At 40.9% G+C, this 142,567-nt stretch overlaps 13 protein-coding genes and 1 non-coding gene across 16 annotated transcripts; 3 read left to right on the top strand and 11 right to left on the bottom strand.

Annotated features, from left to right (window-relative positions):
- Positions 1-2,664: 2,664 nt before the first annotated feature.
- LOC117410183 (lectin-like) lies at positions 2,665-10,192 on the bottom strand. Its single transcript, XM_034909839.2, has 6 exons — positions 10,146-10,192; positions 8,098-8,201; positions 6,580-6,827; positions 5,899-6,036; positions 4,752-4,857; positions 2,665-3,912 (listed from the first exon to the last, which is right to left on the bottom strand). Exons 2-6 carry the CDS (start codon positions 8,153-8,155, stop codon positions 3,845-3,847), a joined length of 618 nt encoding a protein of 205 aa, XP_034765730.1. The 5' UTR covers positions 8,156-8,201; positions 10,146-10,192; the 3' UTR covers positions 2,665-3,844.
- Positions 10,193-18,373: 8,181 nt separating this feature from the next.
- Positions 18,374-24,272, bottom strand: LOC131736361 (proteoglycan 3-like). The gene is made up of 6 exons (XM_059021894.1): positions 24,231-24,272; positions 23,194-23,297; positions 21,779-22,149; positions 20,876-21,010; positions 20,009-20,108; positions 18,374-18,906 (listed from the first exon to the last, which is right to left on the bottom strand). The coding sequence occupies exons 2-6, from the start codon at positions 23,249-23,251 to the stop codon at positions 18,839-18,841; spliced, it is 732 nt and encodes a 243-aa protein (XP_058877877.1). The 5' UTR covers positions 23,252-23,297; positions 24,231-24,272; the 3' UTR covers positions 18,374-18,838.
- A 4,705-nt stretch (positions 24,273-28,977) lies between these two features.
- LOC117409993 (zinc finger protein 721-like) lies at positions 28,978-44,729 on the bottom strand. The gene is made up of 5 exons (XM_059021858.1): positions 44,598-44,729; positions 41,645-42,804; positions 39,306-39,312; positions 37,247-38,053; positions 28,978-32,810 (listed from the first exon to the last, which is right to left on the bottom strand). The coding sequence occupies exons 2-5, from the start codon at positions 42,794-42,796 to the stop codon at positions 31,042-31,044; spliced, it is 3,735 nt and encodes a 1,244-aa protein (XP_058877841.1). The 5' UTR covers positions 42,797-42,804; positions 44,598-44,729; the 3' UTR covers positions 28,978-31,041.
- Positions 36,794-39,768, bottom strand: LOC117409978 (zinc finger protein 572-like). The gene is made up of 2 exons (XM_059021890.1): positions 39,631-39,768; positions 36,794-38,053 (listed from the first exon to the last, which is right to left on the bottom strand). The coding sequence occupies exon 2, from the start codon at positions 38,043-38,045 to the stop codon at positions 37,209-37,211; it is 837 nt and encodes a 278-aa protein (XP_058877873.1). The 5' UTR covers positions 38,046-38,053; positions 39,631-39,768; the 3' UTR covers positions 36,794-37,208.
- A 7,113-nt stretch (positions 44,730-51,842) lies between the features above and the next one.
- On the bottom strand, positions 51,843-61,661 carry LOC117410131 (G-protein coupled receptor 15-like). The gene is made up of 3 exons (XM_034016559.3): positions 61,579-61,661; positions 53,363-53,783; positions 51,843-52,793 (listed from the first exon to the last, which is right to left on the bottom strand). The coding sequence occupies exons 2-3, from the start codon at positions 53,767-53,769 to the stop codon at positions 52,085-52,087; spliced, it is 1,116 nt and encodes a 371-aa protein (XP_033872450.3). The 5' UTR covers positions 53,770-53,783; positions 61,579-61,661; the 3' UTR covers positions 51,843-52,084.
- trnaa-cgc (transfer RNA alanine (anticodon CGC)) lies at positions 55,468-55,539 on the bottom strand. Its single transcript has one exon. It is a non-coding gene; the product is annotated as a tRNA-Ala (tRNA).
- Positions 61,662-66,761: 5,100 nt separating the features above from the next.
- LOC117968749 (E3 ubiquitin-protein ligase TRIM39-like) lies at positions 66,762-74,812 on the bottom strand. Of its 2 annotated transcripts, none has more exons than XM_059021862.1 (6): positions 74,441-74,812; positions 73,640-73,979; positions 69,063-69,158; positions 68,750-68,983; positions 68,354-68,504; positions 66,762-67,485 (listed from the first exon to the last, which is right to left on the bottom strand). In XM_059021862.1, exons 1-6 carry the CDS (start codon positions 74,701-74,703, stop codon positions 66,938-66,940), a joined length of 1,632 nt encoding a protein of 543 aa, XP_058877845.1. In that variant the 5' UTR covers positions 74,704-74,812; the 3' UTR covers positions 66,762-66,937. The 2 variants fall into 2 exon arrangements, with proteins under 2 accessions (XP_058877845.1, XP_058877846.1); XM_059021863.1 differs by lacking the exon at positions 74,441-74,812 and adding an exon at positions 74,237-74,257.
- A 1,363-nt stretch (positions 74,813-76,175) lies between these two features.
- Positions 76,176-81,013, bottom strand: LOC117963014 (E3 ubiquitin-protein ligase TRIM39-like). Its single transcript, XM_059021857.1, has 5 exons — positions 80,416-81,013; positions 79,868-80,012; positions 79,555-79,788; positions 79,133-79,283; positions 76,176-78,687 (listed from the first exon to the last, which is right to left on the bottom strand). Exons 1-5 carry the CDS (start codon positions 80,676-80,678, stop codon positions 78,017-78,019), a joined length of 1,464 nt encoding a protein of 487 aa, XP_058877840.1. The 5' UTR covers positions 80,679-81,013; the 3' UTR covers positions 76,176-78,016.
- Positions 81,014-82,992: 1,979 nt separating this feature from the next.
- On the top strand, positions 82,993-87,299 carry LOC117410094 (E3 ubiquitin-protein ligase TRIM39-like). Its single transcript, XM_059021864.1, has 6 exons — positions 82,993-83,662; positions 84,321-84,660; positions 85,055-85,150; positions 85,230-85,463; positions 85,734-85,884; positions 86,413-87,299. Exons 1-6 carry the CDS (start codon positions 83,400-83,402, stop codon positions 86,958-86,960), a joined length of 1,632 nt encoding a protein of 543 aa, XP_058877847.1. The 5' UTR covers positions 82,993-83,399; the 3' UTR covers positions 86,961-87,299.
- Positions 87,300-95,939: 8,640 nt separating this feature from the next.
- Positions 95,940-102,898, bottom strand: LOC117969688 (immunoglobulin alpha-2 heavy chain-like). Its single transcript, XM_059021896.1, has 6 exons — positions 102,658-102,898; positions 101,631-101,951; positions 97,709-98,032; positions 97,440-97,553; positions 96,973-97,016; positions 95,940-96,346 (listed from the first exon to the last, which is right to left on the bottom strand). The coding sequence occupies exons 1-6, from the start codon at positions 102,695-102,697 to the stop codon at positions 96,281-96,283; spliced, it is 909 nt and encodes a 302-aa protein (XP_058877879.1). The 5' UTR covers positions 102,698-102,898; the 3' UTR covers positions 95,940-96,280.
- Positions 102,899-107,859: 4,961 nt separating this feature from the next.
- Positions 107,860-111,785, top strand: LOC117409994 (ciliary neurotrophic factor-like). Its single transcript, XM_059021880.1, has 2 exons — positions 107,860-108,284; positions 109,871-111,785. The coding sequence occupies exons 1-2, from the start codon at positions 108,156-108,158 to the stop codon at positions 110,348-110,350; spliced, it is 609 nt and encodes a 202-aa protein (XP_058877863.1). The 5' UTR covers positions 107,860-108,155; the 3' UTR covers positions 110,351-111,785.
- A 1,155-nt stretch (positions 111,786-112,940) lies between these two features.
- Positions 112,941-121,872, bottom strand: LOC117410116 (uncharacterized). Of its 2 annotated transcripts, none has more exons than XM_059021875.1 (12): positions 121,746-121,872; positions 120,796-120,907; positions 119,913-120,006; positions 119,599-119,653; positions 118,078-118,218; positions 116,970-117,130; positions 116,410-116,508; positions 115,778-115,923; positions 115,009-115,180; positions 114,417-114,529; positions 113,738-113,822; positions 112,941-113,269 (listed from the first exon to the last, which is right to left on the bottom strand). In XM_059021875.1, the coding sequence occupies exons 1-12, from the start codon at positions 121,858-121,860 to the stop codon at positions 113,213-113,215; spliced, it is 1,350 nt and encodes a 449-aa protein (XP_058877858.1). In that variant the 5' UTR covers positions 121,861-121,872; the 3' UTR covers positions 112,941-113,212. The 2 variants fall into 2 exon arrangements, with proteins under 2 accessions (XP_058877858.1, XP_058877859.1); XM_059021876.1 differs by lacking the exon at positions 121,746-121,872 and adding an exon at positions 121,052-121,301 and having other exon boundaries at positions 112,942-113,269.
- A 2,132-nt stretch (positions 121,873-124,004) lies between these two features.
- Positions 124,005-126,837, top strand: LOC131736357 (uncharacterized). The gene is made up of 3 exons (XM_059021877.1): positions 124,005-124,113; positions 125,262-125,400; positions 125,693-126,837. The coding sequence occupies exons 1-3, from the start codon at positions 124,087-124,089 to the stop codon at positions 125,824-125,826; spliced, it is 300 nt and encodes a 99-aa protein (XP_058877860.1). The 5' UTR covers positions 124,005-124,086; the 3' UTR covers positions 125,827-126,837.
- A 303-nt stretch (positions 126,838-127,140) lies between these two features.
- LOC131736352 (uncharacterized) lies at positions 127,141-135,244 on the bottom strand. The gene is made up of 7 exons (XM_059021865.1): positions 135,155-135,244; positions 133,515-133,586; positions 132,277-132,424; positions 131,428-131,501; positions 129,080-129,272; positions 128,271-128,300; positions 127,141-127,401 (listed from the first exon to the last, which is right to left on the bottom strand). The coding sequence occupies exons 1-7, from the start codon at positions 135,170-135,172 to the stop codon at positions 127,313-127,315; spliced, it is 624 nt and encodes a 207-aa protein (XP_058877848.1). The 5' UTR covers positions 135,173-135,244; the 3' UTR covers positions 127,141-127,312.
- Positions 135,245-142,567: the final 7,323 nt, after the last annotated feature.

The following is a 142,567-nucleotide window of genomic DNA, read 5'->3' as shown; positions in this document are numbered from 1 at the left end:
TTACCTTATATCCAATGTCTTTAATTAAACAGTGCTAGGGTAGTTTTGTATTATTTAAACACACAGTGATATGACGTCAGGCACCATGAACACCCACAGAGTCCTGTAGTTATAGAGATAAAGAACAATGTTTAACCCTTTAATGGGTTTGTTGTTCGCAGCCAACTTTGAATGATGTCATCAGTTTTGAAAACTAGGCAAACATAATTAGCAAGATCGTTATTGATTCCAGGCATGTACCTATGACTCCCTTTGCATACTGTAGCAGTGTGATCCATTCCTGGTTTTCACTGGGAGTTTAATAATAAGACACACCTGAGCTTGTTACCTAGACACACTGGGGGCTGATCAAGCTGGTAGCAAAACCTGGACTGGGTCACACTGCTCTCTATAGACAGAGAGACACAGAGAAACACACACACACACATAGAGAGACATGCATACATACATACACAGACACACAGACACAGAGACACAGAAACACACACACACACAGAGACACAGACACACACAGAGAGACACAGACACACACACACAGACAGACACAGACAGACACACACACAGACAGATAGACACAGACACACACACAGATTATATTGCTGGGATGGGGATGGATGATGTCACTGACAGGCTGGTTTATATTGCTGGGATGGGTGTGGATGATGTCACTGACAGGCTGGTTTATATTGCTGGGATGGGGGTGGATGATGTCACTGACAGGCTGGTTTATATTGCTGGGATGGGGGTGGATGATGTCACTGACAGGCTGGTTTATATTGCTGGGATGGGGGGTGGATGATGTCACTGACAGGCTAGTTTATATTGCTGGGATGGAGGTGGATGATGTCACTGACAGGCTTGTCATAGAAATAATAGTCAAAAAACCAAATAATAAATACATTTTTAAAAGAATATATATATATATATATATATATATATATATATATATATATATACATATACACACAAGTATTATAAATTGTAAAGTGGTAGAGATCAACAAAAGTAAAAGCTTTTCCTATTAAACAATTCACTGCTTTAAGTCGTTCTTCTGAACCATGACAAAGTCCATCATAGTCTTTTGCTTCAGTGAGCAAAAATATGTTTCCTGGGATTCACTAAGTGCGTGCCTCAGAAGAACTCATTTCACAGAATCCTTCTGCAGTTCACACCGAGATGTGAATCCTCGCATCTGTAGCGCTTGCTGCACGTCGTCGGCTCCTCGCCTTTAATGCAATACACGTACTAGACGTAACGCATGCGTCTTTACGTGTGTGTGTGTGTACGTCGGTACTGTATTTCATTGATGAAACTCGTCACGGGGGGGACGCTGACAATTGAAGTCTGGGATTGAATAGTTGTTCTATTCAATCTCAATCTCTCTCTCTCTCTCTCTCTCTCTCTCTCTCTCTCTCTCTCTCTCTCTCTCTCTCTCTCTCTCTCTCTCTCTCTCTCTCTCGTTAGGGCTCTGGACTCTTGACCGGTGGGTCGTGGGTTCAATCCCAGGTGGGGGACGCAGCTGCTGTACCCTTGAGCAAGGTACTTTACCTAGATTGCTCCAGTAAAAACCCAACTGTATAAATGGGTAATTGTATGTAAATATAATGTGATATCCGTATAATGTGAAATAATGTATAATGTGCTATCTTGTAACAATTGTAAGTCGCCCTGGAAAAGGGCATCTGCTAAGAAATAAATAATAATAATGATAATACTACTACTAATAATAATCATAATAATAATAATAATAATAATAATAATTCCTCACCTCCCCAGTTCAGTTCCACACATTCCATGCTAATGTACCTTGGCCAGCCCGAAATCCATTTAGAATAATTCCAGTTGGATCCGTCAGTCAACAGAAACTTTCACAGCATTAAAACAAGTGTTTCAAGATATGTCACGATTAAACATCATCATCATCATCATCATCATCATCATCATCATAATTTTCCCCTGGGACACTATCACCCTTCCTTAAATGCGCTTTATTTGCTCTTATCTGCCCCCTATTTAACTGCATTTAATCCTGTACTTCAGAGTACTGTAATCTGCCAAGTGTTTAATCTGTAGTATTTTGTATTTAATCATATCATGATGTAACTATCACTGTTATCTGCTGTAGTATTGAATTGTATTTTGTCACACTTGTACTTGCTTGAACCAAAGTCATTGTATTTATCTTGCTCTTATTGTATTATTACTTGTACTGTAACACTTGAAATGTATTTGCTTACGATTGTAAGTCGCCCTGGATAAGGGGGTCTGCTAAGAAATAAATAAATAAATTAATAATAATAATAATAATAATAATAATAATAATAATAATAATAATAATAATAATAATAATAATAATAATAATAATAATAATAATAATAATAATAATAATAATAACAATAATAATGGGCAGCAGTGTGGAGTAGTGGTTAGGGCTCTGGACTCTTGACCGGAGGGTTGTGGGTTCAATCCCAGGTAGGGGACACTGCTGCTGTACCCTTGAGCAAGGTACTTTACCTAGATTGCTCCAGTAAAAACCCAACTGTATAAATGGGGAATTGTATGTAAAAATAATGTGATATCTCGTAACAATTGTAAGTCGCCCTGGATAAGGGCGTCTGCTAAGAAATAAATAATAATGAAAATAAATGCAGACACACACATCCATTTCTTTTTCAATGCTGATCAAACGCTGTTTTATTATTGCATTCAAAAGCAAAGCGCATGCAGGATTTTTCCACAATGCAAAGAATGTTCAACATTTTGTTTCACACATTTTTTCACATCAGGCTTCTTATAACAGTATAAAAAATACAACAACACTGATATTATATATAATATTGTATTCAAAATAGCTTTCCAAATCGCCTAGGCTGGAACCTCTTAAAATAGGGACCACTGATGGTGTTAATAAAGCTAATAAGAGGTGAGAGAATGGATTTTAAAGATGGTCAGCGCTCCTTTAAAGGGAGGGACCGGTGATCATGTTAATAAAGCTAATAAGAGGTGAGAGAATGCGTTTTATAGATGGTCAGCACTCCTTCAAAAATGTGAATTAAAATATCGATTCATTTCTACAATGTGATTTGAAGCCTTGTCTTTATGCCTGGGAGCCCCTCTTCTCAATTGTATTTGATTACAAGAGCAGTACTGACTGAATGCCTTAGAGCAACGATAAAGAGAAAGGATCTGAAAATATATATTTTCTTTAAAATCAGGCTTTTTTTTAGCTTCTCTGGAGAATCCTGGCTGCCGGGCCCTCATTCGAATCACACGAGAGCGTGACCTTTGAACTCCGCCAGCCCCCAGCCCCGCCCCCTAACCCCTCACCAGCTCATGCCTGCTCTACGCAAGTGGAACGAAGGAAGCTGTTCAGGGGTTGGCGATTAGGATTCACCAGAAAAGCTTCTCAAAACAGCTCCTAAAACCAGGTAAAAATAAAATAAAAAGGTTTTTTTTAAAAAACCTCTAATTGTAATTTGAACCATGACAGCGAAATTCGAATCTTCTTTGGCCTTCTCTAGAAGAAAAGCTAAACCCTTTGATTTACCGCCCCCTGGTGGTGGCTGTGCGGTACTGTCCTTACTTTGTATAGATCTGAACCATGCTGGTTTTACAATTCACTTTTAGTAGTATGGTATCAAAAAACACATCCACCCCCCCCACTCCCCCCCCCCAAAGAAAATGTAAAAAAGAAAACGCTTAAAGTGATATTTCAAGCCGCTTTCTCTCTTTATCGAGATTTCTTTACAATCACGGACGGTGGTTCAACATTCTGACTTATGAGGGAGCTCCTTTTTAAAACTGCCAAGCGTAGCGCGGATGAGCCTCGAAGCTTCTTCTTGCCTCAGTGCCTGTGTTCACACACAAAGGGCTTCCTTATATTACAGGAATGGTCGCTCCATTGTCCCCTCACTGAAAAGAGAACACACATGCGTGTGACGTAGATATACAAATCACAGGAGCAGTCGCTCAATTACTGTATCAATAACAACAGCTATGATAATTATTATTATTCATAATAATAGGTTTAATGGAAACTGGAATACGTGGTTATTTAAGGCCTTCGTTAGGTAAAAGCAAACGAGGTTTGAGTGTGTTTTTTGAGCGAATGCGGGTCTTTGTGGGAGCGGCTGGGAGGTGCAACGGGGAGACGCGCGTTGCCAGGCAACACATTGAGCAGGAACGCTAGCCCGGGACTCAGCTAATAACGGACGGTCCTAATTGGATAGGGTGTTTGGCTGTGACGTAGATATAGCTAACAGAAGAAAAAAAACAGCTGATTTCACAGCATTAAAAATAAGTGTTTCAAGATACTTCACGATTATTATTATTATTATTATTATTATTATTATTATTATTATTATTATTATTATTATTAATAATAATAATAATAATAATAATAATAATAATAATAATAATAATAATAGCAGCAGTGTGGAGTAGTGGTTAGGGCTCCGGACTCTTGACCTGAGGGTCGTGGGTTCAATCCCAGGTGGGGGACACTGCTGCTGTACCCTTGAGCAAGGTACTTTACCTAGATTGCTCCAGTAAAAACCAAACTGTATAAATGGGAAATTGTATGTAAAAAATAATGTGATATCAGCATAATGTGCTATCTTGTAACAATTATAAGTCGCCCTGGATAAATAATAATATTGATGATACTACTACTACTAATAAGAATAATAAGAATAATAATAATAATAATAATAATAATAATAATATTAATAATAATAATAATAATTCCTCACCTCCCCAGTTCAGTTCCACACATGCCATGCTATAGTACCTTGGCCAGCTGGAAACCCAGTTAGCATAATTCCATCTGGATCCATCAGTCCACACAAACCTGCGGCTCTGCGAAAAAAAAGATCGAAACACACAGCCTTACTCAAACTCTGCAGCCAGTGCGGTCCTACAGGCGAACTTCAGGTCTGCTCCGTCTCTCTCTCTCTCCCCCGATTTAGACTGTGCTTGTAGATCTCTTGATCTGCCCCTCCTGCTCTGCACTGGACTCGCCTGACCTCAGCACCTCGTCACTGGATCCTCAGCTGATGCGCTATCCTTGCACTATTGCACTGCTAATCTGTCACTGTAGATCTAACTCGCTGTGATCCTAACTTGTTGCCTCCTGGTTCGTATTGTATTCTAGCAGTGTTATTATTATCTGCACTGTCTGTAAACCGCACTGTGTTTAAATATGAATCTTGCATTGTAACCCTGTCTGTGCTGCTCTGTGACTCCTGTGTGAGTTGCCTGGGATAAAATAAATACAAATAAAAACACTGTACCAGTGGCTAGCACTATCTAGTGCAGTGCTTTTGCAGATCACTAGATGGTGCTGTTTCTTCTATAGAGACCCTGACTGGGTTACATACTGTACTGCATGTCAACGGCAGTGCAGCTAGACCTGAAGAGCAGCTCCTGAACTCATTAGTCATCTTTCACACAGATATAGCAAATTTAACACAGTGCTGGAGTGAGGAATTGCAAGAAGAAAATCTGATATAGAAGATCTGATATAGAAATAATATTGTTCTTGCTGTTCTTGTTTGGAATCGCTTTGCAGATCATTTGTACGAGTGCAGGGGGTCTTCAAACTTTCAGGACCCGCTCCCTACCCCACAACCCCACCCCTTTCTCCTGTCTGGGCAGCAGTGTGGAGTAGTGGTCAGGGCTCTGGACTCTTGACCGGAAGGTCGTGCATTCAAGCCCAGGTGGGTGCACTGCTGCTCTACCCTTGAGCAAGGTACTTTACCTAGGTTGCTCCTAGATTGTATAAATGGGTAATTGTATGTAAAAAAATGTAATATCTTGGATAAGGGCGTCTGCTAAGAAATAAATAATAATAATAATACTTGACAGACAGGCAGACACAGGCAGACAGTTTACTCTCACCCTGAACAGCTCGTAGGCTCCTAGCCACACTCGAATCACGCTGTTGCAGTGCGTGGTCAGGCAGGTGAGGGCTCGGTTGATATAGCTACTGTGAACAGAAGCCAGGTGTCCACCGCGAGCCCGTCGACGACAGAAGAACTGAGGAGAGAATGAACAAGCTGTGACCAGGAGAGAGTGTGTGTGTGTGTTAGCAGGAGTTTCAATATCGATGTTATACATTCGAGAACTCAACAAAACTCCATCAGAAGCCATAACAGTAGTACAGTAGTTATTTTATGTTAGATTTCAAAATGTCACATTTTTCAATGTGTCAGTTTTTTGTTAAGTATCTGGAAAAAATACAAAGCGCTGGGTGTGTAATTGAATATGTTAACAAGGGAGCATAATTCAGCAGCTTTCATTGGACTCTATGAAGCTGAGGGAGTTCATTCTATATAGGGGGTATGGAATTCAATATGTTAACAAGGGAACATTATTCAGCAGCTTTCATTGGACTCTATGAAGCTGAGGGAATTCATTCTATGATGCAAAAGTCTTGGCCACAGCTGTAGATCAGAAATAGGAACGACATCTTACACAATTGTGCAATGGGTCAGTGTCATGGAAATCGCACATTGGTAACTGTGAATAAAACAATGAGCCTCAGGTATAGCCCGAGCTGTGGTGAAACTGCATTGGTACCTCAGCATCAGTGAAGTTGCGTGGATAACTGTAGAAGGTGTAGACAGTGCACCCATGCTTGAAAGACTGGCTCTCACACAGCCCTGGGAAGGTAGTGGTGCAATAGGCACCCCAGTCCTTGACTTCCACTTCTGCATCAGCTACAACATCTGTATCAGCTTTAACATCTGGATGAGCGTCAACATCTGTATCAGCTTCAACATATGTATCAGCTTTATCATCTGTATCAGCTTTAAAATCTGTATCAGCTTGAGGAGAGACAGACACACACAAACAAAGACAACCGTGTCAGTGACATCATCCATCCCCCATCCCAGCAATATAAACCAGCCTCTCAGTGACATCATCCACCCCCCATCCCAGCAATATAAACCAGCCTGTCAGTGACATCATCCACCCCCATCCCAGCAATATAAACCAGCCTCTCAGTGACATCCATCCACCCCCATCCCAGCAATATAAACCAGCCTGTCAGTGACATCATCCACCCCCCATCCCAGCAATATAAACCAGCCTGTCAGTGACATCATCCATCCCCATCCCAGCAATGTAAACCAGCCTGTCAGTGACATCATCCACCCCATCCCAGCAATATCAACCAGCATGTCAGTGACATCATCCATCCTCCATCCCAGCAATATAAACCAGCCTGTCAGTGACATCATCCACCCCCCATCCCAGCAATGTAAACCAGCCTGTCCGTGACATCATCCATCCCCATCCCAGCAATATAAACCAGCCTGTCAGTGACATCATCCACCCCCCATCCCAGCAATATAATCTGTGTGTGTGTCTGTGTGTGTTTATGTGTGTGTGTCTGTGTGTGTGTATCTGTGTCTATCTGTCTGTGTGTGTGTCTGTGTGTGTGTGTGTGTCTATCTGTCTGTGTTTGTCTGTGTGTGTGTGCGTGTGTGTCTGTGTGTCTATCTGTCTGTGTGTGTCTGTGTGTGTGTCTGTGTCTATCTGTCTGTGTGTGTCTGTGTCTGTGTCTGTGTGTGTGTGTGTTTCTGTGTGTCGGTGTCTATGTGTCTGTGTATGTCTGTGTGTGCGTGTGTGTCTGTGTGTGTGTCTCTGTGTCTTTGTGTGTGCCTGTGTGTGTGTCTCTGTGTATCTCTGTGTCTGTTTGTCTGTGTGTGTCTCTGTTTCTCAGTGTGTGTGTCTCTGTGTCTGTGTTTCTCAGTCTGTGTGTCTCTTTGTCTCAGTCTCTGTAACAATAAAGTTAGACCTTGCTCTGTCTGTGTCTGTGTGTGTGTGTGTCCGTGTCTGTGTCTGTGTCTGTGTGTGTCTGTGTGTATGTCTGTGTCTGTGTGTGTGTCCGTATCTGTGTCTGTGTGTGTCTGTGTGTGTCTGTGTCTTTGTGTCTCTGTGTCTCTGTCTCTGTCTCTGTGTGTGTGTGTCTCTGTATCTCTCTGTCTATGTGTCTGTGTGTGTCTGTGTGTGTGTGTGTGTGTGTGTGTGTGTGTGTGTGTGTGTCAGTGTATATGAATACAATCAGACCCTGCCCCGTGATAATCTTACCAAAAGAGGAGATCAGCTCAGCACTGCAGAGCAGCACCAGGAGAAAAAGACTCTTCATTTTGGTCAAACAGATCCGGAATCAATAGACACAGAATATTGATGGGCTGCAATAAAACACGGATACGAACAGGTCAGACTGTACCAGAAACACAGCAGCGTGCACGTGCATCAGAACAGCCCATTGCTGCTGTAGTTTTAAATTGCTGTGCGTATGAAACCAAACCACTGGAACTGAAAATCTTATCACAATAGACAGCTTAGCGATGGTCTAATTGAACTGGAGACTTTAATAAGGATCAAATGCAATTCATTTAAAATAGTTAGGGCGTCTGATTTTCAGGTGACATTTTTTTCCAAATTCGGGTGAATTATTTTTTTAAAAAATCGGGTAGAATTATTTTAATGAAAAAAAATCATGTGAAATTGGGTGGATTTTATTTTTAATACATATTATAAAGAAAGCATAAATATTTGGGTAGAAATCAGGTTTTAATTAGAAATAAATAAACAAATGTTTAAGCAGAAAGAGTTGACAACAAAGTTGTCATTGACAGTTTAAATCCCTAATGTATGTATTTTTCCACACACTGGGGTATGAAAACTTTTGATGTCCCCCCCCTCTCTCTCTCTCACACACACACACACACACACACACATACTGTATATGGAGGCATTTCTCCATACCAATCCAGTTTTATTTTGCAGTGGAGTTGCAATTAGAATTGCACACAGAACATACAGGAAAACTAAACAACTTTACTCCACTTTCTCTTCACAAAGAGAAACGATAGACTGTTACATCTAAATGCTCTTGGCTTAAACACACAAGAGCATGAACACACAAAAGTAAAAACCTTAAAGCTATATTGCTATAATTTTAAATATTACACTAAGAAGCCACATTTTTTCACATGTGTTTATTCATATACAGTATGTGCCAATTCAGGTAGCTTTCGGGTTTAACCTGAATGCAGAAAAAAGCATTTGGGGGGAGACGTCGGGTTAAATCGGATAATACCTGAAAATCAATTTTCACACCCAGAGGTGTTTTCATGCAGGTGGGTAGATAAAGGATATCAATGCCAAATCTTAATGCGCATCCTACTGCATATACATGAAATATATTTAATTATAAAATAATCACTATTTCAGTTAATTTACATGATTTTCCCAATTGGCGACCAGTCTTTCTGCTAAACGCTGACTATAACATCGATAAAGGGCCATTGTTCATTGTAGAACAACGAGAAGCAGATACCTAGTTTTTTATAAGTGAGTTAATTCAGTACACAATGCTACCAAAACAATTGCAACAAATCTTAACTTAGATCTACCGGGGTCATTTCTAAGCCCTCATGTTTTGCTGCATGAAAGTTGCACACATTATGGTAAAGGAGAATTCGATTTTTTATTAATGGCCATTTTTTAGAAGCTGTTATTGAAAGAAAAGTATGCGATAAACTTCAGTGCTACACTTCTGATTAGCTTTGAGAGATTTCTTTAAAGAAACTACAGCTCTGGCCAAAAGTTTTGCATCACCTAGAATTTTAGGATTGAGACATCTTTGGATATTTTTCTTTTAAACTATATGAACACAATGTATTTATTTAACATCATGTGATCAAATAAACTACAAAATGATATCACAAAGAAAAAAAGTCTACGGGAAGTCATAATAGTACTACAGTAGTATTTCATGTTAGATTTCCAAAGGCCAGATTGTTCTATTTTCAGTTGTTCTGTTAAGCATATGCAAAACTACAAAGCGGTGTGTAATTCAATGTGTTAAGAAGGCAACATTATTCAGCAGGTTGCATTCGACTTTATGAAGCAAAATTAGTTAATTCTATAGGCTGATGATGCAAAACTTTTAAGCAGAGCTGTACTCTGATATTGATAGGAAAAGCAACGATTGCTACTCAAAAGTTATTGAATTCTGTAAAAAAAATGCATTTCAGAGCCGTGTAGTGAATGAAAACGTGTGTACGATTTCCCGAGCGGTTTTGTTCACTACGACGGCTTAGAGAGGTGAAGTAAAGGACTCTTACCTGACAGGAGAAGTCCAGTGTCCAGCTGTCTGGTTCTCCCTCCCAGCTCCTCGACCCTTTATATCCTAAATAATGAGGAACTCTGAAACCACCCCCTAACCTCAGCCTAGAGCCATGACCAAAGAAGGCAATGTTCTCTCTGACACGACACGCCCTGTTAAACAAGCTACATTACCGTACAGAAATCCTCGACAAGTTTAATCAGAATTAATAGTTTGAACAGCAATTAACTCGCCATGGATAAGGGCGTCTGCTAAGAAATAAATAATAATACAAAATAATTACTATAAAACACTTTACAAGGTTTGTAGTAATAACATTTTTTTCCTTATTTGAGTACAGAAAAACCTGCCAAATTCAGTCTCTCTACATAGCGGTGTCAGAGAATTTATGTTCCCCTTGTGCATATTTCTACCCCTATATTTCTTTTTTCCATATAAGTCTACAGCTATGGCAAAAAGTATATATATATATATATATATATATATATATATATATATATATATATATATATATATATATATATATATAATTTTGATGTTTTATTTAACAGCATGAAATCAAAGATTGCATCAGCTTGTACTTGCACTGAACTGCTCCATACCTCGCTGTATTCTACTACTGCTCTTAATTATATCTACTTCATGAATCTGGTTCTTGATTTTACTCTTATAGGTAACTGTGCTCATGTTTTTTGTAATTGTTCTTATTTGAAATCGTTCTCATCCATTCATCGTACTCACTGCGTGCTCTTACTGGACTTTACTCATATAAGCAAACCTTTTCATTATAATTTTAACTGCTCTCAGACGAACCTGCTCTTACATGTAATTATTTACTGTGTGCTTTAGTTTGCTCTTATTTGAATTTGATCTTATCTGCTACTGATTTTACTGGACTTTATAACTGCTCTGATCTGTAAGGTGATATTCTGTAATGTGATATTTTATAATGGGATCATTTGTAAAGTGATACTTTGTACTGTGATATTTTGTAACAATTGTAAGTCGCCCTGGATAAGGGCATATGCTAATAATAATAATAATAATAATAATAATAATAATAATAATAATAATAATAATAGTTTTTCACATTTACCAGGGGAGACACTCAGGTTCCTCTTTTTACATTGAGTTTTTGACTGTATGAATGTATCTGTTTCTGTTGAGAATTTTTGCTGATCATCTTCACGTGAGTGAAATAACTGTTCAGCAGCATTGCACAGACATATCAGAAGCCAGTGATCTTCAGCAATAGACCACTTCTGTGTTTCACTGCCATGGGGAGATTTGTATCTGGGGCTTGGGGGCACGTTTCAAAACTGAACCCATGTTGAGATATCACTCCGAGGAACGCGGTGAGTTATCAGGACAAACACGTTTTTGACTGTATGAATGTACCTGTTTCTGTTGAGAAAGTTTGCTGATCGTCTTCACTTGAGATCCTTTAAGACCCGACTTGTCAAAGTTCTGAGATCAATCAGCTGCTCGGAACCGGATGAGTGCTGACGGGCTGAACCGCCTCATCTCACTCGTAAAACACGTTCTTAACTTCTATGTACTTGCCCTGTCACTCTGTATGACACATTCATATAGACAGAGGGATGGAAATAAGACTCCTATTGCACAGCAGTGTCACCCACTCCAGGTTTTACTACCAGCTTGATCAGCCCCCAGTGTGTCTAGGTAACAAGCTCAGGTGTGTCTTATTATTAAACTTCTAGTGAAACCAGGACTGGATCACACTGCTGTGCAGCGGGAGTCTTATTTCCATATATATATATATATATATATATATATATATATATATATATATATATATATATATATATATATATATATATATATATGATTTCCATTACATGAGAGTAGATGTTAAAACTTCATGCTGATTTGAACTCGGCTATCGCCAAGATAAGCACCAACTAAGACGTAGCTTTACAGTAAACTCATGTGATCCATCTGTGTCTCCATCCATTTGCGCTTCCTTCCATATGATGATGTAGATATCCTTCTGTCTGGTGTTGATGGCTGAAGTGTAATGCTGGCTCCAGGGATCAGCTTATTTTGCCTCCCTAGCGCATCAGCACACACAACGGCTGCGATGCTGGCTCCGGGGATCAACCACAGTGCGGTCTCCCCAGCGCATCAGCATGACAACCGTCTGGATTGAGCTAAGTAGGGTACATCTCTGGGGTCTTCAAGTGGGCACCTTCCATCCTTGGTGTTTCGTCGACTAGCCCATGACACCTCAAGAGGGCTCGACGGTGATGCTGGCGTTCCAGTATCACCCCTCTCCGTCCCCCACTCAGCTCAGCCCAGCTTACTTACCCATACATCAGCGTTATATATATATACTGTATATAGATAGACTAATTACTCTTGTGCTTTGATCCATCAAACACATGTAGTTCTGTACAATAAGACTGACCATGGCAGCACAGTACATATCAGTACGTGTCGTAACCATTTAACTCAACGCACAGATGCAATCTCATGAAGCTTATCTTACACACACACGGGGCTCACATCGTTTCTACATTTAAACGGGTGCCGTGAAATATGGTGGTTTGGAGAAAAACAGTCAAGTTTAACAAGTAACAGTTTGGAGTGTGAGGTAACCGATCTGTATCTCATTTTTGTGTAAAATGATAAATGTGTACGCTATAGAGACGGGACTGGGTGCAGCAGCAGCAGCAGCAGCAGCAGGGCTAGTGTGAGTCTCTAACCCTGCTCAAACTCCTGGCTCCTGATCATTTCAATATTAATAATAATAATACTAGACTTCATTGAGGGGAGCTCTGAACCCCAGGACTGGGTGCAGCAGCAGCAGCAGGGTTAGTGTGAGTTTCTAACCCTGCTCAAACTCCTGGCTCTTGATCATTTCAATATTAATAATGATAATACTAGACTTCATTGAGGGGAGCTCTGAACCCCAGGACTGGGTGCAGCAGCAGCAGCAGGGCTAGTGTGAGTTTCTAACCCTGCTTAAACTCCTGGCTCCTGATCATTTCAGTATTAATAATAATAATAATAATAATAATAATAATAATAATAATAATAATAATAATAGACTTCATTAAGGGGAGCTCTGAACCTCAGGACTGGGTGCAGCAGCAGCAGCAGCAGCAGCAGGGCTAGTGTGAGTTTCTAACCCAGCTCAAACTCCTGGCTCCTGATCATTTCAATATTAATAATAATAATACTAGACTTCATTGAGGGGAGCTGTGAACCCCAGGACTGGGTGCAGCAGCAGCAGCAGCAGCAGCAGCAGGGCTAGTGTGAGTTTCTAACCCTGCTCAAACTCCTGGCTCCTGATCATTTCAGTATTAATAATAATAATACTAGACTTCATTGAGGGGAGCTCTGAACCCCAGGACTGGGTGCAGCAGCAGCAGCAGCAGCAGGGCTAGTGTGAGTTTGTAACCCTGCTCAAACTCCTGGCTCCTGATCATTGCAATAATAATAATAATAATAATAATAATAATAATAATAATAATAATAATAATAATAATAATAGACTTTATTGAGAGGAGCTCTGAACCCCAGGACTGGGTGCAGCAGCAGCAGCAGCAGGGCTAGTGTGAGTTTGTAACCCTGCTCAAACTCCTGGCTCCTGATAATTTCAATATTAATAATAATAATAATAATACTAGACTTCATTGAGGGGAGCTCTGAACCCCAGGACTGGGTGCAGCAGCAGCAGCAGCAGCAGCAGGGCTAGTGTGAGTTTCTAACCCTGCTCAAACTCCTGGCTCCTGATCATTTCAATATTAATAATAATAATACTAGACTTCATTGAGGGGAGCTCTGAACCCCAGGACTGGGTGCAGCAGCAGGGCTAGTGTGAGTTTCTAACCCTGCTCAAACTCCTGGCTCTTCATCATTTCAGTATTAATAATAATAATACTAGACTTCATTGAGGGGAGCTCTGAATCCCAGGACTGGGTGCAGCAGCAGCAGCTGGGTTAGTGTGAGTTTCTAACCCTGCTCAAACTCCTGGCTCTTGATCATTTCAATATTAATAATGATAATACTAGACTTCATTGAGGGGAGCTCTGAACCCCAGGACTGGGTGCAGCAGCAGCAGCAGGGCTAGTGTGAGTTTCTAACCCTGCTTAAACTCCTGGCTCCTGATCATTTCAGTATTAATAATAATAATAATAATAATAATAATAATAATAATAATAATAATAATAATAATAATAATAATAGACTTCATTAAGGGGAGCTCTGAACCTCAGGACTGGGTGCAGCAGCAGCAGCAGCAGCAGCAGGGCTAGTGTGAGTTTCTAACCCAGCTCAAACTCCTGGCTCCTGATCATTTCAATATTAATAATAATAATACTAGACTTCATTGAGGGGAGCTGTGAACCCCAGGACTGGGTGCAGCAGCAGCAGCAGCAGCAGCAGCAGGGCTAGTGTGAGTTTCTAACCCTGCTCAAACTCCTGGCTCCTGATCATTTCAGTATTAATAATAATAATACTAGACTTCATTGAGGGGAGCTCTGAACCCCAGGACTGGGTGCAGCAGCAGCAGCAGCAGCAGGGCTAGTGTGAGTTTGTAACCCTGCTCAAACTCCTGGCTCCTGATCATTGCAATAATAATAATAATAATAATAATAATAATAATAATAATAATAATAATAATAATAATAATAATAGACTTTATTGAGAGGAGCTCTGAACCCCAGGACTGGGTGCAGCAGCAGCAGCAGCAGGGCTAGTGTGAGTTTGTAACCCTGCTCAAACTCCTGGCTCCTGATAATTTCAATATTAATAATAATAATAATAATACTAGACTTCATTGAGGGGAGCTCTGAACCCCAGGACTGGGTGCAGCAGCAGCAGCAGCAGCAGCAGGGCTAGTGTGAGTTTCTAACCCTGCTCAAACTCCTGGCTCCTGATCATTTCAGTATTAATAATAATAATAATACTAGACTTCATTGAGGGGAGCTCTGAACCCCAGGACTGGGTGCAGCAGCAGGGCTAGTGTGAGTTTCTAACCCTGCTCAAACTCCTGGCTCCTGATTATTTCAGTATTAATAATAATAATAATACTAGACTTCATTGAGGGGAGCTCTGAACCTCAGGACTGGGTGCAGCAGCAGGGCTAGTGTGAGTTTCTAGCCCTTCTCAAACTCCTGGCTCCTGATCATTTCAGTATTAATAATAATAATAATACTAGACTTCATTAAGGGGAGCTCTGAACCCCAGGACTGGGTGCAGCAGCAGCAGCAGCAGCAGGGCTAATGTGAGTTTCTAACCCTGCTCAGACTCCTGGCTCCTGATCATTTCAATATTAATAATAATAATAATAATAATCGACTTCATTGAGGGGAGCTCTGAACGCCAGGACTGGGTGCAGCAGTAGCAGCAGCAGGGCTAATGTGAGTTTCTAACCCTGCTCAGACTCCTGGCTCCTGATCATTTCAATATTAATAATAATAATAATAGACTTCATTGAGGGGAGCTCTGAACCCCAGGACTGGGTGCAGCAGCAGCAGCAGCAGCAGGGCTAGTGTGAGTTTCTAACCCTGCTCAAACTCCTGGCTCCTGATCAATATTAACTGGACTGGACTCGAATGACATTGTAACTGCAGTTTAATATCACTGGACTAGACTGGACTGGAATTACATTGTAACTGCAGTTTAATATCACTAGACTGGACTGGAATTACATTGTAACTGCAGTTTAATATCACTAGACTGGACTGGAATTACATTGTAACTGCAGTTTAATATCACTAGACTGGACTGGACTGGAATTACATTGTAACTGCAGTTTAATATCACTAGACTGGACTGGAATTACATTGTAACTGCAGTTTAATATCACTAGACTGGACTGGAATTACATTGTAACTGCAGTTTAATATCACTAGACTGGACTGGACTGGAATTACATTGTAACTGCAGTTTAATATCACTAGACTGGACTGGAATTACATTGTAACTGCAGTTTAATATCACTAGACTGGACTGGAATTACATTGTAACTGCAGTTTAATATCACTAGACTAGACTGGAATTACATTGTAACTGCAGTTTAATATCACTAGACTGGACTGGACTGGAATTACATTGTAACTGCAGTTTAATATCACTAGACTAGACTGGACTGGAATTACATTGTAACTGCAGTTTAATATCACTAGACTGGACTGGAATTACATTGTAACTGCAGTTTAATATCACTAGACTAGACTGGACTGGAATTACATTGTAACTGCAGTTTAATATCACTAGACTGGACTGGACTGGAATTACATTGTAACTGCAGTTTAATATCACTAGACTGGACTGGAATTACATTGTAACTGCAGTTTAATATCACTAGACTGGACTGGACTGGAATTACATTGTAACTGCAGTTTAATATCACTAGACTGGACTGGACTGGAATTACATTGTAACTGCAGTTTAATATCACTAGACTGGACTGGAATTACATTGTAACTGCAGTTTAATATCACTAGACTGGACTGGAATTACATTGTAACTGCAGTTTAATATCACTAGACTGGACTGGAATTACATTGTAACTGCAGTTTAATATCACTAGACTGGACTGGAATTACATTGTAACTGCAGTTTAATATCACTAGACTAGACTGGACTGGAATTACATTGTAACTGCAGTTTAATATCACTAGACTGGACTGGAATTACATTGTAACTGCAGTTTAATATCACTAGACTGGACTGGAATTACATTGTAACTGCAGTTTAATATCACTAGACTGGACTGGACTGGAATTACATTGCAACTGCAGTTTAATATCACTGGACTGGAATTACATTGCAGGGCTGGTAATAAGACTCCTATTGCACAGCAGTGTCACCCAGTCCAGGTTTTACGACCAGCTTGATCAGCCACAGTGTGTCTGATTATTAAACTCCAAGTGAAACCAGGAATGGATCACACTGCTGTGCTATCAGTGACATCCATCCAACCCCCATCCCAGAAATATAAACCAGCCTGTCAGTGACATCATCCACCCCCATTCCAGCAATATAAACCAGCCTGTCAGTGACATCATCCACCCCCATCCCAGCAATATAAACCAGCCTGTCAGTGACATCATCCATCCCCCATCCCAGCAATATAAATTGCCATACTATGTCAATGAAACAACTCATGTCTATGAATGTGTGTGTACCTCTATACTGTAAGAGAAAGTGTACCTTCCTTCTAAACAAGTGTGTTTACTGATGTGTGTGTGTGTGTGCATCTGTGTCTGTGTCTCTGTGTTTCTGTGTGTGTCTCTGTCTGTCTGTTTGTCTCTGTGTCTCTCTGTCTTTGTATATTATATAGAGAGAGTGGTGGTAATCAGACTCCTATTGCACAGCAGTGTCACCCAGTCCAGGTTTTACTACCAGCTTGATCAGCCCCCAGTGTGTCTAGGTAACAAGCTCAGGTGTGTCTTATTATTAAACTCCCAGTGAAACCAGGAATGGATCACGCTGCTACAGTATGCAAAGGGAGTCATAGGTACATGCCTGGAATCAATAATGATCTTGCTAATTATGTTTGCCTAGTTTTTAAACCTGATGACATCATTCAAAGCGGGCTGCGAACAACAAACCCATTAAAAGGTTAAACATTGTTCTTTATCTCTATAACTACAGGACTCTGTGGGTGTTCATGGTGCCTGACGTCATATCACTGTGTGTTTAAATAATACAAAACTACCCTAGCACTGTTTAATTAAAGACATTGGATATAAGGTAATGTTAAAAAAATGAAAATAAATGCAGACACACACATCTTTTTCAATGCTGATCAAACGCTGTTTTATTATTGCATTCAAAAGCAAAGCGCATGCAGGATTTTACACAATGTAAAGAATGTTCAACATTTTTTTCACACAGTAACTGATGGTTTAAAAAAAAATACAACATTGATATTATGTATAATATTGTATTCGACAGATCTTTGCAAATCGCCTCCAGTGGCTTGAAATAGACCAGTGATGATGTTAATAATAAAGCTAATAAGAGGTGAGAGAATGGATTTTGAAGATGGTCAGCGCTCCTTTAAAGGGAGGGGCCGGTGATCATGTTAATAAAGCTAATAAGAGGTGAGAGAATGGATCTTAAAGATGGTCAGCGCTCCTTTAAAGGGAGGGGCCAGTGATGGAGCTAATAAGAGGCGAGAGAATGCGTTTTATAGATGGTCAGCACTCCTTCAAAAATGTGAATTAAAATATCGATTCATTTCTACAATGTGATTTGAAGCCTTGTCTTTATGCTTGGGAGCCCCTCTTCTCAATTGTATTTGATCACAAGAATGCCTTAGAGCAACGATAAAGAGAAAGGATCTGAAAATATCGTGTGTGTGTGTTTTAAAACCTTGAATAACCTCGAATCTTCATCTTCAAAGCTAAGCGCTTTGTTTCACTGCCCCCTGTCGGTGGCTGTGCGGTACTGTCGTTACTTTGTATAGAACTAAAATCTTAAGTAGTATGGGATGGAATACCAAAAACACATCACACACAAAAATGTAAAACAGAAAGCGTTCACACAATGATATTTCAAGCTACTTCCTCTTTTTTTATCAAGATTTGTTGTTTTTAGACCATACTTTAGAGTGACGGACCGGTGGTTCCAATAAAGTCTGACGTAGGAGGGAGCTCCGTTTTATACAACTGCCAAGCGTAGCGTGGAGGAACCTGGAAGAGTCTTCATGCCTTAGCGCCTCCCCTTACAAATAAAGGGGCGCGGTTCACAGCACGGACGATTGCACCACTTTCCGGTCGCTGAAAAGAAAAGAGAACATTGCATGCGCGCGTGAGGTGGAGATACACACGGCGAGCGCACCCCCGCAGTTTATTTATCACGAACACGGCTTTGTTCATCAATAACACAGCGACAATCCCACTAAGTGTCATGGAATTCGTAATAAAGGTGAAGTAAACGAGGTTGTGGGTGTGTTCGTGCGCCTTTGTGGAAACAGCTGGGTCGCGCAACGCCAGGCAACCAATTGACCAGGAAGGTCATCTTCACGTCACCTTGCAGTATCGTGCACTGTTGGTGCGAAATAAGTTCTCCCTTGCCAAATTGTGTCGCCAGCAGAATTGTGTCTCATTGTGTTGATTTGATATTTTAATTGCGTTGAGTTCTTTTTTTTTTTGGATCTCAAAGAACATTGTACCGCTAATTTTAGCTTAATAGAATACTGTCTGCATTTACTTTTCCGTGTGTGTGTGTGTGTGTAATCACGTGCTGACACTTAAAAAATACAGCTTTATTATATATATATATATATATATATATATATATATATATATATATATATATATATATATATATATATATATATATATAACAACATTTATAACTCCTTCCAATTAGGGCTCTGGACTCTTGACTGGAGGGTTGTGGGTTCAATCCCAGGTGGGGGGACATTGCTGCTGTACCCTTGAGCAAGATACTTTACCTATTATTATTATTATTATTATTATTAGTTTATTTAGCAGACGCCTTTATCCAATGCGACTTACAGAGACTAGGGTGTGTGAACTATGCATCAGCTGCAGAGTCACTTACAACTACGTCTCACCCGAAAGACGGAGCAAAAGGAGGTGAAGTGACTCGCTCAGGGTCACACAATGAGTCAGTGGCTGAGGTGGGATTTGAACCGGGGACTTTCTGGTTATAAGCCCTTTTTTTAACCACTGGACCACACAGCCTCCTAAATTGCTCCAGTAAAACCCAACTGTATAAATGGGGAATTGTATGTCAAAATAATGCAATATCTTGTAACAATTGTAAGCCACCCTGGATAAGGGCGTCTGATAAATAATAATAATAATAATAATAATAATAATAATTATTATTATTATAATAATAATTCCTCACCTCCCCAGTTAAGTACCACACATGAACCGCCACAGCTTCTTGGACAACCGTAATACCAGTTCTGGTATCTCCAGCAGGAGCCGTCAGTCCACTGAAACCCCTGAGAAACAAGACAGAGAAACAGTCTTACTCAAAGAGTGCAGCCAGTGCTGTCCTCCATCTCTCCCAGCCTCCTCAACATCCCCCTGTTTAGGCTTGTAGATTTCTGGATCCGCCCCTCCTGCTCTGCACTGGACTCTCCTCACCTCAGCACCTCGTCACTGGATCCTCAGCTGATGCGCTATCCTTGCACTATTGCACTGCTAATCTGTCACTGTAGATCTAACTCGCTGTGATCCTAACTTGTTGCCTCCTGGTTCATATTGTATTCTAGCAGTGTTATTATTATCTGCACTGTCTGTAAACCGCACTCTGTTTAAATATGAATCTTGCATTGTAACCCTGTCTGTGCTGCTCTGTGACGTCTGTGTGAGTCGCCTGGGATAAAATAAATATAAATAAAAACACTGTACCAGTGGCTAGCACTATCGAGTGCAGTGCTTTTGCAGATCACTAGATGGTGCTGTTTCTTCTATAGAGACCCTGCCTGGGTTACATACTGTACTGCATGTCAACGGCAGCGCAGCAAGACCTGAAGAGCAGCTCCTGAACTCATTAGTCGTCTTTCACACAGATATAGCAATTTAACACAGTGTCACACAGACTGACAGAGAGAGACACACAGACAGAGAGAGAGAGATACACAGACAGAAAGAGACACACAGACAGAGAGAAACACACAGACAGACACACAGGCAAACTGAGTCAAAGAGAGACAGACAGACAGACAGACGCAGACAGACAGATAGAGAGGTAGTTTATTCTCACCCTGCATGTCATTTGGCCTCCTATCCACGTTGTAAGCGCATGGTTGCACTGAACACTCAAGCAGGTGAGGGCATGGTTAATGCAATGATTGTTAACAGAAGCCAGGTGGCCACAGTGACTATGCTGACAGTGGATCTGAGGAGAGAAGAGAAGCAACAGGAGCTTCAATATCGGTTTCTGTGTCTGTGTGTGTGTGTGTGTCTGTGTGTGTCTGTGTCTGTGTGTGTGTGTATCTATGCGGATCTATGTGTCTCTGTGTGTGTCTCTATGTCTCTGTGTATCTGTGTGTGTGGGTGTGTGTGTGTGTGTGGGTATGTGTACAAGCCTTGAGCAGGAGTTTCAATATCGATGTTATACATTCGAAAACTGAACAAAACTCTACCAGAAGCCATAAAAGTAGTGCAGTAGTATCTTATGTTAGATTTTGAAAGGTAACATTATTCAACAGGTTTCATTGAACTTTACTAAGCAGAATGAGTTAATTCTATAGAGTGATGATGATTCTAATCTTTTGGCCATTGCTGTATATAAACTACTATTTGTTCAGAATTTTCACACAAGGGCATATTACACAAAGGGCAATGGGTACGTTTCACGGAAATCGTGCATCTGAAACACTGCAGCCTAAAGTATAGCACACGCGGATGAGACGTCAAACAAACGAGCTCCTATTGGAAGTGACTCTGCAGCAGCCACTGACTCCCTGTGTGTGTGTGACCCTGAGCAAGTCACTGAACCTCCTTGTGCTCCGTCCTTCAGGATGAGACGTCAAACAAACGAGCTCCTATTGGAAGTGACTAATTAATATTACTACTACTACTACTTCTACTAATAATAATAATAATAATAATAATAATAATAATAATAATAATAATAATAATAATAATAATAATGCATTGGTACCTCAGCACAAGAGAAGCTAACGGCATGTCTGTGGAATGTGTATCTATGGCATCCATCAGAGTAAGACTGAGTCTCACACAGCCCTGGGAAGGTAGCGTTGCAGTAGGCACCCCAGTCCTTGACTTCCACATCTGCTGCACAATCTGCATTTGGTGTACAATCTGCATGCTCTGCAGAATCTGCATCTGCTGCACAATCTGCATGCTCTGCAGAATCTGCATGCGCAGCACAATCTGCATCCACTGCACAATCTGCATGCGCTGCACAATCTGCATGCACTGCACAATTTGCATGCGCTGCAGAATCTGCATCCGCTGCACAATTTGCATGCGCTGCAGAATCTGCATGCACTTCCACATTTGCAGGAACAGCTGGAGGAGAGACAGAGAGACACACACAAAGACAAGCCTGTCAGTGACATCATCCACCCCCCATCCCAGCAATATAAACCAGCCTGTCAGTGACATCATCCATCCCCCATCCCAGCAATATAAACCAGCCTGTCAGTGACATCATCCACCCCCCATCCCAGCAATATAAACCAGCCTGTCAGTGACATCATCCACCCCCCATCCCAGCAATATAAACCAGCCTGTCAGTGACATCATCCATCCCCCATCCCAGCAATATAAACCAGCCTGTCAGTGACATCATCCACCCCCCATCCCAGCAATATAAACCAGCCTGTCAGTGACATCATCCACCCCCCATCCCAGCAATATAAACCAGCCTGTCAGTGACATCATCCACCCCCCATCCCAGCAATATAAACCAGCCTGTCAGTGACATCATCCACCCCCATCCCAGCAATATAAACCAGCCTGTCAGTGACATCATCCACCCCCCATCCCAGCAATATAAACCAGCCTGTCAGTGACATCATCCATCCCCCATCCCAGCAATATAAACTGCCATACTATGTCAATGAAACAACTGATGTATATGAATGTGTGTGTACCTCTATACTGTAAGAGAAAGTGTACCTTACTACTAAACGAGTGTGTTTACTGATGTGTGTGTGTGTGTGTTTATGTGTATCGGTGTCTATGTGTGTGTGTATGTGTCTGTGTCTGTGTCTGTGTGTGTGTGTGTGTCGCTGTCTATATGTGTGTGTGTCTGTATGTGAGTGTCTATGCCTGTGTCTCTTTGTGTGTGTGTGTCTGTGTGTGTGTGTGAGACTCTGTGTCTTTATGTCTCCGTGTCTGTGTGTGTCTGTGTCTCTCTGTCTCTCTGTCTCTGCTTCTGTGTGTGTGTGTGTGTCTCTCTATATCTCTGTCTCTCTGTCTCTGCTTCTGTGTGTGTGTGTGTCTCTATATCTCTCTGTCTATGTGTCTGTGTGTGTGTGTGTGTGTGTGTGTGTGTGTGTGTGTCAGTGTATATGAATACAATCAGACCCTGCCCCGTGATAATCTTACCAAAAGAGGAGATCAGCTCAGCACTGCAGAGCAGCACCAGGAGAAAAAGACTCTTCATCTTGGTCAAACAGATCCGGAATCAATAGACACAGAATATTGATGGGCTGCAATAAAACACGGATACGAACAGGTCAGACTGCACCAGAAACACAGCAGTGTGCCCATGCATCAGAACAGCCCATTGCTGCTGTAGTTTTAAATTGCTGTGCATATGAAACCAAACCACTGGAACTGGAAATCTTATCACAATAGACAGCTTAGCGATGATCTAAATGAATTGGAGACTTTAACTGGGGACAAATGCAATTCATTTCAAATAGTGAGAGAAAAGGAACACGGAGCCACACGCGGTCAAACGCAGGAGATTTTTTAGAAGTTTTTTAAGACTCCTGATTAAAGCACAAAGGAGAATTTTTATTAATGGTCATTTTTTTTTAGCAGCTGTTAGTGAATGAAATGTATGCTGATAAACGTCAGTGCTACAATTCTGATTAGCTTTGAGAGATTGCTTGAGGAAACTACAGCTCTGGCCAAAAGTTTTGCATCACCTAGAATTTTAGGATTGAGACATCTTTGGTTATTTTTCTTTTAAACTATATGAACACAATGTATTTATTTAACATCATGTGATCAAATAAACTACAAAATGATATCACAAAGAAAAAAAGTCATAATAGTAGTACAGTAGTATTTCATGTTAGATTTCCAAATGCCAGATTGTTCTATTTTCAGTCGTTCTGTTAAGTATATGCAAAACTACAAAGCTGTGTGTAATTCAAAGGCAACATTATTCAGCAGGTTGCATTCGACTTTATAAAGCAAAATGAGTTCATTCTATAGGGTGACGATGCAAAACTTTTAAGCAGAGCTGTAGGCTGATATTGATAGGAAAAGCAACGATCGCTACTCAAAAGTTATTGAATTCTGTAAAAGAAAACGCATTTCAGAGCCGTGTAGCGAATGGAAAGGTGTGTAAGATTTCCCGAGCGGTTTTGTTCAATACGACGGCTTAGAGAGGTGAAGTAAAGGATTCTTACCTGACAGGAGAAGTCGTGTCCAGCTGTCTGGTTCTCCCTCCCAGATCCTCGACCCCTTTATATCCTAAATAATGAGGAACTCTCAAACTGCCCCTACCCGTCCCTACCCGCCCCTACCCGCCCTTATCCGCCCTATCTGCCCTTCTGCCAAGAGCCACGACCAAAGAAGTCAATGTTCTCTGTGACACGACACGCCCTGTTAATCACGCCACATTATCGTACAGAAATCCTCGACAAGTTTAATCATAATTAATAGTTTGAACATTACTATAAAACACTTTACAGGGTTTGTAGTAAGAACATTTTTTTTTCTTATTTGACTACAGTAAAACCTGCCTAATTCAGTTTCTCTACATAGCGGTGTCAGAGAATTTATATTCTCCTTGTGAATATTTGTACCCCTGTATTTTTTATTTTTTATTTTTTTTTGCATATAAGTCTTCAGCTATGGCAAAAAAGTTTTGCATCACCTAGAATTTTAGGATTGAATATATATATATGTGTGTGTGTGTGTGTGTGTGTGTGAGAGAGAGAGTGTGTGTGTGTGTGTGTGTGTGTGTGTGTGTGTGTGTGTGTGTGTGTGTGTGTGTGTGTGTGTGTGTGTGTGAACATAATTTAGATGTGTTATTCAACATCATGGAATCAAAAAAACTACAAAATGATATCCCTCTGCTCCCCTGCTTCCAGAGCCCGCTCCTTCTCCACCCTCGTCCCCTCAGTGTTGGAACGACCAACCCACAGATATATATATATATATAATTTTGATGTTTTATTTAACAGCATGGAATCAAAGAAAGTTTGCATCAGCTTGTACTTGCACTGAACTGCTCCATACCTCGCTGTATTCTACTACTGCTCTTAATTATATCTACTTCATGAATCTGGTTCTTGATTTTACTCTTATAGGTAACTGTGCTCATGTTTTTTGTAATTGTTCTTATTTGAAATCGTTCTCATCCATTCATCGTACTCACTGCGTGCTCTTACTGGACTTTACTCATGTAAGCACATCTGAATTTGATCTTATCTGCTAATGATTTTACTAGACTTTATAACCGCGCTGATCTGTAAGGTGGCAGCAGTGTGGAGTAGTGGTTAGGGCTCTGGACTCTTGACCGGAGGGTCATGGGTTCAATCCCAGATGGGGACACTGCTGCTGTACCCTTGAGCAAGGTACTTTACCTAGATTGCTTCAGTAAAAAACCAACTGTATAAATGGGTAATTGTATGTAAAAATAATGTGATATCTGTATAATGTGAAATATCTTGTAACAATTGTAAGTAGCCCTGGATAAGGGCGTCTGCTAAGAAATAAATAATAATAATATTGTGATATTCTGTAATGTGATATTTTATAATGGGATCATTTGTAAAGTGCTACTTTGAACTGTGATATTTTTTAACTGTAAGTCAAATTATTATTATTAATAATAATAATAATAATAATAATAATAATAATAATAATAATAATAATATATTTACACATTTACCAGGGGAGACACTCAGGTTCCTCTTTTTACATTGAGTTTTTCACTGTATGAATGTACCTGTTTCTGTTGAGAATTTTTGCTGATCATCTTCACGTGAGTGAAATAACTGTTCAGCAGCATTGCACAGACATATCAGAAGCCAGCGATCTTCAGCAATAGACCACTTCTGTGTTTCAGAGCCAGGGGGAGATTTGTATCTGGGGCTGGGGGGCACGTTTCAAAACTGACCCCACGTCGAGATATCACTCCGAGGAACGCGGTGAGTTATCAGGACTAACCAGCCTGTGATGACATTGATCTAGAAACGTATTACATCTAACAATATCAATCAATCAATAAATCAATAAATAAATAAATAAATAAAAACTGTGATAAAGTGGTTTGCAGTGCGCAGGTGTAGAGGTGACCTACAGGAAAACCCAACTCGACAAAGTTCTGTGATCAATCAGCTGCTCAGAACCGGACGAGTGCTGACGGGCTGAACGGACTCCTGTGTCACATTTATATAGATAGAGGGGTGGAAATAAGATTCCTATTGCACAGCAGTTTCACCCATTCCTGGTTCTATTTTGAGTTTAATAATAAGACACACCTGAGCTTGTTACCTAGACACACTGGGGGCTGATCAAGCTGGTATTATTATTTGTTTCTTAGCAGACGTCCTTATCCAGGGCGACTTACAATTGTTACAAGATATCACATTATTTTTACATACAATTACCCATTTATACAGTTGGGTTTTTACTGGAGCAATCTAGGTAAAGTACCTTGCTCAAGGGTATAGCAGCAGTGTCCCCCACCTGGGATTGAACCCACAACCCTCCGGTCAAGAGTCCAGAGCCTTAACCACTACTCCACACTGCTGCCTGGCCTGGTAGCTGCTGCCTGCACAGCTACTCCACACTAGTAATACCTGGACTGGGTAAAACTGCTATGCAACAGGAGTCTTATTTTCATCCCTCTATCTATCTATCTATCTATCTATCTATCTATCTATCTATCTATCTTCATAAAGTGTGGCCTCTATATCAATGCTTCCCAACCCCGATCCTGTGTCTGCTGGTTTCCATTCCAACTGAGCTCTCAATCACTTAACTGAACCCTTCATTGAACTGATCATTTGCTTAATTTACACTTTTTTACTTGTTTTCAGCTCTTAAACAGTTGCAGATATCAAGTAAGTGATAACATTTTATATGAAACTGGAAATCTGTAACAGTTTACGAGCTGAAAACAATTTTAAAAAATGTCTAATTAAACAAATGTATCAGTTCAATGAAGGGTCTAGTTCAGTAATTAAGAGCTCAGTTGGAATGAAAACCAGCAGACCATATATATAGATATAGATAGATAGATAGATAGACTAATTACTCTTGTGCTTTGATCCATCAAACACATGTAATTCTGTATAATAAGACTGACCATGGCAGCACAGTACATATCAGTACGTGTCGTAACCACTTAACTCAACGGACAGATGCAATCTCGTGAAGCTTATCTTACACACACACGGGGCTCACATCGTTTCTACATTTAAACGGGTGCTGTGAAATATGGTGGTTTGGAGAAAAACAGTTAATTTTAACAAGTAACAGTTTGGAGTGTGAGGTAACCGATCTGTATCTCATTTGTGTGTAAAATGATAAATGTGTACGCTATAGAGACGGGACTGGGTGCAGCAGCAGCAGCAGGGCTAGTGTGAGTTTCTAACCCTGCTCAAACTCCTGGCTCCTGATCATTTCAATATTAATAATGATAATACTAGACTTCATTGAGGTGAGCTCTGAACCCCAGGACTGGGTGCAGCAGCAGCAGCAGCAGCAGCAGCAGGGCTAGTGTGAGTTTCTAACCCTGCTCAAACTCCTGGCTCCTGATCATTTCAATATTAATAATGATAATACTAGACTTCATTGAGGTGAGCTCTGAACCCCAGGACTGGGTGCAGCAGCAGCAGGGCTAGTGTGAGTTTCTAACCCTGCTCAAACTCCTGGCTCCTGATCATTTCAATATTAATAATAATAATACTAGACTTCATTGAGGGGAGCTCTGAACCCCAGGACTGGGTGCAGCAGCAGCAGCAGGGCTAGTGTGAGTTTCTAACCCTGCTCAAACGCCTGGTTCCTGATCATTGCAATATTAATAATAATAATAATAATAATAATAATAATAATAATAATAATAATAGACTTCATTGAGGGGAGCTCTGAACCCCAGGACTGGGTGCAGCAGCAGCAGCAGGGCTAGTGTGTGTTTCTAACCCTGCTCAAACTCCTGGCTCCTGATCATTTCAATATTAATAATAATAATAATAATAATACTAGACTTCATTGAGGGGAGCTCTGAACCCCAGGACTGGGTGCAGCAGCAGCAGCAGCAGCTGGGCTAGTGTGAGTTTCTAACCCTGCTCAAACTCCTGGCTCCTGATCATTTCAATATTAATAATAATAATACTAGACTTCATTGAGGGGAGCTCTGAACCCCAGGACTGGGTGCAGCAGCAGCATCAGGGCTAGTGTGAGTTTGTAACCCTGCTCAAACTCCTGGCTCCTGATCATTTCAATATTAATAATAATAATAATAGACTTCATTGAGGGGAGCTCTGAACCCCAGGACTGGGTGCAGCAGCAGCAGGGCTAGTGTGAGTTTCTAACCCTGCTCAAACTCCTGGCTCCTGATCATTTCAATATTAATAATAATAATACTAGACTTCATTGAGGGGAGCTCTGAACCCCAGGACTGGGTGCAGCAGCAGCAGCAGGGCTAGTGTGAGTTTCTAGCCCTTTGTTCGGCCTTGCCTGTTAGAACAATGATAAACAAGGAAACTCTAACATATAAATATCGATCAAATACAGTTTTATTTTCAATCGAAGGTACAACTGTGGCCAAAAGTTTTGCATCCCCCTATAGAATGAACTCATCGTGCTTCATAAAGTCGAACGAAGCCTGCTGAATAATGTTACGTTAGCATATTTAATTACACACCGCTTTGTATAGTTTTCCACTAACGAAAAATGTGACATTTTCGAAATCTAATATGAAATACTTACTGTGATAGTATTATGGCTTCCGGTACAGACCCTTTTTTTTTTTGGCGATATCATTTTGCAGTTTCTTACATGATGTGAAATAAAAGATCTAACTTGTGTGTATATGTTTTTAGATTTTATTTAACCCTAAATCCTAAAATTCTAGGCGATGCTAAACTTTTGGCCACAGCTGTACACTAACAGATAGAAGAAAAGGGAGTCCATTCTGAATAATGCGCATGGATTTTTATTTAACTCCAGCAGACAAGGACACTGACAGCAAACGCTACGTAACTAAAGTCATGCAATACACACAGTTCTTTTCCGATCACAGGTCAAAATATTAATGAATAAAGACCTGTTTCACATACCGTGGTGCCCAGAAATACTACACAAAACTCACTTAAAAATAATAAATAAATAAATAAATAAATAACTCACTATATATAGCTGCTTCTAGTATTTCTAGTATTATTTACTGTTTCATAGTTATGAAATTTGTAACTCAGCAGGGATGGGAATAAGACTCCTATTGCACAGCAGTGTCGCCCAGTCCAGGTTTTACTACCAGCTTGATTAGCCCCCAGTGTGTCTGGGTAACAAGCTCAGGTGGGTCTTATTATTAAACTCCCAGTGAAACCAAGACCGGATCACACTGCTGTGCATTGTAACTGCAGTTTAATATCACTAGACTAGACTGGACTGGAATTACATTGTAACTGCAGTTTAATATCACTAGACTAGACTGGACTGGAATTACATTGTAACTGCAGTTTAATATCACTAGACTAGACTGGACTGGAATTACATTGTAACTGCAGTTTAATATCACTAGACTAGACTGGAATTACATTGTAACTGCAGTTTAATATCACTAGACTGGACTGGAATTACATTGTAACTGCAGATTAACATCACTAGACTGGACTGGACTGGAATCACATTGCAGGGCTGGGAATCAGACTCCTATTGCACAGCAGTGTCACCCAGTCCAGGTTTTACTACCAGCTTGATCAGCCCCAGTGTGTCTAGGTAACAAGCTCAGGTGGGTGTTATTATTAAACTCCTAGTGAAACCAGGAATGGATCACACTGCTGTGCAACGGGAGTCTTATTTCCATCCCTGTCTTGTAACTGCAATTTACTTCCAGAGTAATGGAAGGACTCAAGTCCACGCCCCACACCAGAGAGAAGCCAAACCCAACAGCGGGTATACAGACAGACAGGAAATAAAGAGGCTTGGTGGCTCAGTGGTTAAAGAAAGCGGCTTCATACCAGGAGGTTCAAATCCCGGCTCAGCCACTGACTCCCTGTGTGTGTGTGTGACCCTGAGCAAGTCACTGAACCTCCTTGTGCTCCGTCCTTTAGGATGAGACGTCAAACAAACAAGCTCCTATTGGAAGTGACTCTGCAGCAGCCACTGACTCCCTGTGTGTGTGTGACCCTGAGCAAGTCACTGAACCTCCTTGTGCTCCGTCCTTCAGGATGAGACGTCAAACAAACAAGCTCCTATAGGAAGTGACTCTGCAGCAGCCACTGACTCCCTGTGTGTGTGTGACCCTGAGCAAGTCACTGAACCTCCTTGTGCTCTGTCCTTCGGATGAGACGTCAAACAAACGAGCTCCTATTGGAAGTGACTCTGCAGCAGCCACTGACTCCCTGTGTGTGTGTGACCCTGAGCAAGTCACTGAACCTCCTTGTGCTCCGTCCTTTAGGATGAGACGTCAAACAAACAAGCTCCTATTGGAAGTGACTCTGCAGCAGCCACTGACTCCCTGTGTGTGTGTGACCCTGAGCAAGTCACTGAACCTCCTTGTGCTCCGTCCTTCAGGATGAGACGTCAAACAAACAAGCTCCTATAGGAAGTGACTCTGCAGCAGCCACTGACTCCCTGTGTGTGTGTGACCCTGAGCAAGTCACTGAACCTCCTTGTGCTCTGTCCTTCGGATGAGACGTCAAACAAACGAGCTCCTATTGGAAGTGACTCTGCAGCAGCCACTGACTCCCTGTGTGTGTGTGACCCTGAGCAAGTCACTGAACCTCCTTGTGCTCCGTCCTTCAGGATGAGACGTCAAACAAACGAGCTCCTATAGGAAGTGACTCTGCAGTAGCAGTTGTTGATGATGTAGAGTTTACCCCACTAATCTCTGCAAGTCGCTTTGGATAAAAGTGTCTGTTAAATGACTAATTCATCATCAAATAATAATAATAATAATAATAATAATGACCCTATTCAGACGTGGCACTTATGAGTTTTCAGGTGGTTGAAGGAAGCAAAGCTCTTCTGGCATTCGTTTCAAAGGAAAGGCTTCTCTCCTGTGTGGAGGCGCTGGTGTAATTTCAGAGGCCCAGCCTGGGAGAAGCTCTTCCCACACTCCTCACAGCTGAACGGCTTCTCACCCGTGTGGAGGCGCTGGTGCGTTTTGAGCGGCCCCAGCTGGCTGAAGCTCTTCCCACACTCCTCACAGCTGAACGGCTTCTCTCCTGTGTGGAGGCGCTGGTGCGTTTTGAGCGGCCCCAGCTGGCTGAAGCTCTTCCCACACTCCTCACAGCTGAACGGCTTCTCTCCCGTGTGCACGCGCCGGTGCGCCTTCAGCGCGTTCAGCTTCCGGAAGCTTTTCCCGCATTCCGCGCACGTGTGCGGCTTTTCCCCGGAGTGCAGCCTCTGGTGCTCCCTGCACGAACCCAGCTGTGCGAATCGCTTCCCGCACTCGGGGCACAGGTAGGGCTTCTCCCCAGTGTGGCTCCTCTGGTGCTGCTTCAAGTTCCCCAGCTGCCCGAAAACCTTCCCGCAGTCCGCGCAAGGGTAGGGCTTGCGGAGCCCCGTGTGAAGCTGGTGGTGCTTCCTGAGGCTGTCCGGGTGGCGGAACGTTTTCCCGCAGTCCTGGCAGGAGACCGGGGGTCCCGTGTGGAGACGCTCGTGCTTCCGGAAGTTTCCCAAGTGGCGGAAGTTGGCCCCGCAGCAGGAGCAGGTGTAAGGTTTCTCTCCCGTGTGAATTCGGAGGTGTTCCTTGAGCTGCTCTGCCTGGCTGAACCGTCTCTCGCAGTCCGGGCAGGGGTAGGGTTTTTCGCCCGTGTGAATTCGCCGGTGCTTCTTCAGCCCGTTCAAGTGCCGGAAAGTCTTGGAGCAATCCGGGCAGCCGTAGGGCCGCTCCCCGGTGTGAATCCGCCGGTGTCTCTGGAGGTTTCGGACGTTCGCGAAGACTTTGGGACAGTCGCCGCAAGGGAAGGGCTTCTGATCTGCGAGGGTTAGCTGTTGACCTGCCCCGCCTGAGACTGCTGGGCCTTCGGGGTTGGGGTTTTCGGAGGAGTGAGTCAGCTGGTGCTCTCGGAGGCTGGCCAACTGGGAGAAGGTTTTCCGACATCCGGAGCAGGGATAGGGTTTGGCGGCCGCGGCGTCGTGAGTCCTCCTGTGCGTCCTGAGGTTCCCCATCTGCCGGAAACTCTTCCCGCAGTCGCCGCACTGGTACGGCTTCTCTCCCGTGTGAAGACGCTCGTGTTCCTTTCGCGTGGCCAGCTGGGCGAAGCTCTTCCCACAAGTCCGGCAGCCGTAGGGACGCTCTCCTGTGTGAATCCGCACGTGTTCCTTCAGGTGTATCGACTGGCGGAAACTCTTCCCGCAGTCGGAGCAGCGGTACGGCGTCTCTCCGGTGTGAATTCGCTGGTGCCTCTTAAAATTCCCCGTGTGGTTGAAAGTCCGGCCGCAGTCGGAGCACCGGTGCGAGGCCCGAGAGGCGGGTTTGGCGTCCTTCACCGGGTCCGAAATCACCGGCAGCGTTGGCGTTTGAAGAGCGTGCGAAGCGGGCCGTTCCCAGTGATCGAGTTCGTCCTCTTCCAGGACTTCCTCTTTTATTATCACGGTTTCAATCTCTTCCGGTTTGATGCAGACGACAGTCTTGGGGAGCTCCTCTCGTATCCGGACAGGTTCGGAGGGTTCTGTAACGGGGAGAGGTTCTGTTTCGTCTTCTTCTTTGATGAGTACGGGCTCCATCTTAAGCCCGTTTCTTCTCTCTTTGCAAAGGCAGAGCGCAAGCCTTTCTGAGAGTTCAACCCCAGACTGCAAATCTACATTCGATAATGAAAAAAATATATATATATTACATAATTCATAAAACATATACAACTCCAGGGACCCTGTTGCACAGCAGCATCACCCAGTCCAGGTTTTACTACCAGCTTGATCACCCCCCAGTGTGTCTAGCTAACAAGCTCAGGTGTGTCTTATTATTAAACTCCTAGTGAAACCAGGACTGGATCACACTGCTGTGCAGCGGGAGTCTGATTCCCAGCCCTGCATTGTAACTGCAGTTTAATATCACTAGACTGGACTGGAATTACATTGTAACTGCAGTTTAATATCACTAGACTAGACTGGACTGGAATTACATTGTAACTGCAGTTTAATATCACTAGACTAGACTGGACTGGAATTACATTGTAACTGCAGTTTAATATCACTAGACTGGACTGGAATTACATTGTAACTGCAGTTTAATATCACTAGACTGGACTGGAATTACATTGTAACTGCAGTTTAATATCACTAGACTAGACTGGAATTACATTGTAACTGCAGTTTAATATCACTAGACTAGACTGGAATTACATTGTAACTGCAGTTTAATATCACTAGACTAGACTGGAATTACATTGCAGGGATGGTAATCAGGCTCCTATTGCACAGCAGTGTCACCCAGTCTAGGTTTTACTACCAGCCCCCAGTGTGTCTAGGTAACAAGCTCAGGTGTGTCTTATTATTAAACTCCTAGTGAAACCAGGACCGGATCACACTGCTGTGCAGCGGGAGTCTGATTCCCAGCCCTGTAGACATTTCCTGTTTAAAACAGTGCATCTGCATTTTAAATGCAAAACGTTCATTTTTGTTTATTTTTTTATTTTGCTCTTGTATTTAAAATAAAAACGTATACAGATTTCTCTACTGGAATTTTCAATTACAACAGTTTACTGCACACTAAGATCCTCTGAAATGATGAAAAAAAGTCAGACTTTACCATTAGAAAAAAAAAATGGAATCAACGAGAAATTCTAACAAGCTTGAAATTGGGTTATTATTGATTTTCAAAAATATAACTTTCTTTGTACTTGGCAAAGCAGGTGGAGATATCAGCTGTGTGTGATATTAATAAGAAAAATAATAACTGCCTCCAATTTTATTATTTTAAAAATGTATCTGTTAAGAGAATATTGACAAGAATATATATATATATATATATATATATATATATGTATTAAACAATAAATCATAATTGAAGCATAAAACTGATAATTTGATTCAACTTCTTGTATTATTATTATTATTATTATGATGATGATGATGATGATGATGATGATGATGAAGCAGTGTGGAGTAGTGGTTAGGGCTCTGGACTCTTGACCAGAGGGTCGTGGGTTCAATCCCAGGTGGGGGACACTGCTGCTGTACCCTTGAGCAAGGTACTTTACCTAGATTGCTCCAGTAAAAACCCAACTGTATAAATGGGGAATTGTATGTAAAAAATGTTGTGATATCTTGTAACAATTGTAAGAAGCCCTGGATAGGAAATAAATAATTATTATTGGTATTATAGTGTTAAATACCTTGTAGAAAATGGTATCTTGTATTTAAATATTATTATTTATTTCTTAGCAAACACCCTTACCCAGGGCGACTTACAATTGTTACAAGATATCACGTTATTTTTACATACAATTGCATTATTTTTTTTACATTATTTTTACATACAATTCCCCATTTATACAGCTGGGTTTTTACTGGAGCAATCTAGGTAAAGTACCTTGCTCACGGGTACAGCAGCAGTGTCCCCACCTGGGATTGAACCCACGACCCTCCGGTCAAGAGTCCAGAGCACTAACCACTACTCCACACTGCTGCCCTTAATAATAATTGCCTATCTGATTCCTACATACTATGGTAGTAATTAATGCACTGTACAGATCGTTTAATTGAATTAATTGGTCCTGTATTTACAGTATTATAGTCAGCTCTGTATACAGGTGCGGTTCCTCTGGTATTTATCTATAATAATATGTACGTCTATAGCTGACGTTTTAGTTGCGTCGTAATATGAACAGAAATGAGGTGCCAGTTAAATTTATATTGTGTTTCTTGGTCAATTCAATATTTCGTTACTTGCAAATTTCTATTGTATTAAATTCTAGCCTTCTTGAATTAATAATAATAATAATAATAATAATAATAATAATAATAATAATAATAATAATAATAATATCAGGTCTACTTAAGAATACAGAAAGATAACACAAAATGCCTTAATTAAATAAAAACGTATTTTCTTTCATTCAATTTCTGTATTATCATTATCATCATAGATCTAAAGTCTTCAAATCGGTTTCTCGGGGAGGGGGGGGGGTTAAAATAATGAAATGACTTATTTCGACAATGATACACTGTTTAAAAAAAATATTAATCTCTTATTTTTTATTCATTTTATTATTATTATTATTTTGCAAACAGAATCTTACAAAACACAGCAATTTTATTTTATTTTTTTAACGCATTTTTAGCAGCCTAAACAATACCAAACAAAACAAAAATATCGAATTACACCGTTTTTTTCCCCGGCTTTTTGTTTACTTATAAACCTGCGTGTTGCAGTTCCCTTAAGAAGTTAAAAGCCACTGTCATTCTTCGCTGTTTTTGTCTGTCTTGCTCAATATTTACCTTTTCATACAGTATCTCTCTTTCTCCGTATTTCAATCCTCAAGGACTCTCTCTATCTCTCTCCCTCTTCCGGCTGTCTGCGCATTGGAAGCAGGAAGCCGGTCGCGGGTGGTTCTGGGAGTTGTAGTTTCCGAACTGCCCGCTGCTGTGCAGTCAGGTTGTACGCTGCAGTACCAGCGCCGTTAAAACTCGCCACGTTAACACGTTTACTTTGATTCATAATAAGCCCAGCGATAACAACCGCGGGTACAAATACAGAGACACTTATTTTTTCAAACAAATTGGGGGTCACCGAAAGTGATTGAAAGTACTAGAATAATGATTGAACAGCAAACAGATGTGAAACTGCTGAATAATGTTCCCTTGTTAACATATTGAATTCCACCCCCTCTATATAGAATGAACTCCCTCAGCTTCATAGAGTCCAATGAAAGCTGCTGAATAATGTTCCCTTGTTAACATATTGAATTCCACCCCCTCTATATAGAATGAACTCCCTCAGCTTCATAGAGTCCAATGAAAGCTGCTGAATAATGTTCCCTTGTTAACATATTGAATTCCACCCCCTCTATATAGAATGAACTCCCTCAGCTTCATAGAGTCCAATGAAAGCTGCTGAATAATGTTCCCTTGTTAACATACTGAATTCCACCCCCTCTATATAGAATGAACTCCCTCAGCTTCATAGAGTCCAATGAAAGCTGCTGAATAATGTTCCCTTGTTAACATACTGAATTCCACACCCTCTATATAGAATGAACTCCCTCAGCTTCATAGAGTCCAATGAAAGCTGCTGAATAATGTTCCCTTGTTAACATATTGAATTCCACCCCCTCTATATAGAATGAACTCCCTCAGCTTCATAGAGTCCAATGAAAGCTGCTGAATAATGTTCCCTTGTTAACATATTGAATTCCACACCCTCTATATAGAATGAACTCCCTCAGCTTCATAGAGTCCAGTGAAAGCTGCTGAATAATGTTCCCTTGTTAACATATTGAATCACACACCCTCTATATAGTTTTCCAGATACCTAACAGAAAAAAAAAACTGACAATGAAAAATATGACATTTCAGAAATCTAAAATGAAATACTTACTGTATACTATTATGACTTCTGGTAGACTTTTTTTTGCGATATAATTTTCTTTGATCACATGATGTGAAATAAAAACTCTAAAGGATGTTCCTATATAAATTATATACTTTTTATTCTCAATCCTAAAATTCTAACTGATGCAAAACCTTTTGGCCACAGCTGTACAATCAATGTGAGATTCATGAACGTAAGCGAGTAAAAACACACACACACAAAATTTGACACTTTTTTTACATTTCTCCAAACATCAGGCATAATGATATCTCTTTATTTCTTTAGCGTTTGACGTCATAGTGTCGACATGCGTACAGAATTCAACAGCCGTGTCCAGACGACGAGACAGACGAAGAGAAGGACAGCCCTTTTGCTGCACAAACTAAACAAAATTAAATCGCAAGCTTTCCGGACCTCCAGAGGTCTCTTCTTCAGGAGAAAGTAGGAAAAATAAAACGTTACTACTTTCATGTGAAGGACAGACCTTTGAGGCTTGCGATTCTTTTTAGTTTAGTGCAATAAAAGGGATCTCTTTGTCTAGCCTGTATCTCGTAACACTCTGCAACACAGGGAGTTTGAACAAATTAGAGTACATTTTTGTGTGCGTTGTTTGCAGCATTAGGAGATCAAATATATAGATAGATAGATATATTGATTAAGTCATTGGCTAGATTTCCCCCTCAGTCCCGACTGGGTTCTCTCCACAGAGCTTTTTGCGCGTCTGGCATTTATGATTCTTCAATTGGTTATCGAAAGTAAAGCTCTTGTCGCAGTGGGCACAGCGGTACGGCTTCTCTCCTGTGTGAATGCGGCCGTGCCTCTTCAGGGTGCCTCTCTGGCTGAAGCTTTTCCCACACTGGGCACAGCGGTAGGGCTTCTCTCCCGTGTGAATGAGCCGGTGCTTCTTGCAATTCCACAAATCCCCGAAGCTCTTCCCACAGTCGGAGCAGCGGTACGGCTTCTCTCCCGTGTGAACCCGCCTGTGGTTTTTAAGCAGCTCCGAGCGGCTGAAGCTTTTCCGGCACTCCGGGCAGCTGTAAGGTTTCTCCCCGGTGTGGGAGACGCGGTGTTGCTTGAGCCCGTCCGAGTGCTTGAAGGTTTTGTCGCAGTCGGGGCAGCTGTACGGTGTCTCTCCGCTGTGGACCCGCCTGTGTTTTTTCAAGTGCCCCGCTTGGGTGAAACTCTTCCCGCAGTCTGGGCAGACGTACGGCTTCTCTCCCGTGTGGATTCTCCAGTGTCGGCGGAGGTGGCCTGCGTGATTGAAACTTTTCCCACATTCGGTGCAGCGGTAACCCCGGGACAAATTTTCCGGGAGGAGGTTGGCGGTTGAGGATTGAGTTTCTGTGTCTTCCTCTTCCTCTTCCTCCTCGTCATCATCTTCTTCTCCCTCGCTTTTAATGATGACAGTTATGATCTCTTCTGGTTTAACTGGTGAAGAGATCTCTTCTGAAGCAGTTACAGGTTGTGGATCAAGAGCCTCTTCTTTGATGTGAATTGGCTCCATGCTTGATCCTGCAGGGGGGGGGTGGGGGGGGGGGGGTGGAGGGGGACCCGAAACAATACCAGCTGTTAGAAAGTCTTGTGTTTTCATTTTCTGTAACACTGTGGCACATTCGGAGCTTCAAAATGGTAATCTCTGTATCTCTAAGTCAACATCACAGCACAGGGGCCCTACAACTGAACCCCCTATCTCTCACAGAGCTAGGGAGACAGTTCCACAGCACAGGGACCCTACAACTGAACCCTCTATCTCTCACAGAGCTAGGGAGACAGTTCCACAGCACAGGGACCCTACAACTGAACCCTCTATCTCTCACAGAGCTAGGGAGACAGTTCCACAGCACAGGGACCCTACAACTGAACCCTCTATCTCTCACAGAGCTAAGGAGACAGTTCCACAGCACAGGGACCCTACAACTGAACCCTCTATCTCTTACAGAACCAGGGAGAGCGTTCCACAGCACAGGGACCCTACAACTGAACCCTCTATCTCTCACAGAGCTAGGGAGACAGTTCCACAGCAAAGGGTGAAGCACGACGGTCAGATATTTCAGAACCACGGCCAGCGACTGGCAAGCTTGTCTCTCGTTTAGATCATTACAGGTCTGTCATCTTTCATGTAAAATAAAACGTGATTTATTATTATTATTATTATTATTATTATTATTATTATTATTATCATCATTATTATTATTATTATTATTATTATTATGACAAATCCCATAATTAAGTTACCAATTATTTGTTGTATTCAAATTGTCAGGTAAAATATTCTGTTTATATAGAGTAACAGATTAGCAAATAAGTACACTGATGAATTATTAATAAATGTTATATATATATATACTTTCCTTTAGTCTTCGATTGTGTACGTTATCTAATTTTATTTAGACAGACAGACAGGCAGATAGACAGACAGATAGATAAATAGATATAGCTAGATAGAGACAGACACATAGACACACAGACAGAGATACAGATAGATAGAGAGACAGAGAGATAGAGATCGAAATGCAAACAGTTTATAGATAGATAGATAGATAGATAGATAGATAGATAAAGACAGACAGATAAATAAATAGACAGACAGACAGACACATAGACAGATAGACAGATACAGATAATCAAATAGATAGATAGATCAAAATGCAAACACAGTATAGATACATAGATACATAGAGAGATAGATCGATAGACAGATAGATAGATAGACGGACAGATGCCCGTTCATTTTATATAGCAGTACTGCGTTACATACAGTTACCCGTTCCCTGATTTTCATGAACCCTGCCACACAACATAACCGTCCCAACCATACAATTATTTAAATGCTTCATAATCATCAACGGTTTCCACGTTTTAATAATAATAAAAAAAAACGATTTAGCTTCTCTCGTACTCCTGAAAGAATGGTTTGGATTTTATATAGTAAATGATTTTATATAGAGCAGCAGTAATAACATGACCACATCTCTCCGTAAAATAAACTAATGTCTTAAGATGTATTTTAATATTACGATATTATAACAGAACAACTATTTCTCTTTGGATTTTAAATAGTATTAGTGCCATTGCAGTTATCGTCTTACCTTTTTTTAAATTAATATATATGCATATACTTATATATATATATATATGTATATTCTCTTCTCTCCCGGCAGACTGACAGCCGAATTCCTCTTCCGGTTGACTGCGTGTTGTCAAGGAGAAAAGTGGGGGAACGTGTTTACAGCGCATGACGGACCGCAAGTGCTTCTGGGAGTTGGAGTTTTTAACTGCCTCGTTGTAGTCGCGTTTAGGTAGTAGGATTTTTTGTTCTTTCCAGAAAATTATTTATTTTTTTTATTTATGACGACTGAGGACTGTAATCGCTATATGAACAATTAACCAAATAAATATTTTGCCACTGAAAAAAAACTGAACAAAACAAAAAGATGCATGTGTTGCCGTAATCAGAGAGAGAGAGAGAGAGAGAGAGAGAGAGAGAGAGAGGGATTCTGTTTAATAGAGGGAGGGGGCACTGTTTAATATAGAGGGGGAAGGGGGTACTGTTTGATATAGAGGGGAAGGGAGGGATTCTGTTTACTATATTAATATAGAGGGAGGAGGGATACTGTTTAGTATTTAAAAAAAATATTTGTCTGTATATTTGAGTCGGTTATGCCATGTATGTCCTTTGGCAACACAGTTCTTTTTATTGTCATGCCAATAAAGCCAATTTGAATTTGAATTTGAGAGAGAGAGAGAGAGAGAGAGAGAGAGAGAGAGAGAGAGAGAGAGAGGGTGCAGTAGCGAGATCCTAGCACTTGGTGGCACCAAAGTCAAGTAAAACACTAATAAAGTTATTCAAACGTCAATAGAAGAATACAATACAATACAATACAATACAATATAATACAATACAATACAAATGTACCTTTTGTATAAAGCCTCCCTCCGAAGGTTTAATGACAGGTAAGCCAAACACACAAGAATTACATTGTAACTGTAGTTTAATATCACTAGACTGGACTGGACTGGAATTACATTGTAACTGCAGTTTAATATCACTAGACTGGACTGGAATTACATTGTAACTGCAGTTTAATATCACTAGACTAGACTGGAATTACATTGTAACTGTAGTTTAATATCACTAGACTAGACTGGACTGGAATTACATTGTAACTGTAGTTTAATATCACTAGACTAGACTGGACTGGAATTACATTGTAACTGCAGTTTAATATCACTAGACTAGACTGGACTGGAATTACAATGTAACTGCAGTTTAATATCACTAGACTAGACTGGACTGGAATTACATTGTAACTGCAGTTTAATATCACTAGACTGGACTGGACTGGAATTACACTGTAACTGCAGTTTAATATCACTATTTTTCATATTTTTCATATTTAATATTTCATGTCTGAACTGGAAAGAGGCGTGACAGAGGGTGTGTGTTGGTCCGGCTGCTCCGAGAGACATCAAAGTGGATCGGCAATGGCGAAGGGGAAAAAGGTGGGTTGAACAAGTGTGGGATGAACTTAAAGGATCGTCATGGCGACCCTCTGCACTGAATTAATGAGGGTTGTGGAGTCGAGGCTGTGATCAGATTCCTAATAAAATGTACAGGGGATCTGGTTGAGAAGAAGGTATATATATATATATTACAATTGTTACAAGATATCACATTATTTTTACATACAATTACATTATTTTTTACACATTATTTTTTTACATACAATTCCCCATTTATACAGTTGGGTTTTTACTGGAGCAATCTAGGTAAAGTACCTTGCTCAAGGGTACAGCAGCAGTGTCCCCCACCTGGGATTGAACCCACGACCCTCCGGTCAAGAGTCCAGAGCCCTAACCACTACTCCACACTGCTGCCCAATTACACCTGCTTCAAATGAAGGAACAAATCACAGCGATTATTATTATTATTATTATTATTATTATTATTATTATTATTATTATTAAGTCTGGAGAATCATAGCTGCCCTGCACAGAGCAGCCTTCTTCATCTGGAAATGCGGTGAGACTTTAAAAAAATAAAACAAACCCCAACCAACGAACCAAGGAAACGGCCGCAGAGTAAAACCGTCCGACCTAAACATCCCCGCAGCAGCACTTGTGGCCCTTGAGCTGGCTGTGGTAGGAGAACCCTTTCAGGCAGACGCCGCAGCGGAACGGCTTCTCTCCGGTGTGCAGCCGCCTGTGCTCCTTGAGATTCCCGAACTGGCTGAAACTCTTCCCGCAGTCGATGCACTGGTACGGCTTATCCCCCGTGTGGACCCTCTGGTGCTCCTTCAGGTTCCCCAGCTGGCTGAAGCGCTTGTCGCAGCGGGCGCACTGGTACGGCTGCTCCCCGGTGTGAACCCTCTCGTGCTCCCTCAGGCTCCCGGACTGGCTGAATCTCTTCCCGCACTCCGGGCAAAAAAAAGGCTTCTCCCCGGAGTGTGTGCGCTGGTGCCTCCGGAGGTGCCCCGACTGACCGAAGTTTTTCCCGCATTCCACGCAGTGGTAGGGCTTCTCCCCGGAGTGGATCTGCAGGTGCTGTTTTAGGGTCACCAGTCTGGCAAAGCCGTTGCCGCACTGGCTGCACCGAAAAGGCTTCCCGGCGGCGCTGTGGACCCGCCCGTGGGCCTCCAGGCTGCCGTAGCTGCGGAAGGTTCTCCGGCACTCCCCGCAGTGGTAGATTTTGTCCTCCTCCGAGTGGATCTGGCGGTGTTGCTTGTAGTTGCCCAGCTGGCTGAAATCTTTCCCGCAGTCGCCGCAGCGGTAAGGTTTTTCTCCGGTGTGAGTCCGCCGGTGGTTCTTCAGAGTCTGGGCTTGGCTGAAGCCGACGTCGCATTCCGGGCAGCGGTAGGGTTTTTCACCGGTGTGGGTGCGGAGGTGTTCTCTCAGGCTGCCTCGCTGGCAGAAGGTCTTCCCACACTCGGGGCACGGGAAGGGTTTTTCTCCCGAGTGGCCTCGCAGGTGTCGACGAAACGTCCCCAAGTGAGGGAAGGATTTTCCGCAGTCGGGACAGACATGATCGGTGGGGACGGGGCCCGGCCCGCTCGTTTCGGAAGACGAGGGGAGACCCGATTCCCGCCCGGCTGTCTCTCCCGAGGCTTCGGACGCGTTCGATTCGGAGGCTTCGTCGGGATCCTCCACAACGTGGACGAACCCGAGTTCCGCCACGTCGCCGGCCGTGTTTTCCGACCCCGATCCAGATCCCGATCCCGGTTTCTCATCCTCTTCCTTAATGCGGACGGCTTCCATTTGCGATCCTGTCCAAAAAAAAAAAAAACACATTTTATAACACATAGTTAAGGCTGTATTTTCTTCAGGGTTAGCACAGATTTCAGGATTTCCATGAAAAAGTAGCCCTTGCCAATTGTGTAATATGTAGTTCCCCTGTGAAAATTCACATTTCTGAAAGAATTGTCTATATATATATTATTATTATTATTTATTTCTTAGCAGACACCCTTATCCAGGGCGACTTACAATTGTTACAAGATATCACATTATTTTTTACATACAATTACCCATTTATACAGTTGGGTTTTTACTGGAGCAATCTAGGTAAAGTACCTTGCTCAAGGGTACAGCAGCAGTGTCCCCTACCAGGGATTGAACCCACGACCCTCCGGTCAAGAGTCCAGAGCCCTAACCACTACTCCACACTCCTGCCCATATATATATAGCACTTAAAAATAAATGCAGCCAACGTTTGCCTGATTGAGGCGCTGCCTGTCACGCTGCGTTCAGGAACCTGGCAGCCGGTTTAGTTTGCTTCCTTCCTGGTAAATGATTGAACACACGACTGCGCAGAGCTGCGCGGTTTCTTTAAAATGCCTTCAATGAAAAAGACACCGACTGCATCAAAGATGGATATTTCTGCTGAAGATCGCTCTGTCCTGAGAAGGAGACATTTCACCTGTCTGTAGTTATTTTTGATTTAGACCTGTTTTCTTTTTGTTTTTTTTGATAATTCACTGATGGTAAAAAATAGTCATTAAAAGGTGTCCAAAAAAATAAAAAAATAATACAAATCTTTTTCAGTTAAGTATTTAAATATTTAGGAACATTTGTTATATAATTTTGAATGTGATTTTTTTTCTGCTTTAATAAATATTATGTTTAATCATGAAATATTGTGACCCTGATATTGATGCGATCCAGCCCTCTGAAATGTCTTTATAATATATAGCACTAGACCCTTGATTTGGTTTTGAATCAATTATTCACATTTTTGTGAACCTTCATTACCTTATGTATAGTACTTAGCTAAAGCATAGTCTCTTATATAACATATAAGTATAGTCTCTAAGCCTGATATCTGTTATAAGCTGCTGTCTAAATTGCTATTGCAGAATTTTCACATCATCTTATTCGTGTGATTCTGTGTGACACGCGCATCCACAATGTCTAGAATTCACATCCTAGCCTTGTATTTAATGTATTATCCCTGTATTTAATGTATTTGCATTGTTTTTTACTGTTTGCATTTAATGTCCTGTGCCCTGTATTTCACTGTATTCCTGCATTGTTCCTCACTATCTTGTAAAGCGCTTTGTGATGGAGGTCCACTGTGAAAGGCGCTATATAAAATAAAGATTGATATAAAATGTTAAAATTGTATATATATATATATATATATATATATATATATATATATATATATATATATATATATATATATTATTATTTATTTCTTAGCAGACGCCCTTATCCAGGGCGACTTACAATCGTAAGCAAATACATTTCAAGTGTTACAATACAGTAATACAATAAGAGCAAGAAATACAATAACTTTTGTTCAAGCAAAGTACAAGTGTATACAATAATACAGCAGATAATAGTGATAGTTACATCAGGATATGATTAAATAGTGATAGTTACATATATATATATATATATATATATATATATATATATATATATATATATATATATATATATATATATATATAAAATCTGAAACGGCACTTTTAAACGAAATAAATATACACATCATAACAGTAATACAGTAATACTAAAAAACTGTTTTTTTTTTCTAAAAGCCGTACAACAAAACCTCCATTTTCTTTCACGCTCTAAATTTCCTTTATTCTCTCGCCATGACAAAACTACGGTGCACCCGCGTTGGCTCCAGTAACGTGCTAACTGAACCGACCCCTCCACACGACCATCTCGTATTAAAATCCTTACCTTCTGAATTTCTCTGTCTGTGTCGCGATTGTTAGGCTGGGATCCTCCACATGCCCTTTTCCGGTTGGCATCCCTGGAGCGCAGGAAGCAGGGCGCAAGCGTCTCTGGGAATTGTAGTTTGTAAGGAACGCCTCTGTGTAGCTTTGAAATAATAATAATAATAATAATAATAATAATAATAATAATAATAATAATAATAATAATAATAAAAACCCTACATCGCCAATAATATTATAGGGTTAACACGAATCTCACCAGTTAATAAATATATATATATATATATATATATATATATATATATATATATATATATATATATATATATATATATATATATATATATATATATATATATATATATATATATATAATGTTGTTGAAGCCGACACCCTGGGATCCTTCAAGAAGCTGCTTGATGAGATTCTGGGATCAATAAGCTACTAACAACCAAACGAGCAAGATGGGCTGAATGGGGCCTCCTCTCGTTTGGAAACTTTCTTATGTTCTTAATACTTGTATTGTGATTCTTGAAATGTATTTATATGTATATATGTATGTATATATTCAGTAATTATATATATATATATATATATATATATATATATATATATATATATATATATATATATATATATATATATATATATAAGTTAACTTCTCGATAATAATAATAATAATAATAATAATAATAATAATAATAATAATAATAATAATAATAATAATAATAATACAATGATTTAAATGTTGCTTTCTCTAAACTATTTTATTTGATTAAAAAAAAATATATATCTTTACTAATAATAACTGAGATTAATTTTTTTTTTAAAAAATCAGCCACCGTAGTGTTTGCAACCCAACCTCAAACATCCATCCACTATCATTAACCGCTTACTCCTTTACAGGGTCGCGGTGAGCCGGAGCCTAACCCGACATACACAGGACGCAAGGCGAGACTCCACCCTGGACGGGACGCCAGTCCATCGCAGGGCACCACACACACACTCACTCACACAGAGGGCAATTTAGAGTGACCAATCAACCTAGTCAGCATGTCTTTGGACACGGGGAGAACATGCAAACTCCACACAGACAGTACCCTAGGCCGGATTCGAACCCAGGACCGTGCCGCCCCAACCTCAGACAGAACAGGAACAATAGCCTTTCTGAATACCAAGATAATTTAACCAGCTGGGGTTTATATAAATATTGTAAGACAGCGGGTTGTGAGAGACAGCAGGGAGGGGGTTAAAACCTCCCTGCGAGAGAAATGCACCTTTTGTTAATTGGTTGGATTGGTTGCTTTATTATTTCATTTAATTTGCTAATTGTTTTGTTAATTGTTTTATTGGTTAGTTTAATTGTGTTTAATTGTTTTATTATTAATTATTATCCGCACCTGGGCGTTATTGGAAAATTAGATCCAGGTGCGGGGTTTAAAAGGAGAGCAGTCAGTCTGCTCGAAGCTGCGGAGTAGAAGGAGGCAGAAGGAGGCAGAAGGAGGCAGAAGGAGGCAGAAGGAGGCAGAAGGAGGCAGAAGGAGGCAGAAGGAGGCAGAAGGAGGCAGAAGGAGGCAGAAGGAGGCAGAAGGAGGCAGAAGGAGGCAGAAGGAGGCAGAGCGAGTCCTGAGAGTAAGTGCTTTGTTAAGTGTGGTAGTGTTGGTTCTGTGCGTCAGGTAAACGGCTTATCCGTCCTGAAAGTTAGTCAGGGAAATACCTGTGCAGTAAGCGCTCCAAACGGAGTTAGGTGTTCGTTTGAATTTTGTTTATTAAAATAATAGCGCGACAGCGCTGGAAAAATCCATTTCTGTGTTTCTGGGTCGTAATTTTAAAGGGGCACGAACCCGAGTGAGTGCCGCTCGTTTACAATATATAAATATATCGCGTATATTAAATATAATTGCCAGTGTCTTTTCCGAATACAGGCTGTATCTGATTAAAAGCTGGAGCGCTGCAGTTTATCTGACGTCATTCCTAAGTGTAGTATTTTCTTTAACACTTCTGTGTTTCTGTCATTAGACACACTAATCTTTTTTATGACTAATTGCGTTAAAACTAGCTTTGCACGCGAAGGTCATCGGGAGGTTTTGCGGTATAGGTGACATTTTCTCTCGCATGCAATCTGGGAGAAGGGGAACCCCCACCCCCAAAAAAATTATAGTACTGTATTATCTTATTATTTATTAGTATTCATTCGGCAGACCCCTGCTTTATCCCAGGCGACTCGTACAGGAGTCACAGGGCAGCACAGACTCGGTTACAACGCAAGATTCGTATTTAAAGACAGTGCAGTTTACAGACAGTGCAGATAATAATAACAAATATTATTATTATTATTATTATTATTATTATTATTATTATTATTATTATTTATTTATTTATTTCTTAGCAGACGCCCTTATCCAGGGCGACTTACAATCGTAAGCAAATACATTTCAAGTGTTACAATACAAGTAATACAACAATATATTATTATTATTATTATTATTATTATTATTTATTTCTTAGCAGGGCGACTTACAATTGTTACAAGATATCACAAGATATCACATTATTTTTACATACAATTACATTTTTTTCACATTATTTTTACATTCAATTCCCCATTTATACAGTTGTTTTTTTACTGGAGCAATCTAGGTAAAGTACCTTGCTCGAGGGTACAGCAGCAGTGTCCCCCTCCTGGGATTGAACCCATGACCCTCCGGTCAAGAGTCCAGAGCCCTAAAAGGTATAGACAATGTCGACCCAGGGGACTTCTTTGACCTGAAAAAAGGAAGAAGGACCAGGGGTCACAAATGGAGATTAGATAAAGGGGCATTCAGAACAGAAAATAGGAGGCACTTTTTTTTACACAGAGAATTGTGAGGGTCTGGAACCAACTCCCCAGTAATGTTGTTGAAGCTGAAAACGTTCTTATGTTCTTATGTTCTTATAGCGCGACTCGACCGGCATAAAACTAATTTTGAATAAATAGCAGAAATGCCTTCAAGCGAAAGCTGGAAGTCAAAGGTATGAGGGAAAATTGAAAAGTTGAGAGCGGGGTTTAAAACAAAATACAAGATATGAAAGTGGCAGTTTTGAAATGCAGGAAATAATCGAGACAGAGTGTGTGGTTTATGCATTGGTGGCTCGGCTGCCTTTTTTTTTTTTTTTGCTAATGGTTCATCTCGCCTACTGAAGCGGTCATGAAGAGGGCACCTTTCTCTATCTCAGTCAAAACACTTATCTTGCTCATAGTAGGAGACTGGCATTTACATTTTTAGCTGAGATTTAAATTCCAGTTAACTAAAAAAAAATAATGAAATGAAACGTTAACCACAGTTCAAACGGCACAGATTTACTGAGCAGCGTTTGCCCCAACCGTGGGATAAATTTACCATCAACACGACCGGAAATTCGTCGAATTTACCTCGCTGCTCGGTGGAGCGTGCCCTCTTACCCTTTGAATTTCTGGGTTTTGGGGGGGGGGGGGGGGTTAAAGAATAAATTTAAGTATAAATTAAAAAAAAGACTTTTTAATTTTATTATTATTATTATTATTATTATGATTATTATTATTATTATTATTTATTTTATTTATTTATTTATTTATTAGCAGACGCCCTTATCCAGGGCTATTTACAGTCGTAAACAAAAATACATTTCAAAGATCACAATACAAGTATTAATACAATTAAGAGCAAGATAAATACAAGGACTTCAGTTCTAGCAAGTACAAGTGTGACAAAATACGATTCAATAACGGAGCAGATAACAGTGTCAGTGATAGTTACATCAGGATATAATTAAATACAAAATACTACAGATTAAATACCACTTGTGACAGATTACAGTACTCTAAAGTACAGGATTAAATTATTATTATTTATTTCTTAGCAGACGCCCTTATCCAGGGCGACTAACAATTGTTACAAGATATCACATTATTTTTTACATACAATTCCCCATTTATACAGTTGGGTTTTTACTGGAGCAATCTAGGTAAAGTACCTTGCTCAAGGGTACAGCAGCAGTGTCCCCCACCTGGGATTGAACCCACGACCCTCCGGTCAAGAGTCCAGAGCCCTAACCACTACTCCACACTGCTGCCCACGAAAGCACTCTAAAAAAAGGATTAGTCTATTCTTGCAATTTTCCGGGTTTTTTTTTAATTTATTTTTTAAGTTGATGTAAACAAACTGGGGCGCCAACAGCGCCTGGTTTGTGGCGCTGAAAGCTAAATCACCCGAAAGCCGCTTTGTGTGGCTTGGAACTTGGTTTCAGGAGACCAGGTTTTGGGGCCACTGCGCGTCGCACCAGGCAGGGAGACTCGGGGTTTGATTCAGCAAACCTCAAACTAGGTCTCTCATCGGATGGGGGTCTTCAAACCCGCTGCTGATCCTGAAAACGTGGCTTCGTGTTCCCTCAGCTTAAAACTCTAGCTGTCCATAGACTAGACTCAAGGCCAACCAATCAAATCACAGTGTTACCTGCGTCAAAATTGGAAAAAAAACTTCTTTAAATGGACAGCCTTTATACGGTCTGTTCATATATATATATATATATATATATATATATATATTATTATTTATTTCTTAGCAGACGCCCTTATCCAGGGCGATTTACAGTCGTAAACAAAAATACATTTCAAGAATCACAGTACAAGTATTAATGCAATTAAGAGCAAGATAAATACAGTGACTTCAGTTCTAGTAAGAACAAGCATATGACAAAATACTATTCAATATATATTCGACTGCAATAAACCTACAAAAAATCAAGATAAAATAAAAACATAACACGTTTGTTTTTCATTTCATAATACATATTTAATTAAATTTAATTAAAAGAAGTAACGAAATTGCAAATTGATCAGACACTCTCCTCGCGGTCCGTTTAAGATCAGGTCAAAAGTTTATTTCAATAACATTTTACTCATAGCTGTCTGAATTGTGTGGCGTCCCTGACGACTCGCTTTCTGTGTATTCGTGGGTGTGACTTTGAAAAACCCAAATTCCAGAACTGTTCAACTGTATTCAGGTCTCTCTGAGAAACACGCCGAGCTGTCTGAAGCGTGTAAGCAGTGCTGAATACATGCGGAGCTGTACAAAGGTAAGACGTATTTTTTCCCCCATTTATAAACACGTTTGTTGCTTATATGTATATACATTATTTAATTGTATTATATAATATTTGAAAAATCTATATATATATTCATTTTTCAAATGTTATATAATACAATTAAATAATGTACGATACGGCAGAATAAAGGGAAATATATGACTTAATAGAACAAATAACTCTCTGTCAACCACTCACTGTTCAAACGTCAATGCTTGTCTGCCTGCCTGCCTGTCTCTCGTATCTGTCTGTATGTATGTTACGTGCTTTTACGGTGGAAAACTTTTAAAAGTGACAATTTACAATGTTTTTTAATATGCTTTAACAGACCGCTCTGTGTTTTACAATGCTTCCCTATGCTTTACCAGACCTCTCTGTGCTTTACAATGCTTCCCTATGCTTTACCAGACCTCTCTGTGCTTTACAATGCTTCCCTATGCTTTACCAGACCTCTCTGTGCTTTACAATGCTTCCCTATGCTTTACCAGACCTCTCTGTGCTTTACAATGCTCCCCTATGCTTTACCAGACCTCTCTGTGCTTTACAATGCTTCCCTATGCTTTACCAGACCTCTCTGTGCTTTACAATGCTTCCCTATGCTTTACCAGACCTCTCTGTGCTTTACAATGCTTCCCTATGCTTTACCAGACCTCTCTGTGCTTTACAATGCTCCCCTATGCTTTACCAGACCTCTCTGTGCTTTACAATGCTTCCCTATGCTTTACCAGACCTCTATGTGCTTTACAATGCTTCCCTATGCTTTACCAGACCTCTCTGTGCTTTACAATGCTTCCCTATGCTTTACCACACCTCTCTGTGCTTTACAATGCTTCCCTATGCTTTACCAGACCTCTCTGTGCTTTACAATGCTTCCCTATGCTTTACCAGACCTCTCTGTGCTTTACAATGCTCCCCTATGCTTTACCAGACCTCTCTGTGCTTTACAATGCTCCCCTATGCTTTACCAGACCTATCTGTGCTTTACAATGCTTCCCTATGCTTTACCAGACCTCTCTGTGCTTTACAATGCTTCCCTGTGCTTTACCAGACCTCTCTGTGCTTTACAATGCTTTCCTGTGTTTTCACTGTCCTGTATTTTGCTGTGCTTTTACTGTGGGTCACTTTTATAAGGCTAGACTCTCCAGGCAGATTTGTCGAGTCACAATCGACAATCATAGAAAAGATCACAGATGTTTATTATATTATAATAATTTATTTATTTAAAATGTAGTAAAACACAAAAAAAAAAAAATTAAAACGTATTGAAAAACATACATGGTGATCAATCAAAAATGCGTCACTGAGTTTACATGCTAGAGACAGAAACGTGGATCTGTTTCAGGGCTGTTTTGTCATTCAGTTTATCAATCAATCAACCAGCCTTATTTTATATATTTAATTTATGGAACGAGGAAAGCGTTTATTATTATTATTATTATTATTATTATTATTATTAGTGAAATGGCCAACTTTGATCACCTTTGATCTACTGCAGTTTCATCATCACATTATCATTACCAGCGCCCTTATCTTTATACATTTAGCAGACGTGTGTGTCAGTATGTGTGTGTCAGTGTGTGTCAGTGTGTGTGTGTGTGTCAGTGTCTGTGTGTGTGTCAGTGTCTGTGTGTGTGTCAGTGTCTGTGTGTGTGTCAGTGTGTGTGTCTGTGTGTCAGTGTGTGTGTGAGTGTCAGTGTGTGTGTGAGTGTCAGTGTGTGTGTGAGTGTCAGTGTGTGTGTGTGAGTGTGTGTCAGTGTGTGTGTGTGTCAGTGTGTGTGAGTGTGTGTCAGTGTGTGTGTCAGCGTGTGTGTGTGTGTGTGTGTGTGTGTGTGTGTGTCAGTGTGTGTGTGTGTGTGTGTCTGTGTGTGTGTCAGTGTGTGTGTCTGTGTGAGTGTCAGTGTGTGTGTGTGTCAGTGTGTGTGTGTGAGTGTGTGTGTGTGTCAGTGTGTGTTTGTGTGTGTGTCTGTGTCTGTGTGTGTGTTTGTGTGTGTGTGTGTTTGTGTGTATGAGTGTGTGTGTGTGTGTGTGTGTGTGTGAGTGTGTGTGTGTGGCTTCACTTGAGTTTGGTTCCACAGTCAAGTCATGCGTTGTCGTCTTCGTCTTAAAAGAAATAGTTCTTAATAAATAAAAAAAAAACATTTCCTCGCGCTCTTTTCATTGCATCAGGAGGACTGACTGACTGAATCAGCCAATCGTGCGGGAGACACGAGTCACGTGACTCAGCTTCCCTTTTATTATTACTACACCATTCATCCTAACCCCTCAGCTGCACGAGGCTTATAGAATTGCCCTGCCTATCTCTGTCTCTCCACGACAGCTGACTCTGGGGCAGACTGGTGTCCGACGTACGCGAGACGCTCCCCGTTTCAAACACGGCGTGGAGCCGGGGGCAAAAACCCTTGAGCGCCGCCTGGCGCAACGAGGCGTCGGTACAGGCGTAGATGACCGGGTTAGCGCAGCTGTTGGCGAAAGCGAGGGGCACGGTGACTTGCAGTCCGAGTTGAGCGACTTTTTCCGCCAGGCAGGAACGGCGGAGGGACATTTCCTCGACCACAGCCAGCAGCTTGAAAGCATTGAAGGGGACCCAGGAGAAAGCGAACACGGCGACCACCAGGAAGACGATGCGGAAAGAACGCCGCAGCTTCTTGTCCTGCGTGAGCGTCCGGTGATAGTGGTGGCACAGCGTCTTGGTGATACAGCAATAGCAGAAGAGAATGATGAGCAATGGCAGAAAGAAAGCCGCGGAGCCGAGGAGGGGGGAGGCGAGGCGGCGCTGGGAAGGATCCGCGTTGCGGCAGTGCCAGGTGCCGTGGGTCTTCACGTGCTCTCGCTCGAACAGCACGGGGAGGGCCAGGAGCACGGAGACAATCCACACGGAGACGCAGCACGCCGCGGAGATCAGGTTCTTGTTGTAAACGTGCGTGATTCGTCGGTAGATGTCAGAGCGCACCACCGCTAGGTACCTGTGAATACATAAACAATTATAATCCTATTAATACATATACAGAGCAGAACGTTTATCAGTAGTATTATAAGTCATGTGTTAAATTTGCCCGTTATGGGTGTTTTAAAGAAGGGATGGTAATCAGACTCCTATTGCACAGCAGCGTCACCCAGTCCAGGTTTTACTACCAGCTTGATCAGCCCCAGTGTGTCTAGGTAACAAGATCAGGTGTGTCTTATTATTAAACTCCTAGTGAAACCAGGAATGGATCACACTGCTGTGCAGCGGGGAGTCTTATTTCCAGCCCTGCAATGTAACTGCAGTTTAATATCACTAGACTAGACTGGACTGGAATTACATTGTAACTGCAGTTTAATATCACTAGACTTGACTGGACTGGAATTACATTGTAACTGCAGTTTAATATCACTAGACTGGACTGGACTGGAATTGCATTGCAGGGCTGGGAATCAGACTCCTGTTCCACAGCAGTGTTACCCAGTCCAGGTTTTACTACCAGCTTGATCAGCCCCCAGTGTGTCTAGCTAACAAGCTCAGGTGTGTCTTATTATTAAACTCCCGTATTACCTGTCAACGCTCATGGCGGTGAGAAAGAAAATGCCAGCGTGCATGTTCAGGGAGGCCGTGTAGGAACTCGCCAGGCAGGAGAACCAACCGGTGCGCCACCGGCCTCCGGAGATCTCGCTGTCCAGCCAGAGGGGCAGGACCAGGAGGAAGAGCAGGTCGGAGAAAGCCAGATTGATCATGAAGAGCTCCACGGGCCTCCAGTGAAAGCGGTGCCGGACCCACAGCGCCCCCATGAGGAGCACGTTGCCCGGCACGCCGAGCGAGAGGACCACGCAGTACAGGATGCAGCGCACGATCCAGCCCCACGGCAAATGAGGAACGTCGCAGTAGATTTCCTCAAAGGGAGAGTAGGAGGAGGAGGCGTTGGGGTAATCTCCCGAGTAGGAATAATCGTCGTATTCGTCCATGATTTTCACACCGGCTAGAGAGAGAGAGAGAGAGAGAGAGAGGATTTGCTATAAATATACTGTAGATACAAATTATTTTCATCAGGGGTAAGCTTTCAGGTTCAGATTTTTTTTTAAAGGTGCAGTAGCATAATCCTAACACTTGGTGGCACCAAAGTCAGGGAAGATACTACTAAAGTTCTTCAAACGTCAATAGAACAATACAATACAATACAATAAATACAAATGCACCTTTTGTATAGATAGAGAGGTTAGTGTTGTTTTGATGTTGTTGATGGCAGTAGAATTTCTTATTAAATTTCAAATTCGAGTGTGTTTTATTTAAGATGGATCCCTTGAGTTATACATTTCGTTTGCCAGGGAGTTGTGAGTGAGAGAAGGCTGCAAGCAATGATAAAAAAATAAAAAGGTGAAGTCTTCAGTGTCTTATTTTATATATCGAGGCGTCATTTAAAAAAAGCATCTGAAGGTCTGTATTGTATTTGCGTAATGCATAACAGTTACGTTTAAACTTCTGAGGATAACAAAATCATAGTGAGTTATCATAACGATATAGTTAAAGAGAAAATTAAAGGGTACAGAAGGACTTTTTTATTTTATTAAAGTGTGCGTGCTGTTTTTTTTTATTTTTTTACATTTTGACCACTTTTTTAACTTTTAAATTGCAATCCCTGCCTCAAGATGCCTTCCCACGTACCCGCATGGACTTCTCAGAACTACATTTCCCATCATCCTCCTGCTCACCAGTAAAATCCATCTCGGTTACATATGTGAGTAGGAGGATGATGGGAAATGTAGTTCTGAGAGGTCCCTGAGGGGACGTGGGAAGCCATCTTGAGGCAGGGAATGCAATTTAAAAGTTTTAAAAAATGGTAAAAAAAAAATAAATAAATAAAAAGGTCATTTTTTACACTTCAAATGAACAGGAAGACGATGCCAGTTAAAAAAAAAAAAAGTTCCAGCCCTCCCTCAAATTAGGACAATGGCACTGAATGGGTTAATCAAGATATCACTTGACTGGCAAGATTTTAAAAATCCCTCTCCCTCTCCCTCTCCCTCTCCCTCTCCCTCTCCCTCTCTCTCTCTCTCTCCCTCTCCCTCTCCCTCGAACTCAGAGCGAAAGTTCCAGTCGAAAGAATGGGATTTGAATTGGCAGATAACAGCAACAGCTCCCGTATATGCTTTGAGTTCTTCTGTGCTTGTGGATGATGGGGGGGAGGGCGGCCGTTTCCCCCCCCCCCCCCCCCCCCCCCCCCCAAAAAAAAAACTGCCTGAGGATTATATCTGCCCACTTGATTTGTCAGTTTGCTAAATAAAATCTCCTATGCTCCACAAACGACGGGCCCAGTCGATTAGGGAGGCCGTGTTGGTGAATAGCCTGCTCTGAATTTGTTGTCTAAAACGATTCTCGTTTGCCTTGACTGTAGTTTCCCGTTGTGTTTGTTTTCTTCTCTTTAATGTATTTTCTGTGGTTATCTTTCCTTTCATGTGATGCTGTACAGCGCTTTGAGACGACTTTGTTATATTATAATAATAATAATAATAATAATAGTCACAACTCAACATAGACTGCAAGTTATGTGCGTGTGGACTCTATTTCAACTAACTCTTAAACTTGTATAGGATCCAACATAAATACAGGTGACAGCAAAATGTTTTAATTCATGTTGAATGAATGAAAAACAAAAGAAGTATAGATGGAGATGCCGGGGATTGAACCCGGGGCCTCACACATGCGAAGCGTGCGCTCTACCACTGAGCTACATCCCCTCTCCTATCCTCACGACTCGACGAGGAATTGAGAGTCATGTAATTTATTGAGAAAGCGTTGAGCATTTTATTTCATAGAGGATATGTAGGCAGCTGTGTTGAGTAGTGGTCAGGGGCTCTGGACTCTTGACCAGAGGGTCGTGGGTTTAATCCCCAGTGGGGGACACTGCTGCTGTACCCTTGAGCAAGGTACTTTACCTAGATTGCTCCAGTAAAAACCCAACTGTATAAATGGGTAATTGTATATAAAAAATAATGTGATATCTTGTAACAATTATATGTCGACCTGGATAAGGGCGTCTGCTAAGAAATAAATAATAATAATATTTTACGGCCCAATTAAAAATAAACAATTTAATAAATACATTCTCTCATGAAAAGCTATTTGACTTATTAAAAACATAGAAATCGTAACGGCAATTAGACCCGACAGCAAACATCGTAAAAAAAGATAAGGGGGCTGGTAATGAAGCTAATTAATGAAGCTGTTAATGAAGAATATCATTTGATGATGAAACTGCAGTAGATCAAAGGTGGTCAAAGTTGGCCATTTCACTAATAATAATAATAATAATAATAATAATAATATCAAGCTTTACGTCATTTACAAGTATTTTAATTTTATTTTTTTGTAAATATATTTATTTAATATATATATTATTTTGCCTGCATCTTCAAACATGTTGTCGATATATTATTATTATTATTATTATTATTATTATATATTTTTTGTTTTAAAAAAACATGTCCCGTTTCTAACATATATATTAGAATTATTTGTCATGTATTTTTTATATAAGAAACTAGTCAAGTATTTATTATCATATTTATAATATATTTGTGTGTTTATATATATATATATAAGTGTATCTGAAAGCAAACAGTGGAGGCACTTATAGGATTTTGATAGCTAATGATGTATGAATCTGCTCTTCCTTTCTATTTAAACCTTAAATTTGCGTCTCTTGTAAAAGCGCTTTTTCTTAGATAATGTTCTTCGTTTTGAAAACCATTGAGTAAAAACCGAGCCCCGTCATATAACATAAACGCCTTGAGGTTACCCCACAGACTATTAAAAAACCCGTACAATCTGTCAAGGACATTATAAACAGAGACAGACTCATAACGGTAACGCTTTCCATTGCGCGTCTCTAATGGCTGTGTGTTTGCATATAGCAGTTACGTATTAAATACAGGCATGCTTACACATCAATACAATGTTATTATGCAGAGTTACGATGGACTGAATATGGAGATCTGTTTGCACGATATATGCAAGTACAGAATTGCGTCAGAAAAGGGGTTAGGGTTCGGGTTAGAGTTATAACATGCAAGAAGATGCACGCTATATCACTGATGAGTGAGCGGGAATTGAAATTCTCACATCCTGAGGTGTTTTCACGCAGGTGGGTAGATAAAGACAAATTATTATTATTATTATTATTATTATTATTATTATTATTATTATTATTATTATTATTATTATTATTATTTATTTCTTAACAGACACCCTTATCCAGGGCGACTTACAATTGTTGCAAGATATTACATTATTTTTACATACAATTCTCCATTTATACAGTTGGGTTTTTACTGGAGCAATCTAGGTAAAGTACCTTGCTCAAGGGTACAGCAGCAGTGTCTCCCACCTGGGATTGAACCCACGACCCTCCGGTCAAGAGTCCAGAGCCCTAACCGCTACTCCACGCTGCTGAAAATCTGGAGGTGCTTCTAATACATGCACACTGCAGAAAGAAAACTATCATGCGTTCGTGTTTGCGCTGTCCCTGGTTTAGTGTACAATTGCATTATTGGTAATTCAGTATAGCTCTCGGCGTTTGCAGATCTAATGTAGATTTCAACGTTATCGGGTTTACACAGAGCGCTGCGTTTCTCTGAAGGATCGCCCATGCAGATACAGAACGTGTTATCTGTGACAGCCTTTTCTTATCGAAGGAAGTTTCATTTCAGCACAGACAAGAGAACGAAAAGAAGGCTTGAAATGGTGTCTAGTATGCAAAATCGCGTTGCAATGTACGATTACACCTTAAAAGAAAAATCTACACGGCCGTTACATATTACATTACATTATTATACTATCGTAGTTGGCTATAGAGGCAGCAGTGTGGAGTAGTGGTTAGGGCTCTGGACTCTTGACCGGAGGATCGTGGGTTCAATCCCAGGTGGGGGACACTGCTGCTGTACCCTTGAGCAAGGTACTTTACCTAGATTGCTCCAGTAAAAACCCAACTGTATAAATGGGGAATTGTATGTAAAAATAATGTGGTATCTTGTAACAATTGTAAATCGCCCTGGATAATGGCGTCTGCTAAGAAATAAATAATAAAATTAGAACGCTTTGCTGTTTTGAATGGATTCTCTCTATATATATATTTCTATAAGCATCAGTCTGCTTGGGTGTTTCTACAAATGCTCTCTGAAGAAGGCGGAAGCCAAAACGTTGTAAAAGCGCATTATTAAACGAGCGAGTTTATCAATTATTTTGTTTCTTCTGTGTTAAATATCTCTAGTGATCCTCTTGGATCATTCAAAACAGCAAAGCGTTCTATACCCGACCAAGATAGTATAATAATGTAATGTAATATGTAACGGCCGTGTAGATTTTTCTTTTAAGGTGTAATCGTACATTGCTGCGCGATTTTGCATACAAGACACAATTTTCTTTTCTTTCTCTTTTCTGTGCTGAAATTAAACTTCCTTCGATAAGAAAAGGCTGTCACAGATAACAGGGTCTGTATCTGCGTGGGTGATCATTCAGAGAAACGCAGCGCTCTGTGTAAACCCCACAGCGTTGAAATCTACATTAGATCTGCAAACGCCGAGAGCCATACTGAGTTACCAATAATGCAACTGTACTCTAAAACAGGGACAGCTAAAAAACAAACGCATGATAGTTTTCTTTCTATTGTATAGAAGTGTGCACATGTATTAGAGCACCTCCAGATTCGTCTTTATCTACCCACCTGCGTGAAAACACCTCATGATGTGAGAATTTCAATTCCCGCTCACTCTTTAGTGATATAGCGTGCATCTTCTTGCATGTTATAACTCTAACCCGAACCCTAACCCCTTTTCTGACGCAATTCTGTACTTGCATATATCGTGCAAACAGATCTCCACATTCAGTCCATCGTAACTCTGCATAATAACATTGTATTGATGTGTAAGCATGCCTGTATTTAATAAGTAACTGCTATATGCAAACACACAGCCATTAGAGACGCGCAATGGAAAGCGTTACCGTTATGAGTCTGTCTCTGTTTATAATGCCCTTGACCGATTGTACGGGGTTTTTAATAGTCTGTGGGGTAACCTCAAGGCGTTTTTGTTATATGACGGGGCTCGGTTTTTACTCAATGGTTTTCAAAACGAAGAACATTATCTAGGAAGAAAAAGCGCTTTTACCAGAGACGCATATGTAGCTGATATTATTATTATTATTATTATTATTATTATTATTATTATTATTATTTATTTCTTAGCAGACGCCCTTATCCAGGGCGACTTACAATCGTAAACAAAAATACATTTCAAGAATCACAGTACAAGTATTAATACAATTAAGAGCAAGATAAAATACAATGACTGGTTCTAGCAAATACAAGTATATGACAAAATACGATTGAATAACGGAGAAGATAACAGTGTCAGTGATAGTTACATCAGGATATAATTAAATACAAAATACTACAGATTAAATAACACTTGTGACAGATTACAGTACTCTAAAGTACAGGATTAAATGCAGTAAAATAGGGAGCAGATAAGTGGTTTACAGTAGTCCACAGTAAACAGAAACGGATCACAGACACATTGAAGGACATTAAAACGCATATATATATATATATATATATATATATATATCTGAAACGGGACATGCTTTTTTAACAAAAAATATAATAATAATAATAATAATAATAATAATAATAATAATATTATAGTGTGAGTGTGTGAGTGTGTGTGTGTCTGTGTGTGTGTGTGTGTGTGTCTGTGTGTGTGTGTGTCTGTGTGTGTGTCTGTGTGTGTGTGTGTGCGTGTGTCTGTGTGTGTGTGTGTGTGTGCGTGCGTGTGTCTGTGTCTGTGTGTGTGTGTGTGTGTGTGTGTGTGTGTGTGTGTGTGTGTGTGTGTGCGTGTGTGTGTGTCTGTGTGAGTGTGTGTGTGTGTGTGTGTGTGTGTGTGTGTGTGTGTGTGTGTGCGTGTGTGTGTGTTTGTTTGTAAAGATATATAAGTGACATCGCAAATAAAGAAAATAAATATTCAGTCGTAAGGAACCCCGTCATGCAAAACTAGCCACCTCGTTTATGGTTTATAAAATCTGTAGGAGAGACAGGGACAACATTATATAAAAGAATACAGAATCACCTCTCAAACACAAGAAATACAAAAGTCAACGAACCAGCAGTTACTATTATTATTATTTATTTCTTAGCAGACGTCCTTATCCAGGGCGACTTACAATTGTTACGAGATATCACATTATTTTTACATACAATTACCCATTTATACAGTTGGGTTTTTACTGGAGCAATCTAGGTAAAGCACCTTGCTCAAGGGTACAGCAGCAGTGTCTCCCACCTGGGATTGAACCCACGACCCTCCAGTCAAGAGTCCAGAGCCCTAACCACTACTCCACACTGCTGCCCTCACTGTCCACAAAACAAATGCACGCAACATGAATTTGTAGTTCTAGAAGAGAATCTACAACAAAAGAGTAACGGACAGTTAATGGACACATAGACTCCACACCACGATGCCTGCAGGTTTAAATTGGCAGGAATAGCATATCGTTACATCATTAACTACGTAGCCAATGACATCACAACAAGCGCGTTAATAGATTTCAGTAGAAATAAGCGAGTGTGGTTACCATGGCATCACAGAAGCACCTCCACGGTTAGTTTTCAAACACGCTTTCCCTTGACAAAAGCGTATTAAACACAGACACGTTGGGAAGTCGGCTCTTTTCAGCAAAAAATGTTTTGGTTTTTTTTTAATATCATAGGTCTATCATAATTTTGACCACAAGTGGCTGTACGGCCACGATTATGACCGACATCCGGTTTGACAACTATGTATGTGACCTATAGTCTGTTTACACCCGAGCTGTGTTTAAAACGACAAGAATTGTGCATGAATTAAAACGGACTATTAAATGCAACAGATCCGGCGGTGTTAGGTAATATCCATTATTTACTCATTGGACGATGACAGAATTATTGCTTTTATTTTATTTCCCAAATCGCAAAACATCCCATTTGACTGCTGGGGGCTAGTGTGGGGTAGCGGTCAGGGCTCTGGACTCTTAACCGCAGGGTTGTGGGTTCAATCCCCAGTGGGGGACACTGCTGCTGTACCCTTGAGCAAGGTACTTTACCTAGATTGCTCCAGTAAAAACCCAACTGTATAAATGGGTAACTGTATGTAAAAATAATGTGTAAAAAATAATGTAATTGTATGTAAAAAAAGAATGTGATATCTTGTAACAATTGTAAGTCGCACTGGATAAGGGCGTCAGCTAAGAAATTTTATATTATATAAATACATTTTAAATATATATATATTATGAAAATGCAATATCTGAAAACGGAGTGGCGTTTTTTCTTTGATAAAAGCGGGTTCGGTTTGTGAAACTTTGCCTTGTTTATTAGAATATTGATTTAATAAAAAAAATTAAAGAAAATAAAACGTTTCCCTCCTGCTAAAAAACAAACCAAAAATTAAGCCGACATGTAATCTGGCGCGTTTGTCAAACAGACTAAAAGGTCATTAAAAGCTAATTAAAACGACGGTGAATTAAAACGGATGGCATATTTCTTAAACACCTTTTGAAAGAAAATGTCAATTTGTGACACAGCGGGTAATATCTTTGCAAGGATAAATCAGGGTTTTTCAAATTTCAAAACACCCAAAAATTAGGGAAAATATTGTGAGAAAAAAATGGACAACTTTTTTGTACCCTCCCCGCACTCCGCACCCCGCACCCCCGCACCCCGCACCCCGCAATCATTTCTATTTTACCTGAATATCTTGTCTTCTCTCTGGTTCTTGAAGCGGTGCTAAAAACCACCTCCTCTCTCCTGCCTCTGTTGATGGCAAAAAAATAAAAAGCACAGCTAATAATTTAAGCGATCAGCAATAGCCACGCATACGTTTCCGCTGGATAACACACCCTGTCTATCTGCAGAGAGACTCACCGTCACCGCAATGTTAATCGAGGTCGTTATACAGAAGTTGCTTTTGAAAGCGGTTTTGAGGCTGAGCTCTCTGACCCGGTTTCAGACAAAACAACTTAACACAATAATGTGTTTATGTCTTAAAACTCAACCGAAGTGGTGTACACGATGGTTATTGACAGTGTGTCGGTGTGTTTTTTTAGGGATGTGTTTTAAGCGGTGAGCAGGGGGTAGAATTAGGAACTGATCGTTGATGAGGGTATTTAGGAAGTTTTGGTCATAACTGTCCTTCATAAGCAGAAATGCCAGTGACACGACTCTGAGGAAGGATTCTGTCTGGAGCGTCCTAAATACTACTGTATTTGTGTTGTACACTTTGTGCATCTTTACTATTAGTTAAAAAAAGGTCGAATGAACGCTGGTAGTTGTAGTTTCTAGTTTCTAGTTGTAGTTTTAACATGAACTTAACAGAAAAACTGACCAATGGAAAAATGCGTCATTTCTGAAATCTAGCATGAAATGTTACTTTATGGCTTCCGGTATAGACTTTTTTTTTTGCGATATCATTTTTGTAGTTTCTTTGATTTACATGATGTTAAATAAAATATGTACATTATGTTAATCTATTATTATTATTATTATTATTATTATTATTATTATTATTATTATTATTATTATTTATTTCTTAGCAGACGCCCTTATCCAGGGCGACTTACAATCGTAAGCAAATACATTTCAAGTGTTACAATACAAGTAATACAATAAGAGCAAGAAATACAATAACTTTTGTTCAAGTGTGACAAACCACAATTCAATAATACAGCAGATAATAGTGATGGTTACATCAGGATATGATAAATACAAAATACTACAGATTAAACTGTAGTAAATGTATTATTATTATTATTATTATTATTATTATTATTAATAATATCAGCGGAAATAAATAACGTAAAAGTCAACGGCAAAATTTGACAAATCATTCCAACGTGCAGGACCGCAGTTAAATAATAAATAATAATAATAATAATAATAATAATAATAATAATAATAATAATAATAATAACAGTGGTACCAAAATAAAAATAAAAATAATATTCTAAGTTACTGTGTGTGATCTTGCTCACAGTCAGCAGATCTGTAAACCTGATCAGATTTAAAATACATATTTATTTCTGAAATAATTTAAAATAAATACATACAAAAAAAATGTATTTTGAAGAGGCTCTTTTTTATGCTCGAAGAGAAGGCGTTCCAGAGATGAGACGCTTGATAAATCATTCGATCTCAAATCAGGGATATTTAAGTGCGCCATTATGATGTCATAACACACGCAACTTTTCGCTTCGAGGAACCAGACTCCCACAGAACGCCAGACCCGTGTTTTCATTAGTTTAACAAATTATCACGTTTTCCATCACAAATGCTCCCCAGTCAGAATATAGCTTTACAAATCCGGCGATAGATTTGCTCTGAATTTGTCCCAGCTATCAATGACGAAATATCGAAATGACATTATTGTAAGGAGGTTCGTGGGTTCAATCCCATCTGTTGGACACTGCTGCTGTACCCTTGAGCAAGGTACTTTACCTAGATTGCTCCAGTAAAAAACCAACTGTATAAATGGGGAATTGTATGTAAAAATAATGTGTAAAAAAATTGTGTAATTGTATGTAAAAATAATGTGATATCTTCTAACAATTGTAGGTCGCCCTGGATAAGGGCGTCTGCTAAGAAATAAATAAATAAATAAATAAATAAATAAATAAATAAATAAATAATAATAATAATAATAATAATAATAAAAATAATAATAATAATAATAATAATATTTCTGCTGATTGGCCAGTCTCTTATAGGTTAGCAAACACGATGTCGATTATGTATAGAAAAATGAATGAATCTTGCCATGTCAATTTTTTAATAACGTTTGCACTGTAAATACGAGGACCGCAGTTAATGACGTGTGCTTAATAAAAAACACATGGTTTGGTTTTAAGGGGCAATACAGTTCTGGGTGTCTGTAGTGCGCATTTAATCCCTGATGTGTTTTCATCATGCAAAATACATGCACGGTTTTCAATTGCTTATGCTACAGTGAGAACGAGTTACAAACGACTAGGGCGCAGATTCGGCAAGGGTTTGGTGTTTAGAAAACGCTGTTTTCTGAATCTGCGATAAACTTGCATTATCTGCATGTCGTTTACTTGATCTTGTCAATGGCTTTTAAGTATTCTGCATTAGTTACTTGCAACAGCAAAACAGCAAACATAATTTTGTGTGTATAATAAACTTAGACTTAACTCTGGATCAATACTTCCTATCTTATTATGGGATAATCGATTGAAAAAAATGCAAATACAGCTGTGGCCAAATATTTTGCATCACCTAGAATTTTAGGATTGAGACTCATTTTATATATTTATATATATATATATATATATAATGAACATAATTTATATATTTTATTTAACCTCATATTCATGTTTATATATTCATGGAATTCAATATGTTAACAAGGGAACATTATTCAGCAGCTTTCATTGGACTCTATGAAGCAGAATCAGGTAATTTTATATAGAGGGTGTGGAATTCAATATGTTAACAAGGGAAAATTATTCAGCAGCTTTCATTGGACTCTATAAAGCAGAATCAGGTCATTCTATATAGAGGGTGATGCAAAACGATTGCCCAGAGCTGGCTATACAGGCAATTAAATGTTACAGTCCAACCAAAATGAATACCAAACAGGATATGGGGTTGGTGAAGCCTTGAAATAGCAGAATTACTCAGCGTGGGTGTAAAAAACAACTTCGGTCTGTTTTGTCTCGCTATTGCAGATGCGGCCCTGAGAAATGAGAGCTAAATCGTTTAGCTATTGCAGTCATAGCTGTTTTACTGTATCCAAACTCCAGAGGCTTAAATCATCGGGTACATGCGTGTTCGGACGTATACAGATTAATGTTACTTTATATCGCTGATGAATAGGTCTAACATTATTATTATTATTATTATTATTATTATTATTATTATTATTATTATTATTATTATCTCTAAACACGTGATCATCCTAGTATCACATTATCACGTTTGATTGAAGAAAAAGTCGCATGTGAATATTTAAATCCGATATCTTTTTCTGGTTATTATTATGTGTTTATTTAGCAGACGCCTTTATCCAAGGCGACTTACAGAGACTAGGGTGTGTGAGCTGTGCATCAGCTGCAGAGTCACTTACAACTACGTCTCACCCAAAAGACGGAGCACAAGGAGGTTCAGTGACTTGCTCAGGGTCACACAGTGAGTCAGTGGCTGAGGTGGGATTTGAACCGGGGACCGCTTGGTTACAAGCCCTTTTCTTTAAACACTGGACCACACAGTCTCCTTAATATTAAAAACACATTTGACAGGGTTTTTACAGTGTATAAAACAATTAGCTGTATGTGTAGACAGGCAACTCATTATTACATGAACAAAACAATACACTTTGAATTAATATTCTAGACAAAGACACGGACGAACGAAACGATAATACATCACACGCTTTCCAGACCTCAGAGGTCTCTTCTGCAGGTGGAAAATGCCATCTTTGAATATCAACATCAATCTCTCTCTCTCTCCTACTTTCCCACTGCAGAAGAGACCTCTGAGGTCTGAAAAGCGTCTGGTGTATTATTGCTTCGTTCGTCCAGTAAAAGGGATCACATCTCCGTGTCTTTGTCTAATGTATTATGCATTGTTTTTATATCGTGTATGATGCATTTCTCTGTATTTAAAGTTATGGATTTTCTTGGTGTTACTGCATCTTGTAAAGCGCTTTGTGATGGAGGTCCGCTATGAAAGGCGCTATAGAAAATAAAGATTGATTGATTGATTGATTGATTGGATATGCTCTCTGGATTAATATGGCTCCAATGTTATCGATTCATATTCTAACACATTTACTGAATGTGGTGTAAAACGAAGAACTGCTATGGTATTATTATTATTATTATTATTAATAACAATAAATAAACATTTTGCATTTTGTTGTGCAGTTTTATTATATATATATATATATATATATATATATATATATATATATATATATATAAACATAATTTAGATATTTTATTTAACATCATGTAATTAAAGAAACTACCAAATAATATTGCAAAAGTCTATACCTGAAGCCATAATAATAGTATTTTAGTTAGATTTCGGAAAGGTGAAATTTTTCTATTGCTGTCAGTTTTTCGTTAAATATATGGAAATAAGTCAACATTATTAACGCAGGTTCCATTCGACTTGATGAAGCAGAAGGAGTTCATTCCACAGGGTGATGACGCAACACTATTGAGCTGTAGATCCATTCTGAAGTTTCCAATAAGGAAAAACTCATGCACCAGGTCTGCCCTCTGCTGGGGATTCCCTGCTATTGCAACTAGGTTACAGCTAGTGAAGTAACTACACATGCAGGGATGTCAAGAGTTTTTGGGAGCATACAATTGCACAGAGAAGCTCTCCATATGAGATTAATGTATATAAGGGGTGTTCGTTTCCATTTCCTAAACGTGTAAAGTGTATTATGAATAAAGCTGATGAAGTTAATAAGAGCTTGTGTTTAGTCAGCGCTCGTAAGAGCTAGGTGTTTGTTTTTGTCTGTGTGTGTGTGTGTGTGTGTGTGTGTGTGTGTGTGTTATTAAAAATAACGCATCAGCTCCTTGAACTTTCAGTCTTGTGTCCGGGTCTGTCTATTGAAGGGTGAAATTTCTTACTACTGAGAAACTGTAATCAGAGTCATTCAAAATGATTTCAAACACCAGGCAAGGGTCAGGATGCAGTGAGAAATAAATCCATCATTTGAATCAAGTAACGGAGAAGAAAGCCAGAGTTTTAGCTTTACTTCTTATGCATTCTATACAGAGCCAGATGGATCCCCAGTTTAATTTCTACGACTTTAATCTTAAATACCAGCAGGTTTTTTTTTTTGGGGGGGGGGGGGGGGTTGGACAAAATAACACACACACAAAACCCACTTGAATTAAATTCTCCAGTTTATTCATGGTTTTGTTACATCGGTGTTATATATTTTTTTCCATTTCACATGACATGGAGATGACAACATGAAGTGTGTATAAAAGCATAAAAACAAGGAAGGAACATTTTTTAATGCAATAAAAAGGGTGGGGCAGTGATCGTGTTCCTCGTGCTAGTAATCTGTATTAATCTGTGTAGGTATGCGGGCAGATGATCAGTGGAGCTGCGTTTTTACCAGAGGAATAAAGACCAGGACAAAAGATAGGATAGAGCTTCTCTGTGAAGGTGTCGGTGAAAGTGTAGATGTGAGATCTGGTCTCCACATTGTAAAAGGAGAGCTGCCCTCCCTCATAATCCAGATACACCCCCAGCTTCCGTAGCTTCTGGCTCCTGGGGAGGTGGATCTGGGGGTTGGTGAGAGCGCTGAACCGATTCTTTTCCTCGTTCCACCAAATGGTCCAGAATCCCTGCTGTGGGTTCTCAGTGATACCCCCCTTCCTCTGAGAAGACTCTCTGGTGACTCCGAGTCCCCAGCTGATCTTGTCCCCCACCTCCACCTCCCAGTAGTGTCTCCCTGAGGTGAAGCCCTCCCTGCCCAGGACATAGATAAACTCATCAAACCTCTTTGGATTGTCAGGGAGAGGTTGTCGTTTATTCCCATCTTTGACTTGTTTTCCATCCTTAGACAGGATGAGCTCGGGCTGTGCTGTATCAGGGTCCAGAGTCACGTCAACTGTGGAGCAGAGAAGATACGGTGGGTATAAAGCATGTCAGTAACATACATCCTACTCCACGGGTGTCAATACAAAACCAGAGCTATGAAAAAGAAAGTAGACAACTTTGAACTACATAACAATGAGGGGCGCAGACTACATAACAATGGGGGCAGCAGTGTGGGGTAGAGGTTAGGGCTCTGGACTCTTGACCGGAGAGTCATGGGTTCAATCCCAGGTGGGAGACACTGCTGCTGTACCCTTGAGCAAGGTACTTTACCTAGATTGCTCCAGTAAAAAAACCAACTGTATAAATGGATAATTGTATGTAAAAATAATGTGATATCTTGTAACAATTGTGAGTCGCCCTGGATAAGGACGTCTGCTAATTAATTAATTAATAAATAAATAAATAATAATAATAATGAACCCTCAATAGGAATAAAGAATGTCCTCCGTAAGTTTTGACACCATTGATTATATAGAAATAAGTAAAATTATGGTTTTACTGGCAAAAGTTGGGAAAACATCTCACTTGAAAAGTATTAAGTTGTTTTGATCATTACTGTATGACAGAAACCTGTGCAATACTAGAAACACCGCCCCTGCTGGTTTGAATTATTATTTTCCAAACTGGAGATCTTATGAAACCTCAAAGCACCTTTGCACCTCTTCAATCTTATTGAAGCTCAGAGAAGTTTGTTCCTGCTTAACAGAAATCACTGTGAAACACCGCACCCTGCTGTTAATTATTATTATTGTCCCACAGCATCTCCAGCACTATTCTGCATAACCTGAGTTATAATTATTCAATCTTATTGAATCCTACTATTGCATCTGGTGCACCAGTGATTTTGTACTGACAGCTCACATATTATTTGCACCAACCTGCTATAGTTGCTTTCATCAACTCCACCTTCCAGAATCCCTCGAGGTGGTCTTTGAGTCGAGACACAGCTTTCCTCAGAGTCCAGAAAGAGTCGTCTATGTTATCAAAGAGCTGCTGAGTAGCAGGAGGGGCGCAGACAGACTGGAAACTCTACAGGGGGAGTGTGGGAAAAAGGATTCGTCAGCCAAGCAGCACAGGGGCTGCAACACTGGGCTGAGCAGGAAAAAATCAGGGAGATCCCAGAATCTTACAGAAAGACCAGCGACCAAACTGAACACAAGCATTGACCATGCTTTGAGCTAGATAAACCCCATTGTAAAAACAAACAGCAGTGTGTTTAAAAGTCCTGATACTGAACCCCCATTCAGTGCATCTGCATCGAAACATGGTCTGACCTGCAGAAAGTGGATGTGATCCTCTGTCTCAGAAAGCTGCTCCATCTCAGCCTTCCTCTTTCTCAGCTCCTGGATCTCCTGCTCCAGTTGTTCTCTTTGCTCGTCGGCCCGACTCACTGCAGCCTTCTCTTTAGCTCCAATCAGCTCTCCCACCTCCGTCCTGATTCTCTCAATGGAGCGGATCAGCTCAGACAGGACCTGCTCGCTTTCAGCCCTTTCCTTGTGTGCAGAGAGCTAGTTAGAGGAGGGAGGGGATCAGTGACACGCCTCCCCTGACAATACCATGTCTTTGTTAGACTGTTCTCGCACTCACCTTGAGAGACTCCACAGCCTGATTCAGTCTCTCCAGCTCTTTCAGTCTCTCCTCAATGAGATTTTCTATTTCCGCCTGTCTTTTCCCCAACTCCTTCTGCACAGACAAAAACAAACAGAAAATTCATTTCTTTTCTTTTTAGTGCTTCTGAAGTTTCATTTGTTTGTGTTCTGTCACACAAAGCACAGCCATGTGAACTGTATAATAATAATAATAATAATAATAATAATAATAATAATAATAATAATAATAATAAAAATAATAATAATAATATAGATAGAAAATATGTATTAATATTATGTGTTTATTTAGCAGACGCCTTTATCTAAGGCGACTTACAGAGACTAGTGGGTGTGAACTATGCATCAGCTGCAGAGTCACTTACAATTACGTCTCACCCGAAAGACGGAGCACAAGGAGGTTAAGTGACTTGCTCAGGGTCACACAATGAGTCAGTGGGTGGGGTGGGATTTGAACCAGGGACCTTCTGGTTACAAGCCCTTTTCTTTAACCACTGGACCACACAGCCTCATACCAACTGTAAAAATGGGTAATTGTATGTAAAAATAATGTGATATCTTGTAACAATTGTAAGTCGCCCTGGATAAGGGTGCCTGCTAAGAAATAATTCATGTAAAAAAACATGGTCTGCTTGCTGCTCTTTGACAGTAAAATATTGTTTTTAGTTCACTGAAGATAGTCAAGTTCTAGTGGTTACGTTGTCTGTGATTCAATCTGTTCAGTTTGACTGGATCCACAAGTGCAGGATTGCTGAGTTTGGGGTGAATCTATTTCAAGGCAGTTTGATGGGATAGAACATCATTCAAATGAATATTCAAGAGATAACCAGCAGTTAAACATCTCATAATCCATTAGCAATAGATAAAACAACACATGCATTGCAATGTTCTCAATTTGTACTGTCAGAATGCCAGTGCGACTGGACCTATTGAATGGACTGACTCAAAATCTGGAGCACCTTCTGGACAACGTTCTAGTTAAGAAGCTATACCAGATTAGAAATACAAACTCACACAGCATAGAAATACAAACACAGCATAGAAATACAAACACAGCATAGAAATACAAACACAGCACAGAAATACAAACACAGCATAGAAATACAAACACAGCATAGAAATACAAACACACACACAGCATAGAAATACAAACACAGCATAGAAATACAAACACACACACACAGCATAGAAATACAAACACAGCATAGAAATACAAACACAGCACAGAAATACAAACACACACACACAGCATAGAAATACAAACACACACAGCATAGAAATACAAACACAGCATAGAAATACAAACACACACACACAGCATAGAAATACAAACACAGCATAGAAATACAAACACACACACACAGCACAGAAATACAAACACAGCACAGAAATACAAACACACACACAGCATAGAAATACAAACACAGCACAGAAATACAAACACAGCATAGAAATACAAACACAGCATAGAAATACAAACACAGCATAGAAATACAAACACAGCACAGAAATACAAACACAGCATAGAAATACAAACACAGCATAGAAATACAAACACAGCATAGAAATACAAACACAGCATAGAAATACAAACACAGCATAGAAATACAAACACACACAGCATAGAAATACAAACACAGCATAGAAATACAAACACACACACACAGCACAGAAATACAAACACAGCATAGAAATACAAACACAGCATAGAAATACAAACACAGCATAGAAATACAAACACAGCATAGAAATACAAACACAGCATAGAAATACAAACACACACACACAGCATAGAAATACAAACACAGCACAGAAATACAAACACACACACAGCATAGAAATACAAACACAGCATAGAAATACAAACACACACACACAGCACAGAAATACAAACACACACACAGCATAGAAATACAAACACAGCACAGAAATACAAACACAGCACAGAAATACAAACACAGCACAGAAATACTAACACAGCATAGAAATACAAACACAGCATAGAAATACAAACACAGCATAGAAATACAAACACAGCATAGAAATACAAACACAGCACAGAAATACAAACACACACACACAGCATAGAAATACAAACACAGCATAGAAATACAAACACAGCACAGAAATACAAACACACACACACAGCATAGAAATACAAACACAGCATAGAAATACAAACACAGCACAGAAATACAAACACACACACACAGCATAGAAATACAAACACAGCACAGAAATACAAACACAGCATAGAAATACAAACACAGCATAGAAATACAAACACAGCACAGAAATACAAACACACACACACAGCACAGAAATACAAACACAGCATAGAAATACAAACACACACACAGCACAGAAATACAAACACAGCATAGAAATACAAACACAGCATAGAAATACAAACACACACACACAGCATAGAAATACAAACACAGCACAGAAATACAAACACACACACAGCATAGAAATACAAACACAGCATAGAAATACAAACACAGCATAGAAATACAAACACAGCATAGAAATACAAACACAGCACAGAAATACAAACACACACACACAGCATAGAAATACAAACACAGCATAGAAATACAAACACAGCACAGAAATACAAACACACACACACAGCATAGAAATACAAACACAGCATAGAAATACAAACACAGCACAGAAATACAAACACACACACACAGCATAGAAATACAAACACAGCACAGAAATACAAACACAGCATAGAAATACAAACACAGCATAGAAATACAAACACAGCACAGAAATACAAACACACACACACAGCACAGAAATACAAACACAGCACAGAAATACAAACACAGCATAGAAATACAAACACACACACAGCACAGAAATACAAACACAGCATAGAAATACAAACACAGCATAGAAATACAAACACACACACACAGCATAGAAATACAAACACAGCATAGAAATACAAACACAGCATAGAAATACAAACACAGCATAGAAATACAAACACAGCATAGAAATACAAACACAGCACAGAAATACAAACACAGCACAGAAATACAAACACACACACAGCACAGAAATACAAACACAGCATAGAAATACAAACACAGCATAGAAATACAAACACACACACACAGCATAGAAATACAAACACAGCACAGAAATACAAACACACACACAGCATAGAAATACAAACACAGCACAGAAATACAAACACAGCATAGAAATACAAACACAGCATAGAAATACAAACACAGCACAGAAATACAAACACAGCACAGAAATACAAGCACAGCATAGAAATACAAACACACACACACAGCACAGAAATACAAACACAGCATAGAAATACAAACACAGCATAGAAATACAAACACAGCATAGAAATACAAACACAGCATAGAAATACAAACACAGCATAGAAATACAAACACACACACAGCATAGAAATACACACACAGCATAGAAATACAAACACACACACACAGCACAGAAATACAAACACAGCACAGAAATACAAACACACACACAGCATAGAAATACAAACACAGCACAGAAATACAAACACAGCACAGAAATACAAACACAGCACAGAAATACAAACACAGCATAGAAATACAAACACAGCATAGAAATACAAACACAGCATAGAAATACAAACACACACACACAGCACAGAAATACAAACACAGCATAGAAATACAAACACAGCATAGAAATACAAACACAGCACAGAAATACAAACACAGCACAGAAATACAAACACAGCACAGAAATACAAACACAGCACAGAAATACAAACACAGCACAGAAATACAAACACACACACAGCACAGAAATACAAACACAGCATAGAAATACAAACACAGCATAGAAATACAAACACAGCATAGAAATACAAACACACACACACAGCATAGAAATACAAACACTGCATATAAATACAAACACACACACACACAGCATAGAAATACAAACACAGCATAGAAATACAAACACACACACAGCATAGAAATACAAACACAGCACAGAAATACAAACACACATAGAAATACAAACACAGCATAGAAATACAAACACAGCACAGAAATACAAACACAGCACAGAAATACAAACACAGCACAGAAATACAAACACAGCACAGAAATACAAACACAGCACAGAAATACAAACACAGCATAGAAATACAAACACAGCATAGAAATACAAACACAGCACAGAAATACAAACTCATACATTGCACCCACCTCTTTCTCCGCCCTCTCTTTTGCTGGTCTAATATAACAGTGTAAAAAAAACCGAAATATTTTGCAATTTAACATTAACTGTTGGTCAAATAAGATTTCAAAATTTAGGAGCATTATTTGCATAATAACTCTAGAGAAAATGATCAATTTTGATTGAATGTGACAAGACTATTTTTTCTGCTTTAATAAATATTATGTTTAAATCGTGAAATGTCTTGGAAAATAGCTATTTTTGCACCGTGAGATGCCGCGAAATAAGATATTTTGTCACTTGAGAAAGAAACTCGGCTTTTTTTTTACAGACGCATACCTGTTTCTCCGCTCTCCCTTCCTCTGCTAGGATAGCAGCGTGGGTGTGGTGATCTTTGAGAGTACACGTCATGCAGATACAGCTCTGATCGGTTCTGCAGTAAAGCTCCAGCAATCTCTGGTGCTGTTTGCAAAGCTTCTGCTCCAAATCTCTGAGAGGCTGGACCAGCGCGTGCCTCTTCAACCACGCGGTCTCGTAGTGTGGCTGCAGGTGCGCTTCGCAGTACGAGCCCCGGCACGTCAAACACGACCTGACCGCTCCGCGCTTTAACTCGGTGGGGCAGAAATCACAAGGCACGTCTCCGAGCTCAGCAGAGACAGGAGCGGGAGCGGGGGGTTCCCTTAATAAAATAACATGGAAAACAACGCGTTCAAGCATTTTAAAACACCAACGGGACTTCATATTGACAATGCAGTGTATGTAATGCAGTATATCGAGTACAAGGTCCTGCAGAAATCGTGTGAATGAATCCCTTTGAAATGTTAAGCATGCATTACACATTAAATGGTAATAAATGGTCCATTCATTTTTTTAATGTTAAAATGAACACCAGGTTTAAAATCTATTCAAAATCACCAAATGAAAAATACACATTACATTTTAAACACACAGAGATATTTCAAACAAAGCTTCCAACGCAACACACGCGATGTGGGCTCCGCTTTGTTCCAACACAGTATCAGAACTGAAGTAGTTTGGAGAGGCTGTCATTGCGCGCCAAAATTACAAACAGCGCGCCTATTTCGAGAATATATTTTCTTTAGTACTATCAGAGGGCTATAGCACAGGTACAGTACATACCTTTTCGAGTCGAGTCCTCTCGTTTTCTTCAATTCCTCCACCAGTTCGTTAAGGACGTTGCTTTTGCGCAGAACGGGCCTGGGAGTGAAAGTCTCCCGGCACTGGGGGCAGCTGTAGTCGCCGGTTTGGTCACTCAGGTCCCAGTAGCTCCCGATGCAGTCCAGGCAGAAGCTGTGTCCGCACGGAACGGTTCCGGGCTCGGTGAAGAGGTCCAGACATATGGAGCAGGAGAACTTCTCCTCTGGAGACGCCGCTGTCGCCATCGCTGCTGTCCGTCAGGGAGAAAGCTGGAGAAACGAAACTTAAAACTCCGGGAAGTCAGACTAGCGGAGCTATGAAATGAGCGCGCAAAGGCGCACAGCGAGGCGGGCTTTGGCAACAGAACAACCACCGTCTGGTGCTGCCAGTATTACTCACAGCTGAGTCATTCTTTAACACAGGTTATTATTATTATTATTATTATTATTATTATTATTATTATTATTATTATTATTTGTCAGGCGCCTTACACAAGTGTCACAGGGCAGTACAGAGTTAAAATACAGGGAGACTCTGTGGTCCAGTGGTTAAAGAAACGGGCTTGTAACCAGTAGGTTAAAATCCCAGCTCAGCCACTGACTCCCTGTGTGTGTGTGACCCTGAGCAAGTCACTGAACCTCCTTGTGCTCCGTCTCTCGGTGAGACGTTGTTGTAAGTGACTCTGCAGCTCATGCATCCTTCACACGCCCTAGTCTCGTATCTTGTAAAGCGCGTTGTGATGGTGATCCACTATGAGAGGCGCTATATAAAATAAAGATTATTATTATTATTACAATGCAAGATTCATATTTAAACACAGTGCAGTTTACAGGAAGTGTAAATTATATCACTAAAGTACAATATGAAATAAGATGCATGATAGATTTTTATAAACTGAAGTGTAATTAATTTGCATAAAATTCAAACGAGTATATGAAACTATAATTGCATGATTACAGAACATACATTTACAAAATCACATTGAAATGACCTCTCTAAATTTACTTTTTTCTTTGTTTTCTCTCTCTGTCCTGAGGTACTTTGCTTTATTATTGTGTTCTATTAAATGTATCTTCTCTTGTTTCTCCGTGTCTCCTGAAACGCGCATCTGTTTTTGATTTTCTCTCACTACCTTTCAATCCCACCTGTCCATTGACTGACATCCTGAAATGACGTAAAAACTGTCATTTACGTCATTAACATAGAGGTGTCTCGTTTAAATACTGAATAGTTATCCCGCCACCTTTCTGTAAATTGCACCCATTCCAGCTGTGGGAAAAGTTTTTAATTTTATAATGGAAACAACGTTCGGGATAAGAGTTGTGATGAAACGGACGGAGCCAGCGAGTTTCGGACTGTCGGGAGACACTTTTGATAATCAGGGCCATCATATCTATGCTGGGTTGCAATGCAGACTTTTACAGGGACTCTCTGTGCCGCTCTGTGTGACACCGACACGGAGTTCAGCTCAGATTAAATTCTTACACACATTCGTGTCTCCGTGTGCCTGCTTGCTCAGAATATTTTATATCATGGAAGGTAGGCACGTGTATATGACAATGTCATATTTATATTGAATTACGTTGTTTTTTATTTACAATAGGTTTGTCACATTGATAGCAAACGGTATGCGCTTCCCTGTGGAGTTTTTCAAGTCTTTACATCCCAACATTGAAAACAATTGATGCAAACAGAGGTCGAACACCATAGTAACAGATCGTAGATCAAATTCCCATTCTTTATTCTGTACTATTTAAAAAGAACACAGTTAATAACAAAGCCACGTTTTGTCCAGACGGTCTTCCCCAGTCTGTAGTGAATAGACACGCCTCCTCACCATTACACACCTTACCACGTGACCTCAATGAGCTCATTAACGAGACAATCATTGAAAAACCCGCAATTCAAATATTCAGCATCACAAAGCGCAAACAGTGCTATTAAAACACAATACAAATATTTCAAAACATCCATCCTTCAGACTTCATTTTAATTTATGATCACACATTTCAATATTATCTTATTTAAAATTAGATTTGATTCTATGTTCACAATATCAATAATCTATCAGTATTACAAGATATCAATAGCTGCCCCAACCCAAGTCAATTCAGTGCTATATAAAGCACTGTGTGTATAGATATAGCATCACTTCATAGATTGAACACATCGCTGCATTTCCCAGTAGAAGTATCCAAGCATGCATCTATCAGGGAGAAAACAGCTGAAGCCGTGTTCTGCATTCAGTCCTGTAGGACTCAGAGTCTCCAATGTAAAAATCCACAGTCTTTCCATCCCACATCATCCTTCATGGGAAGTGTACAACACTGGAGAGCAACAATGCAGTGCGATAGCTATCTATCTATCTATCTATTTATACAATCTGCCTTTACCTGGCTGTGATCTGCTGGGAGCTGGTCTGGTGAATCCTAACTGTCAGACAGCCTTGCGCGTTCCATTCACATCACGTGACAGCGTGACCTTTCAACTCTGCCAGCCCCGCCCACTCTACATTTATATAGACTTGAATGGAGTGAGGACGGCAGTCCAGCGCCCGGCTGTTAGGATTCTCCAGACGAGATCACAGCAGCTCACAGCCAGGTAAAGACGGATCTAAAATGATAAGAACTCGATATTGGAGGAGCTGCAGAACCCAGAAGCACTCAGAATGACTGAAGCACAAACAGCGTGTATTAATAAGAGAAAGAGATTACAATCACCTCTGAAGATCTCTATTCTTGAATAAATGCTGTTAAAAATAAACTAGAATAAACTGCTTTAAAAGTTTTTTTTTTGGTTTGGTGAATTTAGCACTATAGGAAGGTGAGGGACAATAGCTCTTGCTACACAAGGCTGGTGTCACACAAAAATGGGTCCCCTGTCGTACTGTACAGTAAATTATATTTATTCATCCATGCAGGCTCTCAAAAAAAATCTCCCATGATGGGAGACTACATTTGGGGGCTGATTCCTGAAAGTGATTTACAGTATAATCGTAAATCTCGAAAAACTACTCACTTCTAAATCTTTTGTAGTAATTTTTGTATTACTTTAGTATAAATACATGTTAATTTGGATTCATATGTTGTTTTTTTCTGACTTTATGTGAACGAAAAGACACAAATTCGCCTGTTTTCTCATTGGAAATAGGTAAATTTCAAAATATCACTGTCCTGGTCACAAAAGCAAAGTTTGTGGGGAATAATAGCCATTTTCTATACTTTTGAGGCATAAGCAATTAGGAAATAACACTTACTACCCAGGAACAAAAATTGTGTTACATAGTGTAATTCATTTTACACAGAGTAACACTCCCACCTAGTGGACACAATGGGTAGATTTTTTTTAATTATTATTTAGTAATGTATTAGTATTTTTTTTATTATTATTATAAATACTAATTTTTTGTGCTGAAGTCGATTTCATTCTCTCGGATTAGTTTTTTTCTTTAAAATATCTGCATTTCTCAAAGAAAAAGTATAAAAACAAGGAACCAAAATATCTTCAACATAAGAAAAGGGGAGCCTGTGATCATGTTCCTCGTGCTAGTAATCTGTATTAGTCAGTGCAGGTATGCGGGCAGATGATCAGTGGAGCTGCATTTTTACCAAAGGAATAAAGACCAGGAGAAAACAGTGGATAGAGTTTCTCAGTGAAGGTGTCAGTGAAAGTGTAGATGTGAGATCTGGTCTCTTCATTGTAAAAGGAAAGCTGCCCTCCCTCATAATCCAGATACACCCCCAGCTTCCGGGGCTTCAGGCTCAGGGGGAGGGGAGTCACGGGTTCAGTCGCAGCATAGAACTGACTGCCCACACAATCCCACCTAACAGTCCAGAATCCTTTCTGGGGGTTCTCAGTGATACCCCCCTTCCTCTGAGAAGACTCTCTGGTGACTCCGAGTCCCCAGTGTATCTTCTTCCCCACCTCCACCTCCCAGTAGTGTCTCCCTGAGGTGAAGCCCTCCCTGCCCAGGACACAGATATGTGTATCAAATCTCTTTGGATTGTCAGGGAGAGGTTGTCGTTTATTCCCATCTTTGACTTGTTTTCCATCCTTAGACAGGATGAGTCTGGGGTGTGCTGTATCAGGGTCCAGAGTCACGTCCACTGTGGAGAAGAGAGTGGGGGTAAAACATATACAATATAACACACTGAACATGTCAGATACAAACATCCTACTCCACAGATATAAACACAAAATCTGAGCCGTCAGGAACATGGAAAAGAGCGCTTGGAAAAATGGAAAATATACTCAGTGCTGCAGAAATTCCTTGTCAAGTTTTCACAGAATTGGATTGGCGATTCTCCAGAGAGAAGTTAGTCTTGTATTCTCGCTGCAGATAAAAACGGACCCCTCGTGAAACGCCTAGTGTTCTGATTATGTGTCTGAGAGTGGAATGGAGAAAGGTGTTACTGTACTACAGACAGTATGATAACTAAAACATTGGAACGTGTTGTTTTCATATTGTGGCCCTTCTGAAAACACAAAACATCTCTCACGATATTCTTCATAAATTCACTTAAAATGATCTGATCTTCAAAAATAAGAAATCTGAAAGCAGAAATCAAACTAATGCTGTTTAAATAATAATAATAATAATAATAATAATAATAATAATAATAATATCTATAACTGCATCTGGTACTATGCAGCTCACATATTTATTGTACCAACCTGCTATAGCTGCTTTCATCAACTCCACCTTCCAGAATCCCTCAACATGGTCTTTGAGTCGAGACACAGCTTTCCTCAGAGTCCAGAAAGAGTCGTCTATGTTATCAAAGAGCTGCTGAGCAGCAGGAGGGGCGCAGACAGACTGGAAACTCTACAGGGGGAGTGTGGAGAAAAGGATTCATCAGCCAAGCAGCACAGGGGCTGCAACACTGGACTGAGCAGTTGGGGAGGTCTTTCAGTGTGTACAGGAAATAATCAGGAGGACCCCAGAATCTTACAGAAACACCAGCGACCAAACTGAACACAAGCATTGACCGTGCTTTCAGCTAGATAAACCCCATTGTAAAAACAAACAGCAGTGTGTTTAAAAGTCCTGATACTGAACCTCCATTCAGTGCATCTGCATTGAAACGTGGTCTGACCTGCAGAAAGTGGATGTGCTCCTCTGTCTTAGAAAGCTGCTCCATCTCAGCCTTCCTCTTTCTCAGCTCCTGGATCTCCTGCTCCAGTTGTTCTCTTTGCTCGTCGGCCCGACTCACTGCAGCCTTCTCTTTAGCTCCAATCAGCTCTCCCACCTCCGTCCTGATTCTCTCCATGGAGCGGATCAGCTCAGACAGGACCTGCTCGCTTTCAGCCCTTTCCTTGTGTGCCGAGAGCTAGTTAGAGGAGGGAGGGGATCAGTGACACGCCTCCCCTGACAATACCATGTCTTTGTTAGACTGTTCTCGCACTCACCTTGAGAGACTCCACAGCCTGATTCAGTCTCTCCAGCTCTTTCAGTCTCTCCTCAATGAGATTTTCTATTTCCGCCTGTCTCTCCCCCAGCTCCTTCTGCACAGAACAAGATGGGCAGAAACAGATACACAGCGATGCAATATTACTGAAGCAATATTGACAATGCAGTGTATGTAATGCAGAATATCGAGTACAAGGTCCTGTAGAAATCGTGTGAATGAATCCCTTTGAAATGTTAGGCATGCATTACACATTAGATGCTAATAAAAGTTACATTCATTTTTGCAAACCATAAAATGCACACCAAGTTTTGAAATACTGTAGCGTGCACGGGGTATGGGTCAGGGATGATAGTGACGCAATCTAAACATGACGACATAAGCCTGATATCTGCTCCTGTTTTGTACAGCGGGATCGGCGCTATGCTTCAAAGCGGGAGGTCCCGGGCTCGCGTCAGACCTCCGCCAAAGTTAGAAACAGAGCGCCTATTTTGAGAATATATTTTCTTTAGTACTATCAGAGGGCTATAGCACAGGTACAGTACATACCTTTTCGAGTCGAGTCTTCTCGTTTTCTTCAATTCCTCCACCAGTTCGTTAAGGACGTTGCTTTTGCGCAGAACGGGCCTGGGAGTGAAAGTCTCCCGGCACTGGGGGCAGCTGTACACGCCGGTTTGGTCACTCAGGTCCCAGTAGCTCCCGATACAGTCCAGGCAGAAGCTGTGTCCGCACGGAATGGTTGCGGGCTCAGTGAAGAGGTCCAGACACACGGAGCAGGAGAACTTCTCCTCTGGAGACGCCGCTGTCGCCATCGCTGCTGTCCGTCAGGGAGAAAGCTAGAGAAACGAAACTGAAAACTGCAGGAAGTCAGACTAGCGGAGCTATGAAATGAGTTCACAAACTGCGCAGCGAGGCGGGGTTTGGCAACAGAATAACAACCGTGTCGTGCTGCTGTGTGTCTTAAATGAAGTGAAAATGGAGATTAAACACCGGCCACCAAACAGAGACTGAATGTTGAGTTTGTTTCAGACAGGACGCTGTTTGATCGAGCCAGACCTTCTCTCCTTCACTTGCGCGCTGTTAAAACTATGCGTTGTAGATCAAATAAATAAATAAATAAATAAATAAATAAATAAATAAATAAATAAATAAATAAGAGCACGTGTCCTGCTGCTGTCTTTCAGGGGGCGTGTCAGCTGCAGGTTCTTTTCATTTTAACCCCATAATCGCCAACTGGCCACATACAGAATAGCGAGTCTATCCCTATCACATTTTGAAAGCTGATATTGTCTATTTGCTATCTACAAAGCCCACCCTTCATCCTTGTTGTGCTATTTCTTTGAAACACAACCTTTACACCGCGGTCAGTGTTTGCATTTTTGTGTGTGTGTGTGTGTGTGGTTGATACAATAACATCATTGAAGAATATATGAAGAATATATTATTATTATTATTATTATTATTATTATTATTATTATTATTATTATTATTATGGCAGCAGTGTGGAATAGTGGTTGGGGCTCTGGACTCTTGACCGGAGGGTCGTGGGTTCAATCCCAGGTGGGGGACGCTGCTGCTGTACCCTTGAGCAAGGTACTTTACCTAGATTGCTCCAGTAAAAACCCAGCTGTATAAATGGGGAATTGTATGTAAAAATAATGTGATATCTTGTAACAGTTGTAAGTCGCCCTGGATAAGGGCGTCTGCTTTTATTATTTTTATTATTATTAGTTATTACAAAGTATCACACGCGTAGTTCATTGTGTGCGTGTGTATTCTGCCATTGCCCATTACAAAGTTACTCTGTGTTCCAAAAAATGCACCTGTAACTATTTTTCTTCGGGGGTAATTGCTGAAGTGGCGTGATCAGGACTGCACCCCAACTCCTGTAAGCAGGGGTCCCGTGAACGCTGACCCGTTTCAAGCGGTCTCGTTTTTCTATACCTTGTATGCGCCTGCACGATTTTGTTCAGAGGCGCGTTATTCCAGTTTCTTAAAACGCCGACTTGTTTACTGTCCCGGCTCTTGTACATTCACTGAAGGTTGTGTTTAAAATCGGACGAGACAGCGGAAAAGGCTGAAGTCTGTCAGTAGTGATTTATTTAACTAGACATCAACGAAAACCTACTCGCCAGCTGTTAATTTACTAATCACACGGTTTGTAAAAACTGATTCCAATTCTACATATATTTATTTCTTAGCAGACGCCCTTATCCAGGGCGACTTACAATTGTCACAAGAGATCACATTATTTTTTACATACAATTACCCATTTATACAGTTGGGTTTTTACTGGAGTAATCTAGGTAAAGTACCTTGCTCAAGGGTACAGCAGCAGCGTCCCTCCACCTGAGATTGAACCCACAACCCTCCGATTAAGAGTCCAGAGCCCTAACCACTACTCCATCATCGTGGGTACTTGCGTTTGATATCTACATATAAGAACATAAGAACATAAGAAAGTTTACAAACGAGAGGAGGCCATTCAGTCCATCTTGCTCGTTTGGTTGTTAGTAGCTTATTGATCCCAGAATCGCATCAAGCAGCTTCTTGAAGGATCCCATGGTGTCAGCTTCAACAACATTACTGGGCAGTTGGTTCCAGACCCTCACAATTCTCTGTGTAAAAAAGTGCCTCCTATTTTCTGTTCTGAATGCCCCTTTATCTAATCTCCATTTATGACCCCTGGTACTTTTTTCTTTTTTCAAGTCAAAGAAGTCCCCCGGGTTGACATTGTCAATACCTTTTAGGATTTTGAATGCTTGAATCAGATCGTCGCGTTTGTTCAAGACTGAACAGATTCAATTCTTTTAGCCTGTCTGCATACGACATGCCTTTTAAACCCGGGATAATTCTGGTTGTTCTTCTTTGCACTCTTTCTAGAGCAGCAATATCCTTTTTGTAAGGAGGTGACCAGAACTGAACACAATATTCTAGGTGAGGTCTTACTAATATGTATCTGTGTAGAAAACAAGCAGCGTCTGGAATAATATATATATATATATATATATATATATATATATATATATATATATATATATATTTATATATTTATTTATTTCACATTTACCTTCAGAACACAGTTTGTGCATGATATTTAAAAGCAGCTGTTGTACCTGTTCGGCGCGCATGACTCTGTTAAAAAGGCATTCTTTTTAGATCTGCTGTTTTAATGCAATGGAAAAGTCCCCAAACTGGAACGGCCGCATTGGTTTGGATAGAAGAGAGCGTGTTGGTGTTTTAATTCAAAGGCTTGATTAGCCTTCGTGCACGGATACACTTACCGAGCAGCGGGGGGATTCTGTCTCGCTGTATTTAAAGAAGCGCTTCGATGCATTTAATAACTGCGTATCAATGTGTTTTTATTTATTTATTTCATTTAAAACACACAGCAACACGACACGGTTGTTTTTCTGTTGCCAAACCCCGCCTCGCTGCACAGTGTTTGTGAACTCATTTCATAGCTCCGCTAGTCTGACTTCCTGCAGTTTTCAGTTTCGTTTCTCCAGCTTTCTCCCTGACGGACAGCAGCGATGGCGACAGCGGCGTCTCCAGAGGAGAAGTTCTCCTGCTCCGTGTGTCTGGACCTCTTCACCGAGCCCGCAACCATTCCGTGCGGACACAGCTTCTGTCTGGACTGTATCGGGAGCTACTGGGACCAGAGTGACCAAACCGGCGTGTACAGCTGCCCCCAGTGCCGGGAGACTTTCACTCCCAGGCCCGTTCTGCGCAAAAGCAACGTCCTTAACGAACTGGTGGAGGAATTGAAGAAAACGAGAAGACTCGACTCGAAAAGGTATGTACTGTACCTGTGCTATAGCCCTCTGATAGTACTAAAGAAAATATATTCTCGAAATAGGCGAGCTGGTTGTAACTTTGACGCGCAGTGACAGCCTCTGCAAACTACTTCAGTTCTGATACTGTGTTTGGAACAAAGCGGAACCCACATCACGTGTGTTGCGTTCAGAAGCTTTGTCTGAAATATCTCTGCGTGTTTAAAATGTGATATGTATTTTTCATTGGGGGATTTTGAATGTATTGTGGCGAATCTCTGTTCCCGGAAGCAGGAGCTTCTCACAGGCGGAGGTCTGACGCGGGCCCGGGACCTCCCGCTTTGAAGCATAGCGCCGATCCCGCTGTACAAAACAGGAGCAGAGATCAGGCTTATGTCGTCATGTTTAGATTGCGTCACCTACCATCCCTGACCCCTAACCCTGTGCACGCTACAGTATTTCAAAACTTGGTGTGAATTTTATGGTTTGCAAAAATGAATGTAACTTTTATTATGATATAATGTGTAATGCATGTTTAACATTTCAAAGGGATTCATTCACGCGATTTCTGCAGGACCTTGTACTCGATATACTGCATTACACACACTGCATTGTCGATATGAAGTCCCGTTGGTGTTTTAAAATGCTTGAACGCGTTGTTTTCCGTGTTATTTTATTAAGGGAACCCCCCGCTCCCGCTCCTGTCTCTGCTGAGCTCGGAGACGTGCCTTGTGATTTCTGCCCCAGCGAGATAAAGCGCAGAGCGGTCAGGTCGTGTTTGATGTGCCTGTGCTCGTACTGCGAAGCGCACCTGCAGCCACACTACGAGACCGCGGGGTTGAAGAGGCACGCGCTGGTCCAGCCTCTCAGAGATTTGGAGCAGAAGCTTTGCAAACAGCACCAGAGATTGCTGGAGCTTTACTGCACAACCGATCAGAGTTGTATCTGCGCGCTGTGCATAGACAGCGACCACTCGGACCATTCAATTGTCTCATCAGCGAAAGGGAGGGCGGAGAAAAAGGTACACTGTTTAAACTAGAGTGTCAAGGCTTCCTATACTGTGTACAGTGTGTTGAATCCCTTGTACACATTTCATAGTGGTCTACTTTTCATGGTATAATGTTTGAAATGCAATTGCTGTATTTTTATATACTACTGTAAACATATATGTGAATGTTAGAAACACGCTGGTCCAGCCAATGTTTATTATTATTATTATTATTATTATTATTATTATTATTATTATTATTATTATTATTATTATTATTATTAAATGCTTTTCCAAATCAATCATATCATGTACATTACCATTATAATAATAATAGCACAGTATTTTTAGTGTTTCAGTTTGACGGTATTGCTTCAGTAATATTGCATCGCTGTGTATCTGTTTCTGCCCATCTTGTTCTGTGCAGAAGGAGCTGGGGGAGAGACAGGCAGAAATAGAAAATCTCATTGAAGAGAGACTGAAAGAGCTGGAGAGACTGAATCAGGCTGTGGAGTCTCTCAAGGTGAGTGCGAGAACAGTCTAACAAAGACATGGTATTGTCAGGGGAGGCGTGTCACTGATCCCCTCCCTCCTCTAACTAGCTCTCGGCACACAAGGAAAGGGCTGAAAGCGAGCAGGTCCTGTCTGAGCTGATCCGCTCCATTGAGAGAATCAGGACAGAGGTGGGAGAGCTGATTGGAGCTAAAGAGAAGGCTGCAGTGAGTCTGGCCGACGAGCAAAGGGAACAACTGGAGCAGGAGATCCAGAAGCTGAGAAAGAGGAAGGCTGAGATGGAGCAGCTTTCTGAGACAGAGGATCACATCCACTTTCTGCAGGTCAGACCACGTTTCAATGCAGATGCACTGAATGGGGGTTCAGTATCTGGACTTTTAAACACACTGCTGTTTGTTTTTACGATGGGGTTTATCTAGCTCAAAGCACGGTCAATGCTTGTGTTCAGTTTGGTCGCTGGTCTTTCTGTAAGATTCTGGGGTCCTCCTGATTATTTCCTGTACACACTGAAAGACCTCCCCAGCTGCTCAGTCCAGTGTTGCAGCCCCTGTGCTGCTTGGCTGATGAATCCTTTTCTCCACACTCCCCTGTAGAGTTTCCAGTCTGTCTGCGCCCCTCCTGCTGCTCAGCAGCTCTTTGATAACATAGACGACTCTTTCTGGACTCTGAGGAAAGCTGTGTCTCGACTCAAAGACCATGTTGAGGGATTCTGGAAGGTGGAGTTGATGAAAGCAACTATAGCAGGTTGGTGCAATACATATGTGAGCCGCATCGTCTTTTTCTTCCTCTTCGTCTTTGTCTTCATCTTCATCTTCTTCCTCTTCCTCTTCTTCTTCCTCTTCTTCCATTAGATGGAGTTGAGTACCTGCTTTCAGATCATTATTACTGAATTTATGAAGAATACCGTGAGAGTTGTTTTGTGTTTTCAGAAGGGCCACAATATGAAAATAACAAGTTCCAATGTTTTCATCATCATACTGTCTGTAGTACAGTAACACCCTTCTCCATTCCACTCTCAAACACATAATCAGAACACTAGGCTTTTCATGAGGGGTCAATTTTTCATCTGCAGACAGAATAAAAGTCTAACTTATACCTGGAGAATCGCCTATCCAATTCTGTGAAAACCTGACAAGGAATTTCTCCAGCATTGAGTATATTTTCGATTTTTCCAAGTGCTCTTGTTTTTATATCTGTGGAGCAGGATGTTTGTATCTCACATGGTCAGTGTATTATATTGTATATGTTTTACCCCCACACTCTGCTCCACAGTTGACGTGACTCTGGACCCTGATACAGCACAGGCCTATCTCATCCTGTCTAAGGATGGAAAACAAGTCAACCATGGGAATATACGACAGCCTCTCCCTGAGAATCCAAAGAGATTTGATATGAAGATCTATGTCCTGGGCAGGGAGGGCTTCACCTCAGGGAGACACTACTGGGAGGTGGAGGTAGGGGAGAAGATATACTGGGCACTCGGAGTCACCAGAGAGTCTTCTCAGAGGAAGTGGTCTTTCACTGTGAAACCCCAGCAGGGATTCTGGGTTATTAGGTGGAATGAAGAAAATAATCAGTTCAGTGCTGTCACTGACCCCCGGACTCCCCTCCCCATGAGCCCGAAGCCCCGGAAGCTGGGGGTGTATCTGGATTATGAGGGAGGGCAGCTCTCCTTTTACAATGTGGAGACCAGATCTCACATCTACACTTTCACTGACACCTTCACTGAGAAACTCTATCCATTCTTTTGTCCTGGTCTTTATTATGATGGTAAAAACGCAGCTCCACTGATCATCTGCCCGCATATCTGCACAGATTAATACAGATTACCAGCACGAGGAACATGATCACTGGTCCCTCCTTTCTTGTGTTGAAGAAATTAGATTGCCTTGTTTTTTTAATACTTTTTTGAGACATGCAAGTATTTAAAAGAAAAAAAAAGATTGCTAAAGCTAAACTGAGCAAAGAACGTTGATTTACACCCTTGTTTAGCGCAAGAAAAACAGTTACTACTTACTACTAAAAAACGAATATCTTGTCCCATTTTGTCCACCAGGTGGGGGTGTTGCTCTGTGTAAGATGAATAATAACACTTGTTTATTGTGAGTTTTTATTTTTGAGAGACTGCATGAATGAAATAAATGTAATTTACTATACAATAGGAAGGGGGATCCATTTTTGTGTGACACTAGCATTGTGTAGCCAGTGCTATTGTCCCTCACCTTCCTATAGTGCTAAATTTAAAAAAAACACTTTTAAAGCAGTTCATTCTGGTTTGTTTTAACAGCATTTATTCAAGAATAGGGATCTTCAGAGGTGACTGTAATCTCTTTCTCTTATTAATACACGCTGTTTGTGATTCAGTCATTCTGAGTGCTTCTGGGTTCTGCAGCTCAACCAATATTGAGTTCTTATCATTTTCAATCTGCCTTTACCTGGCTGTGAGCTGCTGTGATCTCGTCTGGAGAATCCTAACAGCCGGGCGCTGGACTGCCTTCCTCACTCCATTCAAGTCTATATAGCGAGTGGGCGGGGCTGACAGAGTTGAAAGGTCACGCTGTCACGTGATGTGAATGGAACGTGCAAGGCTGGCAGTTCGGATTCTCCAGACCAGCTCCCAGCAGATCAGGTAAAGGCAGATTTAGTTAAATAAGATATTGGAGGAGCTACAGAACCCAGAAGCACTCAGAATGATTGAATCAAAGCACCACAGAATCGAGCTCGAAGCTACACACTGTAGTGTGGAGTAGTGGTTAGGGGCTCTGGACTCTTGACCCGAGGGTCGTGGCTTCAATCCCAGGTAGGGGACACTGCTGCTGTACCCTTGAGCAAGGTACTTTACCTAGATTGCTCCAGTAAAAACCCAACTGTATAAATGGGTATGTATGTAAAAAATAATGTGTAAAAAAATTATGGAATTGTATGTAAAAATAATGTGCTATCTTGTAACAATTGTAAGTCACCCTGGATAAGGGCGTCTGCTAAGAAATAAATAATAATAATGATTTGTTTCCCTCAGTCTTCATTTCTTCCGTCTGTGTTTGTCAAACTGTACGCTGGCATACTGGACCTCTCCCATAACTGAGACCTGCAAATGAATAAAAAATATATATATATATATATATACACAATGGGATTTCTCACTGGAGGAGACTTATATATATATATATAAAAGGAAAACTGCTGTGTACCAAAATGATCAGTAAATAAAAGAAAAAAGAGAAAAGGATATTTCAGGTCCTTAAAAAGGTAGAATAATTGATTACAAATCAATTATCAGGACGTTTCAGACTACAAGTCCTTCATCGACTGAATACAAAAAAACAGTGCTTTAAGAAGTTGATAAAAAAACCAAACAAGTAGTCTTTTAAACAAAATTCCAGAATGTTGATGACGTTGATGATTCCAAATGGCTCCAAAGTGCCTAGTTTGAAACTAAGTTCCTTTCAATATCCAGTGAGAAATCACATAGTAGGAGAAATTAAGACAGCAACTCCCAGCAAGTTCAAAGCCTCAAGGAATTCTCAATAAAAGCAACATATTCTTTATTCTAACATATTTTAAACCACAGTAAACATAATAATGGCTTATGCTTTTCGACCCATACGTCTTCCTGCAGAGCACGATAGAGATTTTGAACAAGGGAGGAGCCACCTCCCTCTAAATAGCATGCATAACAGTCGTTATTATGTATATTATATATAGTTACACTAGTTTGGGCGTTTCTCTTGCTTTCCACATGTACTGCTCTGCCAGTGTTGGGTCCCTCCAAGCGTTTCACTCCAGGACAGTTTTCCTCTCTGTTCTTTCCTGTGAATGAAGAGTTGGGATGAGTATTGCTGCTTGATAAAGAGCAGGGGCAGTTAATCCTGCATGAATCTGTACAGCCCCTTATCACCCTGTCCTGCTGTGTGCTGTGCTCATCGGTCCAGTTATCATAAAGCACTAACTAGCCCTCAACCTCAGGCATTCACAGAGCAGTAAACTCAAGCTCAGGGAACGCGGAGATGTTTTGTGTGGCTTAGAACTTGGTTTCAGAAGACTGTGGGGCCACTGCGCGGCACACCAGGCAGGGAGACTTGGGGTTTGATACAGCAAACCTCAAACTAGGTCTCCCGGGGGACGGGGGTCTCCTGGAACCAGGTTTCAAGCCACCGCTGTTCCTGAAAAAAAGTGGCCTCAGCTGATTCCAGTGATTCTGCCTCGACAGCATGACTAGATAACCCTGGGCAGCCCCTTCCGTCACCTCACCCCTCTCTGTGTGGAGAAGAGGTTTCTCCTGCCCTCTGTCTCCTCAGTCTAAATGGCGACTTCAGGGTCTGGACGAACGGAGGCTTCATTCATTGGTTTAATTAAATCATTTAGAACAGGGGGTTGGAACAAAGACCAGGAGTGGAACTGCCCTCCAGGACCGTGACTCACTCCACAGATTCTTTACCGGGTTTGAGAGACAGCGTTCAGGCTTGCTTAAGTACTCCTGTAAGTCACCTGTGTCGGATGCTCTTTTGCACAGAAGAATCGCTAGTATTGTCGCGCCCGCGAGAAGAAGGGAGGAGACTAAGAGGACTGCGTAAAACCAAACGCAGTTTCCAGCTTTGTCTAGACGCAAAAAAAGAAGCGTTAAGAAACGTCACACTAACATACAAAGACAGACGGTACAAAGTCATACCTTGTTGTATTCTAGTAAGATTATGATTCGCACTTACTACTGCAAAGTGCACTGTGTTTAAAAATGAATCTTGCATTGCAACCCTGTGCTGTGACACCTGTGTGAGTCGCCTGGGATAAAGGCGTCTGCCAATAATAATAATAATAATAATAATAATAATAATAATAATAATAATAATAATAATAATAATAATAATAATAATAATAATAATAATAATAATGTGAAGTAGTATGGAGTAGTGGTTAGGGCTCTGGACTCTTGACCGGAGGGTCGTGGGTTCAATCCCAGGTGGGGGACACTGCTGCTGTACCCTTGAGCAAGGTACTTTACCTAGATTGCTCCAGTAAAAAACCCAACTTTATTATTATTATTTGTTTATTTAGCAGACGCCTTTATCCAAGGCGACTTACAGAGACTAGGGTGTGTGAACTATGCATCAGCTGCAGAGTCACTTACAACTACGTCTCACCAGAAAGACGGAGCACAAGGAGGTTAAGTGACATGCTCAGGCTCACACAACGAGTCAGTGGCTGAGGTGGGATTTGAACCGGGGACCTTCTGGTTACAAGCCCTTTTCTTTAACCACTGGACCACACAGCCTCCTACCAGCTGTAAAAATGGGTAATTGTATGTAAAAATAATGTGATATCTTGTAACAATTGTAAGTCGCCCTGGATAAGGGCGTCTGCTAAGAAATAAATAATAATAATAATAATAATAATAATAATAATAATAATAATAATAATAATAATAATAATAATAATAATAATAATACCAAAAAAATACTTACAAAGACTGGTATGCTAAATAATGCGCATTTAAACCACGTGGTTGCTATTCGTAATCACGTTTTCAAATTGCCATGATCACGTGAATAGGGGATTATCTGTATTACATACCAGTCTTTGTATGTCGTTTTTTTTATTGGACCAAGTATCAAAAAACACACTCAACATACACATGAAATATAAGCTCCAATGGCATTCTATAATGACGTATCTATTGACTGTCAATTACGAATAGTCAATGAATTATTTTGCTCTTATCTGCCCCCTATTTTACTGCATTTAATCCTGTACTTCAGAATACTGTAATCTGCCAAGTGTTTAACCTGTAGTACTTTGTATTTAATCATATCCTGATGTAACTATCACTATTTAATCATATCCTGATGTAACTATCACTATTATCTGCTGTATTATTGAATTGTGGTTTGTCACACTTGAACAAAAATTATTGTATTTCTTGCTCTTATTGTATTACTTGTATTGTAACACTTGAAATGTATTTGCTTACGATTGTAAGTCGCCCTGGATAAGGGCGTCTGCTAAGAAATAAATAATAATATAAAAAATAATAATAATGGTTAATTGCGTGTTAATGCAATACTTATTGATGACGTTCAAAATAAAGCGACATAAACCAATCTAGACAGACAGACAGACTGACTGTCTGACTGACTACCTGTATTCCTCTTCTGGGCGGTTCTGCTGATTCGGACCCCGGCCTCCGTCTCCGCCACGCAGGTACACGGGGCTCCGCGGCTCCACACATCAGCGGCGACCGAAATCTGGTTCCTGAGGAAGAAGGAATGAGACCTGTCGGTCTCGGAGGAGTTCAGAGAGCCGGAGTCGCTCAGTCCCGGGTCGACTCGGCCGGAGATGTTCCAGTAGAGGCGGGTCTGAGCGGAGATGGGCCCGTAGAGCAAACACACGAGAGCGGCGGAGGCGCTGGAGTCCGAGTCGGGCTGGGAGAGGAGAACCATTGAAGCGGGGGCGGGAGAGCGCTCTGTGAGAGAGGGGGGGGGGCGCGGTTACAATTGTAATTTAAGTTGTATATATTTTAAATATATAGGTCTAGTGATTTATATAAAAAGGCAACGCCATATACATGACATGAACAATACAAATCTCGCTTTCCAAACTAAATGCAAATTCAAAGGCAAACGTTTCCACTAGAAATCTTTCTCAGGGTCTAAAGTGTAAATTCAATGGCAAACGTTTCCACTAGAAGTCTTTCTCAGGGTCTTCAGTGTAAATTCAACGGCAAACGTTTCCACTAGAAGTCTTTCTCAGCGTCTTCAACAGAGCTCGTCAAAAGTAACCACGACACATTGTGATGTGAAATACGCAACACGGGCGATTCTGTATTGTAACTTGATCGCTTATGAGTTTAACACTTTGCATTCGGTCGCTATGCGCCATATTATCAGAAGAGGCTTGCCTACCCGTTACTAGGAGCGTGGATCCATCTCCAGTATAGATCATGACGTTCTTGCTGTAGGCGCAGTAATAGATGGCAGAGTCCTGCGTTTCCACCCGTCCCAATGTCAGGTTGCATTGCTTGTCTCTGGGACCTGCAGAGAAATACCAAGTACACCAAGGGGACCAGCAACTGGCGTGAGAGGGTTTGATAGCTCTGAGTGGAGAATAATAACTATAGGAGTTTGAGTTATGAGCTCAGTGAACTATGGGCAGCAGTGTGGAGTAGTGGTTAGGGCTCTGGACTTTTGACCGGAGAGCCAGCTGCCCAACGTTTCGATATGTTGTCCGTATCTTTCTCAAGAGAGCCTGGTGTTTGAATCAAAACATTAGAGGTGTTTCTAGGTGTTTGACGGCATGACAACGACTTGTTATTGTTTATATTCAAATCCATGATTTATTCTTACATGATGTCATGGTGTTCTATATATTGTGACATCATTTTTATTTCTATCTTTGAATCTGTATTAATTCTAATTAACACCACTTTATATAAACTTATATTTTTATTATATCATGCAATGCTGGCTCTGAGGATCAGTCTTGATTTGGCCTCCCCAGCGCATCAGCATGCACAACTTTTGAAGGAATTTTGTTTATTTGTTTAAATTTTATATATTTATTGAAGTTAATTAGTTCATTCTTTTCTATTGAGTCCCGCTCTCGTCATCGTGTTCAGTCTATTTATCCATTTACTTTCTTTTATTCTTCTGTATGTCGCATAAATGTATGTATGTGTGTGTGTATATATATATATATATATATATATATATATATATATATATATATATATATATATATATATATATATATATATATGCGTCGGAATCGAATAAATGTAATCTGGTTAAGTTTCAATTATGGGTCATTCAGAGTCTTAATTGTGCTTCGTCTACAATCGCTGATGAGCAGCAACAGAATTCGTTTTGTATTTCCCAGCCTTACACACCTGCCTGTGTCCCGTTTCTCCTTGCGGTGTGGTCTGCGAGAGGCACCAGTGAGGCGGGGCGGCTCGGCACGATTTTGTATCAGGTGACGTGGAAGCAGAATCCGTTCACCTGCTCGATGCTGCACGATAAGTTCACAGCGCTGCCAACTTCCGCTCTCAGAAAAGGTGGCGATTGGGTTACTATCGAGCACGCACCTGCAATGTAATAATTCAAATTAAGGTTGTATATTTTTTTCATGCTTATCAATTTCCGATTTCCGTGGTTAGGGTTCTGAACTCTTGACCGGAGGGTCGTGGGTTCAATCCCAGGTGGGGGACACTGCTGCTGTTAACTTGAGCAAGGTACTTTACCTAGATTGCTCCAGTGATATCTTGTACCAATTATAAGTCGCCCTGGATAAGGGCGTCTGCTAAGAAATCAATAATAATAATAATTCAGGAACCTGGCACCTGGTTTGGTTTGCTTCCTTCCTGGTAAATGATTGAACACAGAGCTGCACGGTTTCTTTAAAATGTCTTCAATGAAAAAGACACTGGCTGCATCAAAGATCAGAAATATATTTCTGCTAACGATTGCTCTGTCCGGTAAGAAGGGGACATTTCACATGTCTGTTATATATATATATATATATATATATATATATATATATATATATATATATATATATATATATATATATATATATATGTTTTTATTTTGTTTGTTAATTCACTGATACTGAAAACGGGATGTCTTTAAAAGGTGGACATTATTATTATTATTATTTATTTCTGAGCAGACGCCCTTATCCAGGGCGACTTACAATTGTTACAAGATATCACATTATTTTTACATACAATTCCCCATTTATACAGTCGGGTTTTTACTAGAGCAATCTAGGTAAAGTGCCTTGCTCAAGGGTACAGCAGCAGTGTCCCCCACCTGGGATTGAACCCACGACCCTCCTGTCAAGAGTCCAGAGCCCTAACCACTACTCCACACTGATGCCACACTGATATGTTTGATAGTGAAATATCTTGCTATTTTTAGACTGCGAAAGCCACGAAACACACTTACCGTGAAAAAAGCCCTACTGATAATTAATAAAAGGTGGTAACTATTTCAATAAACATTTTTCAGATGAGACGTAAATCAAACAAGCTCCTATTGGAAGTGACTCTGCAGTAGCAGCAGCAGTTGTTGATGATGCAGAGTTCACCCCCCTAGTCTCTGTAAATCGCTTTGGATAAAAGTGTCTGTTAAATGACTAATTTAATAATAATAATTAATAAACAAATTACCTTTAAGGATGACCGACAACAAAACTAGACTGTGCAACATGGCTTCAGCTTCGTTCTGAAAGTGGCTGTGACAGCATGTATTAATTATAACGCATAATGCTTTTTTTTGAGTACCAGGCAGTCTGTTGCTCGGAAGTCTGCGTTTCTCAATAAGCGTTGTGGTCAGTGGTCATCTGGACCAAGCCCCTGGTCTTGAAGTGACTCTCTGATGCATGTCTTGGAAATGTACGCAGAATCTGCTTTGAGAAATTGTCTAGTGGTTTGGTTTGCAGATGCAAAGACAGGCTGAGACAGAGAATTAAAAAAAAAAAGTTGTGAAGTTAGACGGTTGCTGAACTTCCGGAGCACAAACTGAAATGTTTCCACTGGGCTTGCGAAGCGTTGAAAATAAGAACAGGGTGCAGGAAAGTGAAAGTAAAGAAAGAGACACACGGGTACCACAAGCGTGGGGTTATCAACCAATCAATCAATCAATCAATCAATCAATCAATCAATCGACCAACCAATCAATCAATCAACCAGTCAATGAACCAATCAATCAATGAACCAATCAAGCAATCAAGGAATCAATCAATCAATCAACCGATCAATCAATCAATCAATCAACCAATCAACCAATCAACCAATCAATCAATCAATCGAACAACCAATCAATAAATCAACCAATCAATTAACCAATCAATCAATCAAGGAATCAACCAATGAACCAATCAAGGAATCAACCAACCAATAAATCAATAAACTCATCAATCAATCAAACAAACCAATCATCAGACCAATTAACCAATCAACCAATCGATAAATGAACCAATCAACCAATCAATGAAACAACCAATTTTATATCTGGTTTATATTGCTGGGATGGGGGATGGATGATGTCACTGACAGGCTGGTTTATATTGCTGGGATGGGGGATGGATGATGTCACTGACAGGCTGGTTTATATTGCTGGGATGGGGGGTGGATGATGTCACTGACAGGCTGGTTTATATTGCTGGGATGGGGGGTGGAAGATGTCACTGACAGGCTGGTTTATATTGCTGGGATGGGGGGTGGAAGATGTCACTGACAGGCTGGTTTATATTGCTGGGATGGGGGGTGGATGATGTCACTGACAGGCTGGGTTATATTGCTGGGATGGGGGATGGATGATGTCACTGACAGGCTGGTTTATATTGCTGGGATGGGGATGGATGATGTCACTGACAGGCTGGTTTATATTGCTGGGATGGGGGGTGGATGATGTCACTGACAGGCTGGTTTTATATTGCTGGGATGGGGATGGATGATGTCACTGACAGGCTGGTTTATATTGCTGGGATGGGGGTGGATGATGTCACTGACAGGCAGGTTTATATTGCTGGGATGGGGGGTGGAAGATGTCACTGACAGGCTGGGTTATATTGCTGGGATGGGGGATGGATGATGTCAGTGACAGGCTGGTTTATATTGCTGGGATGGGGGGTGGATGATGTCACTGACAGACTGGGTTATTTTAAAATGCCTTCAATGAAAAAGACACCGACTGAGTCAAGGATCGGAAAGATAATTCTACTCAAGATCGCTCTGTCCTGAGAAGGAGACATTTCACCTGTCTGTAGTTATTTTTAAATGTATTTACATGTTTTATTTTGTTTGACAATTCACTGCTGCTGAAAACAAAACACACTTTAAAAACTGGACAAATACAAAAAATAAATAAATAAATTATGTACAATTTAGCATTTCCTGTTTTTTCTTTTTCAAGTAAGCATTTCAACAATTTTGAAGATGACAATGTTATTATTATTATTATTATTATTATTATTATTATTATTATTATTATTATTATTATTATTATTATTACTTTAATAAATATTCGGCTTAATCATCCTGAACCATCTTGAAACACAGCTCTGGTAATAATGGTGTCGAACGTGCAGATTTAAACGATGTTAATGGATCCTCTGCTCTAGACATCCACGTGGTTACAGTTGAATTTCACCGGTAGCTGCGTCTCGATCTCTGTTGGTCAAGCTGCAGGCTTGCGTACTGAACCTCCACCACCTGCAAATAGAAGAATTCATGTCACAGGAGCTCTGACCAGCTTTAAAATCCATTCTCTCACCTCTTATTAGCTTTATTAACATGATCACCGGACCCTCTCTTTAAAGGAGCGCTGACCATCTTTAAAATCCATTCTCTCACCTCTTATTAGCTTTATTAACATGATCACTGGTCCCTCCCTTTAAAGGAGCGCTGACCATCTTTAAAATCCATTCTCTCACCTCTTATTAGCTTTATTAACATGATCACCGGCCCCTCCCTTTAAAGGAGCGCTGACCATCTTTAAAATCCATTCTCTCACCTCTTATTAGCTTTATTAACATGATCACCGGCCCCTCCCTTTAAAGGAGCGCTGACCATCTTTAAAATCCATTCTCTCACCTCTTATTAGCTTTATTAACATGATCACTGTCTAGTCATCTACTTCTACTATTACTACTACTAATAAATAATAATAATAATAATAATAATAATAATAATAATAATAATAATAATAATAATAATAATAATAATAATGCTATAACTACTACTACTAATAAATAATAATAATAATAATAATAATAATAATAATAATAATAATAATAATAATAATAATAATAATAATAATAATAATAATATCACTGTACCTCTGATTTTGAACCATGTGGCTCTCTCCTTCCTCTATAGTTTCCTGGGAAAGATAATTTTTAAGAAGGATGCTAAGAAGAGGCACAACAAATAATTGCAAATAACGAAACAGCAACAGAAAAATCACACGGAACACACAATAGCATGACACACAGGCCAGAGATGACATATTAGTAACATACAGAGTAGCCCTTTAATTAGAAGCAATACACCCCTTCAAGTAAACAACAGTATCCCTTTAATTAAAAGAGAATATCCCTTTGGGTAAAATATGGCATCTTTTTAATTAAAATATATCCCTTTAAGTAAAATGCAGTATCTCTTTACAATAGGTAGCATCGCTTTAAGTAAAAGACAGTATCCCTTTAAGTAAAAGGGAATATCTCTTCAGTTAAATGCAGTATACCTGTATGACGACACGCAATGAAATACCGATTAGAAAGCGGTCTTGTAAAACCGCGCTCACCCGTGTCTCTCCTCTGTCGACGCAGCGCCACCGCTAATGTAATTACACACGCTGCGAGAAGCAGGGAAACTACCGTCAAAATCACACAGACCCAAAACCAAGTGCCAGCTCCGTCTAAAACACAAAGCGAAACACAGAAGAGGGATTTAAAAATAGATCCACAACGCATATACTGTAAAGACATAGACATAGATAGATAGATAGATAGATAGATAGATAGATAGATAGATAGATAGATAGATAGATAGATAGATAGATAGATAGATTACCTGTATTCCTCTTCTGGATAGTTCTGCTGATTCGGACCCCGGCCTCCGTCTCCGCCACGCAGGTACACGGGGCTCCGCGGCTCCACACATCAGCGGCAACCGAAATCTGGTTCCTGAGGAAGAAGGATTGAGACCCGTCGGACTCGGAGGAGTTCAGAGAGCCGGAGTCGCTCAGTCCCGGGTCGACGCGGCCGGAGACGTTCCAGTAGAGGCGGGTCTGAGCGGAGACGGGTCCGTAGAGCAAACACACGAGTGCGGCGGAGGCGCTGGAGTCCGAGTCGGGCTGAGAGAGGAAAACCATTGAAGCGGGGCCGGGAGAGCGCTCTGTGAGAGAGAGGGGGGGGCGCGGTGACAACTTGTGAATACTTGACAGCAAAGTAAAGTAAAGCACGCGTTTAAATTGTATAAATATATAGAGATTTATTTATCTATCTATCTATCTATCTATCTATCTATCTATCTATCTATCTATCTATCTATATATATATATATATATATATATATAAATGCGCTTTATTTGCTCTTATCTGCCCCCTATTTTACTGCATTTAATCCTGTACTTCAGAATACTGTAATCTGCCAAGTGTTTAACCTGTAGTATTGTGTATTTAATCATATCCTGATGTAACTATCACTGACACTGTTATCTGCTGTATTATTGAATTGTATTTTGTCACACTTGTACTTGCTTGAACCAAAGTCATTGTATTTATCTTGCTCTGCGTCTGCTAAGAAATAAATAAATAAATAAATAAATAAATAAATAAATAAATAAATAAATAAATAATAATAATAATAATAATAATAATAATAATAATAATAATAATAATAATAATATATGGAACTAATGCTGTCAGGAAACAAAAGGAATGTGAACTTATTTTCAAACAAGGCACTTTGGAGCCATTTGGAATGAACATTCTATTCTGAGGTCATCATCATCATCATCATCATCATCATCATCAACATTCTCGAACTGTCTTTAAAAGACTACTTTTTTTATCAACTTCTTAAAACACTGTGTTTTTTTGTATTCAGCCGATGAAGGACTTGTAGTCCGAAACGTCCTGATAATTGATTTTTAAGTACTTGAAATATCCTTTTCTCTTTTTTTTCTTTTTTCTTATATATAATATAAGAATTATCTAATAATTATTATAATTCTCTGAATTCAACGACCAAACCGTAGTGTAACGATAGATTTTAGAAAGCGACGTCCTACCAGGAAGAAAACGTCAAGCTGTGTTGAATTCCAATTGCGACTGTGTAATTCATAATTCATTGCAATTACAGAGTTATTATGAAGTGTAGCTGAACCTTGGAATTATATACAGCTCTATATACACGTATATATACATATCTATTACAACGCCCCATTGCTTCTGTAGTCATGAATAGCTGTGCGTATATGACATCAAATTAGTGAAAATAGCCAAAGTAGAAAAAATTATCTGATTTAATTGATGACTTTAATAGGCCACACGTGCAATTAATTTCAAACAGCGAGAGAAAAGGAACACGGAGCCACACGCGATGAAACGCAGGAGGCTTTTCAGAAGCTGTTTAAGACGCCTGATTCATTAAAGCACAAACGCGATCTGACATTTTCAGACACGAGTGTGTTTCTATATCACAGATTACTGAGAGGAGATTGAAATTCTCACACCCGGGGGGTGTTTTCATGCAGTAGTAAAGGATATAAATGACAAATCTTGAGGTGTTTTAAATACTCCTAAATATTTTTGATAATTCAGATACATTCATAGGGTTACCAGACGTCCCGGGACAGCTAGGGTTGGCTTCAATCAATCAATCAATCAATCAATCAATCAATCAATCTTTATTCTATATAGCGCCTTTCATAGCGGACCACCATCACAAAGCGCTTTACAAGATGCAGTAACACCAAGAAAATCCATAATACTTTAAATACAGAGAAATGTATAATACATGATGTACAGTAAAAAATAAATAAATTAAAAGCAGGATACATTATACACAATACACGTGTCAGTGCTAATGTCGGGTCCCGGTCGGAAACAGTACATTTCTTAAATCGACCTGGTTTTGTTATTTTGTATTCGCATTTATTTTTGAAGTACAAACCTGTATCAGCGTGATCGGCAAGTCAACAGCCGAGTCGTTCATTAGGGTGTGTGTCAGCGCCATTCAAAACTAAAATCTTACGGGTTACCGCTGTAATAATTCAGATTCAGTTTGACTTTCTGGATCCTGTTTATATATACTATATATATAATAAAACTAGGGCTCTGGACTCTTGACCGGAGGGTCGTGGGTTCAATCCCAGGTGGGGGACACTGCTGTTGTACCCTTGAGCAAGGTACTTTACCTAGATTGCTCCAGTAAAAACCCAACTGTATAAATGGGTAATTGTATGTAAAAATAATATGATATCTTGTAACAATTGTAAGTCGCCCTGGATAAGGGCGTCTGCTAAGAAATAAATAAATAATAATAATAAAATAAAAAATGATATATATAATTTAGGACTTTTATGTAATCAAAGAAATTACAAAAGGATATCACAAAAAAAAACTACTGGCAGCCGTAGTACTACTGTAGTATTTAATGTTAGATTTTGGAAATGTCACATTTTTTCTATATGACAGTGTGTCGTTAAGTATATGGAAATGTAATTCAATATGTTAATGTAATATTATTATTCAGCAGCTTTCATTCGACTTTATGAAGCATCATTTGATAATTTTATAGGGTGATATATATATATATATATATATATATATATATATACCCTTGAGAAAGATATGTACAACATATCGAAACGTTGGGCAGCTGGCTCTTTGAGCTAACTAATATATATATATATATATATATATATATATATATATATATATATATATATATATATATATATATATATATATATATATATATATATCGTACATACACACACACACACTACATTTAATTTTAAATTATGATTGTGTTTTTTATAGGTCTATACTTATTTTAACGGCTTCAGAGTTACTACAGCTTCAATGAAATTAAGATATAAATTTATATATATATATATATGTGTGTGGAGTAGTGGTCAGGGCTCTGGACTCTTGACCGGAGGGTCGTGGGTTCAATCCCAGGTGGGGGACACTGCTGCTGTACCCTTGAGCAAGGTACTTTACCTAGATTGCTCCAGTAAAAACCCAACTGTATAAATGGGGAATTGTATGTAAAAATAATGTGATATCTTGTAACAATTGTAAGTCGCCCTGGATAAGGGCGTCTGCTAAGAAATAAATAATAATATGTATTAAAGCAGAAAAAATACAGTTGTCCCATTCAAAATGTATCGTTTTTCTCTAGTTATTTAATCCTGTACTGTAATCTGTCACAAGTGTTATTTAATCTGTAGTATTTTGTATTTAATTATATCCTGATGTAACTATCACTGACACTGTTATCTGCTCCGTTATTGAATCGTATTTTGTCATATTCTTGTACTTGCTAGAACCAAAGTCATTGTATTTATCTTGCTCTTAATTGTATTAATACTTGTACAGTGATTCTTGAAATGTATTTTTGTTTACGACTGTAAATCGCCCTGGATAAGGACGTCTGCTAAGAAATGAATAATTAATATATATATATATATATATATATATATATATATATATATATATATATATATATATATATATATATATATATATATAATAACACAATTGTAATTTAACAATTAAACGGTATAGGAAACGGTATTGTGTGTGTATATATACACACACACACACACACACACACACACACACACACACACACAATGTTTAATTGTTAAATTAGAACTGTGTTATTATAGACTTATTTTAAAAGTGTCGGTTTTTCATTGTGGCCATCTGCTAACCCAAACATCCCTCGATATACTGTCAGCATCACCACCTCCACGTACCTGTGACGACCAGCGTGGATCCGTTACCCAGAAAGAGCATGCTGTCGGAGCTGTGGGCGCAGTAATAGGTCGCAGAATCACTCATTTTCAGCGCGGACAGTTCCATGTAGCAGCTTTTACCCCCAGCCGCGCTGCTGACAGGACTCTGACGGGAGGTGGTCTGCAAGCTCACCAGCGCGGGCTCGTTCTTCGCGCCCACTTTGTACCAGACGACCTGGTAGCAGAGTCCCGTGATGCCTTCGATGTTGCAGGAGAGATTGACCGCGCTGCCGACTGCAGCGCTCAGGAAGGGCGGCGTCTGGAAGAGAGCAGATCCTCCAGCTGTGAGGAGGAGGAGGAGGGGGAGGAGAAGAAAAAGAAGAAAAGAAAAAGGATTGAGTAGTAGGAATAATAATAATAATAATAATAATAATAATAATAATAATAATAATAATAATATTTTACTGCATTTAATCCTGTACTTCAGAATACTGTAATCTGCCAAGTGTTTAACCTGTAGTACTTAGTATTTAATCACATCCTGATGTAACTATCACTATTTAATCATAACCTGATGTAACTGTCACTATTATCTGCTGTATTATTGAATTGTGGTTTGTCACACTTGTACTTTGCTTGAACAAAAGTTATTGTATTTCTTGCTCTTATTGTATTACTTGTATTGTAACACTTGAAATGTATTTGCTTACGATTGTAAGTCGCCCTGGATAAGGGCGTCTGCCAAGAAATAAATAATAATAATAATAATAATAATAATAATAATAATAATAATAATAATAATAATAATAAATTACAAAAACGGTACATCTCACAAAACTGCAATTGCCGTACGCCACGATAAAACTTAATTTCGTAAACGTGTTTTCCTATACCGTCTCCATAACTAACATTTGAAATCGTTTAAAAAGTAAAAAAATAAATAAAAAAAAGGTTACATGAAAAACGCGTCGTAAAATGTAATTGTTTAAATCGATGCTTCGAACTTTTTTTTAACACTGGTAAAAATGAATAAAAGAGAGTTCATTACCTTTGAAGATGAGAGTTAGGACGGTCACAGTGGCCAGCATGTTACAAGACGTGAGAGAGAAGCAAGGAGGGGATGTGCAGTGATGTGATGTCCAAGCCTCGCGTCAGAGCCCTGTGCTGTCTCGCTGTATCGCTGCATCCTGTTGTCTGTGGTTAGAAACTGCGAGACATTACATAGGTCAAAATTGATGTCAGAGGATGTGTCAGGAAATAGAGAAAACTATATATATAATTTGAAAAAGGAAAACGGCTTTGTGTGTGTGTGTGACAGAATCACCTAACATCATTATTATTAATTTCTTAACAGATGGCCTTATCCAGGGCGACTTACAATTGTTACAAGATATTACATTATTTTTACATACAATTCCCCATTTATACAGTTGGGTTTTTACTGGAGCAATCTAGGTAAAGTACCTTGCTCAAGGGTACAGCAGCAGCGTCCCCCACCTGGGATTGAACCCACGACCCTCCGGTCAAGAGTCCAGAGTCCTAACCACTACTCCACACTGCTGCCCTACAAAATAAAAAGTAATTTAATCAATAGCTCCACACTTTACAAAAAAAATGAACGGCATGAATGGACACATAGACTCCACACCACGATGCCTGAGAGTTTAAATAGACAGGAATAGCTACGTAACTACGTAGTCAATGATATCACAACTAGCGCGTTCGTAGATTTTAATAGAAATAAGGGAGTGTGGTTGCCATGGCATTTCCACTGTTTGTTTTCAAACACGCTTTCCCTTGACAAAAGCGTGTTAAACACAGCGAAACGTTGGGAAGACACACACACACACACACACGCACACACACACGCACACACACACGCCCACACACACACGCACGCACACACACACACTAGTCTATTGCTGCATTTCAACCTGATCCACACTCTAAACTCGAATCCCTTTCCTATATCAAACAAGGGCTGCCACAATCCATTTCTTTGCCTGTGTTCATTTGAGCAGGTATCTGTTTTAGTTCCCCCCCCATCTCTTTTATAGCCGAACCCTTTGATGTGTTGCTACTTAACCATTTCCAGTAACTGAAGTGACTCGTTTGAGCCGTTCTCTCAGTACAGCCCCCCCCTCTCATCTCTAGCTCTGCTGGGGTGGAGCGCTGGTTGACCAGGTGATTACTGGCTCTCAGTGTCTCTTTGAAGGCGCAGCGAGGGGCCCCCTGTTGAAATAAAGCTGAGGGCTTCGTGGCTGCATAACATCCGGAGTTCAGTGGAAACAAAACTTTCCATTCGACAGAACAGAGGAAACAACGCGACTCAACACAAGTGACTAGAAACATTGGTATGCAGCTTAAAGAAACCGTGCAGCTCTGCGCAGTCGTGTGTTCAATCATTTACCAGGAAGGAAGCAAACTAAACCGGCTGCCAGGTTCCTGAACGCAGCGTGACAGGCAGCGCCTCAATCAGGCAAACGTTGGCTGGATTTATTTTTAATTGATCACAAAAAAATATATTTTATTTACACTATAATAGGCTTTTTTTTACGGGGAATTACATATTATACAATGGGGCAATGGGTAAATTTCACAGAAATAGTGATATATATGATAACCATGAAATAAAAATACTACAGCCTTAGTTCTAGTTGCATGGAGGGGTCCTGGTGACATCATAAACCAAGAGAGCAAGAGTGGTTCATGATGACATCATTGGAACCTTGAGATGCAAGATGGGCCGAATGACCTCCTCTCGTTTGTAAACTTTCTTATGCAATTATAATCTAAAGTGATTAACTTCAGTCCTGTTTTTATTATATTATATATATATATATATATATATATATATATATATATATATATATATATATATATATATATATATATATATATATATATATATATATATATATATGGAAGTTTTAAGGAGGCTTGGTGGTCCAGTGGTTAAAGAAAACGGGCTCCATACCAGGAGGTTCAAATCCTGACTCAGCCACTGACTCCCTGTGTGTGTGTGTGTGACCCTGAGCAAGTCACTGAACCTCCTTGTGCTCCGTCCTTCAGGATGAGACGTCAAACAAACGAGCTCCTATTGGAAGTGACTCTGCAGCAGCCACTGACTCCCTGTGTGTGTCTGTGACCCTGACCAAGTCACTGAACCTCCTTGTGCTCCGTCCTTCAGGATGAGACGCAAAACAAACGAGCTCCTATTGGAAGTGACTCTGCAGCAGCCACTGACTCACTGTCACAACTTTATTAACAGGATCACTGGCCCCTCCTCCCTTTAAAGGAGTGCTGATCTCTGAACTGTAATATTTCTGCAGTACTGCAGCGTGTGTCATTCAGTGCGGAATGCCAGTCAGAGTCTGCATGAAAGCGTTTCTGTTCACAATGGAGATCCTGATCCTTTCAACACTCAGACAATAGCTTGATTTATACCATGAAAGCCACGGCTGTTTCCAGTACAAACGACGCACCATTAACAAATTACTTTGTTCCTCTGTGAGGATGTGACCCTGCTAAAAATCACAAAATGAAGCCACTGACACACAAATAACAGTAATATCTTTATATAGCACCTTTTGTAATGGAAACTATGAAAGGTGGGATTTGAACCCGTGACCTTCGTGGTTATAAACCCTGGACTTTAACCACTGGACCGCACTGCCTCCTAAGAATCTTAGTATTTAATTTATTTAATCTCCTTAGTATTTAATGTTAGATTTCAAAAGGTCACATTTTTCAATTTGTGTCAGTAGATGGAAAACTACAAAGCACTGGTGTGTAATTCAATATGTTAACAAGAGAACATTATTCAGCAGCTTTCATTGGACTCTATGAAGCTGAGGGAGTTCATTCTGTATAGAGGGGGTGGAATTCAATATGTTAACAAGGGAACATTATTCAGCAGCTTTCATTGGACTCTATGAAGCTGAGGGAGTTCATTCTATATAGAGGGGGTGGAATTCAATATGTTAACAAGGGAACATTATTCAGCAGCTTTCATTGGACTCTATGAAGCTGAGGGAGTTCATTCTATATAGAGGGGGTGGAATTCAATATGTTAACAAGGGAACATTATTCAGCAGCTTTCATTGGACTCTATGAAGCTGAGGGAGTTCATTCTATATAGAGGGGGTGGAATTCAATATGTTAACAAGGGAACATTATTCAGCAGCTTTCATTGCACTCTATGAAGCTGTGGGAGTTCATTCTATATAGAGGGGGTGGAATTCAATATGTTAACAAGGGAACATTATTCAGCAGCTTTCATTGGACTCTATGAAGCTGAGGGAGTTCATTCTATATAGAGGGGGTGGAATTCAATATGTTAACAAGGGAACATTATTCAGCAGCTTTCATTGGACTCCATGAAGCTGAGGGAGTTCATTCTATATAGAGGGGGTGGAATTCAATATGTTAACAAGGGAACATTATTCAGCAGCTTTCATTGGACTCTATGAAGCTGAGGGAGTTCATTCTATATAGAGGGTGTGCAATTCAATATGTTAACAAGGGAACATTATTCAGCAGCTTTCATTGGACTCTATGAAGCTGAGGGAGTTCATTCTATATAGAGGGGGTGGAATTCAATATGTTAACAAGGGAACATTATTCAGCAGCTTTCATTGGACTCTATGAAGCTGAGGGAGTTCATTCTATATAGAGGGTGTGCAATTCAATATGTTAACAAGGGAACATTATTCAGCAGCTTTCATTGGACTCTATGAAGCTGAGGGAGTTCATTCTATATAGAGGGGGTGGAATTCAATATGTTAACAAGGGAACATTATTCAGCAGCTTTCATTGGACTCTATGAAGCTCAGGGAGTTCATTCTATATAGAGGGGGTGGAATTCAATATGTTAACAAGGGAACATTATTCAGCAGCTTTCATTGGACTCTATGAAGCTGAGGGAGTTCATTCTATAGAGTGATGATGCAAAACTTTTCTCCATGGTGCAAGATTCTGGAAATCCTTGTAGAAATGAAATAAATGTTTATTAATATATCAATAGAAGAGGTTCAGTATACAAATACAATGTGAATTCGTCTAATAATAATAATAATAATAATAATAATAATAATAATAATAATAATAATTCTTGTTTAAGAATATCTATATTTTAGTTGTGTTCCGGTATCTTCAGATTTAGCATCGATGGACGGACGGGTGACACAATCGTAAAAGATTGCGTGTAAAATAACATTGAAGGTGATCACAGTTTTAGACGTGAGCCATCGTTTTTATATTATTAATAATAAGCTCAGCACAAGCAATGACAAGTCCTGGTATTTGCATAATAAGGCATACAGCGATTATTTCTGCATTTGGCAGCTTCACAACGGCGGATAAAAACACATTTAAACAGAAACGCCTTCAGTCTGTAGGTACCTGTTTGCGCTGCTGTCTGTTCTGCGCCCACGGATTTCAGATCAATTGACAGCTGCACCAAAAACGAATGGGAAACTCCCTTAAAACGTTTCCACATAGTAAAAGCCCAGCAAAGTGTAATAAAGCACAGAGAGGTGTGGTAAAGCATAGGGAAGCATTGTAAAGCACAGAGAGGTCTGGTAAAGCATAGGGAAGCATTGTAAAGCACAGAGAGGTGTGGTAAAGCATAGGGAAGCATTGTAAAGCACAGAGAGGTCTGGTAAAGCATAGGGAAGCATTGTAAAGCACAGAGAGGTCTGGTAAAGCATAGGGAAGCATTGTAAAGCACAGAGAGGTGTGGTAAAGCATAGGGAAGCATTGTAAAGCACAGAGAGGTCTGGTAAAGCATAGGGAAGCATTGTAAAGCACAGAGAGGTCTGGTAAAGCATAGGGAAGCATTGTAAAGCACAGAGAGGTGTGGTAAAGCATAGGGAAGCATTGTAAAGCACAGAGAGGTCTGGTAAAACATAGGGAAGCATTGTAAAGCACAGAGAGGTCTGGTAAAGCATAGGGAAGCATTGTAAAGCACAGAGAGGTATGGTAAAGCATAGGGAAGCATTGTAAAGCACAGAGAGGTCTGGTAAAGCATAGGGAAGTATTGTAAAGCACAGAGAGGTCTGGTAAAGCATAGGGAAGCATTGTAAAGCACAGAGAGGTCTGGTAAAGAATATTTAAAAAGAAAACGTGGTAAACTAACCCTTATAAAAGTTTCCCACTGTAAAAATCACAGGTGCTGGGAATAATGACTGAGGCCTGGAAAAAAAAAGACTCCCGTTTGGAATCCGCGAGTCCAGATTTTGGGAGCCGCCCTCTTTGAACCTCATTGGTGGGGGGAGACTGGAATGCGAGGCGTGCGGTGGAAGTTTCTAAGTAAGTAATCAGCCGCTGTGTGTGCGCCTACACAGAAATACCTTCTGGTGCGTGACTGAAAAAGCTGACCGGAGGCCGCTACCCACCCACACAAAAACACACACAGACCAGCACAGAGTTTCAACCGCAACAGCCCGTGTATTATATACCGGTTTATATTTGTTTTAACCGTGTTGTGGCAACTTTTTTTGTTTTTGCAAATAATATATAATAAGCAAAACACAAGACATTGCTATGGCAACCGGCGTGCGTCATGATGCAATTGAGGATAACATCTCCTTCGCTTTGTCGGACTGTTACGCAAAAGCCGAAGCGTTAGCCCGAAAAGTACACAGCGAAGCCAAGCAGATCACAGAGAGTTACGTAAGTGCCGTTGTATACGTTCTTGTGGGGAGATGTATGCTGTATTAGTAAGGTGTTATGGTTAGTTGGTAAACCTCAAAATCACTTATAACACTTTATCGCTGTTTATTTATTTATTTATTTATTTATTTTAGCAGGCGTTGGTAAACTACGCATTTGTCATGGTTTATCATGGACTCCAGTTTATTACACTTTGCTGTGCTTTTACTGTGGGAAACTTTTATAAGGGTTAATATACCATAGTGTGTTTATTAATATGCTTTACAATGCTTCCCTATGCTTTACCAGACCTCTCTGTGCTTTACAATGCTTCCCTATGCTTTACCATACCTCTCTGTGCTTTACAATGCTTCCCTATGCTTTACCAGACCTCTCTGTGCTTTACAATGCTTCCCTATGCTTTACCAGACCTCTCTGTGCTTTACAATGCTTCCCTATGCTTTACCAGACCTCTCTGTGCTTTACAATGCTTCCCTTTGCTTTACCAGACCTATCTGTGCTTTACAATGCTTCCCTATGCTTTACCAGACCTCTCTGTGCTTTCCAATGATTCCCTATGCTCTACCAGACCTCTCTGTGCTTTACAATGTTTCCCTATGCTTTACCACACCTCTCTGTGCTTTACAATGCTTCCCTGTGCTTTACCACACCTCTCTGTGCTTTACAATGCTTCCCTATGCTTTACCAGACCTCTCTGTGCTTTACAATGCTTCCCTATGCTTTACCAGACCTATCTGTGCTTTACAATGCTTCCCTATGCTTTACCAGACCTCTCTGTGCTTTCCAATGATTCCCTATGCTCTACCAGACCTCTCTGTGCTTTACAATGTTTCCCTATGCTTTACCACACCTCTCTGTGCTTTACAATGCTTCCCTATGCTTTACCAGACCTCTCTGTGCTTTACAATGCTTCCCTATGCTTTACCAGACCTCTCTGTGCTTTACAATGCTTCCCTATGCATTACCAGACCTCTCTGTGTTTTACAATGCTTCCCTATGCTTTACCACACCTCTCTGTGCTTTACAACGCTTCCCTATGCTTTACCACACCTCTCTGTGCTTTATTACGCTGTGCTGTGCATTTTAAGGTAGGGGAACTTTTATAAGAATTATAACAATATTAAAAAAAAGCTTTTTGGTTTTTTTTCCACAGTTGTGTTTCTGGTAACATTTAGAGTTTTAAACGGGGCTTTTGCTAAGGTAGTGTTTGAGCATTTCGACAGATCCTGGTTTTGTCTGTTTTTAAACTCTGAGGTCATTTAGGGAGAAACTCTGCCTCTTGGAACGTTGCTCGTTCTAATTAGTCAGGACTGAAATGAATAGCCAGGAGCTACAGATCTGAGCCAGAAATGGGAGGCTGTCGAATCAGCCTGCTGTCTCTGTCTGTCTCTGTGCCACCTAATTCTGATTCCTTTGAAGGAAGTTTAGAATTTTAAAAAGGTATTGATGTTTTTAGAGACATTATAAAAACGGTCGCGATAGTTCATCCGCTTTCATCTGAAGCCCTTACAAACAAACAAACCAACAAACAGGAGCCCTGTCCCTGACCTGGCTGCTTGCATCTCTCTCTCTCCTTTTTTCCGCAGAGAGAAAAGCAAGGCTTGAGCCAAGATCTCAACCTGGACTCCATAGACGGGGTCCCCGAGTCTGGCACCTCGAAATGGGCAGAGCTGACCGAGGAAGAGAGGCTGAGAGAGAACGCAGCGGCCTTCGCTGCCCTTCACAGACTGCTGGGCACGGTCCTGAAAGAACAACAAGATGACCTCACTCCCGGGGACTACAAGTTCCATGATGCACTGCTTTCGCTGCTGGCCAAGGTCGAGGCCCTGGCTGAAACCACCAAGCAGCTGCTGCTCTCTCTGGGCCACGTGCTGCCCAGGGCTGAGGAGGAGAGGGAGGAGGAAGGTCTCAGGTACTTCCAGAAGAAGAGGAGGGGGTACAAAGTGATCGTGGAGCTCAGCGGCTGGGCTCTGAGGGCCGTGCGGGACTTCGCCAGGCTGAAGAGGAGAAACAGGAGGGAGGCGGGAGGGAAGAGGGAGGTTAAGAAGCGAGGGAGCAGGAGATAGAGAGGGGGGAGGGGGGGAGAGGGAGAGATGGAGGTTAAGAAGCGAGGGAGCAGGAGATAGGGGGGGCAGCAGTGTGGAGTAGTGGTTAGGGCTCTGGACTCTTGACCAGAGGGTCGTGGGTTCAATCCCAGGTGGGGGACACTGCTGCTGTACCCTTGAGCAAGTTACTTTAGCTAGATTGCTCCAGTATAAATACCCAACTGTATAAATGGGGAATTGTATGTAAAAAAAATGTGATATCTTGTAACAATTGTAAATCGCACTGGATAAGGGCATCTGCTAAGAAATAAATAATAATAATAAAAATAATAAGATAGGGAGGGAGGGAGAGAGAGACAGAGGGAGGGAGAGAGAAACAGAGAGTCAGGAGAGAGAGGGAGAGAAACAGACAGAGAGAGAAACAGATATAGAGAGAAATGGAGATGGGGAGGGAGGGAGAAAAAGATACAGAGAGAGATGGGGAGAGAGAGGGAGGGACAGTGAAACAGATACAGAGATGCGGAGAGAGAGGGAGGGAGAGAGAAACAGAGAGAGAGATGAAATGCAGTGGTGAAAAAGGACTGGTGTTTTTTGTGTAACATAGAAATGACCCAGCACCTTTTTTGTTTGTTTTTTTGTCTCGATACAGTTTTGCAAATGATCGTCCGTATTGAATAACCAGCGTATTGTACCAATATATTTTAGGATGCAACGTCGATAAGTAAAAAAAAAAAAAGACTTTATTGAAGATGATGTCAAAACGCTCTCGCGTTCCATGAGTAGAATGCGACATCGATGAGTAAATAAATAAATAAATAAATAAAAATCACTAGCCACTTAGACTAATGATTAAACATTTCAGTATTGAAACAAACGCTGCTTGAGATATATTCGCTGGCAGGCCTGATCAAGTTCGTCTGCATTCGTGTAACTGAGAAATGGCTATGGAAGGACGTTATTTGTGAAATGCATTTCTCTGTATGTAGGATTGTATTGATTCAAATCATCAAAAGTCACACTTTTTTTAAGAGCTTAACCATTAGACATAATAATGAAGCCGCTAATTATTAGAAATTAAGCAGTGGTATCAATTTTATAGGTCAGTTTTCTTAACGCTGTCTCGGGCAGTAAAGCATTCTGATGGCAATCAGATAAGTTTGCACAGCGGTCCTCATCGCAATGCTTTGTACTTGTGATCTTTTCATGAGCTCGTTACTCAAATGAATCATGAAGGAGGAATAGGCAGCGATTGCATGAGTGAGTGAGGTGTGAAATGCATGACCTTCATTCTGTTGTACAGGAGAGTTTTTAACTCTACCTTGTAGGTACTGTAGTGCTTGGAGAAATACTGCAATAGTCACCCTGCTTGAAATGTAGTGGGTTGCAAACGTGACCAGTTTGACGTTCGTTCGTGTAAGTGGGAGGGAGGGAGGCAGTGTGGCTCTGGTGGAGCTGAGGAGGGACTGGGAGGGAGGGAGGCTGGCTCTAGTGGTTAGAGCTGAGGAGGGACTGGGAAGGAGGGAAGCAGTGTGGCTCTAGTGGAACTGAGGAGGGACTGGGAGGGAGGGAAGCAGTGTGGCTCTAGTGGAGCTGAGGAAGGACTGGGAGGGAGGGAAGCAGTGTCTTAGTGGTTAGAGCTGAGGCACTGGGAGGGAGGGAAGCAGTATGGCTCTATTGGTTAGAGCTAAGGATGGACTGGGAGGGTGGGAGGCAGTGTGGCTTAGTGGTTAGAGCTAAGGAGGGACTGGGAAAGAGGGAAGCAGGGTGGCTTAATGGTTAGAGCTGAGGGACTGGGAGGGAAGCAGTGACTTAGTAGTTACAGCTGAGGAGTGACTGGGAGGGAGGGAAGCAGTGTGGCTTAATGGTTAGCGCTGAGGGACTGGGAGGGAAGCAGTGACTTAGTAGTTACAGCTGAGGAGGGACTGGGGGAGAGATGTAAGCTGACACTATTAGAGGATGAGTTTACTTCACTGATTCATAATCAAGCGCTTGATGTAACTTTACAATACAGCTCAGCTGCGACACAGTGGGAATGGAAAGCCAAATAGACATGCAAGACGCTTTCAGACTTGATTGTACCTACAGTATGTGTTTTGTTTCCTGGAGTATTTGCTGTGAAAATAAAGACCTCTTTTCTTGACTTAAGTCTAGACGTCGTTTATTCATTTACTTGAACGAGCAAAATTATAACCGGTTGCCTTTTTCACGCTGGTTAAATATGTTGTTTTCAACTAGTTATATATATATATATATATATATATATTTTCTGTGTGTGAGTTTGATAGAAGCCAGATGCAATATAGGATACAGACTGTCCTGTTGGCTTTGAATAGGAGCTGTAATGGGAGCTAGCCCTTCATGAAGGAATTAAGCTGAAAGATCAATAAGAGATTAGAACATCGCTTCTCAAAGTCGGGTTCAGGTTACTGCGGTGAAGCTGCCTTTGTTCAACACCCTTTCCAGCAGCTCTCTCTCTCTCTCTCTCTCTCTCTCTCTCTCTCTCTCTCTCTCATTGACTTGGGTTCCACAGCTTTGACTCTGCTGCTGACCCAGTTTCTGTAGAGTTTAAAGAAGCTAATTTGAAGGTAGTAGCTAAGAGACTTCTGGATGTTTGCCAGACTTATGGTTTATTTACACTGAAGACGCTGAGATAGACTTCTAGTGGAAACGTTTGCCATTGAATTTACACTGAAGACGCTGAGAAAGACTTCTAGTGGAAACGTTTGCCACTGAATTTACACTGAAGACGCTGAGAAAGACTTCTAGCGGAAACGTTTGCCATTGAATTTACACTGAAGACACTGAGAAAGATTTCTGGTCGTTTGTGACTGAATTCGCATTAAACCGTCTTTATTAGCTTTGAAATTTGAAATTTTAAACATTTCAGTTGATGTCGTAATCCAATATGCACTGACGTAGATACAGATCATACAACTCCACCTGGGGACAAAGGAAACAGGAAATGACATCAGAGTGGAATCGTTAACCTGCCCCCCACCCTCCCAACAATGTCCCCTAGTGGATGACAGAAGTACAGCATTATGAAATACCTATGTAGAACCTTTTTACATCCACTAGGGGTCAGAGTATTGCAGGTTAATAATGGTACAAGATTGCTGTATTTGAGTGTATATAATATATATATATATACAGTATATATATACGGTATATAGATTACTGCTATATATCTTCCATCCACTAGGGGGCAGAGCCAGATACAGTAAAATGCAACATAATTGATTTTTTAAAAAAATATTATTTTGTAACATACATTGATATATTTCAAGTTATATATTTAATTTAGGAAAACAACAGCAACCAGCAATCAAGCCAGGGGTGAGAATGGGTAATACATTTCTTAAAATACTAGTTTCAGCTTCAGTGAGAAGATGCTGTTGATCGGGGTACCTTTCTGGGTTTTACCACCTCTTGGATGTAAGCGTGTGTTTCTCTGAGATTCCGCTTCTGTCTGCGAGAGAGAGTGGGTTCAGTTCTGAGAGAGAGGAAGAGGGGGAGAGAAACAGGATGCAGGAGAGAGAGAGAGAGGGACAGAGAGAGAGGGATAGAAGATAAGGAGAGGGAGAGGATGGATAGCAGGGAGAAGGGAGAAAGAGAGGGAGGGGTAGAGAGGGGGAGGATAGGGAGAGAAACGGGAAGCAGGAGAGAGAGAGGGACAGAGAGAGGGATAGAAGATAAGGAGAGGGAGAGGATGGATAGCAGGGAGAAAGGGGAGAAAGAGAGGGAGGGGGTAGAGAGGGAGAGAAACGGGAAGCAGGAGACAGGGACAGAGAGAGAGGGATAGAAGATAAGGAGGGGAAGGGGGAGGAGAGGGAGAGAAACAGGAAGCAGGAGAGAGAGGGACAGAGAGAGAGGGATAGAAGATAAGGAGATAGGGAAAGGGGGAAGGAGAGGGTGAAAGAAGAGGGATAGAGAGAGAAGAGGAGAGTGGGAGGGGAGGGATGGAAAGAGAGAGAAGGGGGAGAGAAAAGTTATCTTTCAGAACATCCCCTCCACTACCTGCTGAACTCAAACACTGCGGGAGAGACTGCACTAGAAAGACCTGAGGGAGCGTCTCAAAAGATCTTACCTGCTGTAAAACCGTGCCAATAGGAGAAACAGTCCAGAAGAGCCCAGGATCACGAACAGACCCCAAAGGTAACTGTCCTGAGCCAGCCAGCCCCACAGCACAGACACAACCTCCTGCAAGACACACACACACACAGCTTTGTAGCTTCCAGTTTCAGATTCTACCTTTACTCATTTTACTTTCTGGTAAGTGATTACTGTATTGCTTTGACTGTGAGTTCAGGAGCTGCTCTTCAGTTCTAGCTGCGCTGCCATAGTTATTGTATTGTGAATCGGTACAGCCCTGGCTAGGACTACAGCTCCCAGCATGCCTCTGCGCCCGCGGCAATGGTGAGGGATGCTGGGAGCTGAAGTTCTTTAACTGCAATGCGCTGGGCTGGGCTGTATTACATTGTTTTGCTCAGTCTGTGTTGCTTTGACTGTGAGTTCAGGAGCTGCTCTTCAGCTCTAGCTGCACTGCCATAGACTTGTGTAACACGGGCTAGATCAGGCACAGTGTCTTTATAGAAGAGCCAGCGCCATCTAGTGCACAGCTAGTATATTGCCAGCATGTTCTGATTGGCTGAGAGTGACTCCCTGGTTTCCAGTCTTACGGTATAAACACGGAGGGCGTGTGCTATATCAGGCCCTGCCATGTCAGTCAGGCTGTCATCAGAGAAACAGCCAATCACAAAGCTGGCCAGGAAACACAGGGGCAGCAGGTAACCCAGGCAACCAAACAGGAAGTGCTTAATCCATATCTTCCTGTTCAGTGTTGCCTGATAACTGAGAGAGAGAGAGAGAGAGAGAGAGAGGATGAAGAGAAGAGATACTTTTTAAAAATCAAAATAAGAAACTAGCGATTCTCTAATTGAATTGATGGCTTTAATAGGCCACACATGCAATTAATTTCAAACAGTCAGAGAAAAGGAACACGGAGCCACACGCGGTCAAATGCAGGAGACTTTTTAGAAGTTGTTTAAGACGCCTGATTAAAGCACAAAGCGGTCTGACATTTTCACACACGAGCGCCTGTTGTTTCTATATCAATGATTACTGAGCGGAGATTGAAATTCTCACATCCGGAGGTGGGTATGTAAAGGATATAAAATGATACTTCTGATACATTTGCACACTGCTGTAAATGTCCAGAAATATTTCTTGATAGAAACATTAAAAAAAAAACTATTATAAACAGATCCACACTTCTAGAATTACTGCAACAACACCGAGGGAGGCTCAAGCATCCGTCCCAAGTGAAGCAAACACATTCACCAACACTTTGTAGTCTGAGGGAAGCACAGTCATCGGTCTTTTCAAAGTTTAATGGGGCTTTTTCCTGATCCAGTTGCTGCCCCCTGCTGGCTGGGCTGCTCCTCTCACCTGTCCTCCCTCAGTCTGCGCTCCGCGCTCTCTGCGATGATGTCACAGTCTCGCTCCAGGTGATTGAGAGAGCTCTGCACCGATTGGTCGATGATCTTTTCGATCGTTGTGCACACACCATCAATCTGATTGAGACAGCGGCTCGGCTGAGACGAATCAGAGAAGCAGCCAAATCACAAATCATATCAAATCACAGATCAAATCACAGATCAGATCAAATCATAGATCAAATCACAGATCAAAGCAAGCTTGGATTAGATCTCATATCAAAAGCTAGACAGAACCACAGATCAAATCATGGATTCAAGTTACAGATACACTCATGGATGGAATCAAGACTAGATAAAAATCACAGATGAAATCTCTGAATTAAATTAGAGATCAAATCAAAAATAAAAAATCAAATCAGATGAAAGGGGATAGATTTGGAATATTATTATTATTATTATTATTATTATTATTATTATTATTATTATTATTATTATTGATAATGATCATCATCATCATCATCTCTGTGTATCTAATAGAGAAACATGAACACCGGTGGTATTAAATGAGATTTTTATAATATATAAGTTCAACACAGAGTCCATGGTATGTTCTCAGGCTGGCTGTGCAGTTCAGTGTGGTACCTTCGCTGGGTCCGGGATGTATATCGTGGGCATGTCGAAGCCACACTTGTTCAGTCCTGGTCTCTTACACAACTCCTGCACAATCTGCATCATGACTCTCTGTGGAAGGGAAACACAGAGAGAGAGAGAGAGAGAGAGACACACACACAGACATACATACACACACACACACACAGAGACATACATACACACAGAGAGGCACACACAGACATACATACACACAGAGAGGCATACACACACCCACACAAGTTAGAGTTATTAAAACTACTCACGACTCAATACTAGGGGTGTGCTGGTATTAAATAAATCCATTCATTAATGTGTTGATTTCAAAACAAGACACTGAGAAAGACTTCTAGTGGAAACGTTCGCCATTGAATTTACACTAAAGACACTGAGAAAGACTTCTAGTGGAAACGTTTGTCATTGAATTTACACTGAAGACTTCGAGAAAGACTTCTAGTGAAAACGTTTGCCGTTGAATTTACAGTGAAGACCCTGAGAAAGCTGGATCATTTCTCATCAGATTGGTTGATGATTGTTCAGTATGAAATCTTCACCTGTCTGTCGCTCTCATCCCCTGCTTCGTCTGCTTTGCTCAGGTAGAACCTCATCTTCTCTCCGTTCTCCTCGCTCAGTCGCTCCACGATATTCAGGGTGCGTTTACACAGCGCCTGACCCATCGGGTCAAAGAACACAAACACCAGGTCCACTTGATCACCTGAGGGGAGAGAGAGGGGGCGCGGGACCCCCACAGTCAAAAACAGCGTCTTGAAATCCGTGCTCGGTCGATGTGAGATTTTTCATAATCAATATGAGAGATCGTACAGTTAATATCAGAGATCATAATCCTTATTAGAGACCATAGTTAATGTCACAGACCCTATCACAAATATGAGAGACGTTACTGTCAATATCAGAAACCACACAGCTCTGACCAAAAGTTTATCCTCATTTAGAATTTTAGGATTGAGACAGAATTAAGATTTTTTTTAAAAAAATGTATAAACAAATTTTATTTAATATCATGTAATTAAATAAACTACAACATGATATTGCAAAAAAAAAAAAAAAAGTCTATACCAGAAGTCATAATAGTAATACAGTAGTATTTAATTCTAGATTTTTTAGTGTTTTTGTTTTTAAGTGTATGAAAAACTACAAAGTGGTGTGGAATTCAATATGTTAACAAGGGAACATTATTCAGCAGCTTTCATTGGACTCTGTGAAGCTGAGGGAGTTCATTCTATATAGAGGGGGTGGAATTCAATATGTTAACAAGGGAACATTATTCAGCAGCTTTCATTGGACTCTATGAAGCTGAGCGAGTTCATTCTATATAGAGGGGGTGGAATTCAATATGTTAACAAGGGAACATTATTCAGCAGCTTTCATTGGACTCTATGAAGCTGAGTGAGTTCGTTCTATAAGGTGATGATGCAAAACGTTTGGGCACAGCTGTACAGTCAGTAACAGACTCTACGGTCTATATAACAGACCACAGTCAATTTCAGAGACCACACAGTCGATATCAGACTCAAAATCAAAACCACATCAGCGTTCCTTCAATTAAATTCTATACAGCCAGCATAACCATTACCCGGGACGCTAACTCAACACCCCCGTCTCTTTTTAAGGAGCGGTGCATCGGGGTCAGGTTAGACTCACCCAGCCAGAGCAAGGCTCTCTCCACGTCGAATTCATACTTCATGTCTCCGTCCACCAGCCCCGGCGTGTCGATGAAGGTGACCAGCCCGAACCTCTTCTCTCTGGAAGTGGAGATCTCCGTAGACAGGTAGTCCGACACACCTGGACAGCAATGATAAGGTAATGCCCCGTCCCCCGGCCCGGGCGCAGCGCATTATCAGCTTTTGCGATGAAGCGCGCTGACTAAAGGCTTTGAAATTACAGACAAGCCCGCTTTATATCGCTGCTGTGGGACTGAGGGACTGAGACAGTAGTTCGATAAATAATCTTAACAAACCAATTTACGACTCTAAAACAGTTTCACTTGTCTTCTAAGTCCTCGTATTTTCATATACCCTTTCATTATTATTATTATTATTATTATTATTATTATTATTATTATGAATCCTGCTTCATCCCAGGCGACTCACACAGGAGTCACAGCACAGGGTTACAATGCAAGGCTCCTTTTTTAAAACACAGTGCAGTTTACAGACAGTGCAGATAATAATAACACTGCTAGAATACAATATGAACCAGGAGGCTACAAGTTAGCATCACAGCGAGTTAGATCTACAGTGACAGATTAGCAGTGCAATAGTGCAACCACCACTCCCAATTAGAAATAACAACCACGACTCCCAACTAGAAATAACTATTATTATTATTATTATTATTATTATTATTATTATTATTATTATTATTATTATCTGGCAGACCCCTGCTTTATCCCAGGCGACTCACACAGGAGTCACAGCACAGGGTTACAATGCAAGCTTCATATTTAAACACAGTGCGGTTTACAGACAGTGCAGATAATAATAACACTGCTAGAATACAATATGAACCAGGAGGCAACAAGTTAGGATCACAGCGAGTTATAGTAGACGGAGAAGTCACGTGAGAGGCTATGTGATCGGCTCTCAGAATTTCAGTCCTGCTGTATAGAATCGGGTGCACAGAAAATGTGTAGTTAGTTCTTGTTAGGTTTTTTCTCTCTCTCTCTCTCTCTCCTTTCTCGGATAGAGCGATGCTGCACCCGATCTGATTGAGATCAGTCGATTGAATGGGACTTTATCAAGCAAAAATCATACCATAGGAATGGGCCAGTATGTACGTACCAGCCTCCCACAACAGGAGTCGGTCCTGATCAAGCGCTTTAATGCAGTAGCCGCTAGAGGGCGCTAAACAAGCGCTGTTGACATAATAGTAAAAATTCCTTTAATAGTAACACAGTTAGGTTTAGTGGTTAAGATTAGGGTTAGGGGTTGAAATTAGGGTTAGGGGTAGAGATTAGGTTTAGGGGTAGAGGGTATATTTAGGGGTTAGGAGGCTAGTAGGTATTTATTAGCTCATTGCTATGGGATGAGTTTGATAACGGCCCATTCAATAGACTGATCTCAATCAGATCGGCTGACAAAGGACAGGGATCGGTCCTAAGGTGGACGGGTGTGCGCGTATATATGTTATTCTGTTTATTTTTTATTTTATTTTTTTCCTTACCTGTGATCTCTTCTAGTTTTTGAAAGTGTTGGTAGAGGTGTAACGTTGCGTTCCCCTGGAACCAGAGTGAGTAAATTCAATTATTATTATTATTATTATTATTATTATTATTATTATTATTATTATTATTATTATTATTCACACTTTTTTTAAACATTATTTTAAAAAAATTCACTGGTCTGAAACCGGGACAAAGTCCACTCGTTTTGAATACATAATATATATGTATATACAGAATTACTAGAATTCTGGTAAATACTGCACTGAGATTGGTCGATTTCAGACATGTGATGTTATACTATGACGTGTCTCACCGTCAGCGACTCTCTCCTTCGCCCGCTCGTCACAAACGTGAAGCCCTGTGTTTCTATGGCAACCCCCGTCCTCTGAATATGCTCGCCCACGTACCTACAGACAGACAGACACAGAGAGAGAGAAAGAGAGAGACAGACAGACAGCAGGCTGAATAAGACCAGTGGAGTCACTCACAAGACCCAAGTAAAAACCTTATAAAAGTGTCCTACAGTAAAAGCACAGCAAAGCGTAATAAAGCACAGGGGAGCATTGTAAAGCACAGAGAGGTCTGGTAAGGCATAGGGAAGCATTGCAAAGCACAGAGAGGTCTGGTAAAGCATAGGGAAGCATTGTAAAGCACAGAGAGGTCTGGTAAAGCATAGGGAGGCATTGTAAAGCACAGAGAGGTCTGGTAAAGCATAGGGAAGCATTGTAAAGCACAGAGAGGTCTGGTAAAGCATAGGGAAGCATTGTAAAGCACAGAGAGGTCTGGTAAAGCATAGGGAAGCATTGTAAAGCACAGAGAGGTCTGGTAAAGCATAGGGAAGCATTGTAAAGCACAGAGAGGTCTGGTAAAGCATAGGGAAGCATTGTAAAGCACAGAGAGGTGTGGTAAAGCATAGGGAAGCATTGTAAAGCACAGAGAGGTGTGGTAAAGCATAGGGAAGCATTGTAAAGCACAGAGAGGTCTGGTAAAGCATAGGGAAGCATTGTAAAGCACAGAGAGGTCTGGTAAAGCATAGGGAAGCATTGTAAAGCACAGAGAGGTCTGGTAAAGCATAGGGAAGCATTGTAAAGCACAGAGAGGTCTGGTAAAGCATAGGGAAGCATTGTAAAGCACAGAGGGACGTGGTAAAGCAGGTATGGTATTGCTCTGTATATAGCCCTGCATCGCTGGCTCACCAGTTAATGAAGGAGCTCTTCCCCGCTGAGTGATTCCCCATCAACATGATGCTGATCTTCTTCCGTGGAGCCAGCAGGGGGAGCCCCAGAGCTGCAGCTGCCTTCACCAGCCCTGAGAGAGACACAGACAGCGGAGGGAAAGGAGTTCAATACAGGCTAGTGCACGCTATTCGCTTACCCAGTATATACATGAGAAATACTGTCACTGGACTCCCTTTAAAGGAGCGCTGACCATCTTTAAAATCCATTCTCTCACCTCTTATTAGCTTTATTAACATGATCACCGGCCCCTCCCTTTAAAGGAGCGCTGACCATCTTTAAAATCCATTCTCTCACCTCTTATTAGCTTTATTAACAGGATCACCGGCCCCTCCCTTTAAAGGAGCGCTGACCATCTTTAAAATCCATTCTCTCACCTCTTATTAGCTTTATTAACATGATCACCGGCCCCTCCCTTTAAAGGAGCGCTGACCATCTTTAAAATCCATTCTCTCACCTCTTATTAGCTTTATTAACATGATCACTGGCCCCTCCCATTACAATGCTTCCCTATGCTTTACCAGACCTCTCTGTGCTTTACAATGCTTCCCTATGCTTTACCAGACCTCTCTGTGCTTTACAATGCTTCCCTATGCTTTACCATGCTTTCACTGTGCTTTATCACACTTTGCTGTGCTTTTACTCTGGTACACTTTTATCTCAGGCCAGTGTGATAATCATACCAACTCAGAAATGACGGATCGCGTGTTTCTAAGTGTAGCCTACACAGTGTGCATCAGGGCTCTCAAATGTCATGATAAAAATAGCCGAGCCTCCCTCCGGGAGAGTCATGCAGGGCCGATTTGCATCCACGACAGCGTTCGGTTAGTTTGCGTGCAGTTTGCATTGCTTCACAGCGATTCAACCTGCCATTATTGTTAGTAGCGGTACCGGCAGTATTCGCGTCTCACCGTTCTTGGGGTCGGCGTACAGCGCGTGACATTCCGATAGAATTCTCTCGTTGACGTTCTCTTCGGTTTTGCCGGCTGCGTTCGCCGCCTGTCTGTGTCTTAAACGACCCGACATTTCTATCTTCGAAAAAAAAAACACACCAGCCCGCGACAGCTGCATTTCATAATCCCACAGCACGATATCAAATAACCAAGAGAAACGAGAAGGCAAACGGGGCGAGGACCCGTTTTAATTAAATAGGGAAGCATTGAAAAACACAGAGAGGTCTGGTAAAGCATATAGGGAAGCATTGTAAAGCACAGAGAGGTCTGGTAAAGCATAGGGAAGCATTGTAAAGCACAGAGAGGTCTGGTAAAGCATAGGGAAGCATTGTAAAGCACAGAGAGGTCTGGTAAAGCACAGGGAAGCATTGTAAAGCACAGAGAGGTCTGGTAAAGCATAGGGAAGCATTGTAAAGCACAGAGAGGGCTGGTAAAGCATAGGGAAGCATTGTAAAGCACAGAGAGGTCTGGTAAAGCATAGGGAAGCATTGTGAAGCACAGAGAGGTCTGGTAAAGCATAGGGAAGCATTGTAAAGCACAGAGAGGTCTGGTAAAGCATAGGGAAGCATTGTAAAGCACAGAGAGGTGTGGTAAAGCATAGGGAAGCATTGTAAAGCACAGAGAGGTCTGGTAAAGCATAGGGAAGCATTGTAAAGCACAGAGAGGTCTGGTAAAGCATAGGGAAGCATTGTAAAGCACAGAGAGGTCTGGTAAAGCATAGGGAAGCATTGTAAAGCACAGAGAGGTCTGGAAAAGCATAGGGAACCATTGTAAAGCACAGAGAGGTCTGGTAAAGCATAGGGAAGCATTGTAAAGCACAGAGAGGTCTGGTAAAGCATAGGGAAGCATTGTAAAGCACAGAGAGGTCTGGAAAAGCATAGGGAACCATTGTAAAGCACAGAGAGGTCTGGTAAAGCATAGGGAAGCATTGTAAAGCACAGAGAGGTCTGGTAAAGCATAGGGAAGCATTGTAAAGCACAGAGAGGTGTGGTAAAGCATAGGGAAGCATTGTAAAGCACAGAGAGGTCTGGTAAAGGGCTAGCAATAAGATTCCTCTTCGCACAGCAGTGTGATCCACTCCTGGTTTCACTAGGAGTTTAATTATAAGACACACCTGAGCTTGCTACCTAGACACACTGGGGCTGATCAAGCTGGTAGTGAAACCTGGACTGGGTGACGCTGCTGTGCAATAGGAGTCCGATTACCAGCCCTGTAAAGCGTACTAAAAACACTGGAAATGACGGTAAGCAATGATAAATTTTATAAACATGAGGAAAACTCGAGGGGGAACTGTAAACACACCCGTGCAAAACTGCTTTGGTAAACTTTTACAAAGGGGGAGTGTGTAAAATGACTACATGCTTGTATGTTCTGGGGCTCAAACCCTTGCTTTTTCATCTGCAATACAAATGTGGGGGACTGATTCAGGGAACCCCAGAGAAATCCACACAGGGGCTTTTTCATAGTTTGTTTTGAAGATGTTCTGTACAGCTGCGATCGATTAGAGCTTCCGTATGACTTTCGGCGTTTGAGTAATCTGGAAAGTGAAAGCGGTTTTGTTTCAACAGTTTCCAAGAAACGGAGTCTTTATAATAACATAGGTGTGGCACCAGAGCGTTCATAAAAGGGGTCGCGGGATCTGAGGGGGGGGGGGGGGGGGGGGGGGGAGCGTTTTGATTTCGAAAACACACATCTGACAAATTAAAACTGTACAAATAAATACCCAGATTACAAAATCCAGCCTTGGCATTAAAATTATATGTGTTAATTAAACAAGACAATAAATAAATAAATAAATACATACATACATAGATAGATAGATAAATAAAACAGTACACTGTTTACACCGTGCTGGGTCACAGCGCCGACCAGCCTTCTTTATCACTTATTTATAAAACAATAAAATAAAATAAACCTACAGAAAGTAAACAAAAATGAGCATCAAACACTCACACACACACAAAGTAAACGTTGGGGAATGTTGGGTACTTTTGCGTTTCCATAGCTACGGAGATTTGACGGCCCGAAGCAACAGAAAAAAATTAAGAGGGGGAATCCCTTCACTTTGAAACAGAGCGAATGAGGAGTGGGAGGGGCTAGACAGCGGGGGGAGGTGGGGAGTGGGAGGGGCTAGGGAGAAGAGAAGGGAGAGAGAAAGTGAGAGTGGGAGGGGCGGGTGAGAGAAGGGGCGGGGTTTCCAACGTTAAAGAGGTCTATACTAACTCCAGCTAGCCGCTGCTCCACTTCATCTCCCGTCTCTTCACTGCCGCTGCACCAGCAGGATTGGAAGCGATCTGAGATGACTTCTACAGACACAAGTGTGGTGGTAAGTCCCTTTTCAGTTTCTACAAAGATATTTTCTATATAGTGTGTCTGTGTTCTGCACCATTCTCTATGGCTGTTTCCAGGGATGGTAATAAGACTCCTATCCCACAGCAGTGTCACCCAGTCCAGGTTTTACTACCAGTTTGATCAGCCCCAGTGTGTCTAGCTAACAAGCTCAGGTGTGTCTTATTATTAAACTCCTAGTGAAACCAGGACTGGATCACACTGCTGTGCAGCGGGAGTCTGATTCCCATCCCTGCACTGTAACTGCAGTTTAATATCACTTGACTAGACTGGACTGGAATTACATTGTAACTGCAGTTTAATATCACTAGACTGGACTGGAATTACATTGTAACTGCAGTTTAATATCACTAGACTAGACTGGACTGGAATTACATTGTAACTGCAGTTTAATATCACTAGACTAGACTGGACTGGAATTACATTGTAACTGCAGTTTAATATCACTAGACTGGACTGGAATTACATTGTAACTGCAGTTTAATATCACTAGACTGGACTGGAATTACATTGTAACTGCAGTTTAATATCACTAGACTGGACTGGAATTACATTGTAACTGCAGTTTAATATCACTAGACTAGACTGGACTGGAATTACATTGTAACTGCAGTTTAATATCACTAGACTAGACTGGACTGGAATTACATTGTAACTGCAGTTTAATATCACTAGACTAGACTGGACTGGAATTACATTGTAACTGCAGTTTAATATCACTAGACTAGACTGGACTGGAATTACATTGTAACTGCAGTTTAATATCACTAGACTAGACTGGACTGGAATTACATTGTAACTGCAGTTTAATATCACTAGACTAGACTGGACTGGAATTACATTGTAACTGCAGTTTAATATCACTAGACTGGACTGGACTGGAATTACATTGTAACTGCAGTTTAATATCACTAGACTGGACTGGAATTACATTGTAACTGCAGTTTAATATCACTAGACTGGACTGGAATTACATTGTAACTGCAGTTTAATATCACTAGACTGGACTGGAATTATATTGTAACTGCAGATAACCGACAAATAATTCCATAAATCAGTATTTCTTTGTTTTTACTCTTCTAAAGAGTTCTAGAAGATCAATCCTTGTTTTATTTTGTGTTCCAGATTCACGTGACCATCCGGACGTTTGATGGTAAATGTCGACCGATGGACATCGACACAGCAGACACTGTGTTCAACGTGACCACAATAATGAGCAAGCAGATTGAGAGGAAACCTGAGGACCTGATGATGGTCTTTGATGGTAAAACAGCTCCCCTGTTACACCAGCGTACAGTGTGATCCAGTCCTGGTTTTGCTATGAGCTTAATAATAAGACACACCTGAGCTTGTTACCGAGACACACTGGGGGCTGATCAAGCTCATAGTAACTCCTCTCCTCCCTTTGATTCTTACTCGATAGATTAAACTCAATCCTCACAGCTCATTCCTTTGAACTCTGGGATCAGTCTAGTTTGAACTGTATTTCCTTAGCTGCGACTATTATAACGTACAATGATATATATTGAGTGTGTGTTCGTGTGTTTTGATCGAAGGTTGCATCCTGGAGGATGAGAAGAGGATCCAGGACTGTGGGATCCGAAGAGGGAGTCAAGTCAACCTGATCCAACGCTACAAAAACCACAAGACATCCCTGCTGAAACGGAAGAACTCCTATTTAATGCGATAGTGCAGCGGACGTGGAAATGCAAATAAGGTTTTTTTTTTTTTTTTATGACAGACGAGAATTATATCAGCTTCCAAAACGATGATGAACTCGTATGAAGAAAAAAAAAACTCTATATACAAAACGATTTCCTGTTTTCATGAACTGAATGTTCTGTCACGATATATTTTAGGATGAGGAAGATAATTAGTCTTTTTTTGTTTTTTATTTACACCACAAAAGGCGAAACGACCCAGAAAAAAAGCGCTTTTTATTTAAAGACAGCAGAGTCGTCGCTCGGCCGCTGGTATAAACACGAGGAGGCAAAGGTGGGCATTGTAAAACACAGAGAAGCATTGTAAAGCACAGAGAGGTCTGATAAAGCATAGGGAAGCATTGTAAAGCACAGAGAGGTCTGGTAAAGCATAGGGAAGCATTGTAAAGCACAGATAGGTCTGGTAAAGCATAGGGAAGCATTGTAAAGCACAGAGAGGTCTGATAAAGCATAGGGAAGCATTGTAAAGCACAGAGAGGTCTGGTAAAGCATAGGGAAGCATTGTAAAGCACAGAGAGGTCTGGTAAAGCATAGGGAAGCATTGTAAAGCACAGAGAGGTCTGGTAAAGCATAGGGAAGCATTGTAAAGCACAGAGAGGTCTGGTAAAGCATAGGGAAGCATTGTAAAGCACAGAGAGGTGTGGTAAAGCATAGGGAAGCATTGTAAAGCACAGAGAGGTCTGGTAAAGCATAGGGAAGCATTGCAAAGCACAGAGAGGTCTGGTAAAGCATAGGGAAGCATTGCAAAGCACAGAGGTCTGGTAAAGCATAGGGAAGCATTGTAAAGCACAGAGAGCTGTGCAAAACTGCATAATTATCCAGCTGTGTGCAATGTTCATATCAATGGTAAAATCTAATGGTTTTTAAAACCAAATTAGCTGCTTAATGTCCTGTGATAGCATGTGTGTGTTTGTGTGTGTCCACGTGTACATCCCTTATCAAATGTATTTTTAAAATACAAATCTAAATAAAATAAAGGATATTGCATACAAGTTTTTTGTTTGCGTGTTTGTTTTAATAATAACGGTAATAACAGTAGTTTCCTGTGTAGTGGTCTTTGAAGAGAGGTAATTGGATTGGGGTACATTAGATGATCTTAATACTGAATGCAAGGGAGCGATCTGAACCCAACAAGCACAAACTCTACAAGCAGAGGAGAGTGTGAAGCAAATACGAGAGCTGCTGTAAATCCAGAGCAGCACATGAGGTCTGGAAACAAAAATACTAACCCTCTTCCATAAGGGTCTGAATGCAGAACGAAACAGAGGGACAGACAAACTATCTTATTTATATATTAAGAGATATATATCCATTTATTAGCAGACATCTTTATCCAGTTATTAGAAGGTATCACATTACAGATACTAGCAGTTACAGAACACAGTGAAATCAGTTTATATATAAGATCGCGGGTGTTATTCAAATCCTCTCTGTGTTTTTAATTCACTTTGTCTCCTAGTCTGTTTTCCTAACGAGACGGATCACACTTCCTTGATTGATGTCGTATTCCTCAATCTTCTTGTGTTCCTCCAAGACGATAACGTCTAAAAAGACATGTTATTATTATTATTATTATTATTATTATTATTATTATTATTATTATTATTATTATTATTATTATTATTATTGTGTTCCTCCAAGACGATAAACTCTTAAAAAAAACAAAAACGCATCAGCAGACATGTTAGATTTCAAATAAGGGAGGGGGAGGCAAAAAAAATAGACAACTACCATATGTAGCACACACTTTGGTCTAACCAGACGGCTTAGCGGATTCCTTTATTACACTCCATATCATTAACCCATTAAGTGCCTGTGTCCTCATTTGAGGGAGGGGCTGCTGTGCAATTTTTTTTTTTTTTTTGGATCGTTTTAAATTTTCTCTTGAACTGCATCTATGGTTTTGTTAACCGCACAAGCTTAGCCTCAACAGAACTGTTATTCATTCTGCAAATATAATACATCCCTTCACATGCTATCATGCTGCCTAGATATGAAATAAGAAACGGAAGTCTAAAGATGATCCTTTATTCCCCCCCTTCCCCTCCCACCCCCCACCCCCCACCCCCCCACCCCCCGCAGTGATGAGAAAGCGACTCTGCTTTCTTTTGTGTTGAGAGCTTCAGAGCCGGTGTGAAATGTCACCACTGTGATTACAGGAACACCGAGTCTCACCGGAGCTGTCCTCAAACACAGGACGCTGGAAATATCTATATGTCCTAACGGAAGTAGAAATATTTTTTGCAGGATATGTGTATTACAAAAGGATGGGGGTCAGAGTTAAGTGCATCGTGGCACTGCATAATAACATTGCAATGCTGTCTAGGCAGGCGTGTATTTACTCAGCATGTGTTATACAAACACACAGCAATAAGAGACTCAATACAAAGTGTTTCCCATCGATGTATATTACCTGAGTTCGGACAGGGGTCTCCGGAGGAACCTGTAAAAGAAAAAGGGGAGAAAGGAGATGTTACATATGTTATGATACGAGCTCCCCTGACTGTGTGACTCCCCCCCCTGCAAACCACGCGGCCGTGCCTTTACCAGGGGAGACCCTCGGGGACCCCTGCGCTCCCCTGACTGTGCGACTCCCCCCTGCACACCACGCGGCCGTGCCTTTACCAGGGGAGTCCCTCGGGGACCCCTGCGCTCCCCTGACTGTGTGACTTCCCCCCTGCACACCACGCGACCGTGCCTTTACCAGGGGAGACCCTCGGGGACCCCTGCACTCTCCTGACTGTGTGACTTCCCCCCTGCACACCACGCGGCCGTGCCTTTACCAGGGGAGACCCTCGGGGACCCCTGCGCTCCCCTGACTGTGTGACTTCCCCCCTGCACACCACGCGGCCGTGCCTTTACCAGGGGAGACCCTCGGGGACCCCTGCGCTCCCCTGACTGTGTGACTTCCCCCCTGCACACCACGCGGCCGTGCCTTTACCAGGGGAGTCCCTCGGGGACCCCTGCGCTCCCCTGACTGTGTGACTTCCCCCCTGCACACCACGCGACCGTGCCTTTACCAGGGGAGACCCTCGGGGACCCCTGCACTCTCCTGACTGTGTGACTTCCCCCCTGCACACCACGCGGCCGTGCCTTTACCAGGGGAGACCCTCGGGGACCCCTGCGCCCCCCTGACTGTGTGACTCTCCCTGTGGAATCCCCAGAATTCAATTAACATTAGAGGCTAATGACAGTTTAACTCCGCTTCAGAAACAGGCTCACAGTTTGTGGTTTGCGACACTTCGAATAGAAGCAGCATCTTCTTCTCGTCTTTGCCCGTCTCTTTGCAGATCTCTTGCTTGACTTGCGAGACGCAGTGTCTTGGGTTCACATCCATTTCACGATCTCTCCCGTCGAATCGGATTTTGACTCTGAACAACGGAAATTCTGTCTGTTTGTTTATGAATGAGGAAGACTGGGATAGAGGGGGAAAAAACACATTGAAGTCAAACAGAGAATCCTGGAGAAACACTTTCCATTAAGAGTCTCGAACGACTGTGTGTTTGCATTGCAGTTACTGAGTAAATACATGCGTGCTCACACATCATTACAATGTTATTAGAACATAAGAACATAAGAAAGTTTATAAACGAGAGGAGGCCATTCAGCCCGTCTTGCTCGTTTGGTTGTTAGTAGCTTATTGATCCCAGAATCTCATCAAGCAGCTTCTTGAAGGATCCCAGGGTGTCAGCTTCAACAACATTACTGGGGAGTTGGTTCCAGACCCTCACAATTCTCTGTGTAAAAAAGTGCCTCCTATTTTCTGTTCTGAATGCCCCTTTATCTAATCTCCATTTATGACCCCTGGTCCTTGTTTCTTTTTTCAGGTCCCCTGGGTTGACATTGTCTATACCTTTTAGGATTTTGAATGCTTGAATCAGATCGTCGCGTTTGTTCAAGACTGAATAGATTCAATTCTTTTAGCCTGTCTGCATACGACATGCCTGAACTGAACACAATATTCTAGGTGAGGTCTTACTAATGCATTGTAGAGTTTTAACATTACTTCCCTTGATTTTATTATGCAGAGTTAGGATGCATTTAATGAGGAAATCCTTTCAAACTTCAGGCTTTTCAACTTAAAGGGACACCATTATCCAAGGCGACTTACTTGCGTGTTACATGTTCCCATGTGTTGCTACAACTGTTTGTGTAAGGTGCGTGTATTGTTTTAATTTTGGGGGGGGGTTTACATTTTGCACACTTTTTTTACATTTTTAAATTGCATTCCCTGCCCCAAGATGGCTTCCCATGTACCCGCATGGACCTCTCAGAACTCCATTTCCCATCATCCTCCTGCTCCCTGGTAAATCCATATGTGAGCAGGAGGATGATGGGAAATGTAGTTCTGAGAAGTCCATGCGGGTACATGGGAAGCCATCTTGAGGCAGGGAATGCAATTTAAATGTTTAAAAAGTGGTCAAAATGTAAAAAAATAATAATTAAAACAATACACACACCTTACATCAATAGTTGTAGCAACTATCCGCCTGCACTAGAAGACTAGCTCTACCTCCGCTACGCTCCCCTGCCTCCAGAGCCCGCTCCTTCTCCACCCTTGCTCCGCAGTGGTGGAATGACCTTCCTACAGATGTCAGGACTGCCCAGTCCCTGACCACATTCCGGCGCCTCCTTAAGACTCACCTCTTCAAAGAGCACCTGTAGAACTCCTCTGTTTGTATCCTGGGACACTATCACCCTTCATGTAAATGTGCTTTATTTTGCTCTTATCTGCCCCCTATTTTACTGCATTTAATCCTGTACTTCAGAATACTGTAATCTGTCAAGTGTTTAACCTGTAGTATTTTGTATTTAATCATATCCTGATGTAACTATCACTATTTAATCATACCCTGATGTAACTATCACTATTATCTGCTGTATTATTGAATTGTGGTTTGTCACACTTGAACAAAAGTTATTGTATTTCTTGCTCTTATTGTATTACTTGTACTGTAACACTTGAAATGTATTTGCTTACGATTGTAAGTCGCCCTGGATAAGGGCGTCTGCTAAGAAATAAATAATAATAATAATAATGAAAAATAAAATAAAAAGGTCCTTATGAACCCTTTAATACTACTAAATAATAATAATAATAATAATAATAATAATAATAATAATAATAATAATAATAATAATAATATGTATGCTGCTTATTAAGCTGGAACTACACCTCTTTTTAATATTGTTTTTACCTGTCTGAGGCACCTTTCACAGCAGGACTACATTTACCAGAATGCACCGCGGCGCCTACAAAAGGTACCACGAAATGTCCCTGTCAGGACAACTCAGGAAGTCGGCACCTCCGGTCAGTTTTTTTATTTTCTTAAAATAACAAAAAAACGCTTATTCGCTGCCAAACATGAGCTACTTTAGATGTGTAATGGCTGTGGTATAGGATACTGACCTCAGGTTTGGGGTTTTGGTGTTATTAATTGTTTAATGAACATTAATTAACCAATCAGAGCGCAGTGTCCCGACATGAACACGTGGTAGCACCTTTGTAAAGGACAGCTTGAAAAGCCGGAGCTGTCCACGTGCGCAAGGAGTCAGAAAGGTTTCCTTACCCGGATGAGCGAGAGACGTTTCTCTCTCGTAATCCCACAATCCTTCATTTTCTTCTCGTCCTCAAGGTATGAACCTACAGAAAACACACACGCACACACTGCATGGAAAGGAGCTGTGGAACATGTTATCAAAACTTCCATTTATAATCAGTTTGAAGACGATGGCAAACACTGCTTCTATATTGTATCGTATTTACATGTTATTTGATACCACGGCATCACAAGTCTAGAAGCACCTTCGCTGTTTGCTTTCACAAACGCTTTCCCTTGACAAAGTCCGTCCCCCCAGGAGTGTGTGTGTGTGTGTGTCAGTGTGTCTTAGTGTGTGTGTGTCCATGTATCTCTTTGTGTGTGTGTGTGTATCTGCGTGTGTGTGTCAGTTTGTGTGTGTGTCAGTGTGTCTGTATCTCTTTGTGTGTGTGTATCGGCGTGTGTGTGTCTGTGTGTGTGTGTGTCAGTGTGTCTGTGTGTGTCAGTGCGTCTGTGTCTGTGTATCTCTTTGTGCGTGTCTGTATCTGCGTGTGTGTCTATCTGTGTGTGTGTGTGTGTCTCTATGTGACTGAGAGAGTGTGTGTCTGTGTGTGTGTGCATGTCTGTGCGTGTCAGTGTGCGTGCGTTCGTGCGTGCGTGACTGTGTCTGTGTGTGTCAGTGCGTCTGTGTCTGTGTATCTCTTTGTGCGTGTCTGTATCTGCGTGTGTGTGTCTATCTGTGTGTGTCTCTATGTGAGTGAGAGAGTGTGTGTGTGCGTGTGTGTGCATGTCTGTGCGTGTCAGTGTGCGTGCGTTCGTGCGTGCGTACGTGTGTGTGTCTGTGTGTGCGTGCGTGCGTGCGTGCGTGTTTTATTTTACCGTCGCACACCAGCTGCAGCTTGTCCGGATTCTGGTTGATTTCTCTGCCGATGTCTTCTTTAACACTCCTCACTGAGTCATCCGGACTCACCTCTATGCTGTGGCTCTTCCCACTGAACAACCGGACCCGCATGGGAGAGGTAACACCCTATGGACAAAACCAACAAAACGGAGGGGGGTTTGAAGGAAACTGTCAACGACGCCTAGAAGTTTAAATATCTCAATTTTATTTACAGTGTTAGGTAAGTGAATAAATATATTTTTTTGTACGAACTCCACGTGTAAGAGTCATTAATCGGAAGCTTATTAAACATCAAATAACACGTTCCTAGCATAAACTACATTGTAATGGTGTTGCTATACACTATTTTAGTTATCCCGTCCCAAAAATAAACCACTCATCTCTGCTCTTAACTAATAGCCTGCATTTTATATAGCAAACACCTTTATTTAGCAGACGCCTTTATCCAAGGCGACTTACAGAGACTAGGGGGTGTGAACTATGCATCAGCTGCAGAGTCACTTACAACTACGTCTCACCCGAAAGACGGAGCACAAGGAGGTGAAGTGACTTGCTCAGGGTCACACAGTGAGTCAGTGGCTGAGGTGGGATTTGAACCAGGGACCTTCTGGTTACAAGCCCTTTTCTTTAACCACTGATAAATATATTTGTACTTTAAGCAATATAACGGATCATTCTCTAATTGTGTTTACCACCAGATGAAGAAAGTACTTTATTTATTTTACACGATACACTTTCTGACAAACTGCTGCACCGCGTTGTTTTGCGCAAATTATAGATCTTAATATCAGAATAATTCATACTGTGGTAAATATTGTGCAACTTTAGGGTTCTTTAAAGGTCTTTAAAAAATAAATTAAAATTCCATGCCTTTTATTCAGCTTTTTTGGTGTAGTAAAATATGAAATGCGAAAGTTCAAATCATCGTGTGAACGGAATGTTTGACAGCGCCTGGATACACAATTATTATTATAATTATGATTATGATTATGATTATTTTTATTATTATTATTATTATTATTATTATTATTATTATTATTATTATTTATTTATTTCTTAGCAGACGCCCTTATCCAGGACGACTTACAATTGATACAAGATATCACATTATCTTGTAACAATTGGGCTACGAGAAAAATTCCCCATCCTCCCCGCCCTCTCGGTGGGCCAGCACCGAGGCTCGCCGTGCTGCAGTCTGGTATAATTAGTACCCTACCTGGGGCCGACTCTCTGCCCTGTCCTCCTTTGCTGGGGATCCTGTTTCACTGAAGCATTCATCCTCTATGTTCTGTAACAAGGGAACATTATTCAGCAGCTTTCATTGGACTCTATGAAGCTGAGGGAGTTCATTCTATATTTATTATTATTATTATTATTTATTTCTTAGCAGACGCCCTTATCCAGGGCGACTTACAATTGTTACAAGATATCACATTATACATTATTTCACATTATACAGATATCGCATTATTTTTACATACAATTACCCATTTATACAGTTGGGTTTTTACTGGAGCAATCTAGGTAAAGTACCTTGCTCAAGGGTACAACAGCAGTGTCCCCCACTGGGGATTGAACCCACAACCCTCCGGTCAAGAGTCCAGAGCCCTAACCACTACTCCACACTGCTGCCCTATATAGAGGGGGTGGAATTCAATATGTTAACAAGGGAACATTATTCAACAGCTTTCATTGGACTCTATGAAGCTGAGAGAGTTCATTCTATATAGAGGGGGTGGAATTCAATATGTTAACAAGGGAACATTATTCAGCAGCTTTCATTGGACTCTATGAAGCTGAGGGAGTTCATTCTATATAGAGGGGGTGGAATTCAATATGTTAACAAGGGAACATTATTCAGCAGCTTTCATTGGACTCTATGAAGCTGAGGGAGTTCATTCTATATAGAGGGGGTGGAATTCAATATGTTAACAAGGGAACATTATTCAGCAGCTTTCACTGGACAGAGAGAGACAGACAGACAGTCAGACACAGATTGAGACACAGATGCATAGTTAGACACACACACACACAGATACACAGACAGAGAGACGCACACAGGCAGACAATTGCAGATGTTGTGTCTGTCTGTTTGTTTTTTTCAAACACGATCTAACAAAACTATCATTCTTAACTGCATTGTCGCCGCTCCTGTTCACCGGATTAGTCGGCTCGCCTGTTGTTCAAAACCTGAATGTTTATCCCATAAGCAAAGCTGGGCAGACACCAGCGGTAAGACCGAGTGAAAGCTGCTGAATAATGTCAAGTTAACACCTTGGATTACATACCACCGCTTTGTAGTTTTCCATAGACTTAGAAAAATGTGACATTTCACAATCTATCATGAAATACTTGCGATACAGACTTTTTTTGCAGTTTCTTTTGATTACATGAGGTTAAATAAATAAATTATGTTCATATAGTATTTTTATTATTTATTATTATTATTTTTAAATCCTGTCTCATTTCTGGCTGATGCAAACACTTTTGTCCATAGCTGCGCGTTGTTATCAAATCTATAAGAACAATTAAAATACTTTCACCTCTGACTATAAGCGAGTCAATGCAGTCTCTATTATTATTTATTTCTTAGCAGACGCCCTTATCCAGGGCGACTTACAATTGTTACAAGATATCACATTATTTTTACATACAATTCCCCATTTATACAGTTGGGTTTTTACTGGAGCAATCTAGGCAAAGTACCTTGCTCAAGGGTACAGCAGCAGTGTCCCCCACCTGGGATTGAACCCACAACCCTCCAATCAAGCGTCCAGAGCCCTAACCGCTACTCCACACTGCTGCCCCATTATTAGTAGCGCTCGTTTAATAATAATTATTTTTTTTAAATGGTACCAGGTTTGAAGTCTCCATGTCTGCCGGCTCGTTCGCGTTTCACTGGATCTCTCTCGCTCTCTGCATGAACACGACGATGACTGCGCGCACCTGTGCTCGCCACGGGGTCTATACAACAGGAGAGGCGAGATAACAGCGTTCAGAGATCAATCACATGTCCTTTGCTTCCCGTAAATCGACGGCAGATTAAGACAACAATAAAACCTGCTCCAGTAGAAATATGCATACAACGACTGGCACGTAGCGTTAACTGTATTATTGTATAGTAGCTGAAAATCGGGGAACGGTAGTCTTACGTTTTCCGATAAATTATCGATTATTCTGTTTTGGTTTTGTGGGTTGTTTAATTTGAGATACAAGGCGACTGTAGCAGTGTGGAGTAGTGGTGGAGTAGTGGTATCACGGCTACTGTAGCAGTGTGGAGTAGTGGTGGAGTAGTGGTATCACGGCTACTGTAGCAGTGTGGAGTAGTGGTGGAGTAGTGGTATCACGGCTACTGTAGCAGTGTGGAGTAGTGGTTAGGACTCTGGACTCTTGACCGGAGGGTCGTGGGTTCAATCCCAGGTGGGGGACGCTGCTGCTGTACCCTTGAGCAAGGTACTTTACCTAGATTGCTCCAGTAAAAACCCAACTGTATAAATGGGGAATTGTATGCAAAAATAATGTGATATCTTGTAAGAATTGTAAGTCGCCCTGGATAAGAGCGTCTGCTAAGAAATAAGTAATAATAATAATAACTGTAGTAATCCAGCGATGGGGGGGTTACCAAATAAATTACCCCGGAGGGGGGTCAAAATTTTGGCTACAAACACAGACCTCGACCTCCCCCTGAATGAAAGAGGAGACAGTGCAGAGTTTGAAAGAAAGGAACAGACAACAGACAGACACACTTTCTGCTTTATATATTATGATTAATTAATGCGCATGTAAACCACGTGGTGGTCATTCCGAATTTTCAAATTGCGACGATCGCGTGAAGAGGGAGTTCGCTTTTACATGCCAGTCTTTGTATTTCTGTTTTTATTTTTATTTTTAAGGTTAATATTGCGTTTACAGTAAACACGCCTCCTTTATTAGGAGATGCACTTAAAACAAGGTCTTACTGTGCACGGTTCACATACCTTCTGTTCTGGTGAAGTACCGGTACAACTATTAAACAAAAAGTGATCCTAATAAATCAAGTTACTTCGATTAGCTAAACTCCCATGTGCTATTCCGCGCATGTCCCTTCTACCTTAAAGCAGGGGCTCCCGACCCCAGTCCTGGGGGGACACCCCCCCCCCCCCCCTGTGTTTTTTGGCTTTCATTAGTGAATTTCTTCACTAAACCCTAAACTGAACTGATAATGAGCTTAACGAGACCTTTGTAATCGCTCTGAGCTGTAAAATGTTGCAGATTTCAGTCATGTATAACTGTTTAAACAATTTTAAAAAATCGAATTAAGCGAATATATCAGTTCAATTTTATAGTTCAGTATCGAGAGCTCAGTAGAATGGAAACCAGCAGACACACACAAGGTGGGGGTGGGGGGGGGGGGGGTCCCAGGACCGAGGGGGCTTCCCCCAGGACCGGGTCTGGGGAGCCCTGCTACAGTATTGAGATTTATTCAAAGTGTTCTTTCACCTTTATACCTGCTGATTCCCGGTAAAGTTTATCGTTATCTTGTTTTTATCACTAAAGAAGGTAAGAGTCTTATCTTTAAGCCTGCTGTTTAAGCCTCAAATGGTACAGCCTTTATCAAACTGACACAAAGTACAGAGTGCGATAAAGCACAGTGAAAGCACGGGGAAGCATAGGTAAACATTGTAAAGCACAGAGAGGCGTGGTAAAGCACAGGGAAGCATTGTAAAGCACAGAGAGGTCTGGTAAAGCATAGGGAAGCATTGTAAAGCACAGAGAGGTGTGGTAAAGCATAGGGAAGCATTGTAAAGCACAGAGAGGTGTGGTAAAGCACAGGGAAGCATTGTAAAGCACGGAGAGGTCTGGTAAAGCATAGGGAAGCATTGTAAAGCATAGAGAGGTCTGGTAAAGCATAGGGAAGCATTGTAAAGCACAGAGAGGTGTGGTAAAGCATAGGGAAGCATTGTAAAGCACAGAGAGGTCTGGTAAAGCATAGGGAAGCATTGTAAAGCACAGAGAGGTGTGGTAAAGCATAGGGAAGCATTGTAAAGCACAGAGAGGTCTGGTAAAGCACAGGGAAGCATTGTAAAGCACAGCGAGGTGTGTTAAAGAGATGATAATCAGACTCCCGCTGCACAGCAATGTGATCCAGTCCTGGTTTCACTGTGAGTTTAATAATAAGACACACCTGAGCTTGTTCCCTAGACACACTGGGGGCTGATCAAGCTGGTAGTAAAACCTGGACTGGGTGACGCTGCTGTGCAATAGGAGTCTGATTACCAGCTCTGTAAAGCGTACTAAAAAACACAGGAAATGACGGTAAGCAATGATAAATAGTATAAACATGAGCGAAACTCGAGGGAAAACTGTAAACACACCGCGCAAAACGACTGTGGTAAACTTTTACAAGGGGGAGTGTGTAAACGGGGTGTCTGGGTTGCAATTTTTTTTTTTTTTAGTGATGAATGCAAATATTATTTCGAGAATGCTCTTTGATTTCAAACAAACGTCTGACGAAGTAAACATGTTAAAAATAAATACCTCGGCATTAATATTATACGTGTTAATTAAACAAGACAATACCTACATAGATGAATAAAAACAGTACACTGTTTACACCGTGCTGGGTCACAGCGCCGACCCGCCTTCTTTATCAGCTATTTCTGAAAAAAAAGAAGAAAAAAAGAAAAAAAGCTAAAAGCTGGGGAATTTTGGGTACTTTTGCGTTTCCATAGCTACGGAGATTTGACGGCCCAAAGCAACAGAAAAATAATAACAGGAGAAATCCCTTCACTTGATTCCACGCCCTTCGTTGCTTCTAATCCTTGCATCTCTGCCTCGCTTCGCCCACGCTACTCCACTACTCCGCTCGCTCCACTGGCTCCCGATCACCGCTCGCATCCAGTTCAAGACTCTTGTACTAGCCTACAGATGCCTTGACCAGACTGCACCCAGCTACCTCCAGACCCTCATCTCTCCCTACACCCCCACTCGACCTCTCCGCTCCGCCTGCACTAGAAGACTGGCTCTACCTCCGCTACGCTCCCCTGCCTCCAGAGCCCGCTCCTTCTCCACCCTTGCTCCGCAGTGGTGGAATGACCTTCCTACAGATGTCAGGACTGCCCAGTCCCTGACCACATTCCGGCGCCTCCTTAAGACTCACCTCTTCAGACAGCACCTGTAGAACTCCTCTGTTTGTATCCTGGGACACTATCACCCTTCATGTAAATGTGCTTTATTTTGCTCTTATCTGCCCCCTATTTTACTGCATTTAATCCTGTACTTCAGAATACTGTAATCTGCCAAGTGTTTAACCTGTAGTACTTTGTATTTAATCATATCCTGATGTAACTATCACTATTTAATCATATCCTGATGTAACTATCACTATTATCTGCTGTATTATTGAATTGTGGTTTGTCACACTTGAACAAAAGTTATTGTGTTTCTTGCTCTTATTGTATTACTTGTATTGTAACACTTGAAATGTATTTGCTTACGATTGTAAGTCGCCCTGGATAAGGGTGTCTGCTAAGAAATAAATAATAATAATAATAATAATAATAATAATAATAATAATAATAATAATAATAATCAAAGACCTGTGCTTGCACACAGCAACGAAGAGGAGTGGGGTGGGCTAGGCAGAGGAGGGGAGGGGCGAGTGGGAGGGGCTAGGCAGAGGGGTGGGGCGGTGAGTGACAAAGGGGGCGTGGTTTGGAACATTAAAAGCAGTCTATATTCCAATACCTCCGTTATTTTCACTGCCAGGATTCAAACCTGTTTGAGATGACTTCTACAGACACAAGTGTGTTGGTAAGTTGCTTTTAAATTCCTATAAAGCTATTTTTATATAGTGTGTGTGTGTTCTGCACCATTCTCTATGGCTGTTTCCAGGGCAGGGAATAAGACTCCTATTGCACAGCAGTGTCACCCAGTCCAGGTTTTACTACCAGCTTGATCAGCCCCCAGTGTGTCTAGCTAACAAGCTCAGGAGTGTCTTATTATTAAACTCCCAGTGAAACCAGGACTGGATCACACTGCTGTGCAGCGGGAGTCTGATTCCCAGCCCTGCATTGTAACTGCAGTTTAATATCACTAGACTGGACTGGACTGGAATTACATTGTAACTGCAGTTTAATATCACTAGACTGGACTGGACTGGAATTACATTGTAACTGCAGTTTAATATCACTAGACTGGACTGGAATTACATTGTAACTGCAGTTTAATATCACTAGACTAGACTGGACTGGAATTACATTGTAACTGCAGTTTAATATCACTAGACTGGACTGGACTGGAATTACATTGTAACTGCAGTTTAATATCACTAGACTGGACTGGACTGGAATTACATTGTAACTGCAGTTTAATATCACTAGACTAGACTGGACTGGAATTACATTGTAACTGCAGTTTAATATCACTAGACTAGACTGGAATTACATTGTAACTGCAGTTTAATAGACTTGACAATTTAAATTCATCACTAAAAAAAAAAAAAAAAAAACCTCTATATTATTATAAAGACCGTTTCTTGGAAACTGTTGAAACAAGAACACTTTCACTTTCCAGATTACTCAGACCCCAGTACACATCCGCAGAAAGTCACGGAAGCCTTACAGAAAACTATTGTTATAGTTATTATATAACTTCCCTATGCTTTACTGCACCTTTTTTTACATCCACTAGGGGGAAGCAGAGTGTTGCAGGTTAATAATGGTACAATATTGCTCTATTTGAGTCTATGTATATTTCTTACTGCTGAGTCACCCAGTCCAGGTTTTACTACCAGCTTGATCAGCCCCCAGTGTGTCTAGCTAACAAGCTCAGGTGTGTCTTATTATTAAACTCCCAGTGGAACCAGGACTGGATCACACTGCTGTGGAACAGGAGTCTTATTGCTAGCCCTTTACCAGACCTCTCTGTGCTTTAAAATGCTTCCCTATGCTTTACCAGACCTCTCTGTGCTTTACAATGCTTCCCTATGCTTTACAACACCTCTCTGTGCTTTACAATGCTTCCCTATGCTTTACCACACCTCTCTGTGCTTTACAATGCTTCCCTGTGCTTTACCACACCTCTCTGTGCTTTACAATGCTTCTCTATGCTTTACCAGACCTCTCTGTGCTTTACAATGCTTCCCTATGCTTTACCAGACCTCTCTGTGCTTTACAATGCTTCCCTATGCTTTACCACACCTCTCTGTGCTTTACAATGCTTCCCTATGCTTTACAACACCTCTCTGTGCTTTACAATGCTTCTCTATGCTTTACCAGACCTCTCTGTGCTTTACAATGCTCCCCTATGCTTTACCAGACCTCTCTGTGCTTTACAATGCTTCCCTATGCTTTACCAGACCTCTCTGTGCTTTACAATGCTTCCCTGTGCTTTACCAGACCTCTCTGTGCTTTACAATGCTTCCCTATGCTTTACCAGACCTCTCTGTGCTTTACAATGCTTCCCTATGCTTTACCAGACCTCTCTGTCCTTTACAATGCTTCCCTATGCTTTACCACACCTCTCTGTGCTTTACAATGCTTCCCTATGCTTTACCACACCTCTCTGAGCTTTACAATGCTTCCATATGCTTTACCAGACCTCTCTGTGCTTTACAATGCTTCCCTATGCTTTACCACACCTCTCTGTGCTTTACAATGCTTCCCTATGCTTTACCACACCTCTCTGTGCTTTACAATGCTCCCCTATGCTTTACCACACCTCTCTGTGCTTTACAATGCTCCCCTATGCTTTACCAGACCTCTCTGTGCTTTACAATGCTTCCCTATGCTTTACAACACCTCTCTGTGCTTTACAATGCTTCTCTATGCTTTACCAGACCTCTCTGTGCTTTACAATGCTCCCCTATGCTTTACCAGACCTCTCTGTGCTTTACAATGCTTCCCTATGCTTTACCAGACCTCTCTGTGCTTTACAATGCTTCCCTGTGCTTTACCAGACCTCTCTGTGCTTTACAATGCTTCCCTATGCTTTACCAGACCTCTCTGTGCTTTACAATGCTTCCCTATGCTTTACCAGACCTCTCTGTCCTTTACAATGCTTCCCTATGCTTTACCACACCTCTCTGTGCTTTACAATGCTTCCCTATGCTTTACCAGACCTCTCTGTGCTTTACAATGCTTCCCTGTGCTTTACCAGACCTCTCTGTGCTTTACAATGCTTCCCTATGCTTTACCAGACCTCTCTGTGCTTTACAATGCTTCCCTATGCTTTACCAGACCTCTCTGTCCTTTACAATGCTTCCCTATGCTTTACCACACCTCTCTGTGCTTTACAATGCTTCCCTATGCTTTACCACACCTCTCTGTGCTTTACAATGCTTCCCTATGCTTTACCAGACCTCTCTGTGCTTTACAATGCTTCCCTATGCTTTACCACACCTCTCTGTGCTTTACAATGCTTCCCTATGCTTTACCAGACCCCTCTGTGCTTTACAATGCTTCCCTATGCTTTACCAGACCTCTCTGTGCTTTGCAATGCTTCCCTATGCTTTACCACACCTCTCTGTGCTTTACAATGCTTCCCTGTGCTTTATGGGAAGCACAGCACATGAGATTGACCTTCGCACCCTGTGACCGCGCCTCTCTCTCTATTCTACAGAGCCTGTTGCGGGCAGGGGTGCACACAGTCACTGTGGCGTTGATCCAGAGAGTGGGAGAGATCCAGTTAAACATGCTGCAGTATCTGTGGAGGCTGCTTGGGTGGGGCGATGCCACGGCCGTCCCTGCTGACAATGAGAACTCTAATCAGGTACATTTAAAATACTGAAATGAGCGCTCATAAGATGCACTGTATCATTAAAGGAGGCAGGCCCTGCTGATGAAATATGTTGCATTTATTGTTTTATCGTTTAGAATGTCTTGTGATTTCAAAGGTATTGTGCTATACTGTGTTATTATTTCAAACAAGAATATATAAACCTGCATCTTTCCTTGTTCAGGGTGGGTGTTTAGGAGAGAGAGAGAGAGAGAGAGAGAGAGAGAGAGAGAGAGAGAGAGAGAGAGAGAGAGAGAGAGAGAGAGAGAGAGAGAGAGAGAGGCAAGAGAGGGAGGGAGAGAGAGGGAGAGAGGGAGAGAGAGTGGGAGAGGGGGAGAGAGGAGAAGGGAGAGAGACAGAGGGGGAGAGAAGGAGAGGGAGAGAGAGGAGAGGGAGAGAGAGGAGAGGGGAGAGAGAGAGAGAGAGAGAGAGAGAGAGAGAGAGAGAGAGAGAGAGAGAGAAAACGAAATGGAAAGTAAAGAATGACAACAGTCCTATACCAGCACGGTGCTT

Source organism: Acipenser ruthenus, unplaced genomic scaffold (genome assembly GCF_902713425.1).
Source record: "Acipenser ruthenus unplaced genomic scaffold, fAciRut3.2 maternal haplotype, whole genome shotgun sequence".
Lineage (NCBI taxonomy): Eukaryota > Metazoa > Chordata > Actinopteri > Acipenseriformes > Acipenseridae > Acipenser > Acipenser ruthenus.
Note: the sequence above shows the minus strand (reverse complement) of the source record. Positions and strands in the feature narration are given on the sequence as shown.

Coding starts and splice junctions, on each gene's coding strand:
- LOC117410116 (XM_059021875.1), bottom strand. CDS start 121,860: ATGTCGGGTCGTTTAAGACACAGACAGGCGGCGAACGCAGCCGGCAAA. Junction 120,007..120,795: donor AAGAGCTCCTTCATTAACTG/GTGAGCCAGCGA, acceptor GTCTGTCTGTAG/GTACGTGGGCGAGCATATTC. Junction 117,131..118,077: donor GAGAGCCTTGCTCTGGCTGG/GTGAGTCTAACC, acceptor CTCTCCCCTCAG/GTGATCAAGTGGACCTGGTG.
- LOC131736357 (XM_059021877.1), top strand. CDS start 124,087: ATGACTTCTACAGACACAAGTGTGGTG. Junction 124,114..125,261: donor CTACAGACACAAGTGTGGTG/GTAAGTCCCTTT, acceptor TTTGTGTTCCAG/ATTCACGTGACCATCCGGAC. Junction 125,401..125,692: donor CCTGATGATGGTCTTTGATG/GTAAAACAGCTC, acceptor TTTTGATCGAAG/GTTGCATCCTGGAGGATGAG.
- LOC117410094 (XM_059021864.1), top strand. CDS start 83,400: ATGGCGACAGCGGCGTCTCCAGAGGAGAAGTTCTCCTGCTCCGTGTGT. Junction 85,151..85,229: donor AGGCTGTGGAGTCTCTCAAG/GTGAGTGCGAGA, acceptor TCCTCTAACTAG/CTCTCGGCACACAAGGAAAG. Junction 85,464..85,733: donor ATCACATCCACTTTCTGCAG/GTCAGACCACGT, acceptor ACTCCCCTGTAG/AGTTTCCAGTCTGTCTGCGC.
- LOC117410183 (XM_034909839.2), bottom strand. CDS start 8,155: ATGAAGAGTCTTTTTCTCCTGGTGCTGCTCTGCAGTGCTGAGCTGATC. Junction 6,037..6,579: donor GCAACTTCACTGATGCTGAG/GTACCAATGCAG, acceptor TTCTCTCCTCAG/TTCTTCTGTCGTCGACGGGC. Junction 4,858..5,898: donor GAGCCTACGAGCTGTTCAGG/GTGAGAGTAAAC, acceptor TTTTTTTCGCAG/AGCCGCAGGTTTGTGTGGAC.
- LOC131736352 (XM_059021865.1), bottom strand. Junction 132,425..133,514: donor GGGCAGAGAGTCGGCCCCAG/GTAGGGTACTAA, acceptor TTTTGTCCATAG/GGTGTTACCTCTCCCATGCG. Junction 127,402..128,270: donor AGACCCCTGTCCGAACTCAG/GTAATATACATC, acceptor ATGTCTTTTTAG/ACGTTATCGTCTTGGAGGAA.
- LOC117963014 (XM_059021857.1), bottom strand. CDS start 80,678: ATGGCGACAGCGGCGTCTCCAGAGGAGAAGTTCTCCTGCTCCGTGTGT. Junction 79,789..79,867: donor AGGCTGTGGAGTCTCTCAAG/GTGAGTGCGAGA, acceptor TCCTCTAACTAG/CTCTCGGCACACAAGGAAAG. Junction 79,284..79,554: donor AGCACATCCACTTTCTGCAG/GTCAGACCACGT, acceptor CTCCCCCTGTAG/AGTTTCCAGTCTGTCTGCGC.
- LOC117968749 (XM_059021862.1), bottom strand. CDS start 74,703: ATGGCGACAGCGGCGTCTCCAGAGGAGAAGTTCTCCTGCTCCATATGT. Junction 73,980..74,440: donor AGAGGACTCGACTCGAAAAG/GTATGTACTGTA, acceptor TATTTTATTAAG/GGAACCCCCCGCTCCCGCTC. Junction 67,486..68,353: donor GATGAAAGCAACTATAGCAG/GTTGGTGCAAAT, acceptor TCTGCTCCACAG/TTGACGTGACTCTGGACCCT.
- LOC117409993 (XM_059021858.1), bottom strand. CDS start 42,796: ATGGAAGCCGTCCGCATTAAGGAAGAGGATGAGAAACCGGGATCGGGA. Junction 32,811..37,246: donor CCAGACGCGCAAAAAGCTCT/GTGGAGAGAACC, acceptor TATCGAATGTAG/ATTTGCAGTCTGGGGTTGAA.
- LOC117409994 (XM_059021880.1), top strand. CDS start 108,156: ATGGCAACCGGCGTGCGTCATGATGCAATTGAGGATAACATCTCCTTC. Junction 108,285..109,870: donor AGCAGATCACAGAGAGTTAC/GTAAGTGCCGTT, acceptor TTTTTTCCGCAG/AGAGAAAAGCAAGGCTTGAG.
- LOC117409978 (XM_059021890.1), bottom strand. CDS start 38,045: ATGGAGCCAATTCACATCAAAGAAGAGGCTCTTGATCCACAACCTGTA.
- LOC117410131 (XM_034016559.3), bottom strand. CDS start 53,769: ATGGACGAATACGACGATTATTCCTACTCGGGAGATTACCCCAACGCC. Junction 52,794..53,362: donor ACCGCCATGAGCGTTGACAG/GTAATACGGGAG, acceptor ATGTATTCACAG/GTACCTAGCGGTGGTGCGCT.
- LOC117969688 (XM_059021896.1), bottom strand. CDS start 102,697: ATGCTGGCCACTGTGACCGTCCTAACTCTCATCTTCAAAG. Junction 101,952..102,657: donor CCTAACTCTCATCTTCAAAG/GTAATGAACTCT, acceptor TCCTCCTCACAG/CTGGAGGATCTGCTCTCTTC. Junction 98,033..101,630: donor ATCCACGCTGGTCGTCACAG/GTACGTGGAGGT, acceptor TCTCTCTCACAG/AGCGCTCTCCCGGCCCCGCT.
- LOC131736361 (XM_059021894.1), bottom strand. CDS start 23,251: ATGAAGAGTCTTTTTCTCCTGGTGCTGCTCTGCAGTGCTGAGCTGATC. Junction 20,109..20,875: donor GAGGCCAAATGACATGCAGG/GTGAGAATAAAC, acceptor CTTGTTTCTCAG/GGGTTTCAGTGGACTGACGG. Junction 18,907..20,008: donor TGTGGTACTTAACTGGGGAG/GTGAGGAATTAT, acceptor TTTTCTTTTCAG/CGACCGGAAAGTGGTGCAAT.